This window comes from Gobius niger, assembly GCF_951799975.1.
Source record: "Gobius niger genome assembly, chromosome: 12".
NCBI classification, from domain to species: Eukaryota; Metazoa; Chordata; class Actinopteri; order Gobiiformes; family Gobiidae; genus Gobius; species Gobius niger.
Window position 1 is genome coordinate 1,804,196 of NC_136863.1, and position 121,896 is coordinate 1,926,091.

The window sequence follows — 121,896 nt, forward strand, 5'->3', positions numbered from 1 at the left end:
CTGCGCAGACGGGTGGGGCTCCTTACAATCTTCAGTGTCAGACCTGGCGCAAAAAGTGGGCAGGACAGGAGCTAGCTATTGGAACATTTGCGCTACAGCTGCAGGATTCAGGAGCGGCTGAATTGGAAAACAAAGTTGCTCTGTGCCCTGTGAAATGTGCTTCTTTCTTTTGGACTGAGCTGTGGCTGCACAAGGAGCATCATCAGGAGGTAAAGACTGACACACGATGGAAACGTCTCCTTAAAACTCAGATCAGACCTGGTGTTGTGGCACTTGAGGCACGTGTGGTTTAGGGTGTGTGTGTTGATCTACTGTATCAAAGTAAACCCGTGCGTAACCGACGCTCAAACAGACTTTTCAAGGCAATTTCACTTTTGTTTTCAATCTGACGTCGATTCTAAGGAAGAAAACAAGGGCCCTGAGTCTGTCGGAGCTAAAGTGGATAAATCAGAATCAGTGCCGATCTTGAAGGTTTTTTTTAAGTTTGTCTGTAAGTCCTGTCTGATGTGAGCGGCTCGAAGGTCCCAGGTTCGACTCCCACCTGGACGAGGCCTTTCTGTGGAGTTTGTATGTTCTCCCCCACCAGTAAAAACATGTACAATAGTTGTTGTTTGTTTCAGCTCAATTCAAGGATTCAGAACTTTCTCCCAAAATGTTTCACCCAATCCGCACATTTTTCAGAATTTTTGCCCTATTTTTCCCACACAATTTCCCCTCGTTTATCCTCCCCACTCTCACGACATGAACTACGGACTGCAGCAGGTTTTCTCCAGTTCACCTTTACCCAAATCTAAACGGTTCTCGACTGGAGCTCACAGCCTACAGCGTAACGTAACTACAAAACTGATCACGACTTTTTTCTTGCTTTGTCGGCGCGTTTTTGTTCTGTTTTTGTCACTTTTTCATCACATTTTTATCACCTCTTGCTGGTCCAGTCGTGGGATTTTGTCACTTTTTTGTCGTTGTTATTGTTGCATTTTTGATTTTCTCACATTTCGGAAGTGTTTTTGTTGTGTTTTTGTTGTGTTTTTGTTGTTGTTTTTTGTTTGTAGCAATAGGAGGTCATATTTACTTTCTTAAACTTGTGAGTTTTTGGACAGTTTCTGCTTGGATTTCTTTGCAGGACGTTAGAAAAGCCTCCTGCACTACAAAAAGTGAATATCAAGCATTGGCTTAAATGACTTGAATTGAGGAAATGTTTCTTGTTTTGAGCAGTTTTCACTCATTTAGACACTTTTCCTGATCGGACCAAGTTTACTTTGCTTGTTTGAGGACATTTCAGACCAGTTCTAGGGTAAATCTCGCTTGAAATAAGAAAGTAAAACTGCCAATGAGATAAGACTAATTGGCAAAGAAAATGACCTGAAATAAGGACAAAATGTATCGAAACGAGTCAGAAACATCTCAGAACAAGTGAAATAATCCAGGACAAATGCCCAACAACTTCTTAACGAGTCAAAACAACAAACATTTGGATTATTGTGCTCAAATTGAGATGTTTATACTGATCTAGTTAATGACTTTTTGCAGTGTGGGTATTTGGTATTCAACTCATTTAGTCTAGTCATTTTTTGTCATTTTTTAGTCTTTTTTATTTTTATTTTTTTTACTTTTTCGTTATTTTTTGGCACATTTTTGTCAATTTTTTTGTAATTTTTTTGTAATTTTTTTGTTACTTTTTTTTATTTTTTGGCACATTTTTTGTCCATTTTTTTGTCTTTTTTTTTGTCATTTTCTTGTCATTTTTTTTGTCATTTTTTTGTTATTTTCTTGTCATTTTTTGTCATTTTTTGCTCTTTTTTTTGGTCATTTTTTGGTCATTTTTTTGTCACTTTTTCGTCAAAGTTTTCTCACTTTTTTGCCCGACAAATGCCCAACAACTTCTTAACTAGTCAAAACAACTAACACTTGGATTATTATGCTCAAATTGAGATGTTTATACTGATCTAGTTAAATACTTTTTGCAGCGCACCCTCATAGAAGTTTTTTTTGTTGAGGCTCCAAAGGTTCTCAATAGGGCTGAGGTCAGGGGAGGAGGGGGTCCACATCATGAGTTTCTCTCCTTTTCTGCCCATAGCAGCCAGTGATGCAGAGGTTTTCTTTACAGAAGGACATGGTGCGTTGTCATGATGAAGATGATCTTGTTCAGGAAAACACGGCTCTTCTTTTTGTAGCATAGAAGACAGTGGTCGGTCAGAGAGAGGTCATTTTCAGGGATCCTAAAGGTTCGTTCTGCGTCTGATTGCAGAGTGTTTTTTAGTCGCAGATGCAGAGTTTAGTTCCAGATGTGTGTTTGTTGTGGCAGCTGCAGAGCGGAGCCCGGTCTCGTTCGGCCTCGTTCTGCCTCGTTCAGGCCTCGTTTGGCATTAATGAAGTCTTTGTCTCCTGGTCTCGGCTCACGCCCTGAGACAGTTTCAGTGTTTGGCAGCGACACGCCTCAAACAGCTGATCTCTGTCAGACGGGCCTCACTTCCACACTCTGCAACAGCTATCTATCTATCTATCTATCTATCTATCTATCTATCTATCTATCTATCTATCTATCTATCTATCTATCTATCTATCTATCTATCTATCTATCTATCTACCTATCTATCTATCTACCTATCTATCTACCGTAAATGCTCTAATCTGGGACCAGGCCTTTATTGGAACCAGGCCACAATTAGAGACAGGCCTTTATTTCTATTTGAGCAAAACGGACGACCAGGAAAATGAAGAAAAACGAGATTTGTGTCCATTTGCACCTAAAATATTAGGTTCATTTATTAATGAACATTTCAAACCCTCTCCCAGCGGCTGGAACATTGACGCCTTTTATTTTGTCGGGACAACAGGAAGTGTTTCGTTGCTGTTAGCGGAGCTTTGACGTCAGTGTCACTGCAGGTTTCTGTTTCGTTTTTACCGGATTATTTGTTTTCTCGTGTAAAAGGCGAGTTTAGACGGAGCGTTTGTGTTTGTGATCGATCATGAGACTGACCCGAGAGAAGACGAGACGCTCGCGCTGATGGGAGGAGTTATTTTGAGGCGTGGGACTGACCTGCACACGGAGCAGCTGGACGTGCTTTGAAGACGCGATGGAGACTTTATTAAAACCCTGGAGGGTCACACAACATTTGCCCTGTTTCCAAATATGGTCACAGGAGGTTTGAAAAGTGGCTAAATCTGTGTCAAAGTTACGCTCGGATCAGCTCCTCCGCAGCGTCCCCCTCGGCCCGGGTTCAGTTTGTTACTTCCTGCACGTGAGTTTTCATTTACACCAGTATGAGACAAATTCCTAACATGGGGAATATTTCTACTGCTATAGTTTCTAATAAAAGCCCCGGCCTGTTTTAGAGACCGGCTTTAATTTGCCTCCGCCAGCCACGAACCCGGCCCCTGTCGGAGACCCGGCCGCTAATGGAATACAGGCCAGTATTAGAGAATTTATGGTATCTATCTATCTGAGCTTCATCAAACCTTTCCTTGTTGTTCACTTGAGTTTGTTTCTCTCGTGAGCTCTCAGTGAGGTGGTGTTCCTGACGGTGCAGTTGTTTCAGGCGTGAGTTGGTGTCATGTGACCTGCTTTCGGGCGCGGCTCGTCCCTAAAACAACACGAGGAACAGGACGAACTAAACACTCAGACCTGAAGCTCCTCAACTTTCATGTTTTAAACACCAGATACAAGAGATTCATCGTCTGAGCAGGAGAACAGAGGAACATGAGGGAGATGTTTCTGTTCTTCATTCATCTGCAGAATGTGAGGGTTTATTTAGTCACAGAGGTTTTGTCTTGTCTAACGTTGGTGAAGTTGTTTTGTCGCGTGTTTTGTTTCACGTTCTTGAAGTTGTTTGTGTGACGTGTGGTTTGTCAGATCGGTTTCATGATCATGATGACGACGCTGGTGCAGGGGGTGGAGCGGGTCGTCTTATGATGAAGGACACAAGGCAGGGGGTCAGGAGTTCGAATCCTGCTTCCTGAACATGCACACTGTTGAAAAAGGAGGAACAGTGCTGTATAGTTGAGACCGAAAAAGACAGACAGTAAAAAAAACTAAAACTCTTCCTCACCTCCGCGGGCGCTCTCTTGTCTCTTCTTCCTCCTGCTCGAGTCCTCGACCGTCGGCCTGGGAGCTTGAGGGTTCTGTGCAGTATCTTTTCTGGACGGACATGTCTGATGTATTTCCTGGGATCTGCTGGAGCCGCTCCTCCAGTTTGGGGGTCACTGCCCCGAGTGGCTCCACTGATGCTTCACCCTCCAGGTTTTCTCCAGCTCTTCTCTGAGCCCCTGGTGTTTCTCTAGTTTCTCGTGTTCCTTTTTCCTGATGTTGAAGTCTTGGTGTTGCTATGTCGACCACAACGGCTCCTCTGCTCTTTGTCACCACCACAATGTCCGGTTGGTTCATCACCATCTGTCCGTCTGGATCTGGAAGTCCCACAGGATCTTGGCTCGGTCGTTCTCCACCACCTTTGGAGGTGTTTCCCACTTTGACCTTGGGGTTTCCAGCCCATCCTCTGCACAGATGTTCCACTTGGTTATGGCGCTCCATGTAAGCTTTCCCTGCAGCATCTTACACCCTGCAGTTATGTTCTTACACCTGCAGTTATGTTCTTACACCTGCAGTTATGTTCTTACACCTGCAGTTATGTTCTTACACCTGCAGTTATGTTCTTACACCTGCAGTTATGTGCTGGATTGTCTCATTGGCCTCTTTGCACAGTCTACACCTGGGGTCTTGTCTGGTGTGGTAGATCTGGGCCTCTATTGCTCTGGTGCTCGAGGCTCCTGTGCAGCCATGATGAGCCTCTGTGCTGTCCTTTAGTCCGGCTCTGTCTGAATATCCATCACTTCAGTTATGTTTGGGTGGTACCCGCCGTGTAGGGGCTTGTCCTCCCATGACGGGACCTCCAGCACCTCATCTTCTGTTCCCCATTGTCTGAGACATTCACTGAGCACGTCATCTGTTGGAGCCTTGTCCTTGATGTACTTATGGATCTTGGATGTTTCATCCTGGATAGTGGCTCTCACACTCACTAGTCCTCGGCCTCCTTCCTTACGGCGAGCGTACAGTCTCAGGGTGCTGGATTTGGGGTGAACCCTCCTTCCTTACGGCGAGCGTACAGTCTCAGGGTGCTGGATTTGGGGTGAACCCTCCTTCCTTACGGCGAGCGTACAGTCTCAGGGTGCTGGATTTGGGGTGAACCCTCCGTGCATGGTTAGGAGCTTTCATGTCTTAACATCTGTGGTCTGTATCTCATCCTTTGGCAGCTTATTATTCCTGCAGGAGATCTGACTCTGTCTCTGTCTGACTCCTGCTCCTCCTGCTCTGACTCCTGCTCCTCCTGCTCCTCCTGCGCCTCCTGCTCTGACTCCTGCTCCTCCTGCTCCTCCTCAGTTTTATTTATTTATTTATTTATTTATCAGGGACGATACAATCAACATAGTAACAATTCATATTTGCAGCTGATGCGATGCATGAAGGGCTTGTAGCTGGTGCTAATTCGCAGCTCATGTCCCTGTGTTACGCCCTCTATGGTCTAGGGAACAAAGGACGGAACACAGTAGATTGAAAACTAAAACTGCGCATTTTATTCTTACAAAAATGAGGAAAAGGGGAACAAAAGGAGGCCCAACGGGTAAAACAAAATTAGTACTAACGAAAACCAAAAGATGAAAACGAACAAAACAAGAACTACTTAGAAAATTTAGCCAACAAAGATTCAAACAAATATTCAAATTAGTTCCTAAAAACAAACAACACAACTTAAGGAACTAATACTAAACGAAGCGTCTGAACTGAAACAAACAAGTCACTAACAAATTGCGGCTAGCCACAGTGACAAAACATAACGACGCTAAGGCGAACTGGGTTGCTCAACTCCCCAGCCGCCCCGAACAAGGCGAAAGTCCTTTGCTTTATCGGGAGTGGCCTTCCAGGTGCTGATTCCGGTTGACGAGCCTGGTCTGTGGATTGGTCCGCCGTGGTGTCGGTTGTCCAATCCGTGGCGAGCCGGCGGAACAGGTGCGGACCAGTCATACGGCGGGCCTCGCCAAGCGGTTTCGCATATATTAAACAAAACAGAAATTGTAAACAGAAATAACGGGAGTGCACCGCGGCTGAAAATCCACATCCGTAACACCCTGGTTGGGCCTTTCTACACAGTTTACAATAATAAAATACATAAATACAACATTTGTATAAAACTGTGTCCGTCACACTCATACACACTGTGTTCGCTCACACCTACGTTCACTCAGACTCAGTGCTGTTTACAAACGGGCACAGCTTTGGTTTGTTTTTAGCCAGGACTTAACCCTAGAAGTGAACGTTTTAAACTCAGATATGGTTTTAAGTTCTCTGGGTCGTGAGTTCCACAGCTTCAGACCCGAGTACGAAGTGTCAGACTGACCAGATGCAGTTTTACGGTCTGGAACGGTACAGCTGTGACTGATGGAGCCTCTGGTGACTCTGTTACTGTTTTGTCTCTGTATAAATGAACTTCGGGTGCAAGATTATTGACACATTTGAACATTAGTTTGAGAAAACACGACTTGCCAAAGTTTTCAAAGCTCAGCAGTTTGTGCTTCTGGAGAACATTGCAGTGATGGTAACGGATTGGTGTTTTGTCCATGATTTTTATTGCTTGATTGTTTAATGATCCAATACGTTTAGTGACTGAGGGCGTGGCCTGTGACTGAGGGCGTGGCCTGTGACTGAGGGCGTGGCCTGGGCCGTCATACAGTATGATATATGTGAGAATATCATAGCGTCATGTACAAGAGTTTGGAATATAATGTCTATAATGTCAGGAGTGCTGCTCCTGGTCTGACTCCTGCTCCTCCTGCTCCTCCTCCTGCTGCTCCTCAAACCCTGCTCCTCCTGCTCTGACTCCTGCTGCTCCTCCTGATCCTCCTCCTGCTGCTCTTCCTGGTCTGACTCCTGCTCTTCCTGGTCTGACTCCTGCTGCTCCTGCTCCTCCTGCTGCTCCTCCTGGTCTTACCCTCCTGCTCCTCCTCCTGCTGCTCCTCCTGGTCTGACTCCTGCTCCTCCTCCTGCTGCTCCTGCTCCTCCTGCTCCTCCTGCTGCTCCTCCTGCTCCTCCTCCTGCTGCTCCTCCTCCTGCTGCTCCTCAGACCCCGGTGCAGAGTAAAGAGTGGAGTAAAGGTGATCCAGAGCTGCTCACTGTGCCCTTGAGCCACACACTCCTCCTGTTCCTCCTCCTGCTCCTCCTGCTGCTCCTCCTGTTCTGACTCCTGCTGCTCCTCCTGCTCCTCCTGCTGCTCCTACTCCTCCTCAGACCCCGGTGCAGAGTAAAGACTGGAGTAAAGGTGATCCAGAGCTGCTGTCACTGTGCCCTTGAGCCACACACTCCCCCTGAGGTTGAAACTTCTGCGTCTGTTGCACAACGTGAAAATGTGGTCGGTCCAAATACTTGTCATTTCTGAGGCGAGCGGCGTGAGTCATGAAACCGGCTCTGAACACGCTCCCTTTACAAAACATCACAGAGCTAAAGAGGAGCCGCTGAGCCTCACTCTGATCTTAAAGGGACACTTTTCAGGGTCACCGTCACAGAAATGCAGGAAAACTGTCCCGAGAGCTCATCAAACTCATACAAATGTTTGGTAACACTTTACATTACGGGCCGGTAAGTCCGTGGTACTTATAGTGGTAATTACTAGTAATGACAGTGGTACTTACAGGATAATTAGGTTATTATTGTGGTACTAAAAGTCATAATTACTAGTCAGTAGGGTTAGGGGTGAGGGGTCAGGGAGACACAGAGTTACCACTGTATCTCTCATTACTAAGAGATACAGTGGTAACTCTTAGTAATGAAGGTCATACTTCTATGTACTTTGGTGCTTTAAATGATAGTTTCTAGTAGTTTCAGTGATACATCTATGGTACTTATTGGTAATTCAAGAATACTACAGCAGCAATTTATAAGTAGTATATGTGGTACTTCTACATACAGATGTAATTTCTAGGATTGTGTGACTATAAAACAACATAAAACAGCAACAAGAAGTACAACCTTCATTACTAAGAGTTACCACTGTTTCTAGATGTACACAACTTGTAATTCTCACTACAGTATCCTTTAAGTACCACAAGAAGTACCAAGAATTACCACTGTAATTACCACCACAAGTACCATTGTAAGTACCACTGTAAGTACCACCGTAAGTACCTAGAATTACCAGTGTAAATGCCACCATAAGTACCACTGTATTTACCACTGTAAGTACCAAGGACTTACCGGCCCGTAATGTAAAGTGTTACCGGTAAAGCCAAACTGGAGAGAATGGGATCCGTTCAGGTGGGAGTTAAGAGGTTAACCTCTTACCCCCCGCCTTAACACTAACAAGTGCATTTTCCCCAGTTCTGCTTGGTATTATTATTTTTTTATTGGCATCATCAGCAAAAAGAGCGGGAAAGGTGGTCGTAGAAACAGAAGCAAAATCATTAATGTAAATAATAAATAATAACGGTCCCAAAATGGAACCTTGTGGTGCACCATACTCCACGGAATTCCTTTTAGATTCATGTTTTTTTATACTGGGCTTTACCCAAATCTAAACGCTTCTCGACTGGAGATCAACAATGTAACGCCTCATTTGAAAGCTAAGACCCACAAAAGTGACGGAAACTTTTCGTCACGTCGCCACATTTTTTTCGTATTTTTGTTGTTTTTTTAATTATTTTCTCTATCATTGTTTGCTGTGTTTTTCTCACGTTTTTGTAGTTTTTTTGTCCGTGTTTTTCTCATGTTTTTATTGACTTTTCATCCTCTTTTTCTCGCTATTTTGATGCTTTTCTTTTTAGCTTTTAGATTTGGGTAAAGCTCAGTTGAGGCGGGACCGGTGGCCCTTCTGTGCTCTGGCCGGTCCGCCCCTGTTTATCCTGTTGAAGCCATTGACAGTTGCTAACCGGTAGCATGCTAACGTCTTGAGCAGCTTAAACACTGACTCAGACTGAGACTCTGCTGACATGACACACTGTAAAAATCACAGAGAAAGGTTTTCTGTTCCCTCTTTGATGTGTTCGTTTAGTCTTCAGAGTGGAGCAGATCTTTAGTAAATCCTGCTGTAGCTCCACAGACACAGGTTTGCTGGTTTCTTCACATAAACGTGCGTCTCTGGGGCCGAGTTTTTACTGTTTTCTTCTTGAGCAGTGACTGCGAGTACACAGTAGAGTAGAGATATTATTACATGTTGTTGTAGTACTGCATAATTGTACTCAGGTATTCAAAATGGCCGACGGAACTGTGCGTGATGTCATTGGAAACGCATGTATAGGCATCGAGAAGCTTTTAGATTTGGGTGAAGCCAAACTGGAGAAAATGCGCTTGGTTAAAGTGGAGGGTCAGAGGTTAAAGGGACGGCATGTGTTGAATGAGTCTGCAGTGACGTGTAAGGCCTGAGGTGGCAGTAGTGAGCATGAAAAGTCCCTTTAAAGGTCCACAGGGCTCAAGGACAGACTTCAAGTTATTCTAACACAGAGACAAATGTTTAGTGCTTTTCTGGACACTCAGAGACGCTTTACTTTGCTTTATTCATTCAATCCACTTGTAGCCACAGCTGCCCTGGGGCTAGTATTGAGCCTTTAAAGATTTCTGACCCCGTTTTCTCAGTGCAAAGACGTGATTGGTTAAATCTTAAAGCACATCGGCTTCATCAATTGAAAATCATGTGGATTGTTTGGTTCTTTGGAGGATTATTCTCACATTATTCTCACATTATTCTCACAATATTCTCACATTATTCTCACGTTATTCTCACGTTATTCTCACGTTATTCTCCAATATTATTCTCACATTATTCTCACATTATTCTCACATTATTCTCACGTTATTCTCACGTTATTCTCACATTATTCTCACGTTATTCTCCAATATTATTCTCACATTATTCTCACATTATTCTCACAATATTCTCACATTATTCTCACGTTATTCTCACGTTATTCTCACGTTATTCTCCAATATTATTCTCACATTATTCTCACATTATTCTCACGTTATTCTCACGTTATTCTCCAATATTATTCTCACATTATTCTCACATTATTCTCACATTATTCTCACGTTATTCTCCAATATTATTCTCACATTATTCTCATATTCTCACATTATTCTCACATTATTCTCACGTTATTCTCACGTTATTCTCCAATATTATTCTCACATTATTCTCATATTCTCACATTATTCTCACATTATTCTCACATTATTCTCACATTATTGTGTGTTTCGTAATGTTGTTCTGTCCCTGAGAGAGGGCGGTATGCAGCTCAACCGCTCAGAGCAGATTTCTGTGCTGTTGTTCACGCTCCACATTCCAGCCCCATGAGATACTTCTGTGATACTCCAGACTCTCCTAAATCTGAGATAATCTGTGATACTCCAGAGTCTGCTCCTTAAAGGGGGGTATTATGCAAAATCGACTTTTTCAAGCTTTCCATCATGTTATTCTGTCATTCCCTCATTAAAAACATGGCTGAAGTGTTGCCTTGGCAAATTCACGTATTTTTGAGTAATCTGTAAAAACTCTGATGGCGGCCATTTTAGGGATAAAACGCCTGATTCCTTCAGGAAACGCCCTCGACCTCCAGGATACGCCTCCGAGCTTTCGTCACCAGCCGAGTAACCAACCACTGCTCCTCAGCAGAACCCCCTCCCCGCAGTGTCTAGCCCTAAGATGTAAACAGAGTCATCATGGAGGATTAGCTTCATGTGTTGTGAACCGGAGCCACAGCAGACTTTTACAAAGACACACATCAGTGTTTCTGTTACCGAAACACCCAGGATTAAAAACGGTGACAGGAACACTTATTTCAGTGTCTGGTTCTGCGCTGGGCCTTGATGATGCACAGAGCCTCCGGAGAAAGCTAATGCTAAGCTAAACCTCGAGTCATCACCACCACACACAGAAAGAACCGTTTAACAATGATAAAAACACGGAGCCTGGCTTGTTGATTTCGTAGTTTATTGCTCACATTTCATCTACAATGGGTCATAGCCGAGTGGTTTCTCCCGGAGCTAACAAGCTAGCCGCGACAAGCTAACAACCTTCACCTTCACAACATTCATTGAAAACAGGCAGCATATTATGCAAATAACGTCAATAAAGCAGCAACTACTTGAAGCAGCCTTTACGATGACCACACAATGAGCCTGGCTTTACACATTTGTGGTTTATTGCAGACTTTTCATCAACAATGAGCTGTAGTCGATTATAACAAGCTAACGGGTAACCTCGAAAAACCATTGTCCACCTGCACAGATAATGTCCGTCTTTTGAATGGTATGGGCTCCTGCAGATCCTGGTGTCGTCCATGGGGGTATAGTTAGAGATCCATAGGGCATGGCAGATGCAAAGAGATAGCCTCCAAACAGCAGTTATTTTTCAGGCAAGAGCCCCTTCCAAGCGTCCGGTGTGGAAGGTTCGTCTCCAAAAAATATCCTGTGTGGCCATTGTTCACAAAGTGATAAACAGTAGGTCCTTTCCAACAATAAAAATTAAAATGCACCGATCGTAGTTTCAATACTGTGGAGAAAGTGTTGTGATGCCACAGACAGCGTGTGGAGGGGGCGTGTCGGAAAGGGTCAGAGGTTCTTAAAGAGACAGAGGCCTATTTCAAGTCATTCACTACAGCCATTTTGAGAGAGACATTTTATACAAGGCAGTTATTCTAATTTACTGCATTTACAGACCAACAGAAGGTTTGCTCATCATTGTAGTGTGATATAGACTGGTGCTATGGGACTGAAGAAAGCAGAATTCCCCCTCTTTAAACATAATTCAGTCACACAGACATTTATATGGGTCGTCTGGTGCTTGGGTCAGACTGTTTTTAATGCAGGCTACTAGTTACCATAGACATACACTAGCCTTGCACTAGCCGTTCCTTTAATCAGACTCACGGATGGTTCACATTGTCAGTATATGGGCCTGAGGGGGTCAGTATATGGATCTTAAGGTCAGGGGTTCGAATCCCAGCTCCTGAAGGTGAAGGCTGTCGTTGTGTCCTTGAGCGAGACACTCCCCCTCCTCCCATGTCTGACACACTGGTGTCTGAGTGAGAGAGTTCCGGACTGTGAAGCGCTTTGGGCCTAAAGCGGGAAGAAAGTGACAATTTACCATTTGGACAAAACGCCACGGGAGCAACTTCTCCTCTCAATAACAGAGTCTAACGCCTCATTTGAAAGCTAAGAACTCCAAAACTGATCCTCACTGTTTGGTCAGGTTTTTGTCACACATTTAAAGCGTTTTTGTTGCTTTTCTGTCGCACTTTTTGTGGCTTTGTAACATCACTTTTCTTGTTGATTTTTTGTTGTGTTTTTGATGCTTTTTTCAAGAAGCTTTTAGATTTGGGTAAAACCAAACTGGGCTCAGGTGGGGGTTAAGAGGTTGAGCACAGAGCAGGACAATAACTTCTGCAAAGGTTCACTGTCTCTTGTCCTGAGAGAAATGTCCAGATGTTTTCTCTGTGAAGTCCGCCATCATTCTGAATATCGTCTCTGTGACAGTTTTTGTTTCATGTGGGAAGATCAGCTGTTACAGAGATATGAACCCTGACTCTCTGCCTCCCTCTGCAGGACAACAGCAGAACGACATGTATAAAGCAGTGATGAAAGAGCTGCAGGTGAAGAACTCATGTTGTTGTTTGTGTTTCAGAGAGAGCTGCAGTTTGAGCCTCGTCTGTCTGTGATGTGGATGTGAACAAAGAACAAACATGGTGCGTACGAAGCATCCGAAGCAAAAAGTCCACTCGTGCTCAATCTATGAACAGTAGGTGGCGCTGTGCAGGTGAACTGTCAAATAAATAATGAAAAAGATCAGGCACTGCAGCTTTAAGACTGAAAACACAGTACGTCTACACAGCGCCACCTGCTGTTCACAGAGTGTTCGGCTTTTAAATGGACTTTAGACTTTGGAGCCTTTATTGAAATGTAACAGAGCAGAAAGTCTTATAATTATCTTTCAATTGTCGTGGAGTAAAACAACAGTATTTCCTTTAGTATTTCCTGTAGTTTCCTTTAGTTTCCTGTAGTTTCCTGTAGTATTTCCTGTAGTTTCCTGTAGTATTTCCTGCAGTATTTCCTGTAGTATTTCCTGTACTGATCTCCGTGTTTCCTCAGACTGTGGAGATGTAGTTTCCTGTAGTATTTCCTGTATTTCCTGTAGTATTTCCTGTAGTATTTCCTGCAGTATTTCCTGTAGTATTTCCTGTACTGATCTCCGTGTTTCCTCAGACTGTGGAGATGTAGTTTCCTGTAGTATTTCCTGTATTTCCTGTAGTATTTCCTGTAGTTTCCTGTAGTATTTCCTGCAGTATTTCCTGTAGTATTTCCTGCAGTATTTCCTGTAGTATTTCCTGTACTTTCCTGTAGTATTTCCTGTAGTTTCCTGTAGTATTTCCTGTAGTATTTCCTGTAGTATTTCCTGTAGTTTTCCTCTAGTGTTTCCTGTAGTATTTCCTGTAGTGTTTCCTGTAGTTTCCTGTAGTATTTCCTGTAGTTTCCTGTAGTATTTCCTGTAGTTTCCTGTAGTATTTCCTGTAGTATTTCCTGTACTTTCCTGTAGTATTTCCTGTAGTATTTCCTGTAGTTTCCTGTAGTATTTCCTGTATTTCCTGTAGTATTTCCTGTAGTTTCCTGTAGTATTTCCTGTAGTTTCCTGTAGTATTTCCTGTAGTATTTCCTGTAGTATTTCCTGTACTTTCCTGTAGTATTTCCTGTAGTATTTCCTGTAGTTTCCTGTAGTATTTCCTGTATTTCCTGTAGTATTTCCTGTAGTTTCCTTTAGTTTCCCCTGTAGTATTTCCTGTAGTATTTCCTGTATTTCCTGTAGTATTTCCTGTATTTCCTGTAGTATTTCCTGTAGTATTTCCTGTACTTTCCTGCAGTATTTCCTGTAGTATTTCCTGTCCTGATCTCCATGTTTCCTCAGACTGTGGAGATGTAGTTTCCTGTAGTTTCCTGTAGTATTTCCTGTAGTTTCCTGTAGTATTTCCTGTAGTATTTCCTGTAGTTTCCTGTAGTACTTCCTGTAGTATTTCCTGTACTGATCTCCGTGCTTCCTCAGACTGTGGAGATGAAGCCCAGGAAGTTCTCCGAGACTCTGGTCCTGGACGACTCGGATCAGGGCGTGGTCATCACCGGCATCACCGACGACACCGTGGCCAAGAGCTCAGGGCTCCGAGCAGGTACGAATACTGCAAATACTACAAATACTACATCTACTGCTGACATATACGAGGAACAGCCTGTGACCTCTGTTTCCAGGAGATGAGATCGTGGCGGCCACCATCCACCTGGACCACCTGAACAAGGACGAGGTGATGAACATCCTGAAGGTCCTGGAGCCGTACGACAACAACATGAAGGTCCTGACCAAGAAGGAGGTCGGGGCCGGCGGAGGACTGGGCTCCCTGGGCCTGGACGGGGTGAGGAGAGCCGAGTCCACATGATCTGGATCAGGGGCGGACTGGCCATAGGTCCATTCTGGAAGAGCACAGAGGGGCCACCGGTCCCGCCTCAACCGAGCTTTACCCAAATCTAAAAGCTAGAAAGAAAAGCATCAAAATAGCGAGAAAAAGAGGATGAAAACATGAGAAAAACACAACAAAAAATGATCGAAAAAATAATAAAAAAAACAGCAAAAATATGACAAAAATGTGGCGACGTGACGAAAAGTTTCCATCACTTTTGTAGGTCTTAGATTTGGGTAAAGCCCAGTATAAAAAAACATGAATCTAAAAGGAATTCCGTGGAGTATGGTGCGCCACAAGGTTCAGTTTTGGGACCATTATTATTTATCATTTTTATGAATGATTTTGCTTCTGTTTCTGCGACCGCCTTTCCCGCTCTTTCTGCTGATGATACAGATCAAAAAAATAATAATAAAAAGCCGACCTGGGGAAAATGCACTCTTTATTGTTAAGGCGGGGGGTAAGAGACTCCCACCTGAACGGATCCCAGTTTCTCCAGTTTGGCTTTACCCTAATCTAAAAGATTCTTGGGAAAAAAGCACCAAAAATGTGACAAAAATTCAACAAAAAGTGACAAAAATTCAACAAAAATGTCACAAAAATGAAAAAAAAAAAAAGATACCCGAAACTGGTATCGGTGCATCCCTAATTAGAAGTAATGGGAAATATTATGCCGAAAGCTGGTGTGGACACGCCCAGAACCAGGATGTTAGAACTAATTAGCTCCGTCTTTCAATCAGAAATGGGAAAAATCATCCACAGAAAATACACAACGTTATGACAAAATAATCAGACGCAGTGAAGTCAAACTCCTGCATGTTTATGTCGACTTACATGGGTTTGTTTTTGCAGATGCTGGGCCTGGACAGGTCTCTGGACGCGTCGGCTGAAGCTCCCTCCGTCTCCCTGAACGGCCCACGCCTGAACGCAGACGGCGGACTCGGCGGACTCGGCGGAGGAGCCGGACTCGGCGGACTCAGCGGAGGAGCCGGACTCGGCGGAGGAGCCGGACTCGGCGGAGGAGCCGGACTCGGCGGACTCGGCGGACTCGGCGGACTCAGCGGAGGAGCCGGACTCAGCGGAGGAGCCGGACTCAGCGGAGGAGCCGGACTCGGCGGCCTCAGCGACGGATTCAAGATGCCGACCGTCAACGGGGACTTACCGGGTTTCGCTCTCTCCGGCTCCAGCCCCGACGTCAAAGTGCCGGACCTCAAAGCCGACGTCAACGGGCCCGACCTAAAGGCGGACTTTAACGCCCCCAAAGCCTCTCTGGACATCGACGGTCCCAAGAAGAGCGGCGGACACTTCACAGCCCCTAAGTTCGCCATGCCCGCTTTCAAACTACCTCAGCTTAGACCTTTGGATTACGAGACCCCTAAGGTTAACGCGGATCTCGAATCGCCAGATCTTAACCTGTCCCCACCAGATCTTAACCTGTCCCCACCAGATCTTAACACGTCCCCACTAGATCTCAACGTCAAGGCGCCAAATTGGGATATTAATGGGCCGAACGTTGGCGTCAACGGGCCCGATCTGAACGCGGAAGCCCCCGATCTGAGCGTAGACGGCCATCACGGCGGCATCCACTGGCCACACATGAAGCGGAAGGGCAAAGCCAAGGTGCCGGACGCGAGCTTAGACTTAGACGGCGCCCACATCAACGGTCCGAAGCTCGACGGCGACCTGAACGCGGGCGGCGGGATCCACTGGCCGCATCTCAATTGGAAGAAGCCGAAAGCTCCCAAAATCGATCTAGACGCGGACGCCGGCGTATCCGTCCCGAAGCTCAACGCGAATCTGGAAGCGCCAAAAGCCGATTTGGAGCTTCCAGATGCCAAGCTTAACGTCGACGGGCATTCGGGCATAAACTGGCCGCACAAGAAGTGGAAGCTCAAAGCGCCGAAGGGAGATTTAAAAGCGGACGTCGACGGGCCGGACTGCGACGTCTCGCTTCCGAAGATCAACGGAGACATAGACGCTCCGAAGGTCGACCTCAGTTTGCCGAAAGCCGATCTCGACGGCCCGAAGATCAAGTTCCCGACGCTGAGGAAGCCCAAGCTGAAGGCCGAGTTGCCGGACGCGTCGTTAGACTTGCCGAAAGCCGATATCGACGTCAACGGGGGGATCGACTTACCGAAAGCGGACGTCGACGTTGACGGACTCGACGTCAAGCCGAAATGGTGGAAATTCGGAACTTGGAAGAAAAAGGACATTGACGCCGGCGCGGATTTGAAATTGCCGAACATCGACGGAGACTTAAAAATTGACGCGCCCGACCTCAACGCCGACCTTAAGGCTCCGGAGATCGACGTGGACCCGCCGAAACCGGGGCTGAAACTCAAACTCCCGAAACTCCCCAAGCACAAAACCAAACTGAAGGGCCCCGACATCGACGGCGATTTAGACGCGAACGTCGACTTGCCGAATCTGGAAGTAAACGCCCCCAAGATAGACGCGGATTTCGACACGCCGGATTTCAGCTTGCCGAAAGCGGACCTCGACGCGGAACTGCCCGACGTCGACGGTAAACTGAAGCAACCGAAACTGAAGTGGCCGAAGTTCGGGCTTTCCGCGCCGAGGGTGAAGGCGGACGCGGATCTCCCGGAGGCCGACCTCGACTTACCGGACGCTAAACTAGGCATCGACGCGCCGAAATGGGACCTAAACGCTCCCAAGCTCGACCTGAACGGGCCCAAAGTCGACGCCGATTTGCCCAAGTTAGAAGCCGAGGCTCCGGACGTCGGCGGGAAGATCAAGATTCCGAAAATTAAATGGCCGAAAGGGGTGCAGAAAACGCCGAGTCTGGAGTTTGACGCGAATCTGCCCAAAGCGGATTTGCCCGAGGTCAACCTTGAGGCGCCCAAACTCGACGCGGACCTGGGCATAGACGCGCCCAAATTAGACGCCGACGTCGATTCCAAGTTCAAACTGCCAAAGATAAAATGGCCGAAAACGAAATCCTTCGATGCGGATCTGGAAGCGCCCGATGTGAACCTGAAGACCCCAGATCTCAAACTAGACGCGCCAGACTTCGACGGAAAGATTTCCACTCCAGGTCTGAACGTAGACGCCCCAAAAGTCGACGTCAAGGCTCCAGACTTTAACGTAGACGCTCCGAACGTCGACGTAAAAGCGCCAGCAGGGGGCTTCAAACTCCCCACCTTCAATCTCCCCAAATTCAACTTCGGGAAACCCAAAGTGGACGCGGATTTAAGCGCCGACGCTCCGGATTTTGATATAAATTCACCGAAAGCAAATCTCGACTTCCCGAAATTGTCCGGTCCAGATATCGACGGCGATTTCGATGCCGGGATTTCGGTTCCAAAAGTCGACGCGAGTCTCCCGTCCGTGGATCTCCCGAAAGCGGAAGTGAACGCGCCGAACTGGTCTCTCCCGACAGCCAGCGTGGAGGCGCCCAACCTCGACCTGAAAGCGCCCAAATTAAACGCAGATGTAGACGCGCCGAACGTCGACGTCAAGGCTCCAGCAGGGGGCATCAAACTCCCCACCTTCAATTTACCCAAATTCAACTTCGGGAAACCCAAAGTGGACGCGGATTTAAGCGCCGACGCTCCGGATATTGATATAAATTCACCAAAAGTCAGTCTCCCAGATATCGACGGCGATTTCGATGCCGGGATTTCGGTTCCAAAAGTCGACGCGAGTCTCCCGTCCGTGAATCTCCCGTCCGTGAATCTCCCGAAAGCCAGCGTGGACGCGCCCGACCTCGACCTGAAAGCGCCCAAATTAAACGCAGATGTAAACGCGCCGAACGTCGACGTAAAAGCGCCGAACGTCGACGGCTCCCTCGGCGATTTTAGCCTCCCGCACTTCAAAATGCCCTCGCTGAATATGTCGGGCGCCGACGTGGACGCGCCAAACGTGGACGTGGGCCTGCCTTCCGCCGGCGCCAGCGTTTACGCGCCCTCCGTCGACGTCAAAGCCCCGACGATCGACGCCGGCCTCGACAAACCGAAGCATAAATTCCACCTGCCTAAATTTTTCGGCTCAAAACCGAAAACCCCAGACGCCGATGTGAGCCTCGAGTTCCCGAAAGTTGAGGGCGACATCAACGCGCCGAAAGTCTCCGCCGACGTCAGCAGCCCTTCGTTGGACGTAGGGGGGGCCTCGGGCGGGGCGGACGTCGAGGCGAAGAGCTCCAAGCTGAAGTGGCCGTTCAAATGGGGCCACAAGTCCAACGACGAGGGCAGCGGCGAGGGCAGCGGCGTCGAGTCCGACTCGGAGGCGGGCAACACCGAGGTGGAGGTGCCCGCCTTCGTCTTCCACCGGCTGCCGGCGAGCGCGCGGGACAGCTTCGGCGGGATCGCGGACACGCTGAGCCAGACGAGCCGCGACGTGGAGAGCAAGGACTACATCGTGAGCAAAGGGATCCGCCTGCCGTTCGTGAGCGGCGCGGCGGGCGGCGGCGGAGGCGGCGGCGGCTCAGGGGGGAGGGTGGATATCATGGAGCGTCTGCAGCGAGCGCGGGACAAGGCGCCGTCCGTGAGCGCGTCTCCCACCGACGACAACGTGGAGCTGAACCTGGGCGGGGCGTCGGCGGAGGGCGGCGGGTTGGCGGGCTCGGTTTTGGGGCTGATCGGTCAGGGAGAGACGGGGAAGGGGGAGGACCAGAAGTTGTCCCTGGGGTTGACAAACATGCTGGGGCTCAACGTCAAGTAGATGATTTGAAACTCCCGGCGGAAGTGTCGGCGCGAAAGAGAGAGGGAAGTGACGGAGGAGGAGTTTGGAGCGTTTCAAAGTCAATCCTGTTTGATTTGGGCAGAATTACGCTTCATGTTAATGCGTTGGTTTAGCTTGAGTGTGGAGGATTTGTGAAAGAAACCCCGATGGAGAAAAGGGAAGCCTAAACGGTGACGCTTCACTTTGTAAATATGTGCGTGTATTAAACATAAAAACTCTTATTTCTATTGAACTAACACTAAACCCGCTGTACTAAAAGGTTTTGTATCTTGGTGAATCTGCGGAGAAGCATTAAGGGTGAAGATTGCTTTTTTAGTTTAAGGCGAGACACTGCAGGCGAATAGGGAAAAAAATTCAATTTACAGATATTCATTTGAAACTTTTGCTGTAGATTCCTGACTGGCATAAATGTGAGAAAAAAAATACATTGCAAGTTTTCTGTCATTTTATCTTTTCATATAAGAACAAGGTGTTTTATGCCTAAAAATGCCCCAAAGTTTCCATCTTTTCGGCGATGAAATCTGAATAATGGATAGAGCTACATTCAAATTTATGGTTTCATTTTATTGATAAATGAGTTACCAAGACGTTTTCAGAGGGGATTTTGGATTTCTTGTTTAGTTTTAAAATAAGCTGTTTTTAGTGCAAAAAATTGTAAAAAAATAAATAATTTTTGCCTTATTTTTTGACATTCAAAACTCAATAAATGGGGCTTTGGGATTAAATAATAAAAAATCGTTCTGAAAAAATCTTCCAAATATTGTTCAGTCCAAGGCTGGAAAATGTGAAGTCTTTCGGTCCGACTGACGTGGACATAGTGTCGCCACAATGACAGAAAAATGTGTTTGGAGAAAAAGGCTCTTGAAATTGCATTCTCCCATATAAGTATGGGGGAACGTTGAATCAGCGCAATATTTAAACATGTTATTGTGAAGATTAGGCATATTTTTTGTTTCCGGGTGAAAGATTATATGTTCAGAGACAGATTTGGCCCAAAACCTGAAAACTGAAAAAATTGAGTTGAGAGCCTGCAGTGTCTCCCCTTAAATCCAAAACCTGAGTTGTAAAACTTCCCTGAACCTAAAAGCAGGACAGGATTTTGAAACTGTCGCTTTAAGATCTTTAAGAAATGCTTCTTTTGGTTCACGCATAAAGGTGTCATTGTCTTCTTCTTTTTTTAACACATCATACAGAATTTTTACTTTTGTTTTTAAGTGTTTTTGTTTGACCTGAATGTAGCTTTGTTGAAGGAGTTGCTGTAACAAACATAGTTTTAGCGACTGATGCCGGTGGATAGGGAAACTTTTTAAATGTAGAGATGTCAGTTTGAAACTTCTGCTGTCGATTAGCGGCGTAAATGTGAGGACAAAATGTATTGCAAGTTTTTGTTATTTTATGTTTGAAAAAAAAAAAAAAAAGGAAAAAAAATCCCATGTTTTTGGTGATGAAATCTGTGCCAGGTTTAAATGTGTGGTTTTATTTTGTGACTTTTTCACAGGGATTTTGGATGTATGTATTTTAGCGGAAAATCTGTAAAAATTTAAATTTCACCCACTAAATCAGGTCAGGAATTAGGTTTAAAAAAAAAATAAAAAAATCCGGAAAAACCTTCAAAATCAAAAAACTGGCTCAAAACCTGAATTTTTAAAAAAAAAAAATACATGAGGTTTTTAAAAGAAAAAAATATATTTGAAATTAAAAAGTGAAAAAACAAATCCTGAATAAAATGAAAATTGGCTCAGATTTGATTCTCTTGCATCAGTCGCTAAAGCTATGTTGAAATGGAAGAATAACTTATATGTCTGTTATTTATATACGCCGCACTGTCGTTACCAATGTTGAAAATCGATTGTTCTGAATATTGAAAATGAATCGATTGTTATGAATATTGAAAATCGATTGTTCTGAATATTGAAAATGAATCGACTGTTCTGAATATTGAAAATGGATCGATTGTTCTGAATATTGAAAATGAATCGATTGTTCTGAATATTGAAAATGGATCGATTGTTCTGAATATTGAAAATGGATCGATTGTTATGAATATTGAAAATCGATTGTTATGAATATTGAAAATGGATCGATTGTTATGAATATTGAAAATGGATCGGTCGTGGATGAAATATCTTTGAACAGGAACAGATCGATACGCAGTGTGAGAATGTTTGCTTCAGTTAATGCACGTTTTGTCATTTTTATTGAAATCTATAATAAAGTTTACTGAGAAAACTGTGAGGCGGGTTTGTTTTTATTGTAGTAACGACTGTAGTGCAATAAAGGGTTTCATGGCCGCGGCGTGTCCAGGCTTTATTTTCTGGGGTGGCACGAGGACCTGGGGGTGGCGGGGGTTCTATATGTAAGGATTAAACAACGAGGAGCTGCATTAGCCGGTTCTAACGCCCGACACAGTGTTGTTCCTCCTGCATTATAACGTCTAACGCGGCTCCTCGTTGTTTAATCCGCTTATACCAGGGTCCCACAAACCTAACATTTATAATAAATGTTTTTTTCATTGACTAAAGTCACTAAATCTGCCAGACTACGGGACTATTTTGTGTGGGTTATTAGCCGGTCACTGAAGGCTGGTCTCAGAGCGAGTCATTCTCCGCAGCTATTACGAGGATCTCAGTCAGGCTCAACGACACAACATCAGCACAGAATCACAACACAACAGGACTAACCCGGAAACACTTTTCCCTGGAAGGAAACACCGATATGCGGCACTCGTGGGCAGGAGTTATTTACCTTTTACAAGGTTTAACCTGAAGCTAAAGCTAGCTCGACCAGCTCAACTGTTTATGGAAACAGCTGTGGTGGAGTCGCTCACACCTGGGCCCCCCCAACTCAAACTTTTATGTTTGACTTTACTAATCCAGACAAAGATGCTTCAATGCAGGATCATTTTATGTACGCCTGAAAATGATGAATAGCCTTAACCGTTTCCAATAGAAATGTAAAGCTCATATGTTATTAACAGTAGCTAACCTAGCTGCTCACTCTCCTCTACAAACATTTAGCAAACACTAAATCCATCTCATACGTTCCTGTCAGTCACTAATTACGCCTTTATCTGATTCAGCTGTGTCATGCGTTGCTATGGCGACGCCACAGCGGAGTGATATCCCAGTGATTTAACTACCGGACTACGTGTGCGGTTATACCACAATAATGCACCAGCCAATCAGAATCCAGCATTCACCCAGACCATGGGATATGCACAGTTTCCCCACGTGACGTCTTCCTGGACAGTAAACCAGACGCTGGACTTCCTGTCGCCGGTCGTTTACATTCACAACGAGCAGGTCCCACACAAATATAGAGAAGCTCAGGATCTGGTTCAGGACGAGTCACTGAAACGTGTTACAAACATCATATTCACTGTGAATCCTGGACCCAAAGGAAACACCAGTGTGACTATATGTCTGTGAAAGGCGCTATATAAATAAAGATCTTCTTCTTCTTCTTCTTCTTCTTCAGTGTTCATTTTGACAACATATTTTAATTTAGTTTCAGTCCAAGTCTTTTGACTAAAATGTAATTTAATTTTAGCCGAGATTCAGGCAAAAAAATCGTTTAGTCTAGTTTTAGTCGACTAAAATTGCAAGTAAATTTAATCGACTAAATTTAAGACTAATTTAGTCGACTTTGCATTGATAATATTGATTCTAATCATATTTAATCTTGTTCCTCTGCTTCATGTTTCTGCTCCTCATGATAAAGCTCAGAGCTGAACCTTTAGCAGTGATTGTAAATGATCTGAGGCTCTTTCAGACAGAAGTTTGGATGATTTTAGTCTCTCCTTTTCATTTTTATTTAGTCTCATTTTAGTCGACTAAAATATCTGGACATTTTAGTCATAGTTTTAGTCTCATGTAAAACTTTGTCATTTGTCATTTATTTTATTTAAGATGGGACAGTGCATATTAATTAACATGAGTCCCCAAAGTCCACATGTAAATATGCCAGAGTTGCCACAATGGCTAATTTTCATCTGTCGTCCCAGGGCAGGTCTTCAGAACAACAAGCACAACAGACATGAACAAAAGACAAGATGGAATGGTCAGTAAAAAGACATTATAAACAAAACGACACAGACAAATAAGAGATTTTAAACACTCCTGGTAAACAGCCGACATGTTCACACTGTGACTGCAGGTTTGATTGTCCAGGAGCCAAAGTTTTACTGATCTAGTGAAGGTTCTCAGTGTTGGGATGTTCCTGATGTTCCAGGTGTGACCTGTCCTCACTGAAAAGCTCAACTGACCAAACGATGTTTTCCTGAAAGGATCAGCACAGTCTCCTCTGCTTTGGGCTCGTGTGCCCACACTGTCTGTTAGGTGTTATGTTTAATTTAGTTTTAGTCCAATTTAGTCGTCAAAAATATCACTTTGACTAAAATTAAGACTAAATATTTTAGTCGACGAAATTAACACTGGGAAACGCCAGCGTTAATAAGGGGCGGAGCTTTTATCTTAGAGCTAAAGGCTAGTGTTAATAATATAACATGTAAACAAGTAAATATTATTTAAACTAACAGGACGATTCTTGTGCAGGCTCGTTCAAAACTTTGCGCTAGTTTTATTTTTTATTTTGTGTTAGCCACGTTAGCCGCGTTAGCCTCAAGACAGAAACATCCACCGTTATGAACACGGAGTTTCCTCCAGTGAAGTCGTTACGTCTCATGTAATATTTTCTTCCTGCTCCGTCACATCTGAACTTTTACTCACTGTCCTTTACCAGATCTTCAGCTATTGCTTCATTTCTTCTCATGTTTAATGGGAAGAGATCACGGACAGGAAGGACAGCGTCTGGTTTACTGTCCAGGCGGAAACACGTGGGGTCACTGTGCATATGGCCCAGACCGCTGAGGTAAACTCTCCTTATTGGACTAATGCTAAGTCTATAATAAAATGGCTTAATCACATATGTTGTTAATTTCATCAACTCATTATTTCAATACATTATTATAGGATAAAGAACTGAACATGGTCATTTGTTGAATCTGCAGCATTAGGTCGTCAAATTTACTGAAATCAAAAACATCTAAACAGGTCGAGTTATATTTTAGTTTTTTAGTTTAGTTTTTGGAGAGTTTCTGCTTGGATTTCTTTGCAGGATGTCAGAATAGCCTCCCAGAGCTGCTGTTTGGATGACTTTTTTCTTTTCCAGACAAAAATTGGACTAAAACCAAATTAGAAAGTTGTTTGTGAGACTAAAACTGGGACTAAAAATGTCCAGATATTTTCATCGACTAAACTATGTCTGGATAAAAATGAAAAGAAGAGACTCAGATCAGTTTGAAACACATGATTAAAGTCACAATCTTCTTCTGAATCTTCACTGTGGTCACTGAAACATCCTCTCACTCACTCAGAGCGAATCATCCTTTATTTTAAGCATTCATTCACTAAAATAAGAGACATTTACTTAAAACAAAAACCTTTGAAATGAGACAAAAGTCATTCTTGTTCCATCGGGGATGAAAAAGTCTGAACCGACTCAAACTCAGCAACATTCTGATGTGACTTTGGTCTGAGAGACTCTGGAGGCCGTGTGACCTCAGAGGAACATGAGGTCTGAGACAAGGCCGTGGGAACCCAGGGTGCTGAGGGCGCTGCAGCACCCCCTGGTGGATCGTCTATGCATTACAGGCAATATTAACCTCTTAACTCCCGCCTGAACCGAGAGGATCTTTTTCCTCACGTCATCACATTTCTTTTCCATCATTTTTTTGTTGGGTATTCAACTCATTTTTGTAACTTTTTTGGTCATTTTTTTGTAAATTTTTTATAAATTTTTTGTCATTTTTTTGTCACATTTTGTCATTTTTTTGTCAATTTTTTGTCACTTTTTGTCATTTTTTTGTAAAATTTTTGCCATTTTTTATCAAATTTTTGTAATTTTTTTGTAAAATTTTAATCCAATTTTTTTCACATTTTTGTCATTTTTTTGTCACATTTTTGCCATTTTTTATCAATTTTTTGTCATTTTTTTGTCACATTTTGTCATTTTTTTATCAATTTTTTGTCATTTTTTTGTAAAATTTTAATCCAATTTTTGTCATTTTTTTGTCACATTTTTGCCATTTTTTATCAAATTTTTGTCATTTTTTTGTCACATTTTTTTGTAAATTTTCTATCAAATTTTTGTCATTTTTTTTGGCTCATTTTGTCATTTTTTATTAATTTTTTGTCATTTTTTTGTCGATTTTTTAATCAATTTTTTGTCACATTTTTGCCACTTTTTCATAAATTTATCGTCACTTTTTTGTCAATGTTTTCTCACTTTTTTGTCACATTTCCATCATTGTTTTCGTCTCAGTTTTGTTGCTATTTTCCCAGCTTTTTCCCAGAAGCTTTTGGATTGTGGTAAATCCCCAAATAGGAAATAAGCAAAGAAATAGCGTTTTGGGGGGCAATCTTGTCTCTCAGCACCCCCTAGCCAAACATCTTCCCACGGCCCTGGTCTGAGATGAACATCTGCTTAGAAAGAGCGTCTTTAAAGTGAAACACAGATGCCTGTAATACATGTACACAGTGTACAAAAACTTTCTAAATGATCAACTCAAATAATGTTCAAGTCTTTAACTGTTCGAGGATCATATGAATGTGATTGAAAAAAAAACTCCCAGTGACAAAAGTATTTTATTCAAAAATAAATATAGTAAAAAAACCTCAAAATCTACTGTTGCAAATTATTATTTCAATACAATTCAGAGGATAAAGAACTGAACATGGTCATTTGTTGAATTTTAGCATTAGGAGGTCATATTTACTGAAATCAAACAAACAGGTCGAGTTATATTTTAACATAAAATAACATAAATTCTTAAATCCATTGAACTTGTGAGTTTTTGGAGAGTTTCTGCTTGGATTTCTTTGCAGGATGTCAGAATAACCTCCCAGAGCTGCTGTTTGGATGAAAACTGCCTCCCACACTCATAGATGTTTAGCTTGAGGCTCCAAAGGTTCTCAATAGGGCTGAGGTCAGGGGAGGATGGGGTCCACATCATGAGTTTCTCACCTTTTCAGCCCATAGCAGCGGTTTTCTTTACAGCAGGACATGGTGAATGATGAAGAGGATCTTGTTCTTTAGAGCAGTGGTTCTCAACCTTTTGGAGCCGCGACCCCCACCCGGGTCAGACCATGGGAAAAACAGGGACATTAACCCCTTAACTCCCACCTGAACCGAGCACATTTTCTCCAGTTTGGCTTTACCCCAATCCAAAAGCTTCTGGAAAAAAGACGTGAAAATAGCGACAAAACTGAGACGAAAACAATGATGGAAATGTGACAAAAGTAAGAAAACATTGACAAAAAAGTGACGAAAAATTGATGAAAAAGTGGCAAAAATTTGACAAAAATTTGACAAAAAAATAACAAAAAAATTACAAAAATGTGACAAAAAATGACAAAAAAATGATAGAAAAAAAATGTGATGACGTGAGGAAAAAGATCCTCTCGGTTCAGGCGGGAGTTAAGAGGATAAACTATGTAACTCTTAAAAAACAAAGAAAAAACAATGGCTAAAAACAAAAATGAATTAAATTTAGAACAAATAATGGCACCCTGGTAAAATAGCATGTATGCTACCACACCATAATAATGATAATAATGAAAATGATGATCTGCTTAATTTTTCAGTAGTTTTTCCCTTAACCTCTTAACTCCCGCCTGAACCCAGAGCATTTTCTCCAGTTCAGCTTTACCCAAATCCTGTAGGCCAGTGTGACGCCTCATTTGAAAGCTAAGATCTATAAAACTCATCAAAAATGGATCTTTTTCCTCACGTCATCACATTTTTTTTCATCACTTTTTAGATTTTTTTGTCAAATTCTTATCACTTTTTTGTCACTTTTTTGTGACATTTTCATCCTTGTTTTCGTCTCAGTTTTGTCGCTATTTTCACACCTTTTTTCCAGAAGCTTTTGGATTGGGGTAAAGCTGGAGAAAATGTGCTCGGTTCAGGTGGGAGTTAAGGGGTTCACTGGGCTTAAGCTGAAACTAATCATCGCAGGCGTCAGAGACACAAAACCCTCCATGAGCTTCATTGAAAAATATCTATATGTTTTTACCTTTTTGACACTGAAATACAATTTGCATAATAATTTGGAACACGGTGTTTTGTTTCCTGCAAGAGTTTTCGGATCATCAATAACCGCGGACATTGTTTATCGTTTGGACGTTGGTTTCACTGAGGTACTTCCTGTTGTGATATCGGGTTCTGCAAAACATCTGATCTGGACTTTGTGAGTAATTCCGAAAACGAGTCCGTTGTCATGTTCTGGGCATTTGGACACAAGGTGACACAAGGGGGCGCCTTCCAACCTTCTCAGTGTAAATGTGAGTTGACTTTCCTCAGAGTTAGACTTTAGGTCAGACATGAGTGACAGTAACATGAGGCTAAACACAGTGAGCTCTTTGTTTGCAGTAAAAAGGCTGAGGCCTCATTGCTCTTCAGTCACAGACTGAGAAGTGAAGAAGGAAGTCATGGAGCTTCTGCTTTAGACACAACTTCAGACTCTGCTGCAGGTAAGAGTCATATCATATTCTGAAACTCAAATCTGTAGTAAAAACATAATATATGGAAAATTATTATTACAACTACAACAAGAAAAATATCTGAAAATCATGTATCTTGAAGAGCGTCATGGCGACGTGAAAACAGGAAGTGACCTCCCTCTCTCCTGGTGCAGCTGAATTTTTTCACCTTTTTTAGTGAATTGTTTGCCTTTTTCAGCGAACCAAGTTGTTGTTCTGGATACTTTTGTACGTCTTTACCGTGTTTTTGTGGAGGTTTGGTGGATTTGTTTACTTTGAGAGTCCAAAATGGTCCTGAAGAAAGCAGCTTTTTGAAGGTAAACAAACTGCTAGCTTATCAGCTAAACCCATTTAAGATCTACAAACATCTTCTTCTGAGACACTGAACAGTGAAGAGGCACCAAGAGCCCCCACACCTGCAGCACGGAGGAGGCGTCACAAGAGGAGCTACAGGAAACAACAAAAGGGACCAACGAGGAGATGGTGAAAGACTGTGGAGGGAGCTGTGCAGGAGGAAGAGGAAGGACGAGGTGGAGGTGACCAGTGCAGGACACCACGCTCTGAGACAGGGACAAGCCCAGGAGGCGGTGCACCGTTTCAGATGATCAGAGGAGACAGAGGGCAGCTACAGTTTCTCCATCCTCCAAGGTCATGCGGGTGGAGTGGCTGAAGGACAACGAGATCATGGACCCGGCCGAGGACAGGAACTTCTACATCACCGTGGACACAACCTGATCATCAAGCAGGCGCGTCTGTCCCACACGGCCAACTACACCTGTGTGGCCAAGAACATCGTGGCCAAGAGCAAGAGCTCCACCGCCGTGGTCATCGTCTACGGATTTTCCATCAACCAGTGCTCCTCCTGTGACCAAAACAGTGAAGATGGCGGCCGCGACACAACCATCTTTCACCAAAGAAAAAAAAAAAAAAAAAAAAGAGTGGTGCGCACTGAATGGTGCTGCTGCCGGATGCTCTCTCATCGAATGCAATTTCTCCATCTGTGAGATCAATAAAGTATCATCTTATCTTATCTTAATCAAAGAAAATGTTTTTTTTTTAAATTTACTTTCATTCTAAAAAACAAAAACAAAACAAACAAACCCAGGTCATTTGTTTCTGCTGTAGGTCATGTTTGACCCAGTTCCTCTGAGTCGTGGTGCAGCAGGACTGATGTGGACAGATGTTATAGAAGAAGCTCGTGAGGTTCATTTCTTCAACAGTTACTAAAGTAACTATTTTCTCCAAAGTAAAAGTAGATCCACCACAGTCCTGTCCACATCGGTCATGGTCCACCAGGACCCACCACGACTCAGAGGAACTGGGACACACATGACTTTTATGACTCTTACCTGCAGCAGAAGTCTGAAGTTCTGTCTAAAGCAGAAGCTCCATGACTTCCTTCTTCACTTCTCAGTCTGTGACTGAAGAGCAATGAGGCCTCAGCCTTTTTACTGCAAACAAAGAGCTCACTGTGTTTAGCGTCATGTTACTGTCACTCATGTCTGACCTAAAGTCTCACTCTGAAGAAAGTCAACTCACATCTACACTGAGAAGGTTGGAAGACGCCCCCTGGTGTCACCTGCATCCAAATGCCCGGAACATGACAGCGGGTCAAAAAGACCCGCGAAGGCGACACGAGGGTTAAGTCTGGTGACGGTTGAACAGTTTAGAAGGATCTGTCGTCTCTACAGCGGTTTGCTCCGGCCCCGCCCCCTCCCGCTGAACAGTTCTTGGTGGTCTCTACCGGAGGTGGGAGTAAGTCACTAAATGCAAGTCTCGAGTCAAGTCCAAGTCGTGAAGGTCCAAGTCCCAAGTGAGTCCAAGTCAATCGGTCCTGGGCTCAAGTCAAGTCAAGTCAAGTCAAGTCTTGCTTTAGCCGGCGAGTCACCTCAAGTCACAAACGCCAGCGTGTCGACTTTTCATGTGTTTAATCTTGAAAATTACAAGTGCTTTCTCAAGATTTAGCGATTTTAAAAATTTAGATCTCATGGATTTGGATTTAAAGTTTAATTAATATTTAATCACCACAAAATTCAAACTATATATATTTTAAATGCTCCAGTCTATGTACAAATTTACCGGGACAGCATTTTAAGGAAGGGGGTCCGGGGTGGGCGACTTAAAAAAAAATGAAACAGAGTCTTTTAAACATGAGCTGCTTTTCCTTGTAGTATGAAATATAAATATAAAATAATATTTTTACTTTTGTTAGTTTCTGGCAGTTTTTCTGTCAGTGGTTCCCCTGTACTGCCCCAGCCCCTGTATACTCGGATCCGCCCCTGTAGCCTTCAGTCCCGCTGTCACTGGGCTGTGTGCGGATGTGTAATATAACCACTAAATCGTTCTGGAGGCTCCGTCTGCGCTGTAGGTCCAGCCCATTGTTTCAAACGTTTTCCTGTCCGTAAATCTCCTCCTCTTCACTGTCTTTAGAAAACTTTTAATGCACCAAAGAAATATTTCCTCGGCCTTTTTGTGCTGTATTGATCAGACGCTCTAAAACCGAACACGCATGTGGATAATCACCATAATGTAAACAAAGATGCGCCGCTTTTACGACATTAATCCTGATCTTTCGACAGTTTCACTCAAATAAATAAAACTATAAAGTCACAGCGAGTCATTGAGAGTCACTGGCCTCAAGTCCAAGTTAAGTCTCGAGTCACAAACAGCAAGTCCCAAGTCAAGTCTTTTTGCAGCTTTGGTCAAGTCAGTCTCAAGTCCCGAAAATTGCGACTCGAGTCAAGTCATGTGACTCGAGTCTCCCACCTCTGGTCTCTACAGCGGGCTGCTCTGGCCCCGCCCCCTCGTACTGAACAGTTCTTGGTCGTCTCTACAGCAGTTTGCTCTGGCTCCGCCCCCTCCTACTGAACAGTTCTTGGTCGTCTCTACAGCAGTTTGCTCTGGCTCCGCCCCCTCCTATGCTGGTCTCTACAGCGGTTTGCTCTGGCCCCGCCCCCTCCTATGGTGGTCTCTACAGCAGTTTGTCCGGCCCCGCCCCCTCCTATGGTGGTCTCTACAGCGGGCTGCTCCGGCCCCGCCCCCTCCCACTGAACAGTCCTTGGTGGTCTCTAAAGCAGGTTGCTCCGGCCCCGCCCCCTCCTATGGTGGTCTCTACAGCAGTTTGCTCCGGCCCCGCCCCCTCCTATGGTGGTCTCTACAGCGGGCTGCTCCGGCCCCGCCCCCTCCTGCTGAACAGTTCTTGGTGGTCTCTACAGCGGTTTGCTCCGGCCCCGCCCCCTCCTATGGTGGTCTCTACAGCAGTTTGTCCGGCCCCGCCCCCTCCTATGGTGGTCTCTACAGCGGGCTGCTCCGGCCCCGCCCCCTCCTATGGTGGTCTCTACAGCAGTTTGTCCGGCCCCGCCCCCTCCTATGGTGGTCTCTACAGCGGGCTGCTCCGGCCCCGCCCCCGCCAGGCCCGGGGCCAGTCGGCGTCGAGCCAGCGCTGCAGCAGCCTCACCACGTCCACGCGCTGGTACTGGCGGCACAGCTCCGTCAGCTCGGACACCGGCTTGTGGCTGAAGCGCAGCAGGAACTCCAGGGTGGGGCTGTGGCAGAGCGCCCCCCGGCTGCGGTGCTCCAGCAGCGTCACCTCGTCGTAGCTCATGCCCCAGCGGCTGGCGAAGTTCTTCCAGTTCTTCACCGTGCAGTGGCTCGGGTCCAGCTTCAGCCGCAGCGCGTCCAGCACGTCCGAGTCGTTCATCAGGTCGCAGATGGTCGGGGCGGGCGGCGGGCAGCGGTCGCACGGGGCGAGCAGCGCCTTCGGACAGTCTGGAACCACAAAGGGACGGTTATGTTCACTCAGTGCTCGCTCTGAACCCCCACCAGTCTGGCTTTACCCAAATCTAAAAGCTTCTATCAGGTGCCAACGCCGTTTGAGTGATAGACATGTTCACCAGTCAGAGCTGCGGCCAATCAGAAGTGGATAGAGGTGCAGTGGGCGTGGCTAGAGGTGCAGTGGGCGTGGTTAGAGGTGTGGCTGTGGTTAAAGGTGCAGTGGGCGTGGTTAGAGGTGTCGGTGTGGTTAGAGGTGCAGTGGGAGTGGTTATAGGTGCAGTGGGCGTGGTTAGAGGTGCAGTGGGCGTGGTTAGAGGTGCAGTGGGTGTGGTTAGAGGTGCAGTGGGCGTGGTTAGAGGTGCAGTGGGTGTGGTTAGAGGTGCAGTGGGCGTGGTTAGAGGTGCAGTGGGCGTGGTTAGAGGTGCAGTGGGTGTGGTTAGAGGTGCAGTGGGCGTGGTTAGAGGTGTGGCTGTGGCTAAAGGTGCAGTGGGTGTGGTTAGAGGTGCAGTGGGTGTGGTTATAGGTGCAGTGGGCGTGGTTAGAGGTGCAGTGGGTGTGGTTAAAGGTGCAGTGGGTGTGGTTAGAGGTGCAGTGGGCGTGGTTAGAGGTGCAGTGGGTGTGGTTAGAGGTGCAGTGGGTGTGGTTAGAGGTGCAGTGGGCGTGGTTAAATGTGCAGTGGGCGTGGTTAAAGGTGCAGTGGGCGTGGTTAAAGGTGCAGTGGGCGTGGTTAGAGGTGTAGTGGGCGTGGTTAAATGTGCAGTGGGCGTGGTTAAAGGTGCAGTGGGCGTGGTTAGAGGTGTAGTGGGCGTGGTTAAATGTGCAGTGGGCGTGGTTAAAGGTGCAGTGGGCGTGGTTAGAGGTGTAGTGGGCGTGGTTAAATGTGCAGTGGGCGTGGTTAAAGGTGCAGCGGGCGTGGTTAGAGGTGCAGTGGGCGTGGTTAGAGGTGCAGTGGGTGTGGTTAGAGGTGCAGTGGGTGTGGTTAGAGGTGCAGTGGGCGTGGTTAGAGGTGCAGTGGGTGTGGTTAGAGGTGCAGTGGGTGTGGTTAGAGGTGCAGTGGGCGTGGTTAGAGGTGTGGCTGTGGCTAAAGGTGCAGTGGGCGTGGCTAGAGTCGCAGTGGGTGTGGTTAGAGGTGTGGCTGTGGCTAAAGGTGCAGTGGGCGTGGTTAGAGGTGTGGCTGTGGCTAAAGGTGCAGTGGGTGTGGTTAGAGGTGCAGTGGGCGTGGTTAGAGGTGTGGCTGTGGCTAAAGGTGCAGTGGGCGTGGCTAGAGTCGCAGTGGGTGTGGTTAGAGGTGCAGTGGGCGTGGTTAGAGGTGTGGCTGTGGCTAAAGGTGCAGTGGGTGTGGTTAGAGTCGCAGTGGGCGTGGTTATTGACCTGGGGAGGTGGAGGAGGGGCAGGTACAGTCCTCCATGTCTTCCACGGGCTGAAACACCAGATCAGAAGGTTAGAAACAATTATAAAAAGATTTTTAAGCAAAAATGGTCATTTTCAGCCAAAACTACATCAAACTACAGTCGCCTAAACCTGGACTGGAATAATATTTTCATCGTTACATTTTTTAAATGGGAAAGTCATTTATTTGAGCTAAAACAAAGTCACTTCTTTTACTCCTGGACCAACAGCAGCAAAATGTGGATCTAAAGTTTGTTTCAGTTCCTGCTTTTAATTTCTCTGATTCCGGATCAGATTACACAATATAATCAACATAAACACTGGTGAGGAATGTAAGGCAACTTATCGCATTCATTTGAAGAAAAAAAAGTTTCTGTTTTCACGAGACAAGTTCTGTTTTATGTGTAAAATAAATCCTGTTTTTCCGAGTAAAGTTATTTCTGTTTTAACGACTAAAATAAATACTGTTTTAACGAGAAAAGTTCTGTTTTTACAAGCAAAATAAATCCTGTTTTTCCGTAAAGTTTCTGTTTTTATGACCAAAATGACTAAGCCCAGGGGAGGTGACATAAGTGAGGGTCATTATGTCGTGCGTGCGCCTGTGGTGATGTTAGATGGACATTCAGATAAACTATTCAGATGTTCAACATAACGTTGACTGAATCCGACACTACTCACGGCTTTAGTTGGTCAAAAACTAGCCTAGCCTTCGAACAGGCCCTGCACAGGCCAGCGTGATGGTCCAGTGTGAGCCGGTGAGAGAGATGCTTGTGATTACTACTTGCTGGCGGTGCTCGGTGATGGCTTTACGCATTAACAACCGCCCTATTAAGGGACCGTCAACAAATGACTATGCTAAACTCGACCCACTTTAGAATATTGGGACGCCTTATGGGCCACTTGGCAAAGAGCTAGTACTAATTGTAAAGTGATTTGAGATCACTGGGTAAAACACCATAAAGCAAAAAAATACATATTGTTTTTCCATTGAGTCTCGTATCGTAATTTGTTGACGGTCCCTTAATAGAGCAGAAAGTGCCAGCACCACCCAGCACCACCCAGCACCACCGAGCACCACCGAGCACCACCGAGCACCACCGAGCACCACCGAGCACCACCCAGCACCACCGAGCACCACCGAGCACCACCGAGCACCACCGAGCACCACCGAGCACCGCGAGCATGGACTAAGCATCTCTCTCCGCCGGCTCACGCTCGAGCAGGACCCGGGGCTGCTCTTGTTCAAAGGGGAGTTTTTGATCAACTATAGCCGTGAACTGTGTTTCTCGGGTTCAGTCAATGTAATGTTGGATCTGAATAGTTTATCTGAATGTCCATCTAACTTCATCACACACTGCAAAAAGTGGATTCTAAGCAAGTAAAAAAATTTCTTACTTTAAGAAATCAGTTCTTATTTTTTCCTTAAAAAGTAATAATGTTTTGCCGAGCAAAGTTTTCTTGAGAAAAAAAATCTTGTTTTAGGAAATAAAATGTAGCCATTTCTTTGCTAAAAACATGATGATTTTTCTTGTAACAAGAAAGAAAAACTTTTTGAATCTTCTTCAGTTTTAGACAAAGAATATTTTTTCTTATTTTAAGAAAAACTAAGATCAACAGCTCTTAATGTAAGAACTGATTCTCACAGAGAGATAAAACATTCCATTCTTTAAAGTGGGCGGCTCGGTGGCACAGCGGTTAGAGCCTCAGCTTCACAGCTCGAAGGTCCCGGGTTCGATTCCCACCAATAGGTGTACAATAGGTAAATTTTCCAGCCAGGTGATTCTGACCATCATGGAGGCGGGTCTCCGGGCGAGGGCAATATTTTCCTTAAATATTAGTATTTATTAAGAACATTTTACTTAAACCAAGCAACATTTAAGTAAAATATCTCTAAATTTTTCACTAAATAAGAATGTTTTCCATTTTCTGAGGACATTTTGCTTAATTCTAGTTATTTATTTGCTTAAATTTAGTGTTTCTTTCTTGTTTTATGATGAGAAAAATATTCTAGAAATAAGAATTCTTAATAAGAAAAAAACACTGACCCCATTGGCAGAAGTTTTTCCTTAAAACAAGACAAAACATCTTATTTTAAGATTTTTTTCCTTGTTTTTAGTCGAGTACTTTTTGCGGTGCACAGACGCACACCCGACATAATGACCCTCACTCATGTCGCCTACTGGGCTCAGTCACTTTGGACATAAAAACAGAACTTGTCTCGTAAAAACAGAAACTATTCTCGTGAAAACAGACTTTTTTTGTGTGTGTGAATGCAGTATGTTGCCGTAGGACTGACAGTGTGATCTCTGTGTTGTCACATGTGGAGCCTGGACCTCCTGAGCGGAGACACTGACCTGCTGAATCCTGCGAGCGCTGAAGTGTCCGGGCGCCATCGAGCTCAGGTGAAGAGTCACGGCGTCTGAGCCACGAAACACAGAGTTCACAAAAGCAGAAACAACATGACCCTCAGTGTGTTCAAAGACTGACCGTGTGGATCTGTGACCTGCACCGGGTAGTTCTCCTCCAGCGACTGAAAACACAAGACATGTCAGATCCTGAGGTTATGGAGCAAAAGGATCTGATCAGAGGGTCATCATCTGAAGCTTCGGGAACAAAGAGCCAGAGCCGAGACCAAACACGGGGCACTGAAGGAGAAGAACGTTTGATTCAAGGAGGCAAGGAGGAACCAGCTGAATGTCCAGAAGACCAAAGAAATGGTTCCGGACTTCAGAAGGAAGCCTGACAATTTTAGCCAAAAGTAAAGCACCATTTTCCACAATAGCCAGTGCTGTGCATCATTTATGACCTCATTTGGTGTTTCCTGTTTGGAAAGTTTGTTTCTCACATTTTTACAGTGCTTAACCCCCTGCCTTAAACAAGCACATCTTCTCCAGTTCAGCTTTACCTAAATCTAAAAGCTTCTCAGCTGGAGCTTACAGAGCTGGAGCTTATAGGTGTAACGCCTCATTTAACCTCTGAACTCCCACCTGAACGGATCCCATTTTCTCTAGTTTGGCTTTACCCGAATCAAAAAGCTTCTTGGGAAAAAAGCACCAAAACAAAAAGCACCAAAACAGCCACAAAAAAAGAGAAGAAAACAAGGATGTAAACGTGACAAACGCGACAAACGTGACAAAAATGTGACAAAAATTCTACAAAAATGTGACAAAAATTCAACAAAAAAGGAAAAAAAAAACATACAAAAGGTGACACAACACAGCAACAGGAAAAAGATCAGTTTTGTGGGTCTTAGCTTTCAAATGAGGTGTTACACAGGCCTATATAACAGCCAAAGAGGACAGAATGCATGTGGTTCAGGCGGGGGGTAAGAGGTTAAGATTAAACTCTAAAACGATTCAAGTACTTCTGATTTGTATAATAATATTTCTCAAAATCATCTTGAGGGCCAGAGGTTCTGTGCTGGAGGGCCGGATTTGGCCCCCGGGCCTGACGTTGCCGACCCCTGCTTTAAACTTTGGATCAGCTGCAAAAACAGACTGTTGTTTCAGATTGAACTTCTGCTTGGAACGTTGTTAAGATCCAAACATGCAAAAACCCAAATTTCTGATCCAGACTGTCTTACATTTGTGCTATAGTGGTCAGAGTGACCCAGATCCAGGGCCGGACTGGGACTGAAAACCAGCCCTGGACTCTGACCAGCCCGGCCCAAATTAGCGTAATTGTGACACTTCCACAAATACATGTTTTAACCTCTGACCCCCCGCCTAAACCAAATGCATTCTGTCCTCTTTTGGCTGTTATATAGGCCTGTGTAATGCCTCATTTGAAAGCTAAGACCCACAAAACTGACCTTTTTCCTCGCGTTGTTGCTGTGTTGTGTCACCTTTTGTATGTTTTTTTTTCTTTTTTTTGTGTGACATTTTTGTCAAATTTTTGTCAATTTTTTGTCAAATTTTTGTTGCTTTTTTCCCAAGAATCTTTTTGATTAGGGTAAGGCCAAACTGGAGAAAATGGGATCCTGAACATTAACGAGTGCATTTTCCCCAGTTCGACTTTTTATTATTATTTTTTTGATCGGCATCATCAGCAAAAAGAGCGGGAAAGGCGGTCGTAGAAACAGAAGCAAAATCATTAATATAAATAATAAATAATAATGGTCCCAAAATTGAACCTTGTGGCCAGTCCGCCCCGTCCAGATCTCACAGTGTTTCCTATGGAGCAGGAGGCCCAGAACACCTGCTGAAGGTCCGTCACACTGACCACAGTCAGACTCTTATGAAGTCACTCCTTTGGTGATTAGCATGTAGAGCTAACCCTGTAGTGCAGGCCTCTGATTAGCATGTAGAGCTAACCCTGTAGTTAGCATGTAGAGCTAACCCTGTAGTGCAGGCCTCTGATTAGCATGTAGAGCTAACCCTGTAGTTAGCATGTAGAGCTAACCCTGTAGTTAGCATGTAGAGCTAACCCTGTAGTTAGCATGTAGAGCTAACCCTGTAGTGCAGGCCTCTACAAACACGCTCTGGAATGTGTCAGTTCTGCGGCTCATGTTTCAGCACCTGGGCCGGTTTCTGTGTGGGTAAACGTGAGATCCTTCAGGACAAAGCTCTGCTGAGGGACCTGCCCGGGCCTGTGCACACGCTGAAGATCCCATCAAAGAGAGAGGGGGAGAGGACGGGGGAGAGAGAGAGAGAGTGAGAGGACGGGGAGAGAGGGAGAGGACGAGGGAGAGGGAGAGAGGGAGAAGACGGGGGAGAGGGAGAGGACGGGGAGAGAGAGAGAGGACGAGGGAGAGATGGCCTTTCCGAAACCATTCCCTCCTCCCTTCCCCTACACCCTTCCACTCAGGCCTCAGTGAGGGACCTCCAGAGGTTCACTCAACAGAGCAATTGGAGCTGTGACTTTCAGACGCTCTCTCCCTCTCCCTCACGAACTGCACAGCCCATAATGTGGGAAAAAATCACAAATTTGACTGATCATACTTTTACATAAATAAAAGGTTCTTATGAGTTTACAAAGTAATTCAGATTCAAATATGTCGTATTTACATGATATAATTTAGCTTCTTCAAACTCACAAGTGAGAACTTTTCCTCCCAATAAAATCATATTAAGTCTCACTGTCGCTTTATTTTTCATTAATAAACGTCTATATGACGATAAAGTTGTTCAAATGAACATGTGGAACTGAAGTTGTTTGGTGTGTTGCTCCTGGGACGGCTCTCAGTGTAACACACACCTGTTAAGTGTGGAGTTGATGCAGACTCGCTGAGAAGGAGCTTTTCTCCTCCTCACTGAGGGTCTGTTTCGGACAGAACTCCACTCCACGGCACGAGCAGACTGAGTGTTAGGGGGAGGGTGAGGGAGGAGGGAGCGGTTTCGGAAAGGCCCAGAGTGTGAGAGTGAGAGGGAGAAAGTGAGAGGGAGGGGGAGAGTGAGAGAGAGGGAGAGAGGAAGAGAGGGAGAGGACGGGGGAGAGAGGGGGAGGGAGAGGGAGAGAGGGAGAGAGGAGGAGAGGGAGAGGACGGGGGAGAGAGGGGGAGGGAGAGGGAGAGAGGGAGAGAGGGAGAGAGGACGAGGAGAGAGGGAGAGAGAGATGACGCCAAAATTGCCGATATTTTCATCACAGATGGAGCCAGGTTTAATATAAATCATGTTATTATATTTTCGATCTTTTAATAAACTAGTTCTTCATGGTTTATAACTCAGAGCCTCTGAATGTGATTTTAATCAGCGATTATGATCTGACACGAGTACTTTGATCTGAGTATTTGCCGATGCCGAGCACCGACACGAGAACAAGGCACTTTCTTCTTCTCGAGACTTCTGATGATGGAGCTGCTGTGTGAGGTTGTGAGGAGGCGTCACACGAGGAGGCGAACCCCCCCCCCCCCCCCCGTAATAAATGAACCTCTCTGAGAAACACTCACGATCTCTGCGACCAGGCTGGTGGTGTCCATGTCCTCCACCGGCTCCGAGCTCCGGTCTGAAACACGCAGCAGAAAGTGGTCAGAACACAAGTACTTTCTTCAAATACACACACATATATTCATACTGTATTTGGAAACAAGGAAGTAAACAAACCAGGTCAACTCAAAATTGGGGAGGTAGAAATGTAAAGGGTGTTTGTAACAAAGTTTTTGGGAATCAATATTGATGAGAAGTTGAATTGGAAAGCGCACATTAATACATTAAAGACTAACATTTCTAAAATTATTGTCATACTATGTAAAATTAAAACCTCTGTGAATCAAAATGTATTATATATACTGTACAATTCCCTCATCCTTCCATACCTGAGCTATTGTGTGGAAATATGGGGGAAAACCTATAAAACTAACATACAACCTCTCTTTTTATTGCAAAAGAAAGCAGTCAGAGTGATCAGCCGCGCAGAATACTTGGCTCCAACAAATCCACTTTTTATTAGACTAAATATCTTCAAATTGCATGATCTTGTTGATGTTTACACAGCAGTTGTGATGTACAAAGCTCACAGTCTCAGGCTCCCTCAGTGTTTACAGGAGATGTTCTCATTTTTGTAACTTTTTTCTAATTTTTTTGGTCATTTTTTCTAATTTTTTTGTCAATTTTTTTTGTCAATTTTTGTAATTTTTTGTCATTTTGTGTCATTTTTTTTGTCATTTTTTCTTATTTTTTGTCATTTCATTAGCCACATAGCATAACTGCCTAAGTCATTTTGTATTGTTAAAATGGCAGTAAGAGAAAAACAATGTGTTTCCTATAAAACGTCTTTTTACATGTTTTCCAAAATCAAAACAAAAATGAGTTAGGCAATTATGCTATGTGGCTAACGATTTTTGTGTCATTTTTTGTCACATTTTTTGTCATTTTTTTGTAATGATTTGTCTCTTCAGCGTCAGGAGACCAAAGGTAAAGCAGCTCCTTCACATATGGCCGAGATGTTCTAGATCCTTAAACATTTGATCTGATCTGTGTCAGAATGATGTTCCTTCAGGGCCGGAGCTTCTATGATGGAGGGCCGGTTTTGGCCCCCGGGCCTGACCCTGACCTGCTCCACACCATCAAAACTGCTGCTTTAAAGAAATGCAAATACACAATATCGAGGTGATCTTCTCAGAGTCAAGAGTTGTGGGAAAATTGGGAACAAAGTGAAGACAGAACTTGGGTGATCATTTGATGACGTTACATATTTAACACAACCAGGGGCGGACTGGCCACATGTCCGTTCTGGAAGAGCACAGAAGGGCCACCGGTCTGGCCTCTCACTTTACCTCACCCTCACCCCCGAGCTTTACCCAAATCTAAAAGCTTAACCTCTTAACTCCCGCCTGAACCGAGAGGATCTTTTTCCTCACGTCAGATTTTTTTCCAATCATTTTTTTGTTGGGTTTTCAACTCATTTTTGTAACTCATTTTTTGTCACTTTTTTGTCCTTTTTGCCACTTTTTATCAATGTTTTCTCACTTTTTTGTCACATTTCCATCATTGTTTTCGTCTCAGTTTTGTTGCTATTTTCACAGCTTTTTTCCAGAAGCTTTTGGATTGGGGTAAAGCCAAACTGGAGAGGTCAGGGGTCAGGGGTCATTTCTGGGGTGGCAACACATTTTACAAAGTCGAATGTTTACCGCGGGGAGACTCCCAGAATGATATAGAAATAGTAGCATCGTCCATAATATAAGTAACTTTTGCAAAAAAATAAAATAAATAATCATCATCTTAGGAGGGACGAGGCCTCGTGGACCCAGGACACGCTGGTGGGACGATGTCTCTGAGCTGGCCTGGTGTGGCCTCGGGGTCAGAACAGCTGGAGGAGGTGTGGCCTCGGGGTCAGAACAGCTGGAGGAGGTGTGGCCTCGGGGTCAGAACAGCTGGAGGAGGTGTGGCCTCGGGGTCAGAACAGCTGGAGGAGGTGTGGCCTCGGGGTCAGAACAGCTGGAGGAGGTGTGGCCTCGGGGTCAGAACAGCTGGAGGAGGTGTGGCCTCGGGGTCAGAACAGCTGGAGGAGGTGTGGCCTCGGGGTCAGAACAGCTGGAGGACGTGTGTGTGGATCGGGAGGTCTGGGCGTCTCTGCTGAGACGCTGCCCCCGCGATCCGGCCCCGGATAAAGAGAAGAAAATGGATGGATGATCTGAGGAGCAGCAGGAGTTACACTTGGCTCCTTGTTTGGCTCTAAAGTTGTTCTAATTCTTTGTCCTGTCACAAAAGTACTAACAGACTGAGCCTGTGTGAGACCAAGCAGCTTCTGGAGCAGATGTGAGACGTCACATGACATCAGTGGGCAAGACCTTTAATCTAGATCCGCCCCTGGAGGAGGGACAGAGCAAGACACAGTGTTGTGTTCGTGAGTGGACTTGTTAACGTGACCATATTAGTCCAGTGCTCTGGTCTCTGCACTGCACCAACTAAACTCAGACAGAAGTGAGATCATTGTTTTTGTCCCACAAAGTGTCACCGTGAGTTTCTCTGAAACCAAACGTCAGGAGTGACTCAGACCTGAACTGAACACAGATAAACTGTTCATGACGGCCGTGAAACAGCGGCTTCTCATCCGGGAAACAGATGATATAATGATATAAATGATATAAATGATGTAAATGATGTAAATGATGTAGATGAGAAAACTGGGCCTTTAACATCAAAAGAGCCACTTGAGTCTAAAAAAAACTCCGTATTTCCCTCCACAAGCATCACTTTAAGGCGAGACACTGCAGGTGAATAGGGAAAAAATGTATATTTACAGATTTCAATTTGAAACTGTTGCTGTCGATCACTGGCATAAATGTGAGAAAAAAATACATTGCAAGTTTTCTGTCATTTTATCTTTTCATATAAGAACAAGGTGTTTTATGTCTAAAAATGCCCCAAATTTCCCATCTTTTCGGCGACGAAATCTGAATAATGGATTGAGCTACATTCAAATGTATTGTTTCATTTTATTGATAAATGAGTTGCCAAGACTTTCTCAGAGGGGATTTTGGATTTCTTGTTTAGTTTTAAAATCAGCTGTTTTTTAGTGGAAAGATTTGTAAAAATGTAATTTTCGCCTTATTTTTTAACATTCAAAACTCAATAAATGGGGCTTAAGGGATTAGATAATAAAAAATCCCTCTGAAAAAATCTTCCAAATATTGTTCAGTCCAAGGCTGGAAAATGTGAAGTCTTTAGGTCCGACTGACGTGGATATAGTGTCGCCACAATGACAGAAAAATGAGTTTTGAGAAAAAGGCCCTTGAAATTGCATTGTCCCATTTAAGTCTATGGGGGAACATTGAATCAGCACAATATTTAAACATGTTTTTGTGAAGATTAGGCATATTTTCTGTTTCCAGGTGAAAGCTTGTATGTTCAGAGACCAACTTGGCCCAAAACCAGAAAACTGAAAAAATTGAGTTTTGCCTGTAGTGTCTCCCCTTAATACTGACAGAACACATAGTATAATAATATAATAGTGACTTAGTAGAAAATCCCATCGATACTTCCCCTTCGATCCTTTTATGAGTTTGCTCTTAGTAACGTTGTTCCGCTGCCCTCACCTCCTCCTCGGTCTTTCTCACTTTCTTATTTATAGATCACAGTTTATTGGCGGTTCCAGGTTTGAGTCATGAGTGTTTCTCAGAGTGTTTCTCAGAACCGCAGAAGATGAAGCCACTTCCTGGATCTGCACAGAACGAGGAGGAGGAAGTGGAGGAGGAGGAAGTGAGTCGGGCTTTTCGATACCAGTACTTTAACGATACTCGCTTTTCCAAATCAACACCTGAACAATTCATAAAATCCCTTTAATTCAAGTGGTTCTCAACCTTTTAGAGCCGCGACCCCCATTATAACAGTTAATTATCGTGACCCCCACCCGGGTCAGACCATGGGAAAAACAGGGACATTAACCCCTTAACTCCCACCTGAACCGAGCACGTTTCTCCAGTTTGGCTTTACCCCAATCCAAAAGCTTCTGGAGAAAAGCTGTTAAAATAGTGACAAAACTGAGACGAAAACAATGATGGAAATGTGACAATAAAGTGAGAAAACATTGAGAAAAATTGATGAAAAAGTGGCAAAAATGTCACAAGAAACTGACAAAAAATTGACAAAAAAATGACCAAAATCTGATAAATATTTGACAAAAAAATGACAAAAAATTGATAAAAAATTGACGAAAAAATTTAAAAAGTGACAAAAAAATTACTCAAATTTGACCAAAATGTTACAAAAAAATACAAAAAAGTGACAAAAAATTGATAAAAAAATGGACGAAAAAATGACCAAAAAATGACAAGAAAATGACCAAAATGTAATAAAAAAATGATAAAAATTTGATAAAAAATGGACGAAAAAATGAAAAAAAAAATTATAAAAAATGGACAAAAAAATGACAAAAAATTGATGAAAAAGTTACAAAAATGAGTTGAACACCCAACAAAAAAATGATGGAAAAAAAATGTGATGACGTGAGGAAAAGGATCCTCTCGGTTCAGGCGGGAGTTAAGAGGTTAACCTATAGAACTCTTAAAAAACAAAGAAAAAACAATGGCTAAAACAAAAATGAATTAAATTTAGCCTCTGGAGGGTCCTACAGCTTAATGCGTTGTAGCAGCTGTTCTCTTAATCTGATGTCTGGCAGAAACCGTCCTCATTGTGCCTTTATCTGCACAAACCCGTGTCTGAATCAGCCACAAATCTCCAAACAGTAAAATGATTACGCTTCGTCTTTCATGAAATATCGAAGGTTTTCATTCCTAGACCAAGACATTCAAATGTTTCACACTTTTCATCAGCAGAAAGATCCTTTTTCTTTCCCTCATCGCTTGAAAATGGTGATTTCAAAGAGCCACAAAACACAAAAACATCCACGAGTCTCGATTATTATTGTTTTTTTTTACCTTTATGACACTGAAGTACAAAGTGCAGTCATTTGGAATAATATATAATCCACTTAGTTAAAAACGGCGTAATGCTAATGCTAACTGGTACATGTTAACCAATGGACGGCGCTAGGCTAAGCTACGACGGGGTGAACGGGCGCTAAGTTTACATTAGCCACACTCAGCTCCTCCTTCAGGTACAGTCTAACCACTGTGCCCTCGTGCCTGTGAGCAAACACCTTTAACCTCCAGCTTCAGTCTAACCACTGTGCCACTGTGCCCTCGTGCCTGTGAGCAAACACCTTTAACCTCCTGAGGCACAGTCTAACCACTGTGCCACCGTGCCCTCGTGCCTGTGAGCAAACACCTTTAACCTCCAGCTTCAGGTACAGTCTAACCACTGTGCCACTGTGCCCTCGTGCCTGTGAGCAAACACCTTTAACCTCCTGAGGCACAGTCTAACCACTGTGCCACTGTGCCCTCGTGCCTGTGAGCAAACACCTTTAACCTCCTGAGGCACAGTCTAACCACTGTGCCACTGTGCCCTCGTGCCTGTGAGCAGCCGCACTGTGAGGTGAGTGTGAGGTTGGAGGTTCTAATCCCTCAGAGTTTGATGTGGTTTCTCTGCAGAGCCTGTTCAGACCTGCCACATTCCTCCACACGCAGCACTTTCCCCTCTACTTTTACTACTGTACTTCTACTGCTACTGTACTTCTACTTCTACTACTGTACTTCTACTTTTACTACTGTACTTCTACTACTACTGTACTTCTACTTCTACTACTGTACTTCTACTTTTACTACTGTACTTCTACTTCTACTACTGTACTTCTACTTTTACTACTGTACTTCTACTACTACTACTGTACTTCTACTTTTACTACTGTACTTCTACTACTACTACTGTACTTCTACTGCTACTGTACTGTACTGTATTGAAGTACAGGATCTGTATTGAAGTACAGGATCTGTAGTGAAGTACAGGATCTGTAGTGAAGTACAGGATCTGTATTGAAGTACAGGATCTGTAGTGAAGTACAGGATCTGTAGTGAAGTACAGGATCTGTAGTGAAGTACAGGATCTGTAGTGAAGTACAGGATCTGTAGTGAAGTACAGGATCTGTATTGAAGTACAGGATCTGTATTGAAGTACAGGATCTGTAGTAAAGTACAGGATCTGTATTGAAGTACAGGATCTGTAGTAAAGTACAGGATCTGTATTGAAGTACAGGATCTGTACTTTACTGTGTTCCAGGAAGTGACTACAACACGGTCTTTCTCACGCTTATTCATTCACAAAGTCCTTTGTGGGAGGCAGCAGAGGCTAAAGACTGGAGGACTTTCTAAACATCCATGAGGCTCCACACACGTGTCTGTCAGAGGAAACACTCAGAACTCAGAGGAAGCGACTCTTCACACCTGAGCTGAGGAGCAGGAGCACTTTATCTCACACCATCCAGGACCTGCTCCGTCTCTGCAGAGGCGTCTCATGTGACGCTGTGGACGGTGGTTTCTGTTCCACACGTCGTCTTTGTGGAGGATTTTTCCATAAAGGTCCTGAAGAAGCAGCTTTTGAAAAGTGACCAGCAGCTCATCAGCTTTAAGACCTACACGTGTGTTTCACTGAGGCACTGAGGAGGCACCAAGAGCTGGATTTAAGTCAGAGTTTTCCCTCTCGCTATAATAAAAAGATAAATAAATGATTTTATGTTTTATTTGATCACGCTTAAGTAACTTCTTGTTAAAAAAAGACAAATTTGTGAAAAAAACAACAACCAGTTTAACAAAATGATCCCAATTTGAGCTCCATGGCCCTGGTGGAAGAACCTGTGACTGGTGGGGGGACATTTAAAGGGGGGTCTGGGGGTCCTCCTTAAACACGTGAGGAGCCCCCACAGCTGCAGCACCGAGGAGGAGCCACAAGAGGCGCTACAGGAAACACAAGCAAGGGACAAACGAGGAGGTACCCGGGCAAGACTCGCAGCTAAGTACTTTTACTTCTACTAGAGTATCATTACAGTGAAATACTTGTACTTTCACTCTCACAGTAAGTACAATATCGACTGAATCAATGACAGAAACATTTCTTTTCACCACAAACCCTGAAGAACGAATGACATGAGCAGAAACTCTGGGGAATAACATGGGAATAACGGGGAAGAACTGCGTAAAAAATGGGGATAAATGGGCAAAAATATTAGTAAAAAAAAGGGGAAAAAAGTGTAAAATAAAATTGAAAAATGGGGCAAATATTGGACAAGAAAACATGAGATTAAATAATTTATTTGAGCTGAAACAAGTCACTTCATTTTTCCCGTCTGCCTCAAAACTCGGATCGAAAGATGGATTTTTTCGATACCGGTAGAACCTAAACTCTTTCTATGCCAGACTGTTTAACCTCTTAACTCCCGCCTGAACCGAGAGGATCTTTTTCCTCACGTCATCACATTCTTTTTCATTTTTTTGTTGGTTATTCAACTCATTTTTGTAACTTTTATCTCATTTTTTTGTCAAATTTTAATCAAATTTGTGTAAAAAAAAAATGCACATTTTGTCACATTTGCTATTTTTTTGTCACATTTTTTGTCAATTTTTTAATCAATTTTTTTTCATTTTTTGTCACATTTTTGTCATTTTAGTAAAAAAAAAAGCACATTTTATCACATTTTTGTTATTTTTTTGTATTTTTTTGTCACATTTTTTGTCAATTTTTCATCAATTTTTCGTCATTATTTTGTCACATTTTTGTCTTTTTTTGGTCATTTTTTTTGGGTAATTTTTTTTGTCAAATTTTAATCACATTTTTGTCATTGTTTTGTAATTTTTTTTGTAATTTTTTGTCAATTTTTTTAATCAAATTTTTGTCATTTTTTGTCCCATTTTTGTCTTTTTTTGGTCAAATTTTAATCACATTTTTGTAAAAAAAAAATGCACCTTTTGTCACATTTTTGTTATTTTTTTGTATTTTTTTTGTCACATTTTTTGTCCATTTTTTATCTATTTTTTTTTACATTTTTACCACTTTTTCATCAATTTTTCGTCACTTTTTTGTCATTTTTTGGTCAATTTGTTTATTAATTTTTTGTCATTTTTTGTCACATTTTTGACATTTTTTGGTCAATTTTTTTTCAATTTCTTGTGACATTTCTACCACTTTTCCCATTAATTTTTCGTCACTTTTTTGTCACATTTCCATCATTGTTTTCGTCTCAGTTCTGTCGCTATTTTCACAGCTTTTGTCCAGAAGCTTTTGGATTGGGGTAAAGCCAAACTGGAGAAAATGTGCTCGGTTCAGGTGGGAGTTAAGGGGTTAACGGTACCGGCCCTGTAAGACTTCTTTATGTGTAATGTTCATTATGATTTACTCACAGAGCTGCTCCGTGTAGAGGCGGCTGGCGTCTGTTGACCCCACTTCCCCCATGGTCCGCGCTGGAGGTCCGTTTATAATCCCGCACTCCTCTAGCTTCAAGCTTCCTCGCGACAATAATAAAATAATAATAATAATAATAATAAAATAACGTGCCTTTTCCTGGAGAATAAGAGAGTTTAAAGTGAGTAAATCTCTCCGGGACTTTTCTTTGTTTGGTTCAGAGACGAGACGAGGAGGAAGAGACTTTGTGAAGTGAAGAGAAAAGAGGAGGGAGGGAGATGTTTATGAAGAGCGTCCCACCTGCACCGAGAGGACTCTGCCGCCCCCCGCTGGACGGCTCTGGAACTGCGGCGTCAGGTGGAACTGGGGAGAGTGACAGTGGGGCAAGTGAAAGAGAAATGAAAACCTGGTTAAGTGTGACGAAAACACGACATTAAAGCAACACAACAAGAGACGAAACGTGACAAAAAACGCTTAAAAATGGCAGAAATAAGTGGGGAGGATGAAAACAAAAGGAACAAAAAATGTATGAAAATTGACTTTAAAAATGATGAAAAATTGATGAAAAAGTGACAAGAAATGACAAAAAAAATTACTTAAAAATGGACAAATAAGTGACAAAAAAATGACGAAAAAGTGACAAAAAATGACAAAAAAGTGACAAAAACAAGACAAAATTACTTAAAAATGGACAAAAAAGTGACAAAAAATTTACAAAAAAGCGTCAAAAAATGTACTTAAAAATGGATAAAAAATTAACAAAAAAGTGACAAAAAATACAAAAAAAATAACTTAAAAATGGACAAATGAGTGACAAAAAGTGACCAAAAAATTACAAAAAAGTGACAAAAAATTGATAAAAAAAGCATTAAAAATGTACTTAAAACTTGACGAAAAATTAACATTAAGTGACAAAAAACAACAACAAAATAACTTAAAAATTGACAAATAAGTGACAAAAAAGTGACAAAAAATTTACAAAAAACGACTTAAAAATTGACGAGAAAGTGACAAAAAAGTGACAAAAAATACAACAAAATTACTTAAAAATGGACAAAAAAGTGACAAAACATTTATAAAAAAGCATCAAAAAATGTATTTAAAAATTGACGAAAAATTAACAAAAAGTGACAAAAAATGACAAAAAAGTGACAAAAACAAGACAAAAGAATGGACAAAAAATGGACAAAAAATGGACAAAAAAAGAACAAAATTACTTAAAAATGGACAAAAAAATGGACAAAAAATTTACAAACAAGTGACAAAAAATGTACTTAAAAATGGATAAAAAATTATCAAAAAAGTGACAAAAAATACAGAAAAAATTACTTAAAAATTGACAAATGAGTGACAAAAGGTGACCAAAAAATTAACAAAAAGTGACAAAAAACAACAACAAAATAACTTAAAAATTGACAAATAAGTGACAAAAAATACAGAAAAAATGACTTAAAAATTGACGAGAAAGTGACAAAAAAAGTGACAAAAAAGTGACAACAAAATTACAAAAAATGACTTAGAAAATGGACATAAAAGTGACAAAAAATGACAAAAAAGTGACAAAAAATTGACAAAAAAGTGTCAAAAAATGTACTTAAAAATGGATGAAAAATTAACAAAAAAGTGACAAAAAATACAACCAAATTACATAAAAAATGGACAAAAAAGCGACAAAAAGGTACTCAAAAATGAAACAAAAAAGGTGATTTAAAAATGAAATTAAATGAATTAAACTCAACAAAAAAGCAACGAAAAACAGCAACACAAACACGACAAAAACACAAACAAAATGTGACAATGCAGTTCTGATCCCTTTTGTTAGTCTTCACTTATGAGGCATTACACTGTTTCTCTCTTTTAGATTTGGGTAAAGCCAAACTGGAGGTTGAAGCGTCTGAAATAACCCTGTTTACTGCCTGACATGTTTACTGCTGTTTTATCTGTTTGTTTTGAGTCTGACGTAACCTGGGCGTACCCGGAATCTGCGCTGACGTCAAGGCGCAGCGTGCGTGGCCTCTAACCCAATCAGAAGCGGAGCCAGGGGTTGCCAGATCAGGCCCATTTGCACTTGTTCCGGGTCTGTTTATATTCTCTGATGATTTAGCTCGAACCATTTGCTCCTCGTTTTTCCACTGAGTTTGGATTAAAGGCATTTTTCGGCTTTACCCAAATCTTAAAGCTTCTTGAAAATAAAGCATCTAAATAGCGACATAAACGACACTTAAATGATGAAAAGGCGGCAAAAATGTGACAAAAACGAATTAAAAATGGAAGAAAATGTGACAAAAAATGGACAAAAAATTGACGAAAAATTTATGAAAAAGTGACAAAAATGTGACAAAAACTGACTAAAAAATCGATGAAAAAATGATAAAAAACAAAACAAAAAAGTGATGAAAAAATTATGAAAATTGACAAAAAATGGACGAAAAAGTGAGAAAAATGTGACGAAAACATGATATTAAAGCAATATAGAAAGCAATAAAAATCACCAAATATTTACTTAAAAATGTACAAAAAAAAAGACAATAATGTGACAAAAACTGACTTAAAAATGGATGAAAAAATGATAAAAGAAACAAAAAAGTGACAAAAAATTATGAAAATTGACAAAAAATTACTAAAAATAGACAGAAAAGTGAGAAAAATGAGACAAAACGGACTTAAAAATGGATGAAAATGTGACAAAAATGGACAAAAAATTGATGAAAAATTGAAGAAAAATTGACGAAAAAGTGACAAAAATGTGACGAAAACATGATATTAAAGCAATGCAGAAAGCAACAAAAATGACAAAATATTTACTTTAAAAATTACGAAAAAAATACAGAAAAATGAGAAAAATGTGACGAAAACTGACTTAAAAATAAATGATAAAAATGCCACAAAAAAGTGACAAAAAAAACTATGAAAATTGACTAAAAATGGACTAAAAATAGACAGAAAAGTGATAAAAATGAGACAAAAACTGGCTTAAAAATGGAAGAAAATGTGACAAAAAATTGACAAAAAATTGATGAAAAATTGACGAAAAAGTGAGAAAAATGTGACGAAAACATGATATTAAAGCAATGCAGAAAGCAACAAAAATGACAAAATATTTACTTAAAAATGTACGAAAAAAAGGCAGAAAAGTGACAAAAATGTGACAAAAACTGACTTAAAAATGGAAGAAAATGTGACAAAAAATTGACCAAAAAATGACAAAAAATTGATTAAAAAAATGGACGAAAAAAGTGACTGACTTAAAAATGGATGAAAAAATGATAAAAAATGCAACAAAAAAGTGACAAAAACAATTCTGAAAATTGACAAAAAATTTACTGAAAATAGACGGAAAAGTGAGAAAAATGAGACAAAACGGACTTAAAAATGGAAGAAAATGTAAAAAAAAAATGGATGAAAAATTGATGAAAAAGTGACAAAAATGTGACAAAAACACATGATATTAAAGAAGTGTAGAAAGCAACAAAAATGACAAAATATTTACTTTAAAATTTACAACAAAAAAAGACAGAAAAGTGACAAAAATGTGACAAAAACGGACTTAAAAATGGAAGAAAATGTGAAAAAAAATTGACCAAAAATGTATGAGAAAATTATGAAAAAGTGACAAAAATGTGACAAAAACTGACTTCAAAATGGATGAAAAAAATGATAAAAAATGCAACAAAAAAATGACAAAAAAATTATGAAAAATGACAAAATATTTACTTTAAAATTTACAACAAAAAAAGACAGAAAAGTGAGAGAAATGAGACAAAAACGAGGGAAAAAAATCAGTTTAGATCAGTTATAGGTCTTAGCTTTCAAATGAGGCGTTACACTGGCCTGTGACGCTTGAGAAAATGCGCTAAGAGGTTATTTTATTTAATGTATTTTCATAAACGAAAAGAACAGCCGCTCATATAAAGCCACACAGAGCTCCTCCTCCGCAGGCTGGCTCCCCCCGCGCGGATCTGGCGCCCCTGGCTGCACAGACGCGGATGATGGCTGCAGAGCGCACGGCCAGGTGGATCCGTCTTTGTTGAACCCGCTCAGATCGTCATGCGCCAGGACTGACCCGCGGGACCGGAGCCAGGACCGCGGGGCTCGGGCGCGCGGGCGGGCGGGCGGGCGGGGGAGCGGACATGATCTACCTGGTGCTGCTGTCGGCCTTCTCCGGGGCCGTGCTCACGCTAATCCTCCAGTTCCTGCTGCTGTACCGGCGCAGCCCGCAGCCCGTGGCCAGAGCCGTGCAGTACGTCAAAGTGGAGCCGGACAGCGCGCTCAGGGATTACTTCAGCAGCGCGCAGCAGCAGCAACAACAACAGCATGGGGAGGGAGAGGAGCACGGGGCACCCAGAGGCCCGGGGGGAGCCGGAGAGCCAGCACCCAAAGGCCCGGCAGGAGCGGCAGAGGCGGCGGGGGCAGGAGAGACCAGTGTGGACCAAGCCGAGACCTGCCATTTCCTCAACGCGATCTTCCTCTTTCTGTTCCGGGAGCTCCGGGACACCCCCGCGGTCCGACACTGGCTCACCAAGAAGATCAAGGTGGGTTTGGACCGGGTTTAGACCGGGTTTAGACCAGGGCTGGGGCTCTTTACGCACTGTTTACGCACTGTTTACATCCTGTTTACATCCTGTCTATGTACTGTCTATGTCCAGGTTCAGTCCTGGTTCAGTCCGGGTTCAGTCCAGTTTAGTCCTGGTTTAGTCCAGGTTTAGTCCTGGTTTAGCCCAGGTTTAGTCCAGGTTCAGTCCTGGTTTAGACCAGGTTTAGTCCAGGTTTAGTCCTGGTTTAGACCAGGTTTAGTCCAGGTTCAGTCCGGGTTCAGTCCAGTTTAGTCCTGGTTTAGTCCAGGTTTAGTCCTGGTTTAGACCAGGTTTAGTCCAGGTTCAGTCCTGGTTTAGACCAGGTTTAGTCCAGGTTTAGTCCTGGTTTAGACCAGGTTTAGTCCAGGTTCAGTCCTGGTTTAGACCAGGTTTAGTCCAGGTTTAGTCCTGGTTTAGCCCAGGTTTAGTCCAGGTTCAGTCCTGGTTTAGACCAGGTTTAGTCCAGGTTTAGTCCTGGTTTAGACCAGGTTTAGTCCAGGTTTAGTCCTGGTTTAGTCCAGGTTCAGTCCGGGTTCAGTCCAGTTTAGTCCTGGTTTAGTCCAGGTTCAGTCCTGGTTTAGACCCGGTCTAGACCTCTTTACGCACTGTTTACATCCTGTCTACGTCTTGGTTCAGTCCTGGTTTAATCCAGGTTTAGTCCAGGTTTAGTCCAGGTTTAGTCCAGGTTTAGTCCAGGTTTAGTCCAGGTTTAGGCCAGGTTTAGTCCAGGTTTAGTCCAGGTTTAGTCCAGGTTTAGTCCAGGTTTAGTCCAGGTTTAGGCCAGGTTTAGGCCAGGTTTAGAGCTGTTTACGTCTTGGTTTAGTCCAGGTTTAGACCAGGGCTAGAACTCTTTACGCACTGTTTACATCCTGTCTACGTCCAGGTTCAGTCCAGGTTTAATCCAGGTTTAGTCCTGGTCCCCGTGTTTGCTCTGATCCCCCTGGTTCCCTGTGGCTGGTGTAGTCCTGGTGTCGTCCAGGTTTAGCCCAGGTTTAGAGCTGTTTACGTCCTGGTTCAGTCCTGGTTCAGTCCAGGTTTAGTCCAGGTTTAGAGCTGTTTACGTCCTGGTTCAGTCCAGGTTTAGTCCTGGTTTGGCCCAGGTTTAGTCCAGGTTTAGTCCAGGTTTAGAGCTGTTTACGTCCTGGTTCAGTCCTGGTTCAGTCCAGGTTTAGGCCAGGTTTAGGCCAGGTTTAGAGCTGTTTACGTCCTGGTTCAGTCCAGGTTTAGCCCAGGTTTAGAACTGTCTACGTCCTGGTTTAGCCCAGGTTCAGTCCAGGTTTAGCCCTGGTCCCCGTGTTTGCTCTGATCCCCCTGGTTCCCTGTGGCTGGTGTAGTCCTGGTGTCGTCCAGGTTTAGCCCAGGTTTAGTCCAGGTTTAGTGCTGTTTACGTCCTGGTTCAGTCCTGGTTCAGTCCTGGTTTAGCCCAGGTTTAGTCCAGGTCTGGAACTTCTTTACATCCTGTCTACATCCTGGTTTGATCCAGGTTTAGTCCTGGTTTAGTCCAGTTTTAGCCCAGGTTTAGTCCTGGTTTAGAACTTCTTTACATCCTGTCTACATCCTGGTTTGGTCCAGGTTTAGTCCTGGTTTAGAACTTCTTTACATCCTGTCTACGTCCTGGTTCAGTCTGGTTCAGTCCAGGTTCAGTCCAGGTTTAGTCCAGGTTTAGTCCAGGTTTAGAGCTGTTTACGTCCTGGTTCAGTCCTGGTTTAGCCCAGGTTTAGTCCAGGTCTGGAACTTCTTTACATCCTGTCTACATCCTGGTTTGGTCCAGGTTTAGTCCTGGTTTAGTCCAGTTTTAGCCCAGGTTTAGTCCTGGTTTAGAACTTCTTACGTCCTGGTTCAGTCTGGTTTGAGTCCTTTTTGCTGTTTTACTTTAGTCCTGTCTTCGTACCGAGCACATTTCTCTCGTTCTCCAAATCCAGAAGCTTCTTGGGGAAAAACCTTTGGCCAAAACCGGACAAAAAAGTTAGAATCAGTTTTGGAGTTCTTAGCTTTCAAATGAGGCGTTGCTCTGGACCAGAGGGAGTCGGCTCCAGCAGAAAAGCTTCAGATTTAGAGAGTTTTGTGACAGTTGATAAAGTTCAGTCCTGGTTCTGACCCCCTGTTCCCTGTGGCTGGTGTAGTCCTGGTTCTGTTCCCTGGTTCCTCTGGCAGGTGTAGTCCTGGTGTAGTCCTGGTGTAGTCCTGGTCCTGGTCCTGGTCCTAGTTCTGACCCCCCCTGGTTCCCTGTGGCAGGTGTAGTCCTGGTGTAGCCCAGGTTTAGAACTGTTTACGTCCTGGTTCAGTCCTGGTTCTGACCCCCTCTGGTCTCTCTGGCAGGTGTAGTCCTGGTGTAGTCCTGGTCCTGGTCCTGGTGTAGTCCTGGTGTAGTCCTGGTCCTGGTCCTAACCCCCTCTGGTCTCTCTGGCAGGTGTAGTCCTGGTGTAGTCCTGGTTCAGTCCTGGTTTAGTCCTGGTCCTGGTCCTAACCCCCCATGTCTCTCTGGCAGGTGTAGTCCTGGTGTAGTCCTGGTGTAGTCCTGGTGTAGTCCTGGTGTAGTCCTGGTGTAGTCCTGGTTCAGTCCTGGTCCTGGTCCTGGTCCTGGTCCTGGTCCTGGTTCTGACCCCCCCTGTTCCCTGTGGCAGGTGTAGTCCAGGTGTAGTCCTGGTTCTGACCCCTGGTCCTGATCCCTGTGGCTGGTGTAGTCCTGGTCCTAGTCCTAACCCCCCCGGTCCCTGTGGCAGGTGTAGTTCTGGTTCGGTCCTGGTTCAGTCCTGGTTCAGTCCTGGTTCAGTCCTGGTGTAGTCCTGGTCCTGGTCCTGGTCCTGGTTCTGACTCCCTGGTTCCTCTGGCAGGTGTAGTCCTGGTTCGGTCCTGGTGTAGTCCTGGTCCTGGTCCTGACCCCTCTGGTCTCTCTGGCAGGTGGAGTTCTGGTTTGGTCCTGGTTTAGTCCTGGTTCTGACCCCTGGTTCCCTGTGGCAGGTGTAGTCCTGGTCCTGGTCCTGGTCCTGGTCCTGGTCCTGGTCCTGGTCCTGGTCCTGGTCCTGGTCCTGGTCCTGGTCCTGGTCCTGGTCCTAACCCCCCCTGTTCCCTGTGGCAGGTGTAGTCCTGGTTCGGTCCTGGTTTAGTCCTGGTCCTGGTTCAGTCCTGGTGTAGTCCTGGTTCCCTGTGGCTGGTGTAGTCCTGGTCCTGGTCCTGGTGTAATCCTGGCCCTGGTCCTGGTCCTGGTCCTGGTCCTAACCCCCCCTGTTCCCTCTGGCAGGTGGAGTTCGAGGAGCTCCTGCAGACGAAGACGGCCGGCCGGCTCCTGGAGGGGCTCAGTCTGAGGGACATTTCTCTGGGAAACTCGGTCCCGGTTTTCAAATCCGCTCGACTCATGAAGCCGGTGCAGCGGAACGAGGAGGGCGTCCCCGAGGAGCTCAACTTCGAGGTACGGCCCGTGAGGCGCCACCGGGGGCCATTTTGTATTTTCAGACTTTCAGAATCACAGTATAAAAGCTTCACACACAGGATTACAGATCCCACTGACCACCCTGACCCCACATGTCCAGCCAGGTCCTTATGGTCCCTTTAAAGGAACAGGCCAGCGTTTTTCCACACTGAGATATGTTCTTACCTGAGCTGTGATGAGTTCTTTAGGACCTGTCTGATCTTCAGTCACGTAAACACAGCGCAGACGGCGTTAGCATTTAGCCTCTCCCTCTCTCCTCTATAGCTCCAAAACAGGTCAAGATAGAAGCTACCAAGCTCTTCCACGTTTTCCCTATTTAAATATGGTTACGTGAAGTGTTCCACTACAAAGTATAATCACACAAAATTAAACAATGTGGATTTTCTAAGCGGATAAAAGGGGGGACTATATTGTAAGGCGTAATAATACCAGGAGTAGTTTGGCATCCGCGCAGTAATCTTCACTTTACTGTGCGGATGCCAAATTACTCCTGGTATTATTACACCTTACAATATTGTTATATAATTGACAAAAAATTACAAAAAATGGACAAAAAAAATTGACCAAAAAATGACCAAAAATTGACAAAAAATTGATTAAAAAATTGACGAAAAATTGACAAAAAAAATTACAAAAAAGTGACCAAAAAATGATTAAAAAATTCCCAAAAGATAAAAAAATTACGAAAAAATGACACAAATGTGACAAAAAAATGGCACACAGTAAAGTGAAGATTACTGCGCGGATGCCAAACTACTCCTGGTATTATTACGCCTTACAATATAGTTCCCCCTTTTATCCGCTTAGAAAATCCACATTGTTTAATTGTGTGTGATTATACTTTGTAGTGGAACACTTCACGTAACCATATTTAAATAGGGAAAACGTGGAAGAGCTTGGTAGCTTCTATCTTGACCTGTTTTGGAGCTATAGAGGAGAGAGGGAGAGGCTAAATGCTAACGCCGTCTGTGCTGTGTTTACGTGACTGAAGATCAGACAGGTCCTAAAGAACTCGTCACAGCTCAGGTAAGAACATATCTCAGTATGTAGAAACGGTGTCCTGTTCCTTTAAGGCCTGTGACCTCAGATCTGATGAAAGAACCATCAACATCGCAAAAAACAACGGCAAAAATGACTGACAGTTTTATATTAATCTGCGTTTGAGGGAAAGTGGGCGGAGCTTTTGTTCTGGTTCTCTGTACTCTGAGACAGTACTCTGATTACTCTGAGTACTGCCTCAGAGTAATCAGAGTACTGTCTCAGAGTAATCAGATTACTGCCTCAGAGTAATCAGATTACTGTCTCAGAGTAACCCGAGTACTGTCTCAGAGTAATCAGAGTACTGTCTCAGAGTAACCGATTACTGTCTCAGAGTAACCCGAGTACTGTCTCAGAGTAATCAGAGTACTGTCTCAGAGTAACCGATTACTGTCTCAGAGTAATCAGAGTACTGTCTCAGAGTAATCAGAGTACTGTCTCAGAGTAATCAGAGTACTGTCTCAGAGTAACCGAGTACTGTCTCAGAGTAATCAGATTACTGCCTCAGAGTAATCAGAGTACTGTCTCAGAGTAATCAGAGTACTGTCTCAGAGTAACCGATTACTGTCTCAGAGTAATCAGAGTACTGTCTCAGAGTAATCAGAGTACTGTCTCAGAGTAATCAGAGTACTGTCTCAGAGTAACCGAGTACTGTCTCAGAGTAATCAGAGTACTGTCTCAGAGTAACCGAGTACTGTCTCAGAGTAATCAGATTACTGCCTCAGAGTAATCAGATTACTGCCTCAGAGTATCCCGAGTACTGCCTCAGAGTATCCCGAGTACTGCCTCAGAGTAATCAGATTACTGTCTCAGAGTAATCAGATTACTGTCTCAGAGTAACCGAGTACTGTCTCAGAGTAACCCGAGTACTGCCTCAGAGTAATCAGATTACTGTCTCAGAGTAATCAGATTACTGCCAGAGTAATCAGATTACTGTCTCAGAGTAACCGATTACTGCCTCAGAGTAACCGAGTACTGTCTCAGAGTAATCAGATTACTGTCTCAGAGTAACCGAGTACTGTCTCAGAGTAATCAGAGTACTGTCTCAGAGTAATCAGAGTATTGTCTCAGAGTAATCAGAGTACTGTCTCAGAGTAATCTGATTATTGTCTCAGAGGAATCTGATTATTGTCTCAGAGTAATCAGAGTACTGTCTCAGAGTAATCAGAGTACTGTCTCAGAGTAATCAGATTACTGTCTCAGAGTAATCAGATTACTGTCTCAGAGTAATCAGATTACTGTCTCAGAGTAATCAGATTACTGTCTCAGAGTAATCAGAGTACTGTCTCAGAGTAATCAGAGTACTGTCTCAGAGTAATCAGAGTACTGTCTCAGAGTAACCGAGTACTGTCTCAGAGTAATCAGATTACTGCCTCAGAGTAATCAGAGTACTGTCTCAGAGTAATCAGAGTACTGTCTCAGAGTAACCGAGTACTGTCTCAGAGTAATCAGATTACTGCCTCAGAGTAATCAGAGTACTGTCTCAGAGTAACCGAGTACTGTCTCAGAGTAATCAGATTACTGCCTCAGAGTAATCAGATTACTGCCTCAGAGTATCCCGAGTACTGCCTCAGAGTAACCCGAGTACTGCCTCAGAGTATCCCGAGTACTGCCTCAGAGTAATCAGATTACTGCCTCAGAGTAACCGATTACTGTCTCAGAGTATCCCGAGTACTGCCTCAGAGTAACCCGAGTACTGTCTCAGAGTAATCAGATTACTGCCTCAGAGTAACCGATTACTGTCTCAGAGTAACCGATTACTGTCTCAGAGTAACCGATTACTGTCTCAGAGTAACCGATTACTGTCTCAGAGTAACCGATTACTGTCTCAGAGTAACCAGATTACTGTCTCAGAGTAATCAGATTACTGTCTCAGAGTAACCGAGTACTGTCTCAGAGTATCCCGAGTACTGCCTCAGAGTAACCCGAGTACTGTCTCAGAGTAATCAGATTACTGTCTCAGAGTAATCAGATTACTGTCTCAGAGTAATCAGAGTACAGTCCCAGAGTAACCGAGTACTGTCTCAGAGTAACCCGAGTACTGCCTCAGAGTAACCCGAGTACTGCCTCAGAGTAACCCGAGTACTGCCTCAGAGTAACCCGAGTACTGTCTCAGAGTAACCGAGTACCTCCCTGCAGGTGGACCTGGAGTATAACGGCGGCTTCCATCTTGCGATCGACGTGGACCTGGTGTTCGGGAAGTCCGCGTACCTGTTCGTGAAGATGCGGCGCGTGATTGGTCGGCTCCGGCTGCAGTTCACCCGGATCCCGTTCACCCATTGGTCGTTCTCCTTCCTGGACGACCCCCTGGTGGACTTCGAGGTGAAGTCGCAGTTCGAGGGTCGACCTCTGCCTCAGCTGACCTCCATCATCGTCAACCAGCTGAAGAGGGTCATCAAGAAGAAGCACACGCTGCCCAACTACAAGATCAGGTACCAGAAACACGACTACAAGATCAGGGACCAGAAACACGACTACAAGGTCAGGGACCAGAAACACGACTACAAGGTCAGGGAGGAACCAGAAACACAACTACAAGATCAGGTACCAGAAACACACAAGTACAAGATCAGGTACCAGAAACACAACTACAAGATCAGGGACCAGAAACACGACTACAAGATCAGGGACCAGAAACACGACTACAAGATCAGGGACCAGAAACACGACTACAAGGTCAGGGAGGAACCAGAAACACAACTACAAGATCAGGTACCAGAAACACACAAGTACAAGATCAGGTACCAGAAACACAACTACAAGATCAGGGACCAGAAACACACACGTACAAGATCAGGGACCAGAAACACACAAGTACAAGATCAGGGAGGAACCAGAAACACGACTACAAGATCAGGTACCAGAAACACAAGTACAAGATCAGGAACCAGAAACACACAACTACAAGGTCAGGTACCAGAAACACAAGTACAAGATCAGGAACCAGAAACACAAGTACAAGGTCAGGGAGGAACCAGAAACACACCTACAAGATCAGGTACCAGAAACACAACTACAAGATCAGGTACCAGAAACACACAACTACAAGGTCAGGTACCAGAAACACACAAGTACAAGATCAGGGAGGAACCAGAAACACACCTACAAGGTCAGGTACCAGAAACACACAAGTACAAGATCAGGTACCAGAAACACACAAGTACAAGATCAGGAACCAGAAACACAAGTACAAGGTCAGGGAGGAACCAGAAACACGCTGCTACAAGGTCAGGAACCAGAAACACAACTACAAGATCAGGGACCAGAAACACAACTACAAGATCAGGTACCAGAAACACAACTACAAGATCAGGAACCAGAAACACGCTGCTACAAGGTCAGAAACCAGAAACACAACTACAAGATCAGGGACCAGAAACACGCAAGTACAAGATCAGGTACCAGAAACACAACTACAAGATCAGGTACCAGAAACACAAGTACAAGATCAGGTACCAGAAACACACAAGTACAAGATCAGGTACCAGAAACACAACTACAAGATCAGGTACCAGAAACACACAAGTACAAGGTCAGGTACCAGAAACACACAAGTACAAGATCAGGTACCAGAAACACAACTACAAGATCAGGAACCAGAAACACAACTACAAGATCAGGTACCAGAAACACACAAGTACAAGGTCAGGTACCAGAAACACACAAGTACAAGGTCAGGTACCAGAAACACACAAGTACAAGGTCAGGTACCAGAAACACACAAGTACAAGATCAGGTACCAGAAACACACAAGTACAAGATCAGGTACCAGAAACACAACTACAAGATCAGGTACCAGAAACACGCAAGTACAAGATCAGGTACCAGAAACACAACTACAAGATCAGGTACCAGAAACACAAGTACAAGATCAGGTACCAGAAACACACAAGTACAAGGTCAGGTACCAGAAACACACAAGTACAAGATCAGGTACCAGAAACACAACTACAAGGTCAGGAACCAGAAACACGCAACTACAAGATCAGGTACCAGAAACACAACTACAAGGTCAGGTACCAGAAACACGCAACTACAAGGTTAGGGAGGAACCAGAATGAACTCCCAAATGACCCAGTGTCTCCACGAGGTCTTATTCTAAAATCTGTTGTAGTTTAGCTCTACAAACACGCTGTGAAAGGCCTGGGGTTGTTTTCTTACGGCGGCACGTTAGCGCAGCGGGTTAGCGTAGCAGTTAGCGCAGTGGTTAGCGTAGCGGTTAGCGCAGCGGTTAGCGCTCTCGCAGAAGGAGAGTTTGGTTTGTTCTTTATGCTATAGTTTTATCTGACCTGTTTATGCGACGTTAACGAACCAGACTCCACGTAGCTAACATCACTGTGCTATGTTAGCATACTGTGTCATGTTAGCATACTGTGTCATGTTAGCATACGGTGTCATGTTAGCGTACGGTGTCATGTTAGCATACTGTGTCATGTTAGCATACTGTGTCATGTTAGCATACGGTGTCATGTTAGCGTACGGTGTCATGTTAGCATACTGTGTCATGTTAGCATACTGTGTCATGTTAGCATACTGTGTCATGTTAGCATACGGTGTCATGTTAGCATACTGTGTCATGTTAGCATACTGTGTCATGTTAGCGTACGGTGTCATGTTAGCGTACGGTGTCATGTTAGCGTACGGTGTCATGTTAGCATACTGTGTCATGTTAGCATACTGTGTCATGTTAGCATACTGTGTCATGTTAGCATACGGTGTCATGTTAGCATACGGTGTCATGTTAGCATACTGTGTCATGTTAGCATACTGTGTCATGTTAGCATACGGTGTCATGTTAGCATACTGTGTCATGTTAGCATACGGTGTCATGTTAGCATACTGTGTCATGTTAGCATACTGTGTCATGTTAGCATACGGTGTCATGTTAGCATACGGTGTCATGTTAGCATACGGTGTCATGTTAGCATACGGTGTCATGTTAGCATACTGTGTCATGTTAGCGTACTGTGTCATGTTAGCGTACTGTGTCATGTTAGCGTACGGTGTCATGTTAGCGTACGGTGTCATGTTAGCATACTGTGTCATGTTAGCATACGGTGTCATGTTAGCATATGGTGTCATGTTAGCATACGGTGTCATGTTAGCATACTGTGTCATGTTAGCATACTGTGTCATGTTAGCATGCTGTGTCATGTTAGTATGCTGTGTCATGTTAGCATGCTGTGTCATGTTAGCATACTGTGTCATGTTAGCATACTGTGTCATGTTAGCATACGGTGTCATGTTAGCATACGGTGTCATGTTAGCATACTGTGTCATGTTAGCATACTGTGTCATGTTAGCATACTGTGTCATGTTAGCATACTACGTCCCTCCTGAACCGAGCACATTTTCTCCAGTTTGGCTTTACCCCAATCCAAAAGCTTCTGTAGAAAAAGTTGTGAAAAAGCAACAAAACTGAGACGAAAACAATGATGGAAATGTGACAAAAAAGTGAGAAAACATTGACAAAAAAGCGACGAAAAATTGATGAAAAAGTGGCAAAAAAGTCACAAGAAATTGAAAAAAATTGACAAAAAATTGACAAAAATCGGACAAAAAAATGACAAAATGTGACTATTTGTTTTTACAAAAATGTGACAAAAAAGAAAAAAAAAAAGAAAAAAAAGAAAAAAAAATGTGATTAAAAATTTGTCAAAAAAATAAAAAAAAAATGGATGAAAAAATGACCAAAAAATGAAAAAAAAAGTGATAAAATTACAAAAATGTGATTGAAAATTTGACGACAAATGACAAAAATGTGACAAAAAATGACAAAAAAATGACAAAAAAAGATACAATTACAAAAATGTGATTAAAAATTTGTCAAAAAAATGAACAAAATTTGATGAAAAAATGACAAAAAAATGACAAAAAAATGTGATAAAAAATTTCCCAAAAAATTACTAAAAATGGACGAAAAAAATGACAAAAATGTGACGAAAAATGACAAAAAAATGAAAACAAAAATGGACGAAAAAATGACAAAAAAAATGACAAAAAAGTAACAAAAATGAGTTGAACACCCAACAAAAAAATGATGTAAAAAGAATGTGATGACGTGAGGAAAAAGATCCTCTCGGTTCAGGCGGGAGTTAAGAGGTTAAACATGTGACTCTGTTTGGAGGACGAGGACCCGGTCACTCACTTTAATAAGAAGCTGCAGATTAGCTTCAGCGTTGGACCGCGAGGAAAAGGGTGGCAGGATGTGAAGTTTGCAGATATGGAGTGAATATTTTTGGGCTCTGGTTGAACTCCCACTCGTCCCGCCCACTGACAGCTGCTTCTTTACTCGCCTCAGCTCCGTCCTGCTACTATAGAAACTGGAGGAGAGCGGTTTATTAAAGCTGTTCTTCACCAAGCATGAGGAGAAACACGGCGGGAGTATATTTAGCTTGAGCCTCCTTCTCCTTCCACCTGATGATGTCATGAGGTGGTGCTAATCTGCGTTTGTAAACCTCACATGTAACGGGTCTATCATATATTAGTGTCACAGTTTAAATTGAATAACAGAAGGAAATGCACTTTTTAACAATATTCTAATTCTCTGAGTTCACCTGTCGGCCAGTGCAGCACATAGACCAAGGGCAGGCAACGTCAGGCCCGGGGGCCAAATCCGGCCCTCCGGCTTAGAACCTCTGGCCCTCAGGATGTTTTGAATGGTTTGGAAGATGACATTAATACACGAGTCAGAGATCAAATGCTTGTTAGACGACTCTGGAAATGTGCAAAACAGTCAATTCTTTCCAAACGGCTGAACGGCCAATTAGGTCAGCTATAGGGCTGGGTAAATGTACATTACAAATATTTTTTCAAATATCGATACGCAAATAGTTGTCGTCTAGAAGCAGAAAACAGAACAATAATGTGTAGAAGATCTGCACGTTTACATTATCAGCAGTGTTAATTTCGTGGACTAAAATATTTTAGTCGACTAAAATTGATAGATTGATTAGGGTTGTGCACATCGTCCATCGTGATGGACGAGCAACATCACGATGTAGAGCCACCATCTTGATGCCACGCCCCCTCCTGTCAGAAACACGCAGTGGTCGTCTGTAGGCCTTGTAAACCTACAGACTTTGCAGGGATTGCACTGTAAATTAAATCACGGATGTAACTAATATACACGCTAGTGTCAGTACCTGCCAGAAGCCACGATGTGTAAAGACACAGCTGCTCTGTTTCTGACACGCGGGGCTCTCTCTCTCTGCAGCTCAGAGTTTAACAGCTCGTGGTTTTGCTTTGCTTCGTACGGAAACTTAAACCGTATTAAAATGAGATGGCTCTCACATCGGAGCTAGCTGAGCGCGCGGATTATTCTCACGAAGAACGAGGAGAGGAGAAAGAGAGGAGAGAAAGAGGCGGTGCAGGAGGTACGAGGTTATGAGCTCACGGACCGGGCGGCGCGTGGAGCGGCTTCAAAAACGTAGCTACGATGCAAACTTGTAAATATTGTCCCGCTCACCCACTGTTTCTTAAACATGACGTTAAAACTAAACTAATACGCTCCGATTTACATTTGTATCAGTGTGAGGAGAGCCTTGGAGTTCACGCTCTGAATGAGTCGTTCTCCTCTCAGACTTTACGCACGAGTTTTAACACATTTCTGTTGCAAAAGTCGTGTCCGTGACTCTGTCCAGATCATGTTTAGTTTAGATCCATTTATCTGCAATCTCACATGTTCCTAACATACATAGTAATATGCAGCTTATATATAGACTATGTAAATGTCTTTAAATGCTTATAATGAGAAACGGACGATATCATCGACCATCACAATGGTTCACTGTAAACAACAAACGGCCAAATAAGGGAACATCGCCCAACCCTACAGCAGATGCAGTATTTTCGTGTTGAGCTTGTTCTGTGAACAGTCTGAGCCCGGGAGCTTCTTCAGTCCTGAGTGCGTCATGTGAGAGTCAGCGGGAAACGACTCCTCAGGGCCACGAGCTGCAGGAACATGTTTGTTTGTTTGTTTGTTTGCTTGTTTGTTTGTTTGTTGTGCCATTATCATGATTTATATTTCAGTTTGACATAAATAATGAGAAACTACATTTGTAATAATGTGAAAATCCAGTTTCTTGAAAAAGTGAATGAAGTATCTGGATCTTTACTGTTTAACCCCTTAACTCCCGCCTGAACCGAGCACATTTTCTCCAGTTTGGCTTTACCCCAATCTAAAAGCTTCTGGAAAAAAGGTGTGAAAATAGCGACAGAACTGAGACGAAAACAATGAAGATATGACAAAAAAGTGACGAAAAAGTGACAAAAAAATGACAAATATGTGACAAAAAAAGACAAAAAAAGACAAAAAAAATTACTATAAATGTGACAAAAAATGTGACAAAAAATGACAAAAAAAAATGACAAAAAAATGACAAAAATGTATGAAAAAATGTGACAAAAAATGACCAAAAAATGACAAAAAATGTATGAAAAAATGTGACAAAAAACAAAACAAAAAAAGACCAAAAAAGGTGACCAAAAAAGTTACAAAAATGAGTTGAAAACCCCCCAAATAAGCTGAAAAAAAATCTGATGACGTGAGGAAAAAGATCCATTTAGATGAGTTTTGTAGATCTTAGCTTTCAAATGAGGCGTTACACTGGCCTACAGGATTTGGGTAAAGCTGGAGAAAATGCTCTCGGTTCAGGCGGGAGTTAAGAGGTTAAACTGAAGTCTTAAGTTGGACTGAAAAGTGTCCACACGCTGCTGTGACCGAGGCTTCAGGGGAAAGTGCACGTCTGGAGGGGGAAGTGCGGGACAGCAGCGTGACCGATGGGGAAGAAAGTGTCCGGCCGCCTCCGTCCCGCTGACTGCTCTTAGAAAAGCCTCACTGTGGGATCTGTAGTTTCTCAGAGCGTTTTGGCGACTCCAGGAAGTGAAAGTGCCGACGGTGATTTCACGCCTCGCTTCGTTTGAAAAACTAACGGCCGTAAATCTGTGCGAGCGGCGGCGGCGCTGATTCACACAGAACCTTTTCTCTTTCACCGCGTTGTTCCTTTGTCAAAACCTTGTCCTTTAAGACAAGTTTTGAACCATGTAACTCAGGGGTTCTCAACCTGGGGGTCGCGAGACAAATTTGGGGGGTCGCCAGAGCATATAGATAAAATATATATTTTAATATTATTATTATGGTGTCGTAGCATACATGCTATTTTACCAGGGTGCCGTTAATTGTTCTAAATTTGTTTTAGCCTTTGTTTTTTCTTTGTTTTTTAAGAGTTATATAGTTTAACCTCTTAACTCCCGCCTGAACCGAGAGGATCTTTTTCCTCACGTCATCACATTTTTTTCTCCATCATTTTCTTGTTGGGTATTCAACTCATTTCTCTAACTTTTTCATAATTTTTTTGTCATGTTTTGTCACTTTTTTGTCATTTTTTTGTCAATTTTGTATCAAATTGTTTTCATTTTTTTTCATATTTTTGTCATTTTTTCGTTGTTTTTTTGTCATTTTGTTGTCGTTTTTTTGTCGTTTTTTGTCATTTTTTTGTCATTTTTTCGTAATTTTTTGGTCATTTTTTGTCACATTTTTGTCATTTTTTTGGTAATTTTTTTTTCAAATTTTTGTCATTTTTTCGTCCATTTTTTGTCATTTTCTTGTCATTTTTTGTCACATTTTAGAAATTTTTTAGTAACATTTTTATCACATTCTTGTAATTTTTGTGTCACATTTTGTCAGATTTTTGTCATTTTTTTGTTACATTTTTGTCATTTTTTCGTCAATTTTTCATCCTTGTTTTCGTCTCAGTTTTGTTGCTATTTTCACAGCTTTTTTCCAGAAGCTTTTGTATTGGGGTAAAGCCAAACTGGAGAAAATGTGCTCGGTTCAGGTGGGAGTTAAGGGGTTAACGTCCCTGTTTTTCCCATGGTCTGACCCGGGTGGGGGTCACGATCCTAATTACCTGTTATAATCGTGGTCGCGGCTCGAGAACCACTGATGTAACTGATTCAAATCCTCATCGCTGAAATACTTTAAAATAAACTGTATTTTCTTTATTTTTCCTCATGACTCCCCAGACCGTACTTTACTAAACCCACACGAAAGCAGAAGAACAAGGATTAATTTGGGTCCAGTTATTAGAAAGCTTTGTAACGACCCCGGGGGAGCGCGGTCACCGGCCGGTTGTTGTGGTGAGAGCGATGATGATGATGATGATGATGTAACGCTGCCTGGGGATTTACCGGCTGCACAGATGGAGCAGCAGGAAGGGAGGGATGAACTCCTCTGTACCAGCTATAGCAGTGGTTCTCAACCTTTTAGAGCCGCGACCCCCATTATAACAGTTCATTAGGATCGTGACCCCCACCCGGGTCAGACCATGGGAAAAACAGGGACATTAACCCCTTAACTCCCGCCTGAACCGAGCACATTTTCTCCTGTTTGGCTTTACCCCAATCCAAAAGCTTCTGGAAAAAAGGTGGGAAAATAGCAACAGAACTGAGACGAAAACAATGATGAAAATGTGACAAAAAAGTGAGAAAACATTGACAAAAAAGGGACGAAAAATTGATGAAAAAAATGACAAAAATGTGACAAAAAAAAGAAAAGAAAAAAGATGAAAAAGTTTCAAAAATGAGTTGAATACCCAACAAAAAAATGATGGAAAAAAAATCTGACGTGAGGAAAAAGATCCTCTTGGTTCAGGCGGGAGTTAAGAGGTTAACCTATATAACTCTTAAAAAACAAAGAAAAAACAAAAATGAATTAAATTTAGAACAAATAATGGCACCCTGGTAAAGTAGCATGTACGCTACGACACCATAATAATAATATTAAAATATATATATATCTATATGCTCTGGTGACCCCCCAAATTTGTCTCGCGACCCCCTAGTGGGTCCAAATCCCCAGGTTGAGAAGCCCTGCTATAGGCTAACGATAAACTCCTCTGAACCAGCTAAACAAATGACAAAAATGTGATAAAAATTTCACAAAAAAATGACAAAAGTGTGACTAATAATTGACAAAAAAATTACCAAAATGTAACAAAAAATGACAAAAATTTTATAAAAAATTGACGAATAGATGAAAAAAATGTGACACAAAAATTACAAAAAATTACAAAAAAATGTTACAAAAATGAGTTGAATACCCAACAAAAAAATGATGGAAAAAAAATCTGATGACGTGAGGAAAAATATTTTAGAGAGGAGCCTCGATAAACTCCTCTGCACCAGCTATAGGCTAACGATGAACTCCTCTGATTTACAAACTGCTGAATGCTCTGAGCAGTGTGGGCTCTGACCGGCCTTAAAGCTTGGGTTTGTTTCGGGCTGGGGCTCCAGCTTTGTGCCCGTGGACCTGGGACGGGCTGGATTTTTTTTGGCCCATCGAAAATCGAACTAATTACAAACTAGTCCATTCATCCATTCACTTCCACTTTATCCGGGGCCGGGTCGCGGGGGCAGCGTCTGAGCAGAGATGCCCAGACTTCCCGATCCACACACACCTCCTCCAGCTGTTCTGACCCCGAGGCCACACCTCCTCCAGCTGTTCTGACCCCGAGGCCACACCTCCTCCAGCTGTTCTGACCCCGAGGCCACACCTCCTCCAGCTGTTCTGACCCCGAGGCCACACCTCCTCCAGCTGTTCTGACCCCGAGGCCACACCTCCTCCAGCTGTTCTGACCCCGAGGCCACACCTCCTCCAGCTGTTCTGACCCCGAGGCCACACCTCCTCCAGCTGTTCTGACCCCGAGGCCACACCAGGCCAGCTCGGAGACATAGTCCCACCACCGTGTCCTGGGTCGTCCACGAGGCCTTGTCCCACTAGGACATGCCTGGAACACCTCCCGCGGGAGGCGACCAGGAGGTATCCGGAACAGATGCCCGAGCCACCTCAGCTGCTCCTTTCGACGTGAAGGAGCAGCGACTCTATTCCGAGCTCCTCCCGGGACACTGAGCTCCTCCCGGGACACTGAGCTCCTCACGCCCCTCACCCTGCGAAGGAAACTCATTTCGGCCGCTTGTATCCGCGATCTCGTCCTTTCGGTCGTTACCCAGATCACATGACCAGAGGTGAGGGCGGGAACGTAGATCGATCGGTCAAAATAGTTCCTAAACAAATGAACCATAAACCATTAAATCAGCTTCAGTTCCTCGAGGTGACCTTTACTGGAAACATTTGACTCAGCAGTTCTTCAGTCGCTTCTTTTCCCGTGAGCGTTTGGCACAAATCCGGCTCCTGAGGCGGGACAACATTCTTACCATGAACCTACATCAGCTTCAAACCACGGTGATTATAAAACCAGTTCATTCTCAAATTGCCTCCACTGTTCACCAGCTACAGCAGAGCGAGGGGAGGAGTTTGGTGAAGATGTCGTTGAACCAGATCGTGAACGGTTTTCTTCAGGGGAGTAAAATCAGCCTCAACTGACAAACCCGGGCCGAGTCACAAAGGCCGGTCCAGCCCCGGCTCCAGGTCTAAACCCAGGCCGAGTCTCAGAGGCCGGTCCAGCCCCGGCTCCAGGTCTAAACCTGGGCCGAGTCTCAGAGGCCGGTCCAGCCCCGGCTCCAGGTCTAAACCTGGGCCGAGTCTCAGAGGCCGGTCCAGCCCCGGCTCCAGGTCTAAACCTGGGCCGAGTCTCAGAGGCCGGTCCAGCCCCGGCTCCAGGTCTAAACCCGGGCCGAGTCTCAGAGGCCGGTCCAGCCCCGGCTCCAGGTCTAAACCTGGGCCGAGTCTCAGAGGCCGGTCCAGCCCCGGCTCCAGGTCTAAACCCGGGCCGAGTCTCAGAGGCCGGTCCAGCCCCGGCTCCAGGTCTAAACCCGGGCAGAGTCTCAGAGGCCGGTCCAGCCCCGGCTCCAGGTCTAAACCCGGGCCGAGTCTCAGAGGCCGAGTCTCAGAGGCCGGTCCAGCCCTGGCTCCAGGTCTAAACCCAGGCCGAGTCTCAGAGGCCGGTCCAGCCCCGGCTCCCGGTCTAAACCCGGGCCTGAGGCTGCAGTGGGTGGAATGTGGACGGGCCGGTCTGAGCTCACGCCTCTGCAGCGCCTCCTCCTTCAGGTCCATCATTAAATCTGTGTAGAAACAAACCGGCTCCTCAGGTTTAAAGAAGAACATTAGAACATTAGAACATTATCTTCAAATACAAAAGAAGTCAAACACCAGAGAGAGCAGGAGGACCAGGAGCGACGGGAAGGTTCGAGTTTAAGATCAGGAAAGAGAAGTTCAGGTTCTGCCGGCATCGATCAAATAAAACACTGAAAGCAGCTGCAGAACAAAATAAATCAAATAATGTTAGATCCAAGTTTTGATGCTGTTGGTCCAAGAACGGCAATAAAACCAAATCAGCTTCAAAATAACGACAAAAATGAGACAAAAATGTGACAAAAAAGCAATGAATTTAAATAGGTTTTCCTACACTGGCCTATAGGCTTCAACCTTCTGGATTTGGGTAAAGCTGAACTGGAGAAAATGGTCCAGCGGTTGAAGGCGGTTATTGACTTGTTTCAGGTCAAATAAATGTATTTATTTAGTGCTATTGTACATGTTTTGTGTGGTTTTCTGGTTCCATCTGTTTAATGTTTTAGTTTAGGTGTTGAATAAAGAGCGAGAGGCGCTGCTTGTTCGGCACTGAGTTTATCCGTGTGGGACCGAGCTAACGCTAACGCTAAAGCTAATGCTAAAGCTAAGGCTGAAGTTTTTATTGCTGGTGATTCTGAGGCGGGTGATTTGCTCATCGTTTCCAGGCTGCGTTCACAAAGTCCTGTGATAAAGCGAGTCGTAGCAGCGGCCGATAAAACTCGACACAGACACAGTTTAGATCAGTTTAAATCTGAATTTACAAAACTGTTGAAGGCGCTGCCGAAAGAATTTATATTTCAAACCCGAAATATAATGGAACACCGACCTATAAATCCACAGCTGGGCACCAGTGTCGCTCACGGATAAGAAAAGCTCTAATCAATTCATTAGACAGTGCCTTACAGAGACTTTACTCCCTGGGAAAATCAACAAAAACAACATAAATTTGATTAAAAAAATCATTAATAAACTAAGGACACTGTGCTTAAAACTTCCTATTCAACCAAAAGCCAAAGAGACACACTTTAAAATGATGAATGCTGTTCATCCCTCGAAAGAATTGCTATAAAAGCAAAAAAGTTTTAAAGTTGATGATAACACGTGTACTTTCTGTGAGAACAATGTGGAGATAACGGATCATATTTTTTTTTAAGTACCAAGACTCAAATATTTTAGAAGAACATTTGGAACTCTTCTTCAGAACAAGAACAATGAACTGTGTCAGGGGCGGACTGGGACTGAAAAACAGCCCTGGACTTCCACAAATACATATTTTAACCTCTGACCCCCCGCCTTAACCAAATGCATTCTGTCCTCTTTTGGCTGTGTAACACATTTGAAAGCTAAGACCCACAAAACTGACATTTTTCCTCGCACATTTTTTTTGAATTTTTGTCACATTTTTGTTGAATTTTTGTTGAATTTTTTGTTGAATTTTTGTTGAATTTTTTGTCACATTTTTGTTGAATTGTTGTTGAATTTTTTGTTGAATTTTTGTTGAATTTTTTGTCACATTTTTGTTGAATTTTTTGTCACATTTTTGTTGAATTTTTGTCACATTTTTGGTGCTTTTTTCCCAAGAATCTTTTAGATTAGGGTAAAGCCAAACTGGAGAAAATGGGATCCGAGTCTCTTACCCCCCGCCTTAACACTAACGAGTGCATTTTCCCCAGTTCGGCTTTTTATTATCATTATTTTGATCGGTATCATCAGCAAAAAGAGCGGGAAAGGTGGTCGTAGAAACAGAAGCAAAATCATTCATATAAATAATAAATAATAACGGTCCCAAAACTGAACCTTGTGGTGCACCAGACTCCACGGAATTCCTTTTAGATTCATGTTTTTTTATACTGGGCTTTACCCAAATCTAAAAGCTTCTCGACTGGACAGCAACAATGTAACGCCTCATTTGAAAGCTAAGACCTACAAAAGTGATGGAAACTTTTTGTCACGTCATTTTTGTCATATTTTTGTTGTTTTTTTTACTTTTCTTTTTCTATCATTTGTTTTGTGTTTTTCTCACGTTTATGTTGTTTTTTTTGTCCGTGTTTTCTCGTGTTTTTGTTGACTTTTCATCACATTTTTTGTCACCTTTTGTTGCTTTTCCGGCACATTTTTGTTTTGTTTTCATCCTCTTTTTCTCGCTATTTTGATGCTTTTCTTTTTAGCTTTTAGATTTGGGTAAAGCTCGGTTGAGGCGGGACCAGTGGCCCTTCTGTGCTCTTCCAGAATGGACATATGGCCAGTCCGCCCCTGGTCTGTGTTATAATGTACTTCTCTGTCTTGCAAAATTCTTTATACATAAACAAAAAATACTTAAATCATCCCCAAACTTTAAACGGTTTCTTGTGGACTTTGACATTTATTTAAAATCCCTCAAATATAAAAGCACCGATGATAACGACTATATTTAAGAATCTGTTTATGAACTCCAGAACTGTAGAACCCCTTGGAAGTCCATTCACCTCTAACTGTACTGCACCTTGTTGTTTTATCTAGTTTTTTTTTTCTTTTCCTGCTTGTGAACATTGTAATCTGAACAGATCATCAATAGTGCCCGACTTGTTTTGTACATGGAATTGTAAATAATAACTCCAGGTCAGGGTTTATTTGTGCAGCCCATTAAAAAACACACAGACATGACCCGGTCTCCTCACGTTGGTTCACTCCCGTCTTCTGTCTTCTGTCTCCTGCAGGTACAAGCCGTTCTTCCCCTTCCAGGTCGTGTCTCCTCTGAGCTCGGACCTGGACCTGTCGGTGTCTGAGGAGCGCCTGGCGGAGGGACGTCTGCGCTTCACGCTCATCGAGTGCAGCAGGTGAGGATCAACATCTGGCAGAACTTTGTAAATGTGTAGCGTCACTGGCAGGGCTGGACTGGCAAATGTGCGTTCCGTCAACCCATAGAAATGTGACAAAAAATGACCAAAATGTAAAAAAAAAAGACAAATTGATACAAAATTGACGAAAAAATAAAAAAAAGTGACAAAAAATGACAAAAAAAAAGAAAAAAAATTGATAAAACTTTGACAAAAAAATTACAAAAAATTTACAAAAAAATTACAAAAAAATTACAAAAAAATGTGACACAAATGTGATAAAAAATTGATGAAAAAATGTGACAACAAATGACCAAAATGTAACAAAAATTGATAAAAAATTGACGAAAAAATGACAAAAAATTGACAAAAATGTGACAAAAAAGTGTGGAAAAATGGATGAAAAAGTGGCAAAAATGTCACAAGAAATTGACAAAAAATGGACAAAAAATGGACAAAAAATTGATAAAAAAATTGAAAAAATGACAAAGTTACAAAAAGGAGTGTAATCCTCAACAAAAAAATGGTGGAAAAAAAATGTGATGACGTGAGGAAAAAGATCCTCTCGGTTCAGGCGGGAGTTAAGAGGTTAAATGAAGGTCATTTGAGTGCTGAAATGCTACAGGTGAACAAGAGGAAAATGGTCCCAGTCCAACCTCACACCTCACACACACACACACACACACACACACACACACACACACACACACACACACACTCGCCTAAACAACTAATACGTCACAAATGAAGCCACAAACTCAGTCCGGGATCTTCTTTTATACAATAACAGAAAATGTTCGAGGCTTTTTCCCTCCTCATGTTTACGTGAGAATCTGCAGCTACATTTCCATCTGTCCCCAAACGTTTCATCCAAAGGAAAATCCCTGGAGTTTGTTGTGGTCTGAGGTGTGCGCTGCAGTGCTGCGGGCCGGCCAGCAGAGGGCAGCATCACACCAGCTGTTCCTCATGCTCAGACTCAGACAGGAGCTGCAAGAGCCTCATTTTAGGAGCAGGGATTGACCGGAGCGCTCAGCATGTAGGACACTGTGATGCCTCATTTGAAAGCCGAGACCTTCTAGTTTCTGAAAACGTGTGTGAGATCTGTGTGGCTGAACTTGCATCACCTTTGCCGTTCCTGATCAAAACCCCCTGATCAGCAGCAACAGAAGAAAGGAAAAGAAAGTGAAGAACGTGGTAACAACGCAAGGAAAAAGATCTGTTTAGTTTTGTAGGTCTTAGCTTTCAAATGAGGCGTCACACTGGCCTCTCCAGTCCAGGAGCTTTTAGATTTGAGTAAAACACACTGGGCTTTGGTCGGGTCATGTTACATTAAGAGCACATTAGTTTGTAATATTTGCAGCATTAGTTCTTCAGAGAACGTCCTCCACATCCAGGTACAGTGACATCCTTAAAGGAACAGGCCACCGTTTTTCCACACTGAGATATGTTCTTACCTGAGCTGTGACGAGTTCTTTAGGACCTGTCTGATCTTCAGTCACGTAAACACAGCGCAGACGGCGTTAGCATTTAGCCTCTCCCTCTCTCCTCTATAGCTCCAAAACAGGTCAAGATAGAAGCTACCAAGCTCTTCCACGTTTTCCCTATTTAAATATGGTTACGTGAAGTGTTCCACTACAAAGTATAATTACACACAATTAAACAATGTGGATTTTCTAAGCGGATAAAAGGGGGAACTATATTGTAAGGCGTAATAATACCAGGAGTAGTTCGAAATCCGCACAGTAAAGTGAAGATTACTGCACGGATTTCGAACTACTCCTGGTATTATTACTAAAGGCTAAATGCTAACGCCGTCTGCGCTGTGTTTACGTGACTGAAGATCAGACAGGTCCTAAAGAACTCGTCAAAGCTAAGGTAAGAACATATCTCAGTAAAAAAACGGAAAAACGGTGGCCTGTTCCTTTAATGACAGACAGTTTTGACTCAGTCAGTCAGATACTTTTTGCATTTGATCAGTTAATTTTGTTGCCACCTCACTTTCATTGTTTCCATGAGAGAACAGTACTGCATCGTCTGCGTACGTGATGACATTGGCCGAGCAGACAGAGGGGAGGTCGTTGATGTAGATACTAAAAAGCAAAGGTCCCAAGATGGAGCCTTGCGGCCATCCCGTGGTTTAACCTGACGTGTTGCCTTTATGTCTGAAAATTCCTCTTGGCCGACATCGCTCATGTTTCTGAGTTTGTCTCCACTTTGGGACGCCTTTCAGAGAGAATAACATGAGTGCGTATGTGCTGGAAGAGAGGACGGTGGACTTTGAGACGTGACATTTTTTGTCATTTTTTTGTCACTTTTTTGTCACTTTTTTGTCAAAGTTTTGTCACTTTTTTGTCACTTTTTTGTCAGAGTTTTGTCACTTTTTTTGTCATTTTTTGTCATTTTCTTGTAATTTTTGTATCATTTTTTTGTCAAAGTTTTGGTCATATTTTTCGTCACTTTTTTGTCATTTTTTTAGTGCATTTTTTGTAATTTTTTTGTAATTTTTTATCATTTTTTAGTCAAAGTTTTGGTCATTTTTTTTTGTCTTTTTTGTTAATTTTTTCGTCACTTTTTTGTCCTTTTTTTGTCAAAGTTTTCTCATATTTTTGTCACATTTTTGTCACATTTTTGTCATTTTTTTGTCATTTTTTTGTCATTTTTTTGTCATTTTTTGTCATTTTTTGTCATTTTTTGTCATTTTTTGTCATTTTTTTGTCAAAGTTTTGGTCATTTTTTTCGTCACTTTTTTGTCACTTTTTTGTCATTTTTTTGGTGCATTTTTTGTCTTTTTTGTCACACTCGCCTCTGCTGTCCTGTACCTGCCCCACACTGGTCTCTGCTGTCCTGTATCTGAGCCACACTCGCCTCTACTGTCCTGTACCTGCCCCACACTGGTCTCTGCTGTCCTGTACCTGCCCCACACTGGTCTCTGCTGTCCTGTACCTGCCCCACACTGGTCTCTGCTGTCCTGTACCTGCCCCACACTGGTCTCTGCTGTCCTGTATCTGAGCCACACTCGCCTCTACTGTCCTGTACCTGCCCCACACTGGTCTCTGCTGTCCTGTACCTGCCCCACACTGGTCTCTGCTGTCCTGTATCTGAGCCACACTCGCCTCTACTGTCCTGTACCTGCCCCACACTGGTCTCTGCTGTCCTGTACCTGCCCCACACTGGTCTCTGCTGTCCTGTACCTGCCCCACACTGGTCTCTGCTGTCCTGTATCTGCCCCACACTGGTCTCTGCTGTCCTGTACCTGCCCCACACTGGTCTCTGCTGTCCTGTTAATGACCTGTTGTTTCCAGGCTCTTCATCCTGGGCTCGTACGACAGAGAGACGTACGTCCACTGCACGGCGGAGCTCAGCGGTCACCAGTGGAAGGAGAAGACGCGCTCCTCCATCAAACAGGTAAGGCTGACCTCTGACCTCGCCGTCGCCGTGGGTTACGGGGGGATTCTGTGTGAACGAGCGCCTCGTGTTGCCGGGTTGGAGGAGCCGGTTTTTCCCATTAACAACATCACACGTTCACAAGTCGCAGCTAAAAAGAAAATATATGAATTAAAAAATGATCATTAACATCAGTCTGTGGCAGTGATGGGAAAGTTCAGTTTCTACATGAACTAGTTCAAAGTTCAGTTCACAAATTTAAAAATGAGCCAGTTCGCTCATAATTCATAATTGTTTATAGTTAATAGTTCGTTCATAGTTCCAAAAATGAACTAGTTCATAGTTCTTTTTTTTGTTTTTTTGCTGTGAGCTGTTATTCAGGCATGAAACAGATCAGGGGTGAAAAAGTATATTTCTCCTCTCAGGGAAATATTTTAATATTCCATATCTTAAAGCAACGATCTGAAGTATTTTGAGATGTATTTGTGCTGACCTTGGTAGAGCTGGAGAGAGTTGACTTCAGCCATGAGTCAAAAATATTATGGCCTCACTTAGTGTTAAAGCTCTTTATGTCAGCCTGTTTTCAGAGTGGATTTTGGATTTCTTTGCTAATCATATTTTATTTTATTATTTTTAGTTTTTTTAAGTTTAATCGGTAAATTCTTAGTGGGAAATGAAGCTACACATATTCAGTTGTATTTGTGTTAATTTGGTAAATGAATCATGTGAATAAGATTGTTTTTGGAGCTCATTTGTAGTTAAAAAACTCCACATTGTGACTTTATGTAAATGAGCGCACGCGGAGCAGAGAGGAGTTACACAAGGGAAACTCGCTTCGTAACCTCACTCTGTGGCTGCTGCGACACCGTGAGGACCCGCTGGTTACCCGTGTGCCAGGGCCTGTGCCAGGGCCTGTGCCAGGGCCTGTGCCAGGGCGTGTGCCAGGGCCTGTGCCAGGGCCTGTGCCAGGGCCTGTGCCAAGGCGTGTGCCAGGGCCTGTGCCAGGGCCATAAACAGCAGAGACACCACCACAGACCTGGACACAGTCGGGCCGTGGGGGCGGAGCGAGCGCGAGCTACACCGTGGACCCGTCAGAGTTTAGAGCCGCTGGTAAACTCTGACGGCGCTGCGAGGTTTATATTCACAGATATAAGAAATCTGGCTCCATATTGAACAAACGTAAATAGAACGGGAAATGCCGTTCACAGACACCAGAATGAACGCGCTCATGGTGTCGTTCATCAGGCAGGAACACTGTGCGTTCAGTTCACGTTCAGGCTCATCACTGGTCTGTGGGTCCAGGATGTCTCTGTACAAGACCAGACATTTACTCAAACACACAATAAAGTTTCCTCTGTATAATAGTATAGGCCTTCAGAGCGCTGTGACGGGACCTGAACCCAGCGCTCTCTCTCTCATGCGGCGCTGAAGTGAAACTCTGAGCCGCTGATGTCGTGGTGAAACTCTGACCTTATAAACGCCGCTCAGATGATCGACGCCGCCGTAAGTGGAGCTGACGCTCAGATGAGTTTGTCCAGTTCTTCCTCTGCCCTTTGTCTCATTAGCCACACTTTGGACAAACGCTCACCTGGAAGGTGTTTTTAACCAGCGTGATCAAGTCTGTTGTCACGGCGACGTCAGAAACAAACCAACATGGCGGCTCTGAGGGAAAGTTTGGATTCACACAAGTCTTCCACTGTTTTTCTGTAAGACGATTGTTGAGGTTGATCAGAAGAGATTTTGATGAAATTTTAGATCAGTTGCTCAGCTCTGCTTTAACCCTGGAATAAGGAGAGTTTTTCTTCAGATTCATTTTTTTGCCATTTGCAGTTTGAAAAACCACATTGGAAAAAAATGTGCAAAGAGTTCAAAGTGCGACATGTAAAACACGTGAAAAGACACAATATAAAAAACAAAACAAACAAACAAACAAACAAACACAGGGCCAAATACTGCACAATAAAAGTCCACACAGATAAATGTAATAGAAGTGCCTTGTTTAAAGTGATCTCAGCTTGAGGAAAGAAACTGTTAATATGTCGATCAGTAGAACATATGATGGAGCGATACCGTCTCCCTCAGAAAAGGCCCGAGCCGGGCGGCCCGAGCCGGGCGGCCTGAGGCGTCACTGGCGAGTTTTAAAGCTCGATTCTGTCGTCGAGCTTTACATGTGGCTCCAGGAGCAGCAAAGTGCAGCCGATGGTCCTGAGGCTGAGAGAACCACTGTGTTCAAAGCCTTTTTCTGTTTCAGAGTGAGACCAAACCACATGGTGATACAACTGGTCACTCTCAGTTACACAATAATAAAAGTTCAAAAGAATCCTAGTGTTTTGGGTAAACTCTGGAAGCCTGCGTGAAAAGAAGAGGCGCTGTCAGAGTTCATCGTATGTGAGCTCCAGTTCAATAGTCTCACCAACCAGACTCCGCCTCTTTACAGAAGAGGGTCTGGCAACGCTCGCGCTTTCAAAGGAAGTGACGCAGCGATATGGAGCCGACCGACCAATCAGAGCAGCTCCCTGAACGAGCGTTGTTGCGCCTTTGTTTTGTAGCTTTTCAACACAAGCTTCACGTAATGCTCCGGTTTGCTTGTTTTCTTACGTTTTTCTGACATAAACGACAGAAGTCATTTCCTGAACCCCGTGTGGCAGGAGCGCCATTGTTAATGTCTCAATGATACAACTTTCTTGTGGCTGTTCCTGTCGTCACATCCGCTATGTTCTCATTGGCTGCTGCGTTTCGGTCGTCCCACATTAGTCCCGCCTCCAGCAGTAGCTTTTCTACGACAGGGTCGCCAGACTAGTCTCCTGTTTAATAATTAATAAACATTGGAGATTAGTCTGGATGCCAGGCTACCAATTCAAGTCATGAGAAAGAGAAACACTCAAGAATTTACATTTCTCAACAATCTGCACGTCAGAATCGTGGAGAGTCACAGGAAACTCATTCCTATTGTGACAAAAATCAATAACAAGTTCACATGTTTTTGTTGTTTTCTCTCCTCACTTTTCTCCACCTCCTCATCTGAACTGATCAGCCCAATGATGGTCGAATCGTCGGCATATTTGATTATTCATTAAAGGGACAATAAGGAGTTTAAAAATGTTAAAATGAAGTATTTTCCTCCCCCTACATGTTCCAGCCATGTCCTAATGTGTAGAATGAGCTCAGACCTGTTCACCACAACTGCCTCTAAAATCCTGTACGGTCACTCAAAAATGTGTCACTTCGGCCCGAATTGCCGTCATGCACGAGCTTAATATAGAAGGTGCAGTTACACTATGGCCTGAGGTGGCAGTAGTGAGTATAAAATGGCGAACTTGCTTCCAGCCCCTTTAAGGTCAGACACTGCAGGTGAACAGGGAAAAAAAAAAAAAATGTAGAGAGATGTCAATTTGAAACTTTTGCTGAACATCACAGATATAAATATGAGTCATTTTATGTTTTCACATAGAAATAAGGCATTTTGATTATTAAAATGGCCAAAATTGCCTATATTTTGGGCCATGAAATCAAAATAATGAATTGAGCCAGATTAAATGGTTTTATTTTATTGACATATTAGTGACTAAGATTTGTTCAGAGGGGATTTTGGATATTTTGTTTAGTTTTTCAATAAACTAATCATCAGTGAAAAAATCTGTAAAAATCAGATCATTTTTGGGGGGGGGGGGGTTTCAACTCATTTTTGTAATTTTTTTGGTCAAATAGTGAATTTTTTGTCTTTTTTTTGTTCATTTTTTGTCAATTTTTTGTATTTTTTTTGTCACTTTCTGTCATTTTTTTTGTCATTTTTTGTCAATTTTTAGTAATTTTTTGGTCAATTTTTTGTCAAATTTTTGTAATTTTTTTGGCAAATTTTAATTCCGCCTGTTTTTTTTGTTTCAAAGCTGAATAAATCAGGCTAGGAATTAGATATTAAAAAATCCCTCAGAAAAAACCTTCTAAATGTTGTTGTGTCTCAGCCTGTAAAGTGTGGAGTCTGTGGGAGCTTCTATAAGGGCTCAGGCTCTGCCCGAGTGCGGCTTCTCTCATTCAGAGAAAACCAGCCCTGAAGTTTTGTAGCGAGTGCGCATGCTCGGCCCGTTCTTCCACTTTTCCGCTCCAGCGTCTCGTAGGAGGAAAAACACCATATTTGGGTGAAAGCGTCATCACGGGGCCCCTTAGCAGGACACGTGGATGTCAAATCTGTCAATATTTATGAATGAAAACCCGCGGGAAAGACGGCCTTTCTACGCCGACAAAAATGTGACAAAAAATGACCAAAAAGTGACAAAAATGTGACAAAAAAGCGACAAAAAAGTGACAAAAATGTGACAAAAAAGCGTCAAAAAAGTGACAAAAATGTGACAAAAAAATGACAAAAAAATGACAGAAATGTGACAAAAAATTTACAAAAAAATTGACAAAAATGTGACCAAAAAATGACAAAAAAGTGACAAAAAAGTGACAAAAATGTGACAATTTTTTTTCCATTTTTTTGTCCAATTTTTGACAAAAATGTGACAAAAAAAAGACAAAAAAGACAAAAAAATGACAGAAATGTGACAAAAATTTGACAAAAAAATGGAAAAAAATTGACAAAAATTGGACAAAAATTGGACAAAAAATGACAAAAATGTGACAATTTTTTTCCATTTTTTTGTCCAATTTTGTCACAAAAAAGACAGAAATGTGACAAAAATTTTACAAAAAAAATGGAAAAAATTGTACAAAAAAATGGAAAAAAATTGACAAAAAATGACAAAAATGTGACAAAAAAAAGACAAAAATTTGACAAAAAAATGACAAAAAATTGGGTCGCCCCCACCTCGCAGACAAAACATCATCAAATAAAAATAAATTTTTATATCTGACATGAAAACTAAGATGTAAAGGGAGGAAAACAGATACAAATCTCCACTTCCACCACTGCGTGAAACATCAATACTTTCAAGATCCAAAAGCCGACATGTCACAAAGTCAAAGCACACGTTTAAACCTGGCTTTGTCCGTGATTCAGATTTGGCAAAAGCTGAGAATAAATTATAATATTGCCCCCCTGGTCCCCCCGGCCCCCGTCCCGTCTCTTAATAACATACATAATCCGGGGCCCGGTTTGGTCGTGTGAATGTCAGGGGCCTGTTTGTCCGGCCGCGGCGGCGCTAACTCGATCAGCGGCCGATTAGCCTCGCGCCGCTCCGTTATTGTGCCATCAATCGGCCGTTCCACGCGCCCCCCCCCCCCTCCTCCGATGCGCCCCCCCCCCCCTCCGCCTGACATTTGGCGCCCGCTCCACGGCGCCCCCCGGCTACGCTGCGCTGCTAATTACGGCGATGGAGGCCGTTTGGAGCCGCGGCCCGAGCAGACGCCGCGCAGGCAAATGTCAGCGGCAATTATCGGAAACACAAACACGGGATTATGACGTTCAGGCAGAAACGGGAGCGCGGTGAGGGGGGGGGGGGGGGCGCGTGGGGGGGGGGGGGGACTAAAGTGGCAGGGTTACCGTCAGCGGCCACAGGCGGCTTTGGGCCGGTTTGAAAAGCAAATCGAGGGTCGTTTGGTTTGTAAAGCAACGTTTTCCAGACCAGGTCCCAGAGGAAAGATCTGAAAACGGCGTTTACGTGGCTCGAAACCAGTGGTTCTCAACCTTTTGGCGCCGCAACCCCCGTTTTAACAGTAAAAGGGATTTGTGATTCGCTCGGGTCACAACGTGAGAAATAGAAATAGTCGCCGACATGATTCTTAACCTCTTAACTCCCGCCTGAACCGAGAGGATCTTTTTCCTCACGTCAGCACATTTTTTTCCCATAATTTTTTTGTTGGGTGTTTAACTCATTTTTGTAACTCATTTTTTTTGTCAACTTTTTGTCATTTTTTATCACATTTGTTGTCATTTTTTTTGTCATTTTTGTCCTTTTTTTCTCACATTTTTTTTTCATTTTTTTTCATTTTTTTTTCATTTTTTCCCCCATTTATTCGTCAATTTTTTGTCCGTGTTTTCTCACTTTTTTTTGACATTTTTTATCACATTTTTGTCATTTTTTTGTTACATTTTTGTCATTTTTAATCAATTTTTTGTCATTTTTTTATCACATTTTTTGTAATTTTTTTTGTAATTTTTGTGTCACATTTTTTTTCAGTTTTTGGTCAATTTTTTATCAAATTTTTGTCATTTTTTCGTCACTTTTTTGTCCCATTTCCATCATTGTTTTGGTCACACCTTTTTTCCAGAAGCTTTTGGATTGGGGTAAAGCCAAACTGGAGAAAATGTGCTCGGTTCAGGTGGGAGTTAAGGGGCTAAAAAAAACAAAAAAAATGGCTAAATGAAATTCATCAAACTACAAACACATAATGTCACTCTGGTGAAACAGCAAACACATGCTACAATAAAATATCAGATTATTTGCTAATGAAAATATGGCTATTTTATCTGAATGATCTGGCGACCCCCCCAAATTTGTCTCACCCAGGTTGAGAACCACTGTTCCAATCGATGACATCACAGCTCCAGAGTCTGTGATCCATAATGACCTCATACTGGGTTTTCCTCATGGATCTGTGATGGTTTGACTCCGCCCCCTCTTTGCTCCACAAGCCACAGGTGACGAGTCCAAAAACACAGTCTGTGTTTTTGGACTGACAGAAGAATAAACTCTCCTCCTCGTCTCTTCTGTAGATCCTAAATCCTTCAGTCACTTAATAATAATACATTTTATTTATATTGCACTTTACATTTCAACGAAACCTCAAAGTGCTACAACAGAAGAATAAAATCAGATAAAAACAAAAAGAACATTCACATGTAAGACAAAGCAGCAAACAAACGAATTAGTCAGAATAGGCCTTTTTAAATAAATGTGTTTTTAGGCCTTTTTTAGAGGCCTCAACACTCTGGGGGCCTCAGGGACTCTGGCAGGGCGTTCCAGAGTCTCGGGGCAACTGCCTTAAAGGCCCTGTCGCCCATTGTGGAGAGCCTGGTCCCGGGCTGGTGAAGGGTGTGGGTGAAAGTGGACCGTAGGCGCCTTGTGAAGGTGTGTGGGGTAAGGAGCTCAGTGAGGTCTGAGGGCTGTTCCATGGACACACTGGTCTGTGCGGAGGCAGGTTTTGTGTAATGGACGGGCGGCCTGTGGAGGGACCGGAGGACGGGGGTGATGTGGTCATATTTGCGCCTCCTCGAAATTAAAACTGTATGTTTAACTATGTTTTGTAGGACATAGCCTTCATTTGTTCATTTGTTCATTTGTTCAACAAGGGACTGAGACAATATTTTGGAACAAAATCACATTTATGTTTCATGTGGTAACGGTCTTTGGTGTAATCAGTAAAGAAAGGAGAGAAATCATAGGGTTAATAATGTTAGTTTGCAGATGCAATAACACAGTAAAAAATAACATTTGTACCGTCAGGGTCTTTGTTTCCTAAATTCAGCAGCAAAACAAAAGATCAACACTGACGTCATTAATGTGTAAAAATCACATGTTGTAATTCTGGGCTAATAATAATACTAATACTAATACTACGGTCAAAACTAGTCTGGAATGACATAAACATGCAACAATGTGCCATTAATAATGGTGCCATAACTTTTTAAAATTGTATTTGTCCTTTATTTATCCAGGATAAATGTCGTGTCCAGGCCAAGATTCTTTCAAATTAAAATATGCAATAATTTGCCAAGAAAGTAAAAGACCCGTAATACATCATTATGAATAAATTATATATTTACTTTACAGCAATTGCATTTTTTGGGTAGCATGTGATTGGGATTATTTATTGTTTTTACTCATTTACAACGAGCATAAACGCCGTCTTAAGCAGAAAATGAATGTGTCATTTTAGCTTTATCAAACAACAGAAGCATCTGCGATTTCTACATTGGTTTATAAGAAATAAAAAGTGAAATAACTCGGTTAAAGTCTCATGTTCATTGAGTTGATCAAATCAATCTTCCCGAGACCTAATAGCGTCGTAGATCCGTGTTTACCAGCAGAGGGCGCACTCTCACGGTGGATTCGCTTCACGGTATTTCTGTCTCGGCTCCGGTTCTGCAGCTTCCCCTACTCTCTGAACCTGCAGTCCCGGTGCTGTCCTGCGGGGGTTGCTGTTGGCCTGTGTGTGTGTGAGCCTGCAGTCCCGGTGCTGTCCTGCGGGGGGCGCTGTGGGCCTGTGTCTGAGCTGCAGCAGGTGTTCCCTTTGTGCCGTGTGTTTGCCGACTCTCATCAGATCGTTTCATCGCCGCACAAAGACCGGCCTCGGCCCTTTTTCCGTCTCCGTCACTCGACCGGTTTAACAGCTGAGTCAGAGCCGTGTGTCAGCGCAGACCCTATTGTACATGTTTTAGTGGTGGCGTAAACCAGTGTGGATTCTGTCTCATGAAAAGTTTTTTTATATTTTAGTCAGAGCCATGTTTTTGTGTGACTTAAACAGAATTAAAAGCAGTGACTGAAATCTGCAGTAGATTTATCCAGGAAGTAGTTTTCGTCTCAGTTTTGTCTCTATTTTCACAGCTTTTTTCCAGAAGCTTTTGGATTGGGGTAAAGCCAAACTGGAGAAAATGTGCTCGGTTCAGGTGGGAGTTAAGGGGTTAATGCAGGCTAGCTGATACCGTAGACATGTCACAAGAAATGGACATAAAATGGACGAAAAAATGACAAAAATGTGACAAAAATGTGACCAAAAAAATGATAAAAATGTGACAAAAAAATGACATTTTTTTAAATAAAAAATAGACGAAAAAATAAAAAAAATGACAAAAATGTGACAAAAAAATGATAAAAATGTGACAAAAAAATGATAAAAATGTGACAAAAAAATGATAAAAATGTGACAAAAAAATGATAAAAATGTGACAAAAAAAGGATAAAAATGTGACAAAAATGTGACAAAAAAATGATAAAAATGTGACAAAAAATGAAAAAAATGTGACAAAAAAAATGACATTTTTTAAAATAAAAAATAGACGAAAAAATAAAAAAAATGACAAAAATGTGACAAAAAATGGACGAAAATAATGACTGTAGACATGCGCTAGCCTAGCATTAGCCTAGCACCACCAAACTCTTCAAATATAAGAACTGCATGAATTACAACAAAAAAATCTCCAGAAAACACTCTGGATAACGAGGAAATGAGGCCCTATGTCAGAAACCCAGGAAGTGACTCCAAAATGGCGGCGGCGTCCCTGGTCTTTCCCACGCTCATTCATTCATTCATTCATTCATTCATTTATTCATTCATTCACAAATATTGACCTGGTTTTTATCATGAACTAAAATTCAAATAGTGAAGTAGGGCTGTGCAATTAATCAAAATTCGATTACGATTTCGATTATTACACTAAACGATTAAAAAATTAGCATAATCGGAAAAAAACGTTTTTTATTGTAGTTTTTTTTAAATTTGTTTTTTATTAATTTTTTTTAATTATTATTATAATTTTTTCTTGCATTATTTCCTGGCGCTGGGATTATTTTCCCTTCGCTTTTCACCTGCCGTGGCTCGTGCTTTTGCCTGACATAAAAACAGACGGCGCTGTGTGATGATGTCATCAGGCCGCGCCGCTCAGTTTGCTTGCGCAGGTGTGAGGGCTGGCCAGCAGGGGGCAGGTGTGACACAGAGACCTCTCCTTAACCCCTTAACTCCCACCTGAACCGAGCACATGTTCTCCAGTTTGGCTTTACCCCAATCCAAAAGCTTCTGGGAAAAAGGTGTGAAAATAACAACAAAAGTGAGACGAAAACACTGATGGAAATGTGACAAAAAAGTGAGAAAACATTGAAAAATTGATGAAAAAGTGGCAAAAATGTGACAAAATGTGAAAAAAAATTGACAAAAAAATTGACAAAAAATTGACGAAAAATTACAAAAATGTTACAAAATGTGACAAAAAAATGACAAAAAATGGATAAAAAATGACACAAATTTGATAAAAAAAATTACAAAAAAATGACAAAAAATGTGACAAAAATGAGTTGAATACACAACAAAAAAATGATGGAAAAAAAAGTCTGATGACGTGAGGAAAACAGAAAATATTCAGCATAGTTTTTTTTATTACTAAATATATCAATAAAAAAAAATAATCGTTTGAATAATCGTGATTTCAATTATGACTAAAATAAATTGATTATTATTTTTCAATAATCGAGCAGCTCTAGTGGAAACTCAAAAGCCAAAAAGTGGATTTGCTGATACAGGACCTTTAAAATGCCCTTTTTATGTGTAAGAGTAAAATGACAGAACTTACAGTATATTTTATATGAGAATATGTATATATATATTTCTCATATCTAGTTTTTATCCTATTTTTATTGTTGTTGTTCACCTATTGTTGTATTTCTGCTGCTTGTTGTACATGGGAGACCTAGTTTTATTCTATTTTACTGGTTGCACATTTGATCTTCTTGAACGCCGACTGTAACAAGTGAATTTCTCCATAGTGAGATCATTAAAGGATCATCTTATCTTCTCTTCTCTCATGTTGCCGTGGGTGATCTCCAGCTGAAGTTTATTTATTTTATTATTATTTATTTTCCTCCTGTTTCCTCGTCGCCTCCACTTTAGTTAAAACCCTCCTTCTTGTTCCAGTCGAGTGTTTGACCTTTTCCCGGCGCCGCCTCCTTTGATGCGGCTCCGGGGCCCCGAGGGGGAGGCTCCGCCGGGGCCCTTTAATGTGACTACAGAGGCCTGCGGGGGGCGCCGATAAACCCCGGCAAATGCCACGCCCGCTCTGAGCCGACGCCAAACGGAGGAGCCGCTCGTTCTTAACGTGATTCAGTGAATTAACCGGGATTATCGTGTGTATGTAAGTCTGCTCTGAGACGCTGCAGCGCCCCCTGGGTTTGGCCCCGTTTCAGAGCGTGGTATCCTGCACTGCTCCCTCCGCTCCGCAACCGTCTTTCACCGTCTTCTAAAGAGCGATTATAACCCGTGTTTTTCTCCAGTGAACGTCCATCAGCCAGAACATTAGGAGGCATGTGTGACTTAGCTGTGAGTCTGGCCCGGATACCTCCTTGTTTGTTTGAACCAAGCGCTCGCCTGTATCTGAGCCCCATGACCTCGAAGACAAAGCGCTTGTATTAGTGACATATTGACAGTTACTTATGTCTAATGAATCTTTAATGAAGTCATCGTCTGTACTGTGTAGCTCAACATTTTTATCACATTTTTGTCATTTTTTTGTCATTTTTTATCAAATTTTTGTCATTTTTTTGTCACATTTTTAATCAAATTTTTGTCATTTTTTTGTCACATTTTTATCACATTTTTGTCATTTTTTTGTCACATTTTTATCACATTTTCGTCATTTTTTTGTCACATTTTTGTCACATTTTTATCAAATTTTTGTCATTTTTTTGTCACATTTTTGTCATTTTTTTGTCACATTTTTATCAAATTTTTGTCATTTTTTTGTCACATTTTTTATCAAATTTTCGTCATTTTTTTGTCACATTTTTGTCACATTTTTGTCACATTTTTATCAAATTTTTGTCATTTTTTTGTCACATTTTTGTCATTTTTTTGTCACATTTTTGTCACATTTTTATCAATTTTTTGTCATTTTTTTGTCACATTTTTATCACATTTTCGTCATTTTTTAGTCACATTTTTGTCACATTTTTGTCATTTTTTTGTCACATTTTTATCAAATTTTTGTCATTTTTTTGTCACATTTTTATCACATTTTCGTCATTTTTTTGTCACATTTTTGTCACATTTTTATCAAATTTTTGTCACATTTTTGTCATTTTTTTGTCACATTTTTATCAAATTTTTGTCATTTTTTTGTCACATTTTTATCACATTTTCGTCATTTTTTTGTCATTTTTTTGTCACATTTTTTATCACATTTTTGTCATTTTTTTGTCACATTTTTTATCAAATTTTTGTCATTTTTTGTCACATTTTTATCAAATTTTTGTCATATTTTTGGCACATTTTTGTCAATTTCTTGTGACATTTTTGCCACTTTTTCATAAATTTTTCAGAACTTTTTGTCAATGTTTTCTCACTTTTTTGTCACATTTCCATCATTGTTTTCGTCTCAGTTTTGTCGCTATTTTCACAGCTTTTTTCCAGAAGCTTTTGGATTGGGGTAAAGCCAAACTGGAGAAAATGTGCTCGGTTCAGGTGGGAGTTAAGGGGTTATTGCAGGCTAGCTGATACCATAGACATGTCACAAGAAATTGACAAAAAATGGACGAAAAAATGACAAAAATGTGACAAAAAATGACAAAAATTTAATAAAAAATGGACGAAAAAAAGACGAAAAAAAGAAAAAAAAAGAAAAAAAATGAAACAAATGTGACAAAAAATGAATGAAGAAAAAGACAAAAATTTAATAAAACATTGACGAAAAAAATGACAAAAATGTGACAAAAATGGACAAAAAATGGACGAAAAATGGACGAAAAATTGCCGAAAAAAATGACAAAAATTTGACAAGAAATGGACGAAAAAAAATAACTATAGACATGCGCTAGCCTAGCATTAGCCTAGCACCACCAAACTCTTCAAATATAAGAACTGCATGAATTACAACAAAAAGAAAAACTCCAGAAAACACTCTGGATAACGAGGAAATGAGGCCCTATGTCAGAAACCCTGAACTTTCCCTTTAAGCCCAGAAGCATACGTGTCGTCCTCATGAACCGCTAAGGCTTTAGACCCAGAACATCCAGTCTGTGTGTGATGCTTCTCCCGAGTATCTGTTGTAGATGTTTTGCATTAGCGCGGCGCGTGTGGAGCATCCGCGTCGTATCGAGCGGCGTCTGAGCTAGCATGCTAATCGCCGCTCTAAACGTTTACCTTCGGGGATCGATGGCTCTCTCGTCGATTCCTTTTTCCGCCGATTGATTTCCTGATTCTGAAATGTCAAAATGGGGTAAAGCGGAGCTCACGTGTCGCACTCGAGCTGGCCTTGGATCTGAATAACGCTGCTGCTAAACCTTTTCAGAGAGAAGAAGTGTGGTCTAACATGTTTGCTCTAAGGCGTAAAAGAAGTAGCTAATATTGTGAAATCCCAAAGTATCGGCTCGATATATCGGCCGGTGTATCTGTCGACCTCTAGTTAGGACATGATCACATTGTAGAACGTGAACCTCTGAGGAGTCGGAGGCAGCGTGAAGACACCTGTAGCAAACAGAGCTGCTTTAGAGGCTGTTCCTGAGCAGAGTCGACCCCTCCCCCTCCTCTGTTCCCCCCCCTTTCCACCTCCCCCTCCTCATCCTCTCCTTCTCCTCCTCCCCCTCTCCTCCTGGTTTCTCTCCTCCTCTCTCCTTTCCTCCTCTCTCTCTCTCCCCCTCCCCCTCATCCTCCCCCTCCTCCTCCTCTCCTCTCCTTCTCCCCCTCCTCTCTCCCTTATCCTTCTCTCTCTCTCCTCTCCTCTCCTTCTCCCCCTCCTCTCTCCCTTATCCTTCTCTCTCTCTCTCTCTCCCTCCTCTCTCTCTCTCCCTCCTCTCTCTCTCTCTCCCTCCTCCTCTCCTCCCCCTCCCCCTCCTCTCTCCTCCCCCCCCCTCCCCCCTGTATCCGCAGACCTGTGTGTGATAGTTACTGACAGCTCCCCCCCGGGCGCCGCTCGCTCCCGTCCCGACCTGCTCCGAGTCTGTGGACCTTTGCTCCATGACGCAACAGCAGCAGCGAGGAATCGAACCCGCGTCACACCAGACCCGCACCAGACTGAAGACATGGACCGATCTGAAACACTCTCCAAACCCCACGAGAAACATCCTCCATTCCTCCACCCCCCCTTTAGATCAGAGGTTCTCAACTGGGGGGTCGCGAGCTGGTCCCAGGGAACAATATTTCAATATTTATCGACTAAAGGTTTACAGAAAACTACTGTTCTGTTGAAATGACAATAAGTGGAAACATAACAAATGATGGTTTCATTTCATAGACTGTAAAAAATAATGGACGTCTCCTCCTCACTCCTCCCCGTTCACCATAATGACCTCGTGGGGGAAGTCATGGCGGATTTACAGACTCCGCCTCCCCAGCTCTGACGAAGCATGTTCCTAAAAAGGGCATAAGGGCGGGATCTTCACTGTAGACTCCGCCCTTGTGTGACGTGTAGCTCGCGCTGCTCCAATGCTAACAGTCCGACCTTCATTAAGTACGAGATTTCTAAAATTCTTCTCACAAAAACCAGCCTGGTTTCATATATTGTGATTAACCCAGCGTTATCTCAGGAGGAAGATCAGCCTAGTCTAGTGTTGAAAACATTGAAACCAGGCTTTAAAGTTGTTTTTAACGTGTCTAAACTCCAATGCTTTTCAATGGGGGCCTAGCGGCGATACGGAGGTACTACAGCAATGGCGGAGCAATGGCGGCCCCCAGTGTCGTGGTCATAAAGCAGGGCAGCCAGCGGCCATTGGTTCATATTAATATGGGTTTTTCTGAGGCCGATATCGATACACGCGGCCGATATTTTCAACTGTATTAACTATATTCTGGTCTATAATACATTAAAAACATCATATTTTATCACAGCAGGTGATTCAAATACAAAACCTTTGAATCAGTCCGAGTTTCTGTCCCAGCTTTGATTAGCTGCCGTTAGCATTAGCATGTTGTGGCTAGCCGCAGAGGTTAAAGCTAACAGGTGAGTGAAGTCTCCGGGTTCTGAGCTTCAAAGTGACGTGAGCTCCACATTCACTGAGCTTTGGTCAAACTGAGTGAGGTTCCTCAGTTCCCCTGAGGCAGTTTAGGTCCTGCAGATATCGGCCTTTATCGGCACGAGATCGGCCGATATCGTCGACCTCTAGTAAAGATGTGCTTTTCTCTTTGCCTGAGAACTTTCTTATTCAGTCCTGGTTCAGTCCTGGTTCAGTCCTGGTTCAGTCCTGGTTCAGTCCTGGTTCAGTCCTGGTTCAGTCCTGGTTCAGACTCTGTCGTGTCTTATCATTTCAAAAGTTTAGTAAAGTTATAGTTTTGCTTCGCTTTAACAAAACATTTGTGCTGAAGCGGCTCATTCTCTGCTCAGTCGTTCATGTTTTAGACTCACAGCAGGTCAGAGGGTCAGACGATGGTCAGACGATGCAGAGGAGGGTCAGACTGAGCAGACGATGGTCAGAGGAGGGTCAGACGATGGTCAGACGGAGCAGACGATGGTCAGAGGAGGGTCAGACGATGGTCAGACGGAGCAGACGATGGTCAGAGGAGGGTCAGACGATGGTCAGACGGAGCAGACGATGGTCAGACGGAGCAGAGGAGGGTCAGACGATGGTCAGACGGAGCAGAGGAGGGTCAGACGGAGCAGAGGAGGGTCAGACGATGGTCAGACGGAGCAGAGGAGGGTCAGACGATGGTCAGACGGAGCAGAGGAGGGTCAGACGATGCAGAGGAGGGTCAGACGATGCAGAGGAGGGTCAGACGATGCAGAGGAGGGTCAGACGATGGTCAGACGATGCAGAGGAGGGTCAGACGGGGCAGAGGAGGAGCAGAGGAGGGTCAGACGATGCAGAGGAGGGTCAGACGATGGTCAGACGATGGTCAGACGATGCAGAGGAGGGTCAGACGATGGTCAGACGATGGTCAGACGATGCAGAGGAGGGTCAGACGATGGTCAGACGATGCAGACGATGGTCAGACGATGGTCAGACGATGGTCAGACGATGGTCAGACGATGGTCAGACGGAGCAGAGGCGCCGGCCCTGATGACTCCCCCGGCGCCGCGGTCACGCTCGGGGCCTCCCGGGCTCCGGCCGGGGCAGATCGATGGAGGAAGCAGACATTATGAGACTAACCGCTGCAGAGGAGCTAAACGCATGAACCTCATCTGAACCGACCAGAGCTCATCAGACAAACACAGAAACATGATTACGGCGCCGCGGCCGCAGGTGTCGGCCTCGCGGGGTCATGTTTATGTTCACGCCTACATTCAAAGCACTTCACCAGGAACACGCAGAGACTCTGAATACGGAAACTTCTGAAGTAGATGCTGCCATGAATATGAGATTTCTGTTTTCTTTTAAGGCGAGACACTTTAGGTGAAAGTACTGATGTTTCCCGCAGTGGTGGAAGTGTAGATTTGTATCTGTTTTCCTCCCTTTACATCTTAGTTTTCATGTCCGATATAAAAATGATGATGTTTATTTGATGATGTTTTGTCTGCGAGGTGGGGGCGACCCGGAAGTAGAAAGGCCGTCTTTCCCGCGGGTTTTCATTCATAAATATTGACAGATTTGACATCCACGTGTCCTGCTAAGGGGCCCCGTGATGACGCTTTCACCCAAATATGGTGTTTTTCCTCCTACGAGACGCTGGAGCGGAAAAGTGGAAGAACGGGCCGAGCATGAGCACTCGCTACAAAACTTCAGGGCTGGTTTTCTCTGAATGAGAGAAGCCGCACTCGGGCAGAGCCTGAGCCCTTATAGAAGCTCCCACAGACTCCACACTTTACAGGCTGAGACACAACAAGATTTTGAAGGTTTTTTCAGAGGGATTTTTTAATATCTAATTCCTAGCCTGATTTATTCAGCTTTGAAACCAAAAAAACAGGCGGGATTTGAGTTTTTACAGATTTTTTCACTGATGATTATTTTATTGAAAAACTAAACAAAATATCCCAAATCACCATCAATGTTAATCTGGCTCAATTCATTATTTTGATTTCGTTGCCCAAAATATAGGCAATTTTGGCCATTTTAATGCTCAAAATGCCTTATTTTTATGTGAAAACATAAAATGACAGAAAAAATGCAATACATGTTTTTCTCATATTTATATCTGTGATGTTCAGCAAAAGCTTCAAATTGACGTCTCTACATTTTTTTTCCCCCTGTTCACCTGCAGTGTCTCGCCTTAAAAATAAGGCCTTTTCTGTAATAATTTCTGTCTGAAGAACGGATCGAGCCACGTTTAAAGCAGAACTAAGTAACTCCTGCCCCCAGAGGCCGTAAGCGCCGCTGCAGCTGTTGTACATGTTGTGTTTTTCCACATTAATCGTCCGTGAGAGTAAATCCTACACTGACAGAAAAGACAAAGGGACAGAGGGAGATTGTTCACACTGGAGATCATTTATTTCACTCAGACTTGGCTGTAAATACTGTTTAAGTGGAGCTAGCCCGCAGTTAGCTTTGCCCGTTAGCCTGCTAGCTTCTTCGTGATTCCATTAGTGTGTATTGGTGACTCCGACCCGGTGGCAGGAAAGTTGAACTAGAGCTACATTCGACCGTCCTTACCCAGGGGAAGGGCACAGCTGCTGTTCTTCTTTAAGATGATTGGCAGACAAACAAAAGCGCATGTCGCCCCCTACTGTACTGCATATGCAACGACATAGTGTCCAGATGAAGACATTTAAAGAGAAAAATCCAGATGTGTTCCCTGCAGTTTTCAGTTCGAGTAAGAATCACCAGAACTGTTAGCCAAGAGTTAGCGGCTAGTTAGCATCATTAGCAACATTAGCCTGTATGTTTAGCCTGTTTGAGACCAGGGGTCTCAAACTCATTTGGACTGGGGGCCAAAAATGCGAACCCAGTGTTGGTCGGGGCCGCAACAGACGAAGCCTTTTATATTAAGTCAATTATGATTCAGCAACTTTTTATTGTTTGCTATAAAATAACTTAAAATAGTCTGTACATCTGCATATGTTTAAGCTTCCAGATGTTTTCAATCAGCCAAACATTTGCTGAGCTTCTAAGTTTGAAATGACAGACTTAGACAATTTGTTTTTTTGTAATGAATCCCACTTTGCTTCAGCATCAGTGATGTTTCAGAGTCAGGTCCAGTTTCTGTCTGAGCCTATAAAGAAATGCAAAATGTACAAACAAACATCATTTTAATTTAGTGCAGAAAAGCCCGACCGGAGCTGGAGCTGATCATGAGCAAAAGCATCAGCTTCAAACTGGTTTTTACTGTGTTTATTCTCAATGACCCTGTCAGAAAATAAATACATCCATGAATGTGTCGACTCGGACACTTGTCCAGACTCTGGAGCATCTGAGATCAGCTCAGATTCACCTCATGTAAATAATGTGGAGTCACTGACCTCTGACCTCAGGCCTGTTTGTGACCAACAGTTAGAACTGACGGGGTTTATATTTTACTGTCAGTGTTGCTGTAATTATTTGCAGTATTTTAATACATTTCCATATTCTCTATTTTTAATGTAACTGTGGATCATGTGTTGCACATGTGTCCGTAATAAAGATTAAATTCAGTGACCTGATGATGTCGCTCCAGGGGCGGAACTGGGACTGAAAACCAGCCCTGGACTCTGGTCAGCGTAAATGTGACACTTCCACAAATACATGTTTGAACCTCTTACACCCCGCCTTAACCCAGAGCATTTTCTCTGGTTTGGCTTTACCCAAATCCAAAGGCTTCTTGACTGGAGAGCAACACGTAACGCATCATTTGAAAGATAAAATCTAGAAAAGTGAGGTAGCTTTTTGTCACGTTGTCGCTCCGTTTTTGTTTGTTGTTGTTTGTTTTTGTTGCTTTTTGCTGCTTTTTTAATACTTTTTTGTGGCTTTTGGGCCTGTTTTCGTCACTTTTCTGTCACTTTTTCGTTGTGTTTTCGTCTCTTGTTTTTGGGGATTTTTTTGTTATGTTTTCGTTGTTTTTTTCACCGCTTTTTTCATTGCTTTGTCGTCACGTTTTCGTCACATTTTGTTGTGTTTTTGTCACTTTTTTGTTGCTTTTCCAGCACATTTTTGTTGTAAACCCTGCAGCAGTAACAACATGTAGCTCTGGTTAAATCCAGCTCAGACTCTGTTTTCGGGAGTGTCGTGTCGGTGTCGGTGTCGGTGCATCCCTGGAAATGCCCATATTTGTATCACAGCGTCGCCTTTCCTGCTACACGTGGATCCCGAACGCGTCTCCGTTTTGTTTCCAGTCGTCCCGTGATATTTGCGGCGTCGGTAAACAAACGCACAGAAGCTCTTTCATGTTGAACCCTCTCCCCGCGCTTTCCTCGTCTTCTGGAAGGAGCCGTGACTTCTGAAGTTCAGCGAACGACGAGCTAAATGTGAGGGGTCGGAGGTCCCTGCAGGGGGCGCCGCGGAGGTCGGGAGCGGAGCGGCGCCGCGTTCAAAGGCAGCGGGAAACGGAAATGCCACCGCGATAGAGACGAAAGGTGACGGGAGCGAGAGGCACGCAATCTCCGCTCGGCAGAGTCGGCCCGAGCGAAACGCCTGAACTTTACATGATTTCAGAAAACCAGTCTTCAGTAAACCAGACCTACAGTAACCATGACGACCTAAAACAGACTAAACTGCTATTGTAGCCACAGCTGCCCTGAGGTAGACTGACGGAATCGCCATCGGCCCCTCCCACTCACTCACTACATTCATAAACTCAAAGCACTCCTGAATAATGATGAGCCTCAGAGTCCACTCAGTGCAGACGAGGCTCTTATACTTTACCCTCCTCCTGGACCGGGACGGGACCGTTACACCGAAAAGCTCCGGTCGGGGGAGGTCTTTGTACATGGGGGGAGGCGGGGGAGGCGGGGGAGGTGTCGAAAAACTAAAATTATTTCGGTTCTTGCAGATAATGAGACGCTTCAGCACAAACGGAGCGAAGAAAAGCTCCACCTTAAAGCTCTAACTCACAGACCTCTTCAGACTCACAAGACACGAGAACTGGAGCAAGAACTGGCCTTAAAGCGAAGCTACAACTACTAAACCTCTGTAATAGAGACGACAGAGCCGCGTCTGAGCCAGGACTGAGCCAGGACTGAGCCAGGACTGAGCCAGGACTGAGCCAGGACTGAGCCAGGACTGAGCCAGGACTGAGACAGGACTGAGCCAGGACTGAGCCACGTCTGAGCCAGGACTGAGCCAGGACTGAGCCAGGACTGAGCCACGTCTGAGCCAGGACTGAGCCACGTCTGAGCCAGGACTGAGCCAGGACTGAGCCACGTCTGAGCCAGGACTGAGCCAGGACTGAGCCACGTCTGAGCCAGGACTGAGCCAGGACTGAGCCACGTCTGAGCCAGGACTGAGCCAGGACTGAGCCAGGTCTGAGCCACGTCTGAGCCAGGACTGAGCCAGGACTGAGCCACGTCTGAGCCAGGACTGAGCCAGGACTGAGCCAGGACTGAGCCAGGTCTGAGCCACGTCTGAGCCAGGACTGAGCCAGGACTGAGCCACGTCTGAGCCAGGACTGAGCCAGGACTGAGCCAGGACTGAGCCAGGACTGAGCCAGGTCTGAGCCACGTCTGAGCCACGTTTGAGCCACGTCTGAGCCACGTCTGAGCCAGGACTGAGCCAGGACTGAGCCAGGACTAGGGATGGGCACCGTTCGTTTTTTTTCGATACCAAGTACTTTAACGATACCTGCTTTTCGGTTCCGGTGCCTTAACGGTACTTTTTTCGATACCTATGTTATTTTAATTCAATAAAAATAACGTGTATTAAAAGTATAGTTCAGGAAAAAAATCCTAAAACGGCACAGCAGAAGCTACACAGGAGCAGCAGCGTCGCCTGTGACTTCGTGTTTTGAGCACAATTTCCACTTAAGCAGAGATAAAAAGAAAGAAAGGACGTTATTACCTCTGAAGCTGCAGAGACAGGACAGATCCACATCAGGCATCAGTTTCTTTCAGCTAAACTTTTCTAAACACACTGCGCTGTTCGACGAAGCGAAAGCTACTTCACACGTCAAAGATCCTTATATGGTGTGAGCCTCACTCTGCCACTGACAATTTACCAAAACTGGACCAACAATGTCTAATACAGAGTGAGCGCTCACTTTCAACAAACAAACAATCTTTGATATTCCTGTCGCTGCAGCTGCTGTAAAGTTGTAAACAAGAGCACGTAAGCTCCGCCTCCGGGTCTGTCGCTAAAGGTAAAGACGTATTTCTTGTTGTCACTGCTCTTTTTTGCTTTTCAATTTGACTAAAAGCTCAAGTTTCTTATTCAGTCCTGGTTTAGTCCTGGTTCATAACTGGTTTTGTTTAGCTCTGGGTTTTACCCGGTGTAGTTCACGTCCTGCTCAGTCCTGCTCAGTCCTGACGCAGACGCGGCTCTGTCATCTCTATTACAGAAGTTTAGCAAGTTATAGCTTTGCTTCCTATAAGTTAGGCTACATCTATGAAACATATCTTTGCTTCGCTCCATTTGCACTGAAGCCGCTCAGTACCTGCACACGTTCATGTTGCTTTTTTAAGACTCGCTGAGGGTCATATATTGACGTTTGGAGAGAAAAAGAACCGAAAGTTGGCACCGAAAGAATTAAAAATTTTCGATACCGCCCCCGACCGGAGCTTTTCGGTCGGTTCCAAGTAGGAACCATTTAACGGTGCCCATCCCTAGCCAGGACTGAGCCAGGACTGAGCCAGGACTGAGCCAGGACTGAGCCAGGACTGAGCCAGGACTGAGCCAGGACTGAGCCAGGACTGAGCCAGGACTGAGCCAGGACTGAGCCAGGACTGAACCAGGACTGAGCCAGGACTGAGCCAGGACTGAGCCAGGACTGAGCCAGGACTGAGCCAGGACTGAGCCAGGACTGAGCCAGGACTGAACCAGGAGTGAATAAGAAACTTTAGTTTTTAGGCGAATTGAAAAGCAAAACCAAGCCGTGACAACAAGAAAGACGCGTTTACCTTTAGCGACAGACCCGGAGGCGGAGCTTACGTGCTGTTGGGCGGAGCTTACGTGCTCTTATAACTTTACAGCAGCTGCAGAGACGGGAATATCAGAGCTGGTTTATAGAAAAGTGAGGCTCACTCTGTGTTAGACTTTGTTGGTCCAGTTTTAGTAAATGATGAGTGTCAGAGTGAGGCTCACACCATCAGGATCTTTGACGTGTGGAGCTTTCGCTTCGTCAAAGTGCAGTGAGTTTAGAAAAGTTTAGCTGAAAGAAAGCGTGTCCTGATGTGGATCTGACTCTGCAGCTCAGGAGGGAATAATGTCCTTTCTCTGTTTAATCTGTGGAGCTTCTGTTCTGCTGTTTTCGGTCTTTTTCCTGAATAATACTTTTAATACACGTTATTTTTGTTGAATTAAAATAAAACAGGTAAAGCACCGTTAAGGCACCGGAACCGAAAAGCACCGTTAAAGTACTTGGTGTCGAAAAAAAATAGAAAAATAGGTGAATATTGGGAGAGATTGTGTAAGAAAAGAAAAAAAGTAAATGGGGAATAAAAATGAGGAAAACGAGCAGTTGAGGCAAAAATATTGGGGAGAAAAATGAAAAATAGTAAAAAAAAAAAAAAAATACTAAAAATGAGCCTTATGGAATATGTATAATTATTATTATCACAGTGAGTAGAGATCGGACCCCCCTTGTGGCCCCCCCCTCGTCCTGCAGCTCCTGGACTCTCCTTCTCGTCTTCCTTCAGCCCGGTCCGGTCGTCGGCGTTATAAACCCTCTAATGAAGCGATGGCGTCACGAACAAAGGCGCGGCGGCGGCGGCGGCGGTGGACGAGCGGAGCCGCTTTTCAAAGGACCCAAAGACAAAAAGGTTTCCACGGCGACGCAAACAAAGGCGGCGAGCTTCATTTACACTTCTGTGGCCTTTGGGACTCGCGGGACTAATGACCGCGGTGAGGAGCGCCACAGTGAGGAGCGTCCGGCGCCAAAACTCCAGATCGGCTTTGGCTTTGCCCAAATCGAAAAGGAAAAGAGCCGGAAAAGCAACAAAAACACAATAAACAAAGCGACAAAAACACACGACTAAAGAGAAGAAGAAGCAACAAAAAAGTGACAAAAATGACATGAAAAAAACGATTTAAAAAGACGAAAACACGACAAAAACACAGAAAAACAAAATGTACAAGAAAAACACAAAAGACAAAAAGGTGATGAAAAAGTGTCAAACACATTAAAAAAACTATGGAAAGAAAAAGAAACTATGGCAGAAACAAAAACAAAACGACGAGTGAGGCGTTCGTCCAGGGGCGGGTTACTAATAAATAGGGATGCACTGATACCGATACAGGCTTGTACTCATTCATGAGGTCCCGATACCAGAAACCGACACCATTTGATGTGCGGCCAGTGCACCTACGAGGCGCACATACGAGGCGCAGCTCTCGTTAGTGTAAACACAATAATCCACATAGAGCTGACTTTATTACAGACTGCGCTCTCTAAACCAGAGTCTGAGCTGGATTTAACCAGAGCTTAATGTTGTTCGCGCTGCAGCGTCTGCAGTGTTTACAACATACAGGCTAACGATGCTAACTCGCGGCTAACAGTTCTGGACATTCTGACGCCGTTTTAAGCCCAGGGGTTTATTCATCTGAAAAACTAACCCAGCGACTAAAAAGTCCTCAGAAAATCCAGATTAAAGACATACAGCATGTTTATATTGAGGGAAAATGAGCTGCAGCAGAACAATGAAAACGCTGTAGCTTCTCGCTAAGTTACTACAAACACACGAGAAAATCTACAGGAGCCGAAGTAAAGACGAAAAGAGACCATTTAAGTAACATCTCAATACTATTGTTAAATAAAACACATAAATGAATAAAGCTCAGGCATTGGGAGCTTTAGGACATGGGCTTTTCTGTCTATGATGGACAGAGACATAAAAATAACAAATTATATTGAATGAAAATAAATAAATAAATAAATGGCATCAGCACAATTCTAATATAACGGCTCTTAAATGTGTCGCCCACTTTACTTAAGGAAATGTACATGAGTAAATTTACTAATTACAAACCAATCTGCTGTGAAAAAGTAAGAACGTTGAAGAAAATGCCTTGTACTCGTATCAGTATTCGGTATCGGCGAGTACTTAAATCAAAGTACTCGTATCGTTTTTATAAAAGTGGTATCGGTGCCTCCCTGCTAATAAATGCAGAGTTTACTCATTTCTTTAAGTAAATCTGAAGTTTGTCTCTGTGACGTCGTGGCCTTTGAGGCTAAACGTTCCCAGGTTGTGCCCCCTCAGGTCATACGTGGAACTGCACCACGTGACATCTGCTCACCTGCTCGTCCAGGAAACACACATTTATTGTTTCTTTCATTAAACCAAAAGAATCGAATCGAAAATCGAGATCGATCAATATGGGGAAAATAATCATTATTTTTGTTTCCATGATCGCCCAGGCCTGAAAGGACATGACAAACACACTTCTACAAAAGTGATTCATTTTTGGTCTTAGTTTGGTCCTCCCTCCCTCCCTCCCTCCCTCCCTCCCTCCCTCCCTCCCTCCCTCCCTCCCTCCCTCCCTTCCTTCCTTCCTTCCTTCCTTCCTTCCTTCCTTCCTTCCTTCCTTCCTTCCTTCCTTCCTTCCCTCCCTCCCTCCCTCCCTCCCTCCCTCCCTCCCTCCCTCCCTCCGTGATCCAAATATGGTCATTTCCTTAGTGGGAGACAGCAGTGGCTAAAGTCTGGACAAATATCCACAAAGAGACTAAACTTTAGGGCTGTTTTCGTCTCTCTCTCTTTAAGGACACCTGCCCCCCCCCCTCTCCCCCCCCCCCCCCCCCTCTATATTTACATGTTGGACACCTCTGTGTTTACCCCCCCCCCCCCCCTCCTGTGGCTCATAACGGCGTTGTAAATGCGCCGCTCCCGCCGCGGTGAGGCTGAGCTTTAATTGCGCCGCGGTGACTCCGGGCGCCGTAACCTCGTTTCCATCGACAGCAGCGCCGGCGTTCGCCTCGTCCTCCTCCTCCTCCTCGTCCTCCTCCTCCTCCTCGTCCTCCACGCCGAGCGGAAAAAAAACAGAGGAAATACACCGAAAACTCCCCAAATGCAGAGAACAAGGGTCAGATTGTGCCTTTCATCTTTAATCAAAGGTTAATGTGTTCGAATGGAGCGGCAGAAACAAACACTTGTTCTTTTATCAGAGGGACCGAGACTCAAACTGAACCGGCTCCAGTTTAAACCACGTTAGAGAAAACCAGACCAGAAAACACTGCGGACAAAACAGTCTCGTTTGATCCAGCTGCATTTAAACTGCTTTAAAATAATGACATTGCTCCATTTTGATTCAAGCGAAAAACAAAACAGATTCAGTTGTGTTTTGGATAAATTTGGTGAAGTGTGTGTGCGTTCTATATGAAATCGATTAAGACGACAAAAAGACTACAGAACCATGTAGTGTGGGCTGTCAAACACGATGATTTAACCCCGCCCTGCCCTGTAGAGCATCAATCAATGAAATCAATCACATTTTATTTGTATAGCGCCCGACAACAGCCAGAAGGTGCCCAGAGGATAAAAACAAGAATCACAGTAGACGACAGTAAATACAAAAACACAGAAAAGCAGCATCGAGTCGGTGGTTTTGTTTCGAAAGCTTTTCTGAAAAGATGCGTCTTCAACTGTGATTTAAAAACACTCGACTCAGCGATGTTTCGAAGCTGGACCGGAAGTGCGTTCCACAGCTTTGGGCCTTGGGCGGCAAATGACCGGCCTCCAAACAATGATGGAAACGTGGGAAAGTGAGAAAACATTGACAAAACAGTGACGAAAAATGGATGAAAAAGAGGCAAAAATGTCACAAGAAATTGACAAAAAAATGACCAAAAAATTGACAAAAATGTTACAAAATGTGACAAAAAATGACAAAAAAATAACCAAAAGTGTGACCAAAATGTGATCAAAATGTGATCAAAAATTTACAAAACTGTGACAAAAAATGACAAAAAAATGACAAAAAAATGACCAAAAAAAATGACAAAAAATTTGACCAAAATGTGACAAAAAAATGACTAAAAAATGTCAAAAATGTGACAAAAAATGACAAAAAATGTGACAAAAATGTGATAAAAAATGACAAAAAAATAACCAAAAATGTGATAAAAAATTTACAAAACTGTGACAAAAAATGACAAAAAAATGACAAAAAAAATGACAAAAAAATGACAAAAAAATGACTAAAATGTGACAAAAAATGACAAAAAATGTGACCAAAATGTGATCAAAAATTGTCAAAAAAATGACAAAAAAATGACAAATAAAGTTACAAAAATGAGTTGAATACCCGACAAAAAAATGATGGAAAACAAATGTGACGACGTGAGGAAAAACATCCTCTCGGTTCAGGCTGTCAATTCCTTAAAATGTCTCAGCAGAGCAGCTTTTAGGCCATAATCCTAAAAGAATGCTCTAAGAATACCAAGAAATGACTTTAATCTACTTGAATTAAGAGATTAAATCTAAAGATTGAGTGGATTTGGTCTGGCCTTGACGCAGATAAAACCTAAAACCTTAATTCAGATTATTTTGTATAATTTCCAGTGAAAAAAGAAAAAAAAAAATCCAGTAAAAGTTAATGTGGGGGATTTCTCTTTGTTCCGTTGGCTTTGGTGTTTTGATCTGATCTGAGATTAGTTCAAACAGACTCACTCTATCGATTAAGACGACAAAAAGACGACAGAACCATGTAGTGTGTGCTGTCAAACATACGGCCTGATTTAACCCCGCCCTGCCCTGTAGAGCATCAATCAATCAATCAATCAATCAATCAATCACATTTTATTTGTATAGCGCCCGACAACAACCAGAAGGTGCCCAGAGCTTTCCAGGATAAAACAAGAATCACAGTAAATACAAAAACACATAAAAGCAGCATCGAGTCGGTGGCTCTGCATCGAAAGCTTTTCTGAAAAAATGTGTCTTACTGTGATTTAAAAACACTCGACTCAGCGATGTTTGGAAGCTGGACCGGAAGTGCGTTCCACAGCTTTGGGCCTTGGGCGGCAAAGACCGGCCTCCAAACAATGATGGAAACGTGACAAAACAGTGAGAAAACAGTGAAGAAAAATGGATGAAAAAGAGGCAAAAATGTCAAAAAATGACAAAAAAATGACAAATAAAGCTACAAAAATGAGTTGAATACCCAACAAAAAATGATGGAAAAAAATCTGATGACGTGAGGAAAAAGATCCTCTCGGTTCAGGCGGGAGTTAAGAGGTTAAAGTTCTCTAGAAATGTTAAAAATACTGTCAATTCCTTTAAATGTCTCAGCAGAGCAGCTTTTTGGCCATAATCCTAAAAGAATGCTCTAAGAATACTAAGAAATGACTTAAATCTACTTGAATTAAACTAGCGCAGATTAGTTATATTCGTGACTGAATTTACAGTGAAATCCCTGCACAGTTTGTAGGTTTACAAGGCCCACGGAAGATCAGTGCGTGTTTCTGACAGGAGGGGGCGGGGCATCACGATGGTGGCTCTACATCGCCCATCCATCACCATCGGCACAACCCTAGTGTCTGCGTAGGTTTCCTCTACCACTAAAACATGTACAACAGGCCAGGATGAATGAGGGAGGGTGAGGGGACACTCCGGTGTGTTTACATGTATGTGTTCATGTATGTTCAGTAACACGCTGTCCCGCTCTGGGTCAGAGCGGGACATCAGAGTCTGACGCAGAAAAGCTGGATCTTTAGTCTTTGTCTCCTTCCTTTATTCCTTTATTCTTTCCTTTATTCCTTCCTTTATTCCTTCCTTTATTTCTTCCTTTATTATTCCTTCCTTCCTTTATTCCTTCCTTTATTCCTTCCTTTATTTCTTCCTTTATTATTCCTTCCTTCCTTTATTCCTTCCTTTATTCCTTCCTTCCTTACTTCCTTCATTCCTTTATTCCTTCCTTCCTTCCTTCCTTCCTTCCTTCCTTCCTTCCTTCCTTCCTTCCTTCCTTCCTTCCTGGATCTTTGGTCTTTGTCTCCTCTTTTGGACGTGACCTGAGTCCATCTGTGCTGAGAGAGAAGACTCTGGACTCTGAGACAGTTTTTGTTTCATGTGGAAAGGTCCAGGCGTTGCCATAGTAACCACAGTAGGACTCCATGTAAACTCCTCCCTCCTCTGATGTGTGTAAATGTTTATTATTGGAGGATGATTAAGCTTTAGATTTGTTCTAACCTAAAGCCTGATCCTCACTCAGAACATCAGAACATCTGCACGGTGCAGAGTCGGTGTTGTTTAGCTCCAGTTCCTGAACCTGCACCGGGCCCAGACCTGGTCCTGGTGTGAATCCGGTGATGGAGCGAAGCTAACAGGACGTGACAGGTCTCGCTCTGGTCTGAGCCTCAGGGCAGATCCGTCAGAAAGCATCGGGAAAGCCCCGTGACAGGAGGCATCAGGCGCACGGAGCAGGACGTCAGGGCTGAGAGAGGGCGGAGCTTCTGGAGCTGCAGGAGGAGCTTCTGGAGCTGCAGGCGGAGACTCAGGAGGAGCTTCAAGAAGAGCTTCAAGAGGAGCTTCATGAGTGTCAAGAGCGCCTGGAGCTTCAGAAGCTTCAGGAGCTAAAAAAATATAAATATGGACGGGGCAGCTGCAGCGCCTGTCAGGGCAATCCCAGGGAAACACTCGGCCCAAACAAACAGGAAGCACAGACGACACATGCGGCACCAAGAGGAGCTGGAGGTTTTACTGTAAAATCAGCGACAAAGTTTAACTCGTCTAAAGGAGAAACAGAAACACGTGAGGAGCCTCAGAGACCAGGACTCTCACTCGAGATCCATCAATATGGGCAAAATAATTTTTGGTAACACTTTATAATAACTACACCTTATTTAGACTTAATAAATGTTAAATATGAACATGTTAGTCATATCCTTATGTCTTTTCTTGATTCTGATTGATGTGGGGCAAGACAGTAAACTTTAATATGTAATAAAGCCTAAATAGTTACACTTTAGAAAAGCTCACAAATACTCTTAACTGTTAGTAACTGACTGAATAACTCATGCACTGCAGTATTAGTTTATAATAATAATAGTGATTTATACACTTATTGATCATTAACCCCTTAACTCCCACCTGAACCGAGCACATTTTCTTAAAAAAATAACCAGAATGTTAAAAAAAAAAAATGAAAAAATGAAAGAAAAAAAAAAGGGACAAAAAATGACAAAAAAAATGACAAAAGTTTGATAAAAAAATTGACAAAAAAGTGACAAAAATGAGTTGAATACCCAACAAAAAAAGGAAAAAAATGTGATGACGTGAGGAAAAAGATCCTCGGTTCAGGCGGGAGTTAAGAGGTTAACGTGTGGTTTAATCATGGTGTAATAAGTCATCTATACATGTAGTTATAAACGGTTACTTCATTATTATTTAGTTATTAAATAATGATGAATAAGTGAAGTATGTTAAGACCTATTAATTATGAGTTAAGCATTAATTAAGTGTAGTAAAGTAGTTATTAAGTTAGTCACACTTAATAAAAGAACTGATGATGAATTAAGTGTTAATTCAACATTTATTAAGTCTAAATAAGGTGTAGTTATTATAAAGTGTTTCCATTTTTTTTCCTTGATCGCCCAGCCCTTCCCACTAACCGTATTGGCTCCGATATCCGATTCCAGTATCGGATCAGTGCGTCCCTAATCAGATTAAAAAGTCCTAAATGAAGAGAATCACCGTCACGGCCTCGAGCGACGTCATCGTCTCTGCTCCTGGAAATGAACCGATAAATGTCATAACATGGAATTGTGCCAACGTGACGAGTGTGGAGCCCCCTGATCGTGACGAGTGGGCAGTCATCTCATTTTGGTCAGATTTTCGTGACTTTTTTGTCACTTTTTCGATTTTTTTTGGTCCATTTTTTTGTCACTTTTTTGTCACTTGTTTGTCAAATTATTTGCATTTTTTTGTCAAATTCTTTTCACTTTTTCGTCCATTTTTTCTCACTTTTTTGTCAATTTTTTGTCCCTTTTTCGTCAAATTATTCGCATTTTTTTGTCAAATTCTTTTCACTTTTTTCGTCCATTTTTTCCTCACTTTTTTGTCAATTTTTTGTCACTTTTTCGTCAAATTATTCGCATTTTTTTGTCAAATTCTTTTCACTTTTTCGTCCATTTTTTCTCACTTTTTTGTCAATTTTTTGTCACTTTTTCGTCAAATTATTCGCATTTTTTTGTCAAATTCTTTTCACTTTTTCGTCCATTTTTTCTCACTTTTTTGTCAATTTTTTGTCACTTTTTCGTCAAATTATTCGCATTTTTTTGTCAAATTCTTTTCACTTTTTCGTCAATTTTTTGTCATTTTTTTTGTAAATTTTTTTGTCACTTTTTGGACATTTTTTCTCACTTTTTTCACATGTTCATCCTTGTTTTTGTCTCAGTTCTGTCGCTATTTTCACACCTTTTCTCCAGAAGCTTTTGGATTGGGGTAAAGCTGGAGAAAATGTGCTCGGGGAGCCCCCTGATCGTGACGAGTGTGGAGCCTGTTGATCTTGACGTCACTCGTGTCCTCGTGTTGGCAGAAGAACAGAAGCTAAATTTACTCTCGCGTCATCTGGAGCTCCTCTTCCAGCTGCTTTTCCTGGACTTCCTTTCTTCTTCTTCTTCTTCTTCTTCTGGCCCAGGTGTGAAGGCGAGCGAGCGAGCAGAGACGACGTGTGTCATTAAGTCGTCAGAGGCTGTGGCAGTAATTACAGTCTGTGTCAATGAGCGCTTTCTCCATCGCCGACTGTGCTGTCCTTATATGGGCATCGGTTCCGTCACTTCCTCCGGCGGAATGTTCCCCCTTTGTGTCCAAACGTTCAGGTGAAGTTTCTCTGAGCCACTGTGGTTCCAGACCTTTAGTAGAACCAGAAAACAGAACAATAACGAGTGGAAGATCTGTTTCCAGTGTCGTCCTGATCCCCAAAGTCAGGAAACGTGTACCACATGGGAAGTAATTTGGGGATTTCAGCTGAAACACTTTCTGTAACCTCTTAACTCCCGCCATTTTCTCCAGTTCAGCTTTACCCAAATCCTGTAGGCCAGTGTAACACCTCATTTGAAAGCTAAGATCTACAAAACTAAATTGATCTTTTTCCTCACATCATCAGATTTTTTTTCCATCACTTTTTTTGTTGGGCAGTCGTCTCATTTTTGTCACTTTTTCGTGACTTTTTTTGTCACTTTTTCGATTTTTTTGTCGATTTTTTTGGTCACTTTTTTGTAAATTTTTTCTCAATTTTTTGTAATTTTTTTGTGAGTCAGTGGCTGTGTCCGACTGTCCACACTATTCCCTATATTGTGACTATATAGGGGTCACATGTCGTAGGGGTGTCTGAATGTCCAGAGAGAAAAAAGTAGTGCACTCGAAATTTCCCACAATGCATTTGGAAAAGTAGTGAGCATCGATGGTCACTGAGCGGGTCAATATAGACCACAATGCACTGGGAGAGTGGGAGAAGAGCCTGACAGAGACAGGTCTTTGAACTAAACACGACTGAAGTAAATCAGCTGTTTCAGTCGAGTGTTTGTGTTTCTCAGGAATAAACGACCTGAATATAAACGGTTACGGTGAAAAGATGCTAACGTTAGCTGCTAACCTTTAGTTGGAGCTGTTAAATGACCGACAGCTTCATGCTAACGTTAGCTGCTAACCTTTAGCTGGAGCTGTTAAATGACCGATAGCTTCATGCTAACGTTAGCTGCTAACCTTTAGCTGGAGCTGTTAAATGACCGACAGCTTCATGCTAACGTTAGCTGCTAACCTTTAGCTGGAGCTGTTAAATGACCGATAACTTCATGCTAACGTTAGCTGCTAACCTTTAGCTGGAGCTGTTAAATGACCGATAGCTTCCTCTCGAATAATCCAAGACATTCACGTAAAATCCATGTGAAGTAAAAGCGTATCTGACTCGTATTTATCCATAAATATTCCACTGTCTCTGAGTTTGGTTTTTATCACAGAAATACTTTATTCCCGGAGTTTATTGAACTTTTATCAGATGTAGTCGCTCAATCTGCTGGTGTTCGGACACCGGGCTCTGACCGACTCTCGGCGTCTCTGAGCTCACGCTGGAGAGATTTTTTTGTTTTGTTTTGGGAAAAATAGTTTTAATTTTAATTTAAATGACAAATAAAACGCCTGTAAAAGTGACAAAACAGTCGTTCTGTTTCATAAAATAAATGTTTGTAACAATAAATAAATTCAGATAAAAAAAATAAAAAAACATATCTGCAGCTGCAGCGCTCGGAGAAAGTAGTGGCTTGTGTCCGAATCGCCAACAGAATCAGTGACTATATAGTGATTATATAGTGACTATATAGTCAGTATATCGTGACTATATAGTGACTATATAGTGCGGCCTGTGCCTCTGTCTCTCGGTCACTGTGAAGTGTAACGTGCCGTGTGTTTCGCAGACGGAGGTGGTCAAAGGCGCCTGCGTGTCTCTCGGTCACTGTGAAGCGTAACGTGTCCTGTGTTTCGCAGACGGAGGTGGTCAAAGGCGCCTGCGTGTCTCTCGGTCACTGTGAAGCGTAACGTGCCGTGTGTTTCGCAGACGGAGGTGGTCAAAGGCGCCTGTGTCTCTCGGTCACTGTGAAGCGTAACGTGTCCTGTGTTTCGCAGACGGAGGTGGTCAAAGGCGCCTGCGTGTCTCTCGGTCACTGTGAAGCGTAACGTGTCCTGTGTTTCGCAGACGGAGGTGGTCAAAGGCGCCTGCGTGTCTCTCGGTCACTGTGAAGCGTAACGTGTCCTGTGTTTCGCAGACGGAGGTGGTCAAAGGCGCCTGCGTGTCTCTCGGTCACTGTGAAGCGTAACGTGTCCTGTGTTTCGCAGACGGAGGTGGTCAAAGGCGCCTGTGGGAGCGTGGGAATGACCTTCAGACACGTCCCGGCCTCGGAGGGAGACGCCGTCCACGTCAGCATCGAGACGGTGACGCCCAACTCTCCGGCCGCGCTCGCCGACCTGCAGCGAGGAGACCGCCTCATCGCCATCGGAGGTGAGAGGTCACACAGGTCCCACAAGCTCCGCCTCCAGATCATCAGAGCGCGGCGAGACTCCGCAGAGGAGGATCGGCTCTGATTGGGCAATAACAGCACTGATGTAAAGTGACTGTAAAGGGTTTAGCTGAAGGAGCGCCACATGCTAACGCTGTTTATTTACACCAGGGCTTCTCAACCTGGGGGTCGGGACCCACTAGGGGGTCGCGAGACAAATTTGGGGGGTCGCCAGAGCATATAGATAAAATATATATTGTAATATTATTATGATGGTGTCGTAGCATACATGCTATTTTACCAGGGTGCCATTATATGTTCTACATTTAATTCATTTTTGTTTCAGCCATTGTTTTTTCTTTGTTTTTTAAGAGTTGTATAGTTTAACCTCTTAACTCCCGCCTGAACCGAGAGGATCTTTTTCCTCACGTCATCACATTTGTTTTCCATCATTTTTTTGTTGGGTATTCACTCATTTTTGTAACTTTTTTGTCATTTTTTGTCACATTTTACGTCAATTTTTTGTCAAACGTTTGTAATTTTTTGGTCAATTTTTTTTATTAATTTTTGTGTCACATTTTTTTTAATTTTTTCGTCAATTTTTTGTCAAATTTTTGTCAAATTTTTGTAATTTTTTAGTCACTTTTTTTTCCATTTTTTTTTCATTTTTTGTAATTTTTTTGTCACAATTTTGTCATTTTTTTGTCTTTTTTTTGTCTTTTTTTGTCATTTTTTGTCATTTTTTCATCAATTTTGCGTCACATTTCCATCATTGTTTTCGTCTCAGTTCTGTTGTTATTTTCACACCTTTTCTCCAGAAACTTTTGGATTGGGGTAAAGCCAAACTGGAGAAAATGTGCTCGGTTCAGGTGGGAGTTAGGGGGTTAATGTCCCTGTTTTTCCCATGGTCTGACCCGGGTGGGGGTCACGATCCTAATTAACTGTTATAATGGAGGTTGTGGCTCTAAAAGGTTGAGAACCACTGGTTTAGGGGCATAATGAAGAGAAAAGGTGATAAAACAGTGCAGGGTTACGGCGCAATGTCGGTGTGTCGATGTTTGGAAGAAAACTGCACTAAATACTGTACATGATGTGACCTCCTGACCTCCTGACCCTCTGACCCCCTGACCCCCTGACCCTCTGACCCCTGACCTCCTGAACCCTGACTTCCTGACCCCTGACCTCCTGACCCCCTGACCTCCTGACCCCCTGACCTCCTGACCCTCCTGACCCCTGACCTCCGCTCGTGTGTTTCAGGAGTGAAGGTGACGTCTTCGGTGCAGGTTCCTAAGCTGCTGAAACAGGCCGGAGATCGGATCATCGTCCTGTACGAGCGGCCGGTGCGCCACCACAGCGCCCCCGTGGGGAACCTGGGGGCGCTGCCGGAGCACTACGCCAACCTGGACGACGCCAACTTCATCTCCCAGCCGTCGGCGTACGAGGAGGACCCCGCCCCCATCACCACGCTGTCCGACATCCCCGACGTCAAAGACATGGACTCGGAGTTCGAGGAGCTGATCGTCGACGCTAAGCCGGCGCCGTCCAGGGACGCGGCGCCGGCGGAGGCCAAGGACGAGTCCCTGCTGAGCGTGAACCAGAGCCCGAAGCGCGGCGTGGCGGCGCTCGCCTCCAAACCGCTGGGAACCATCTCGCCCATCCTGAACCGCAAGCTGAACCTGGTGGGCCTGCAGTCGCCGCTCAAGCCGCAGCCCAAGGACTCGCCCAAAGCGCCGCCGCAGAAATCCAACTCGGACCTGAGCTCGGAAAGCCTGCACCGCCCGACCGTCCCGCCGCCGCCCGTCCCCGCGCGGCCCCCCGTCCCGCCCCGGCCGCAGATCCGGCTCACCTCCGCGTCGTCCGAGACCAGCCTCGTGGAGAACGCGGACACGCCGTCGGCCACGCTCACCACGTCCACGAGCAGCACCGCCCTCAGCTCCCTGGAGAGGTCCCCGGAGAGGACGGCGCCGACGGGGGCGGGGGACGCGGCGGCGGAAAAGAAAGGAGACGCCAAGGTGGGGCTGCTCGATTATTGAAAACATAATAATCACGATTATTTTTGTCATAATTGAAATCACGATTATTCAAACGATTATTTGTTGCCTTTAAAAAAATCCATCAAAAAAGTGACAAAAATCCATCAAAAAAGTGACAAAAATCCATCAAAAAAGTGACAAAAATCCGGCAAAAAAGTGACAAAAATCCATCAAAAAAGTGACAAAAATCCATCAAAAAAGTGACAAAAATCCGGCAAAAAAGTGACAAAAATCCATCAAAAAAGTGACAAAAATCCATCAAAAAAGTGACAAAAATCCGGCAAAAAAGTGACAAAAATCCAGCAAAAAAATGACAAAAATCCATCAAAAAAGTGACAAAAATCCAACAAAAAAGTGACAAAAATCCAGCAAAAAAGTGACAAAAATCCAGCAAAAAAATGACAAAAATCCATCAAAAAAGTGACAAAAATCCATCAAAAAAGTGACAAAAATCCGGCAAAAAAGTGACAAAAATCCATCAAAAAAGTGACAAAAATCCATCAAAAAAGTGACAAAAATCCGGCAAAAAAGTGACAAAAATCCAGCAAAAAAATGACAAAAATCCATCAAAAAAGTGACAAAAATCCAACAAAAAAGTGACAAAAATCCAGCAAAAAAGTGACAAAAATCCAGCAAAAAAATGACAAAAATCCATCAAAAAAGTGACAAAAATCCATTAAAAAAATACAAAAATCCATCAAAAAAGTGACAAAAATTAAAAATTAGAAAAAAGAAGTAAAAAAAAAAAGAAGAAAAAAACAAATATATAATCGTTTTTTGCGATTATGCTAATTTTGTAATCGTTTACTGTTGTAATCGAAATCGTAATCGAATTTCGATTAATTGCACAGCCCTACGCCAAGATATCACTTCACTTCACTTTATTTCATGTCCCCGATAGGGCAGTTGGCTTGTTGCACGGTGTGGCTATGCTAGCTCCTCTGACCTGAAGGTGTGAGCGCCTGGACTTCCTGTCTGTTTTATTTTCCTGGAATAATAATCATATTGTCTAAAGATTCTGTTGTAGGCGGTGAGTTCCCGGTCGATGATCATTTATTGTGTGTTCAAAAAAATTGACAAAAAATTGACAAAAAAAATGGACAAAAAAATGACAAAAAATGTACAAAAAATGGGATAAAAATTTGACTAAAAAATTACAAAAAAAGACAAAATTGTGACAAAATGTTACAAAAACATTACAAAAAAATGACAAAAATTTTACAAAAAATGGACAAAAATGTGACAAAAATGTGACAAAAACAAGACAAAAATGTGACAAAATGTTACAAAAACATTACAAAAAAATGACAAAAATTTTACAAAAAATTGACAAAAATGGACAAAAATGTGACAAAAAAATGACAAAAAATTGACAAAAATTACAAAAATGGGATAAGAAATGTACTAAAAAATTACAATTTTTTTTACAAAAAATGACCAAAAAAATGACAAAAAATTGACAAAAAAATTACAAAAATTTGACAAAAATGGACAAAAAAATGACAAAAAGTTACAAAAATGAGTTGAATATCCAACAAAAAAATGATGGGAAAAAATGTGATGACGTGAGGAAAAAGATCCTCTCGGTTCAGGCGGGAGTTAAGAGGTTAAGAATTATGTCGGCGACTATTTCTATTTCTCACGGTGTGACCCGAGCCGGGGTCACGAATCCCTTTTACTGTTTGCAGCGCCAAAAGGTTGAGAACCACTGCTTTAAACCATGAAGGATTGGAGAAATTCTCTTTTCCTGTCTGTTTTCTTTTCCTGGAATAATAATCATATTGTCTAAAGATTCTGTTGTGGGCGGTGAGTTCCCGGTAGATGATCATTTACTGTGTGTTCAAATCATGATGTAACGAGTTCAGATCAGAGACGCCTGTGATCATAAAGGATTGATAGTTTGTTTTGAAGCTAAAGGCTAACATGCTACAAAAAAAAATATACATAAAAAGGCACTATTTCAAGTTGTGTAATGCAGGTTTTCTCGACGAAAACAATGATGGAAATGTGGCAAAAATGTCACAAAATGTGACAAGAAATTGACAAAAAATTGAGGAAAAAAATGACAAAAATTTGATAAAAATTTGACAAAAAAATGGCAAAAATGTGACAAAAATGATGGAAAAAAAATGTGATGACGTGAGGAAAAAGATCCTCTCGGTTCAGGCGGGAGTTAAGAGGTTAAATTAGCTTCAAGACAAACTCCCTGATCCTCACAAACATAAACGTCTCCTCTATGGAAATATTTCTACCAGGAACTCACTGGTCTGAGCTAATCTTAATGGAAATGAATACGAACAGGAAGTACTCGCGCCCACAGTTTCAGCTCAGAGGAACTAGCGTAGCCACATTGTGCAACAAGCCTATTAGTACAGATACATAAAAATAGTAGTAGTAGTAGTAGATACATAAAAATAATAGTAGTAGATACATAAAAATAGTAGTAGTAGTAGTAGATACGTAAAAATAGTAGTAGTAGTAGTAGATACATAAAAATAGTAGTAGTAGTAGTAGATACATAAAAATAGTAGTAGTAGTAGATACATAAAAATAATAGTAGTAGATACATAAAAATAATAGTAGTAGATACATAAAAATAGTAGTAGTAGTAGTAGATACGTAAAAATAGTAGTAGTAGTAGTAGATACATAAAAATAGTAGTAGTAGTAGTAGATACATAAAAATAGTAGTAGTAGTAGATACATAAAAATAGTAGTAGTAGTAGTAGTAGTAGATACATAAAAATAATAGTAGTAGATACATAAAAATAGTAGTAGTAGTAGTAGATACATAAAAATAGTAGTAGTAGTAGTAGTAGTAGTAGATACATAAAAATAATAGTAGTAGATACATAAAAATAGTAGTAGTAGTAGTAGATACATAAAAATAGTAGTAGTAGTAGTAGATACATAACAATAGTAGTAGTAGTAGTAGATACATAACAATAGTAGTAGTAGATACATAAAAATAGTAGTAGTAGTAGTAGTAGTAGATACATAAAAATAATAGTAGTAGATACATAAAAATAGTAGTAGTAGTAGTAGATACATAAAAATAATAGTAGTAGATACATAAAAATAGTAGTAGTAGTAGTAGATACATAAAAATAGTAGTAGTAGTAGTAGATACATAACAATAGTAGTAGTAGTAGTAGATACATAAAAATAGTAGTAGTAGTAGTAGTAGATACATAACAATAGTAGTAGTAGATACATAAAAATAGTAGTAGTAGTAGTAGATACATAAAAATAGTAGTAGTAGTAGTAGTAGTAGATACATAACAATAGTAGTAGTAGTAGTAGTAGATACATAACAATAGTAGTAGTAGATACATAAAAATAGTAGTAGTAGTAGTAGATACATAAAAATAGTAGTAGTAGTAGTAGTAGTAGATACATAACAATAGTAGTAGTAGTAGTAGTAGATACATAAAAATAGTAGTAGTAGTAGTAGATACATAACAATAGTAGTAGTAGTAGTAGATACATAAAAATAGTAGTAGTAGTAGTAGTAGATACATAAAAATAGTAGTAGTAGTAGTAGTAGATACATAACAATAGTAGTAGTAGTAGTAGTAGATACATAAAAATAGTAGTAGTAGTAGTAGTAGATACATAACAATAGTAGTAGTAGTAGTAGATACATAAAAATAGTAGTAGTAGTAGTAGTAAATACATAACAATAGTAGTAGTAGTAGTAGATACATAAAAATAGTAGTAGTAGTAGTAGATACATAAAAATAGTAGTAGTAGTAGTAGATACATAAAAATAGTAGTAGTAGTAGTAGATACATAACAATAGTAGTAGTAGTAGTAGATACATAACAATAGTAGTAGTAGTTGTAGATACATAAAAATAGTAGTAGTAGTAGTAGATACATAAAAATAGTAGTAGTAGTAGTAGATACATAAAAATAGTAGTAGTAGTAGTAGATACATAAAAATAGTAGTAGTAGTAGTAGATACATAAAAATAGTAGTAGTAGTAGTAGATACATAACAATAGTAGTAGTAGTAGTAGATACATAACAATAGTAGTAGTTAGGGGTGTAACGGTTCACGGGGATGTATTGAACCGTTTCGGTTCGGCCTGTTCGGTTCGGTCCACTTGCGTACCGTTTCGGTGTATTATTTTCATTAAATAATGTAAATTTATTATTAGCGTCATATTAAGTGCCGCGGAACAAAGTTCCTACGCGAGTTTCCGCACGGACGCTATTGAAGCTGCATGAGTAGCTGAGAGAAACGGAGAAACTGCAGTCGTTGAAGGCGCTGGCTTTAAGTATTTGATTAAAAGTCTTGAGCCTCGCTACAATATCCCATCACGTCCGCACTTCAGCCAAAAAGTTATACCAGCGCTCAGAGCCGTTTCTTCCTATACGCAAACTACGCAAGGTGCGTAGTGTTGATTCACTGATTAATCAACGCATTGTTACGGAGACAGGCTCTTCCAGCGCGCACTCACTCTCCGCCTACTTCGCCACATATAACACCAAAACGGAGCAGTCTGGTGAAGTGAATGAGCAGGAGAGACCGACCGCCTTCCCCCTGTCTCTTCCAAAGCGCGAGTGCTTCTCCGCTCGTGTCCCGCTCGGCCGTCTGTCTCCCGGTGCTCGCTTCGCCTCATGCGCGGCTCCTCTGCGGCTGCATCACGTCACCTGTGTCCCGGGCGCAGCTCTCATGTTTTCTCTGCGCGGACTCTGGGCCTCACTCTCATTTAAACTCTCATCTTATTGTGTCTGGTGAGTCTAAAGTATCCGGACAGTAGTTTTTGGCGAGTAGACGAGAGTAAAGCCGTTCTCCGTGCCCTTTTTGTTGAGTTGAATCCACATGGTTCTCACGAGCGCAGTTACTTACAGTAACTCTGGTTCTCTGAATGCGCACAGTCTACAACGGGTTTGGCGACTCACAGGCTAATTCTCAGCGGTAAGACAGAGACAACAGTCAGGAGCAGGTTTCAGTTAGTTTTAAATCAGTGGTTCCCAATCTGTGGGTCAGGGACCAGAGGTGAGAGAATGGGACCATTTGCCATTTACTATTTTAAAAAGGGAAATAGACTAGTAGTAGTCCTAAATCCCAGTCTCACAGTGGCTTAGTGGTTAGTGGTCCTCACACAGGGGGTCGCTTTTATTTATTTTATGCAAGAATTCTATTGTGTATTGGCAGCTTTTCAAAAGAAAAATTTTGTTAGTTCTTATTTATTTGTACCGAAAATTAACCGAACCGAGCCCTCCAAAACCGTGAACCGAACCGAATACAATTTTAGCGTACCGTTACACCCCTAGTAGTAGTAGTAGTAGATACATAACAATAGTAGTAGTAGTAGATACATAAAAATAGTAGTAGTAGTAGTAGTAGATACATAAAAACAGACAAGAACAATAAAAGTGCATTCATTCACCAGTTCAAACAAGATGCCGAAGTGCAAAACCTTACAACAGGACAAGAGAATACAACTACTTTTTTCCCTGACACTGAAGGTACCGAGCGAGGAGCCTCCGCTGGCGACGGCGAGAGGCGAGCAGGCCAAGGAGAAGATGTCGGAGAGCTCCTGCAGCGCGCGGGACAGCCTGGACGAGCACGCGCCCTGGGAGTCGGTGGAGACCATGTACCGCAGCCAGATCGCGCGCTGGCCCAAGGCGAGCGCCGTGTTCGACGTGGAGGCGCAGCACAAGTTCCTCAACGTGGCGCTGTGGTGCAAGGACCCGTTCAAGCTGGGCAGCCTGCTGTGCCTGGGCCACGTCAGCCTGCAGCTGGAGCACGTGGCGTTCGAGTGCATGGCCACGTCCTCGTCCGAGTACCAGAGCACGTTCCGGCTGGGCCCGCCGGAGCCGCGCGCCAACGTGAGCCGCACGGCGCTGCGCAGCCTCAGCACGCACAAGGGCTTCAACGAGAAGCTGTGCTACGGCGACGTCACGCTCAACTTCTGCTACCTGTCGGAGGGCGAGGCGGAGGCGCAGGGAGGCGCGCCGGCCGAGCGGGAGCGCGAGGGGAGCGTGTGCGAGGAGGAGCCGCGGGCCAGGGAGAGCGAGCAGGCGCCGCACGTGGCCATGCAGCGCGACGAGCTGCCGTACGGGGCGCTGCAGCTCGTCGAGATGAGGCACAACTTCCAGGTGAGGAGGTCCAGATGTTTACAGAGGTTCGTGCTCGGCCACCTCTTCTACACTGAGGTCTGTTCTTACCTGAGTTTAGACGAGCTGATTGGGTCGGGACCCACTAGGGGGTCGCGAGACAAATTTGGGGGGTCGCCAGAGCATATAGATAAAATATATATTTTAATATTATTATGATGGTGTGGTAGCAAACATGCTATTTTACCAGGGTGCCATTATTTGTTCTAAATTTAATTCATTTTTGTTTTAGCCATTGTTTTTTCTTTGTTTTTTAAGAGTTATATAGGTTAACCTCTTAACTCCCGCCTGAACCGAGAGGATCTTTTTCCTCACGTCAGCAGATTTTTTTTCCATAATTTTTTTGTCGGTTATTCAACTCATTTTTACTTTTTCATCATTTTTTTTGTCATTTTTTTTTCCTTTTTTTGTAAAATTTTTGTCACATTTTTGAAATTTTTTTGTCATTTTTTTTCCACATTTTTTTCCTTTTTTTGTCAATGTTTTATCACATTTTTGTCACATTTTGACAAAAAAATTTTTGTTGGGTATTCAACTCATTTTTGTACCTTTTTCATTTTTTTGCATCCATCCATCCATTTTCTTCCGCTTTATCCGGGGCCGGGTCGCGGGGGCAGCAGTCTCAGCAGAGTGAGGGGGAGCTGGAGTGGCCATGTTGGAAGTTGATGGTCATCTCTTTGGTCTTGGATGCATTTAAATCCAGACAGTTCTCCCGACACCACCGTGAGAATGAGTCCAGTTCAGTTTGCAGTAATCCGTGTGTGTTTGTAGTGTCCATGATAACTGTGTCGTCTGAGTACTTGATGTAGGTTATACCTGGGGTGGTGCTCCTGCAGTCGCTTGTGTACAGAGTGAAGAGAAGTGGAGAGATGACAAAAAATTGACAAAAAATTTGACAAAAATTGACAAAAAAATGACAAAAAGTTACAAAAATGAGTTGAATACCCAATCAAAAAATAATGGAAAAAATGTGATGACGTGAGGAAAAAGATCCTCTCGGTTCAGGCAGGAGTTAAGAGGTTAAGAGGTTAAGAATTATGTCGGTGACTATTTCTATTTCTCACGGTGTGACCCGAGCCGGGGTCACGAATCCCTTTTACTGTTAAAATGGGGGTTTCGGCGCCAAAAGGTTGAGAACCACTGCCTTAAATAGAGATACATGTACATAATGTCAACGTTTAAACCATGAAGGATTGGAGAAATTCTCAGTATTTTATTCATTCACTTGATTCATGAATATTCGTAAAACCTCAGTGTTCCGTGACTCACGTGTGCGCCTGTCCGTGTACCTCCTGTCCGTGTACCTCCTCCAGGACACGCAGTTCCAGAACCCCACGTGGTGCGAGTACTGCAAGAAGAAGGTGTGGACGAAGGCGGCGTCGCAGTGCATGGTCTGCTCCTACGTCTGCCACAAGAAGTGCCAGGACAAGTGCCTGGCGGAGATCCCGTACTGCGTGGCGGCGGCGGAGCGGAAGAGCGCCGACCCGGAGGCCAAGTCCACCATCAACCGCGCCACCACGGGCCTGACGCGCCACATCATCAACACCAGCTCGCGCCTGCTCAACCTGCGGCAGGTGCAGAAGGCGCGGCTGGCGGAGCAGGTGGCCGACGCCGCTGCGCCCGCCGAGCCCTCGCCCAAGCAGACGCCCAACACGTCCGACAACGAGAGCAGCGACACGGAGACGTACGCCAGCGGAGCCAGCCCGTCCAAGCAGCCCAACAGCGGCGCGGCGGGAGGGGGCGGGGCCAAGCTGGTGCGCAAGGACGGAGGCCTGGACGACAGCGTGTTCATCGCCGTCAAGGTAAAGTGTGGAGTTAAACCTTTAACCTCTTAACCTCCGACTACACTGAGCCCAAACTGGAGAAAATTCTATTCGTCTCGTCTCGTCTCGTCTCACCTCGTCTCCTCTGTCTCACCTCGTCTCCTCTGTCTCACCTCGTCTCCTCTGTCTCATCTCCTCCTCTGTCTCGTCTCTGCCTCGTCTTTCTCGTCTCCTCTGTCTTGCCTCCTCCTCTGTCTCGTCTTCTCTGTCTCGTCTCTGCCTCGTCTTTCTCGTCTCCTCTGTCTCACCTCGTCTCCTCTGTCTCACCTCGTCTCCTCTGTCTCGCCTCCTCTGTCTCGTCTCCTACTAGCTATTGTTAATCATTTATTGGAAACACTTTCTCTATTATATGCTGTTTTACACTCCAAAATATAGTAAAAAACAGAAGCATTTTTCTTGAAATCATCTGGGGACCCCCACCCGAGGGGTCCTGACCCCACTTTGGGAACCACTGGTCTAACCTGCTGGAGACAAACACATGGATCAGTGTCTGAAGGTCTGGTTCTGACACTATTCCTCTGATCTTAGTGATGTTTCTCAGATGGTAAAAAGCTGCTGATGTTCTTGCTCTGATGTGGCTGAAGGTCTGAGTCCAGGATCATGATTTCTAACCTGTTTTTTTGGCTTTAGTGACACAAGGTCCTCATCGTTGCTTATAATAAAATAAATGATTATTTTCTGTATTGGAACTTGCTTTAAACTCATCCTCCTCTGTCTCGTCTCCTCCTCTGTCTCACCTCCTCCTCTGTCTCACCTCGTCTCCTCTGTCTTGTTTCTGCCTCGTCTTTCTTGTCTCCTCTGTCTCGTCTCCTCTGTCTCGTCTCCTCCTCTGTCTCACCTCGTCTCCTCTGTCTCGCCTCTTTCTCTGTCTCGTCTCCTCTGTCTCGCCTCGTCTCCTCTGTCTCGTCTAAGCCTCGTCTGTCTCGTCTCCTCTGTCTCGTCTCCTCCTCTGTCTCACCTCCTCTGTCTCGTCTGTCTCGTCTCCTCCTCTGTCTCACCTCCTCTGTCTCGTCTGTCTCGTCTCCTCCTCTGTCTCACCTCCTCTGTCTCGTCTGTCTCGTCTCCTCCTCTGTCTCACCTCCTCTGTCTCGTCTGTCTCGTCTCCTCCTCTGTCTCACCTCCTCTGTCTCGTCTGTCTCGTCTCTTCCTCTGTCTCGTCTCCTCTGTCTCGTCTCGTCTCACCTCGTCTCCTCTGTCTCCTCTGTCTCGTCTCACCTCATCTCCTCTGTCTCCTCTGTCTCCTCTGTCTCGTCTCACCTGGTCTCCTCTGTCTCCTCTGTCTCCTTTGTCTCCTCTGTCTCGTCTCACCTGGTCTCCTCTGTCTCGTCTCGTCTCGTCTCGTCTCATCTGTCTCGTCTCACCTGGTCTCCTCTGTCTGGTCTCTTCTGTCTCGTCTCCTCTGTCTCCTCTGTCTCCTCTGTCTCGTCTCACCTCATCTCCTCTGTCTCCTCTGTCTCGTCTCACCTCATCTCCTCTGTCTCCTCTGTCTCATCTCTGCCTCGTCTTTCTTGTCTCCTCTGTCTCCTCTGTCTCGTCTCGTCTCGTCTCACCTGGTCTCCTCTGTCTCCTCTGGTCTCCTCTGTCTCCTCTGTCTCGGCTCCTCTGTCTCGCCTCCTTCTCGTCTCGTCTCATCTCACCTCGTCTCGTCTCCTCTGTCTCCTCTCGTCTCACCTCCTCCTCCGTCTCGTCTCGTCTCCTCTATCTCGTCTCGTCTCGTCTCGTCTCACCTCCTCCTGTCTCCCCTGAAGGAGATCGGCCGGGACCTGTACCGCGGTTTGCCGACGGACGAGCGCTCGCAGAAGCTGGAGCTGATGCTGGACAAGCTGCAGCAGGAGATCGACCAGGAGCTGGAGCACAACAACGCGCTGCTGGGGGAGGAGCGCGAGGCGGCCGGCGACGCCCGCAGGAAGGCGCTGGTCGCCGCCGCCCTCGCCAAGAGCGGCGAGCGGCTGCAGGCGCTGACTCTGCTGATGATCCACTACCGCGCCGGCATCGAGGACCTGGAGTCCGTGGAGAGCACGTCGCCCAACGAGCACCCGGCGTTTAAAGAAGGGAAGGGGCTGGAGGAGGACGCGGAGGTGTACGACAGCGACACCTGCAGCCCGGGGGGGGAAGTGCCGCTGCTGGACGACATCAGCGAGGAGCAGATCTGCGTGGAGGCGCTGCACTAGGAGCGCCTCGGACTAAAGGAGGTTCGAGCGGAGTCTGTGAGGGAGGGGCGGCTTCAGGAGCGGACTCACGGCACAGGTTCAGGGCACGAGTTCAGGGCACGAGTTCGAGGTTTAGAAGAAAGAATAAAGAATCAAAACAGGAACCGGAAAACAAACCTTTATCTTTAGATTAGCTTTAACCTCTGGACCCGGCTTTAACCTCTGAACCCGGCTTGAACCTCTGAACCCGGCTTTAACCTCTGAACCCGGCTTTAACCTCTGAACCCGGCTTTAACCTCTGAACCCGGCTTTAACCTCTGAACCCGGCTTGAACCTCTGAACCCGGCTTTAACCTTTAGCCTCTGAACCCGGCTTTAACCTCTGAACCCGGCTTTAACCTCTGAACCCGGCTTTAACCTCTGAACCCGGCTTTAACCTCTGAACCCGGCTTTAACCTCTGAACCCGGCTTGAACCTCTGAACCCGGCTTTAACCTCTGAACCCGGCTTTAACCTCTGAACCCGGCTTTAACCTCTGAACCCGCCTTTAACCTCTGAACCCGGCTTTAACCTCTGAACCCGGCTTTAACCTTTGAACCCGGCTTTAACCTTTGAACCCGGCTTTAACCTCTGAACCCGCCTTTAACCTCTGAACCCGGCTTTAACCTCTGAACCCGGCTTTAACCTCTGAACCCGGCTTTAACCTCTGAACCCGGCTTTAACCTCTGAACCCGGCTTTAACCTCTGAACCCGCGCCTTAACGCAGCAGAATTTCTCCAGTTTGGCTTTACCCAAAGAAACCGGGAGTGTCAGCACAGAAACAAAGCGAGGAAAAAGCTCCATTTAGACTCGTTCTGTGGGTCAGATGGTGCGTTCAGGTGGACCTCGGGAACTCGGGCGGAAAACGACGGAGAAAAACTGTTACTTGTTTGAGTTTAGTGTGAGTCGTCGTCGTCCTCGTAGAAATGCCCGACATCAACGTTAGCAAAAAGTACAGCAGCGTTTAGTTTTGAGATGCTAACACATTTAAATGATAAGCTAAGCTAAGCTAAGCTAGGCGCTAATCAATGATAAAAGACATGAACGCACCTTTAGCTTTCAAATGAAGCACTGGCCTATAGGCTGTAAGAAACGTTTAGATTTGTGTAAAGCCGAACTGGAGAAAATGTGCAGATAAATCATGTTTTTGCCCAATGTTTCACAATTTTCACAAATTCCCATTTTTTTGTCCCATTTTTGCCAGATTTTTTTACAATTTCTGAAAATTTCCCTCAATTTTTTTCTTTTCATTTTTTTAAATTGATTTATCAAATTTACCAAATTATTTCCTGACATTGGAGATTTCCCCGATTTAAAAGTGCAGATCTTCTTCACGTTATTCATCTGTTATTGGTTTAAAAAAAAAAGGCCGAATTTTTTTTTTAATCTATTTTTGCAATTATTATTTTTTACATTACTATCATTTTTATTTTTTTTTGCAATTTTCATTTTTTTTTCCAATTATAGCCCAATGTTTCCCAATATTCACAAATTCCCACTTTTTTTTTGACCCAATTTTTTCACAATATTTTTATACTATTATTACATTTTTGGCACATTTTCTCCCCTTTTTTTTTAACCCATTTTTGCCAGAATTTTTTAAAATTTCTGAAAATTTCCCCCAAATTATGAATTTTTTCATTTTTTTTTACATTTATTTATCGAATTTATCAAATTATTTCCTGAATTGGAGATTTCCCCGACATTGTAAAAGTGCAGATCTTCTACACATCTGTTATTGGTTTAAAAAAAAGGCACTTTTTTTCTATTTTTTTTTTACAATTATTATTTTTACATTATTATTATCTTTTTTTTTTTTGTCATTATAGCCCAATGTTTGCCCCAATTT

General features: G+C 43.2%; 2 protein-coding genes across 2 annotated transcripts; one reads left to right on the forward strand and one right to left on the reverse strand.

The window, feature by feature from the left end:
- Positions 1 to 31,092: 31,092 nt before the first annotated feature.
- Positions 31,093 to 47,111, reverse strand: edaradd (EDAR-associated death domain). The gene is made up of 6 exons (XM_079567149.1): positions 47,047 to 47,111; positions 38,767 to 38,822; positions 35,367 to 35,409; positions 35,234 to 35,298; positions 32,862 to 32,910; positions 31,093 to 31,484 (listed from the first exon to the last, which is right to left on the reverse strand). The coding sequence occupies exons 1-6, from the start codon at positions 47,096 to 47,098 to the stop codon at positions 31,096 to 31,098; spliced, it is 654 nt and encodes a 217-aa protein (XP_079423275.1). The 5' UTR covers positions 47,099 to 47,111; the 3' UTR covers positions 31,093 to 31,095.
- Positions 47,112 to 51,001: 3,890 nt separating this feature from the next.
- Positions 51,002 to 120,031, forward strand: pdzd8 (PDZ domain containing 8; the record flags this gene model as incomplete). The annotated part of the gene is made up of 10 exons (XM_079567076.1): positions 51,002 to 51,579; positions 54,863 to 55,030; positions 58,229 to 58,521; positions 71,816 to 71,935; positions 75,238 to 75,340; positions 107,715 to 107,877; positions 109,133 to 109,887; positions 115,387 to 116,019; positions 117,351 to 117,839; positions 119,609 to 120,031. Exons 1-10 carry the CDS (start codon positions 51,178 to 51,180, stop codon positions 120,029 to 120,031), a joined length of 3,549 nt encoding a protein of 1,182 aa, XP_079423202.1. The 5' UTR covers positions 51,002 to 51,177.
- Between the last annotated feature and the right edge of the window lie 1,865 nt (positions 120,032 to 121,896).

Coding starts and splice junctions, on each gene's coding strand:
- edaradd (XM_079567149.1), bottom strand. CDS start 47,098: ATGGGGGAAGTGGGGTCAACAGACGCCAGCCGCCTCTACACGGAGCAG. Junction 35,410..38,766: donor CCAGCCTGGTCGCAGAGATC/GTGAGTGTTTCT, acceptor TTGTGTTTTCAG/TCGCTGGAGGAGAACTACCC. Junction 32,911..35,233: donor GCGCTCGCAGGATTCAGCAG/GTCAGTGTCTCC, acceptor CTGGTGTTTCAG/CCCGTGGAAGACATGGAGGA.